Below are 144179 nucleotides of genomic sequence, written 5' to 3' on the forward strand. Positions count from 1 at the left end.
TATTTGAAAAAGTAATTCCCAAGTTATTCCCTTAATAAACTTCTATTTATTTTTTACCGTTAACTGCGCTTGCTGGCCTGCACAGTGGCGGGAGGGCTGTCAGGTCCGCTATGCGTGCTTGCGTAGTTGGGGGAGGGTTGCCGACTCTGCCGTCATTTTAAAAATCAAAGTTCATTGTGCAACCAAAGACACAGTCCACAGTAGTTCCTAGTGAAATAAATGCTAATCCAGTTTTGAATTTCAAGAGGTAATGAGATGTGGTCCATTTCCTCCTTAAATCCAATGTTTAAGCGCTCTGCAGCAATTGGCCCCCTCGCCTGTAGGTGCCACTGTTGTACCATGGCAATGTCCTCAAAAGCTCAATAAATGATTCAATTCTGGAAATATGTGCAGCAGCCCAACCACCCACCCACATGTTTTAAACTAAGCTTTTCCACGTTGCCCCTACTGAGATTTGGGACTCTGTGCCCTGTTTGAACAACTCAACTAAACCAACAATTCAAATTTTATGGCTCATCGACATCGAAAAGCCACAAAAACGATTCCAATTCAGCCAGCACTATAATTTCCTTCATTCTCCTCGTTACTCCCATCCCGCGTCTATTATTAAAACATAGGGCGGCACATTGGTGCAGTGGTAGAGTTGTTGATGTACGGCGCCAGAGACCCGGGTTCGATCCTGAATAAGGGTGTTGTCTGCCCAGTGTTTTTATGTTCTCCCTGTGACCGTGTGAGTTGTCTCTTGGTGCTTTCGTTTTCTCTCACATTCCATATGGTGCAGGTTTGTAGGTTAATTGGTTCCAAGGGGAGAACTAGTGTATGGGCGATCACTGATCATCACGGACTTGGTGGGCTGAAGGCCCTGTTTCTACGCTGCATCTCCAAACTGAACTAAGTGGACATTATTTCCTGCCCCATTCAATTACAGCTGTATCTATGAATGGTTTATTGTTCTTAAAAATCTATTATCACTCCCACTTCGAACATCAATCACCTGCCACAACATAGCTGTGGTGACCAGCTTTTAAAAATAAAGTACTTAACCTCCACTTGCAACTGAAACATTTTGATAATGTCGCCTTTTTGAATCCAACACTAGCACAAATCCTTACAGATTTTACCACTGAAATGACAGTCCTACCAATTCAGCTGCATCCCTCCATTTGAGTGTGTGGTCATGTTCAAGAGGAATTACAACTGGTTATTCTGGAATCAAATCTTGAAGGTTTGGAGTCCAACATAAACAACTGGGATTTCAGGATCAGCCCTAGTTGAAGAAGGAGCTACAGTAGGGATCAACATGAGTGGCACTCCATATACGTACCAGCCTCTATTTGCCCCCACAGGTTCCTGTTAAATCTTTCCCCTGCCTTCACCTTCAAGATTCCTCAACTTTGAGAAAAATGCTGTGTGAGTTCACCCTATCTATGCCCTTCATGATTTTATACTCCACTATAAGATCACCCCCCGGCTCAGTCCCGTGCCTGTGCTCCAAGGGATGGTACTCCGCAGCCTGCCCAACCCCGGTCTTCAACAAAGTAAGCTTAGTACGTCAGAGCCGTCCTCCGGCAACATCCTCTTACATCTCCGGATTCAGCCCCGCGACGGCGACAGTGAGTCGTAGCACCAGAGTCCCCGGCTCCTTCCTGTTGGAGGCCGCTCCTCGTTGCGGCCCCAACGACAACGGAAACCCGACGAAAAAAGGTCGGGTCTCCAGTGCAGGGAGAGATCCCCCCCCTCCCTTCCCCACTATACATTAAAACACAGACAAAAAATAATAAACCGCGGACAGACTGCAGAGGCCGCTGCTGACGAGAGTCGCGCCGCCAAGCTTCTTGACACTGGCAACAGCAATGGCTGCCTCACCAATCAATCAATCAATCAATCAATCAATCAATCAATCAATCTTTATTGTCATCTTGCAAAGCAACAGTTGTACAGTGCAAAATGAGAAGACGTTTCCCAGGGAATACCGGAGCATCGCACATGAAACTTAAAACATTTCACACATAATAACAGTAAAAACAATCCAGTCCCTGATGAAACAGTATAAATAGTTAAAAGCAGGTAAAACAGCAACATTAAAATACGGTAAAAACAATCATTAAAATGTCCAGGGCAGCTGATTTGAATGGCCAGTGCCAGAGTTATTAAAATGTCAGTGCAAAGCCGCAGAATCAGGTGACTGTGAGTACAGAGTGACTGTTTAGCAGCCTCGCAGCCTGTGGCAGGAAGCTGTTTAGCAGTCTGGTAGTCCGGGCTTTGACGCTGCGGTATCTCTTGCCTGATGGCAGGAGATCCAGGTGTGTGTGGAGGGGGTGCAGTTTGTCCTTAGCTATTCTCTGAGCTTTTTTCAGACAGCGGCTCTGGAACAGTTCTTGTACCGAGGGTAGGGAGACGCCAATGATCCTCTCTGCTCCCCTCACTGCCCTCTGCAGAGCCTTCCTGTCTGAGCAGTTTGCAGTTGCAGTACCACGTATTTATGCAGTACGTGAGTACACACTCCACCGTGCCCCTGTAAAAGGTCCTGAGGATGTTGGTGGGGAGTGAGGCCTGTTTGAGTTTCCTTAGGAAGTGCAGTGGCTGATGGGCCCGTTTGACAATCCCAGTGTTGTTCCTGGACCAGGTGAGGCTGTCTGTAATTTGCACTCCGAGGAACTTTATGCTCTCCACTCTCTCCACTGGGGTGCCACTGATGTTGAGGGGTGTGTGTTTTGGTAGCGACCTCCTGAAGTCGACAATCATCTACTTTGTTTTGTCGACGACAGTTTGTCTGGCCCTTCCTTCTTTGTTGTTTTAATCGTATGTGTGAAATGTATGTTTTAGTATTCTTTAGCTTGTTTTATGTGGGAGTGGGGTTGGGGGAAACTTTTATAATCTCTTACCGCGACGGAGATGGGATTTTTTTCCTTATCGTATCTCAATAGACAATAGACAATAGGTGCAGGAATAGGTCATTCGGCCCTTCAATGTGATCATCCACAATCACTATCCCGTTCCTGCCTTCTCCCCATATTCCCTGACTCCGCTATCTTTAAGAGCCCTATCTGGCTCCCTCTTGAAAGTATCCAGAGAATCGGCCTCCACCGCCCTGTGAGGCAGAGAATTCCACAAACACAACTCTCTGTGTGAAAAGGTGTTTCTTCATCTCTGTTCTAAATGGCTTAAGAGTTCCCACGGTAGACTCACGATACACTAAGGTAAACGCACGGGCCACTACGTTTTTACAACAAGTTAAAATGTTTCAATTCTTAACCACAAGAGAAAATTTGACTCGTGGAAAACATGATTGATTTTTTTCAAGAGTTGACAAGTTTCACGGGTACCTGCCGTTAGCGCCACGAGTCTCTAAGTTGCGTCCATGAGTTCCGACGTTACAGCTACGTTAATCGTACGTTATTACCACGAGTTTTAAATCGGGGTACCTCGTGTGTCAACTCTCACCGTGAGACAGGGGTTTTACCCTTTATTCTTAACCTGGCCTAACATCGAGGAGTTGGCGGCCTCTTGCTGGAGATCGATTTGGGAGCTCCAACTGAGGGAGCCTGCGGACTTATCATCGTGGAACTTGCAGGTAGACAAAAATGCTGGAGGAACTCAGCGGGTGAGGCAGTATCTATGGAGCGAAGTAATAGGCAACATTTCGGATCGAGACCCTTCTTCTGAAGGATGGGGTGGGATGGGAAAAAGAAAGGAAGAGGCGGAGACAGTAGGCTGTGGGAGAGCTGGTAAAGGAAGGGGAAGGAGGGAGAAAGCAAGGATGAGCTGAAACCAAGCAAAATATGAGGTGCTTGCTGCTCCTCCAATTTGAAGTAGGAGTCACTCTGGCCTTGGAGGAGGCCCAGGACAGAAAGGTCAGATTCGGAATGGGAGGAATTGCTGAAATGCTGAGCCACCGGGAGATCAGGTTGGTTATAGTGAACCGAGTGGAGGTGTTGAGCGAAGCGATCGCCAAGCCTGCGCTTGGTCTCACCGATGTAGAGCAGTTGACACCTGGAACAGCAGATGCAATAGATGAGGTTGGAGGTGAACCACTGCCTCACCTGGAAAGACTGCTTGGGTCCTTGGATGGAGTCGAGGGGGGAGGTAAAGTGACAAGTGTAGCATTCCCTGTGGTTGCAAGGGAAAGTATCAGGGTAGTGGGTGGTTTGGGTGGGAAGGGACAAATTGACCAGGGAGTTACAGAGGGAATGGTCTCTGCGGAAAGCCGAAAGGGGAGGAGTTGGGAAGATGTGGCCGGTGGTGGGATCCCGTTGGAGGTGGCGAAAATGTTGCAGGATTATTTGTTGTATGCGACGGCTGGTAGGGTGGAAGGTGAGGACAAGAGGGACTCTGTCCTTATTACGAGTGGGGGGATGGGAAGTGAGAGCGGAGCTACGGGATATAGAGGAGATCCTGGGGAGAGCCTAATCTATTGTCGAAGAGGGGAACCCCCGTTCCCTAAAGTGATCCCTTTGCCAGGAATCGATCTCAGAGCACCAACCGCAGGAGCCCTGCTGACTTTAACATCATGGAGCTCACGGTCCCTGGTTAGAGACCAACTTCAGGAGCTCCAACTACAGGAGTTTCAACCGCCCCGACGCGGGAGCTTCGATCACCCCGATGTGGGGCTTCGACCACCGGCTGTGGGAGTTTTGATCGCCCCAACTGTGGATGGTTCGACTGCCCCGACCGTGGGAGAATAAAGAGGGAAGAAGATTGGACTTTATTGCCTTCCATCACAGTGAGGAATGTGGGGAGTCTGCTGTGGTGGATGTTTATGTTAACTTTTATGTCGTTGTATGTATTGTTGTTTTTTTTTAGTATGGTAATCCGAATATCAATGTACCTTAATTGGTACATGACAATAAAATACCGTTGAATCCTTTGAAGTGCAGCGTCTTCCAAAACTAAACTGCAAAACAGGACTAGAAGCATGTTAAACAGCAGACGCAACATGCTGTTTAACTGAGTCAAACAATCCCATAACACCAATAGATCATATCAAAGCTCTGCTGTCCATTTACTTGTGATTGGTGATTGCAACACAAGTATTGGGAGGCATAGAGCCCAAAAATGATAGCATTTGTAATGGTGGCGGGGCCCAGCATGTGGGTGCTTAAGGCAGGACAAGGGTGCTGGCATGTTCATCCACAAGTACATGGCGGCACACTGCACAACTGGTACAGCTGCTGCCTCATAGTACCAGAGACCTGGGTTCATTCCTGACCTTGGGTGCTGTCTATGTACAGTTTGCATGTTCTCCCTGTGACTGCATAGGTTTCCTCCTTCATCCAAAAGTCCTGCGGGTTTGTAGATTAATTATGAGACAGCAGTTCTATCGCTGCGCGACTGTGGCCATCCTCAATTTAAACAAAAATCCTTGTTCAGAACCTCCTGAATTCCCCATCCCCACAGAAGCTGTGCCCCGCCAACCAATAAAGCCAGTCCACTTGACATCAGCAGAGGGCAAGAACACAGGATTCATAAAAAGCGAATAAGACCAGGCAATGCCCAGAGTCAAGAGTATTTAATTGTTACATGTATTGAAAATGGAACTACAAAATATGTATTTGCAGCAACATACAGGTCTGTAAACACAGTACTCATAAAATACGTCCACAAACGCTCCAGTCAGTTGGTCTACTTAAGTTTTGAGACCAGGACTGTTCCCATGAAATTTGAGTTGCCTTTGTGTTAAGCACACACCAGACGAGTCACTTTACTCTACTGTAATCTTCTATTTGATTTGAACATTTGTTGGGAGTGTTTAAATATTTGACTCAATGTGTGACGTTGCTGCTGCCTGCTGTGTTATCAGCTCTCGGTGAAGATGTGACAAACTCTTTGAAGAAGCTATTCTGACAGCGCAGAAAACAGCTGCGCGCTGTTGGCCCTTCTCTGCAGGACAAGGTGCCAGCACCTCACCAATGGCCATGAATAATGGAACCAGCTTTAAAGGCACCCGTCACCATCATGAATTATTAACGTCGTCTGCTGTCAGGCCCATGAAAGAAATCTGTTGAAAAGTTGTAACACTGTTTGGGATGTAAACATTTCCACACCTCATTTGCTAATAATTAGTCTTGACAATCACACAGGATGATGCAGTTGGTGTAGGAAATGCAAGAGCTGGTGCATAATAAGATACTTTTCTCAAGCTTAGACAAGGCACATTATCAGGCAGAGTAATACTAACTTTAATCTGGAACTGTTTGTTACAGATACCAAGACCAAATGGTAATTATTCTGAATCTCCAGTACTCTTATTTTCTCATCTTAACGAGTTACTCATTTCACTTCATGCAGTTAGTTATATCATAGATTTAGATTTAGATTATTTGATTGCCATATACGCACGGGTGAAATTAAGTTTGGGCAGCATAGTGGTACAACGGTGGCGTTGCTGCCTTTCAGTGTCAGAGATCCAGATTAGATCCTGACTATGGATGCTGTCTGTACAGAGTTTGTACGTTCTCCCTGTGACCACATGGGTTTCCTCCAGGTGTTACGATTTCCTCCCAAATTCCAAAGAAATACAGCTTCGTAGGTTAATTGGCCTCTGTAAATTGCCCATAGTGTGTAGGATAGAACTAGTATATGGCGGATCGCTGGTCACCGCAGACTCAATGGGCTGATGGGCTTGTTTCCACACTGTATCTCTAATCTAAATGTCTCGTTTCCATGAAACTCATAGTAAACAACATACAATATAGTATAATAACAGATACAACGATAAATATGAAGATGAGTGCAAAATAGCAGAATGGTGCAAATAATGTAGTGTGTGGTAGTGCAAAAGTATAGTAAAGTGTAATAATGGAATAACTGAATGTGGTAAGGTTCAGAGGAAGGAAATGTGGCAGCACCTCTGGAGAAAAGGGGATGTGAAAGAGGTGACGTTCATATTCCTTCAGGAATATGATTACATTAGATGTTCATACTGTATGTCCAGACTTTCAAGTTCTCATAAGGTAAAAGAGAGAAAAGGGTTGGAAGGAACTGCAGATGTTGGTTTAAACTGAAGATAGACACAAAAAGCTGGGGTAACAGCGTGTCAGACAGCAGCTCTGAAGAAAAGGCAGGTGACGTTTTGGGTCTCGACCCTTCTTCAGACTGAAGAAGGGTCTCGGCCCGAAATGTCACCTATTCCTTTTCTCCAGAGTTGCTGTCTGACCTGCAGAGATTCTCAAGCTTGTTGTGTCTATCCTAAGAGAGAAGAGGGAATGGTCAAGGTGGCAGCCATCTTTAATGATACTTCACATCTTCCTGATACAATGTAGTTGTTATCCCATTGACAAAGATTCTTGTGGAGGAGAAATTATGGTGGAACTGTCTGGCATGACATATCAGTAGGAACATGGCTGAAATATTGAAGTACAAATGGTTAAAATAGCCAAGTTTACCAGTATAACCAAACATAAAAAGTTGATGGTACTTTCATCCTTGCAGGGGAGTCAATGTCAAGAGATTGTTTTGTTGTCATATGTCCTGAAATGGAACAATGAAATTCTTACTTGCAATAGTAGCATTACAGATTTGTTCACACAGTAGTCAATAGATAAGAGAATAATATGAATTTGATTTGATTTGATTTAATTTATTGTCATTGTCTTCAATTAAGAGACAACAACATTCTTTTTCCCTTAGTCATACAAATAATTTTAAAAAAGCACAAAAATACAGAACACGATAGTCCACGACACAAACATCCCCACAGCGGCACCAAAGTTCCCCACTGTGAGGGTAGGAACCAAAGTTCAGTCAGCCTCGCTGATGTTCCCCAATGTTCACCCATGGTCGGGGCCTCCTGAGCACCCTGCAGTCGCCGCTACAGGTGGCCCGATGTTCAGGCCCTCTTGCCGGGAACGATGGAACCCCAACGTCGAACGGGAGAACATCCTCTGCGGCCTGGACTTCTGAATCGGCCACCTTCCACCGGAGTCCGCGGCTCCCGATGTCCACAGGCCGCGCTGGGCAGACATTCGCGCTGGCGACCCCTGGCAAAGGGTCCCAGGACTCCGCGATGTTGAGGTCAGCGCCGCCCGCGTTGGGAGCTCCGCACCCACAGCTCCACGATGTTGGAGCAGCAGCCCAACACTCCGGAGCTCCAAGCGGCGGTCCAGGTAAGGCCTCGCCCGCTCCGCTCCGCGATGTTTCCAGCGCCTCGCCGCCGCTGCTGAAGCTCTGGTCCAGTCCGGCAGGAAAGGCAACGCCAATCCAGTTAGTAGGTCGCAAGGAGGGGGGCGAGGGCGCGACTCAGATAATAGTCGCATCCTCGTCAGGAAGTGACTGAAGGATGGTTCCCCCTTACCCTACTCTCTTCCCCCCCACATAAAATACTGAAACCCCCCCCAAAAAAACACTTTAAACATAACAAAAAAAACAAAAGACAACCAGACTGTGGGCGGAGGCAGCTAGTAACAGCGCCACCGGATCTGAAGTAATACAATGTAAAGTTAGTGCCACAGGTCGGTAGTCTTTAGGCATGCCACTTTACTCTTCTTGGGCACTGGTATTATTGATATCCCTTTAGAGCAGGTGGGAACCTCAGACCTCAGCAATGAAAAGTTGAAGATTTAAAATTTGCAGCAGCTCTATAACAGGTTTGTAAATACAGTGCTCAATAGATAAAATAAACATAGAAACATAGAAACATAGAAATTAGGTGCAGGCGTAGGCCATTCGGCCCTTCGAGCCTGCACCGCCATTCAATATGATCATGGCTGATCATCCAACTCAGTATCCCGTACCTGCCTTCTCTCCATACCCCCTGATTCCCTTAGCCACAAGGGCCACATCTAACTCCCTCTTAATTATAGCCAATGAACTGGCCTCAACTACCCTCTGTGGCAGAGAGTTCCAGCGATTCACCACTCTCTGTGTGAAATAATAACTAATCTTAAAAAAATTAAAAAATTAAAAAACACACATAGCTCCCTAGTCCCTAGTGCAGCCCAGGCAGTTCTCACCTGAGAGTCTAATTGTATGGCGGGACTGTCATATGAGGAAAGATTGAAAAGACTAGGCTTGTATTCACTGGAGTTTAGAAGGATGAGGGGCAATCTTATAGAAACATATAAAATTATAAAAGGACTGGACAAGCTAGATGCAGGAAAAATGTTCCCAATGTTGGGCGAGTCCAGAACCAGAAGCCACAGTCTTAGAATAAAGGGGAGGTCATTTAAGACTGAGGTGAGAAAAAAACGTTTTTCACCTAGAGAGTTGTGAATTTATGGAATTCCCTGCCACAGAGGGCAGTGGAGGCCAAGTCACTGGATGGATTTAAGAGAGGGTTAGATAGAGCTCGAGGGGCTAGTGGAGTCAAGGGATATGGGGAGAAGGCAGGCACCGGTTATTGATAGGCGACGATCAGCCATGATCACAATGAATGGTGGTGCTGGCTCGAAGGGCCGAATGGCCTCCTCCTGCACCTATTTTCTATGTTTCTATGTTTCTATGAGTTGGTACTTCAATTGCCTGATAGTTGTTGGAGAGAAGCTGTTGCTGTACCTGGACATTACAATCTTCAGAATCCTTTTTGAGTCAGCACCTCTTATAGGTCCCTTTGACGGTGTGGAGTCAGTACCCATGATGGAGCGGGCAGTGTCCGCCACTTTTTGTAATCTCCTTCTATCCTGTGCATTTGTTGTTGAAAGAGGTCGTATTGCAACCAGTCAATATGCTCTGTACTATATACCTGTGGAGGTGCTAGAGAGTAATTGTTGAAATACCGGATTTCCTCAATCTTCTAAGGAAGTAGATGTGCAGAGATATACATGCCCAGGAACTTGAGGTTGTTGTCTCTCTCCACAACCCAACTGTTGATGAAGACAGGTTTGTTGATTCTTGGCCTTCCTTTTCTAAGGTCAACAATCAGGTTGGTCCTACTGATGCCAGGAGCAAGGTTGTTGTCCCAGGACCATTCAGTCGCACACTCTCTCCTCTACTCCAACTGGTTATTATCAACAACAACAACAATGGTGTCATCAGCAAATTTAAAGACGAAGTTCGAACTGTGCCTGGCCCAGTTATGACTGTAGGATGAGTAGAGCAGAGGGCTGAGCACACAGCCTTGAGGTAACCCTGTACTGATGGTTATCAAGGAGAAAGTGTTGTTTCCAATTTATACTGATTGTGTTCCGCTGATGAGAAAGTCGAGGATCCCCTTGCAAAGGGATGCCCAGAGACCCAGTTCCCTAAGCTTGAAAATACGTTTGGAGGGGATGATAGTGTTGAACGTTGAGCCACAGACTGTGAACAAAAGCCTGGCGTATGCATTTTTATTTTGTCCACGTAATCCAGTGCAAAGTGGAGAGCCAGTGAGATTGCATCTCCCATTGGCAGGCAAATTGTAGCGGGTCCAGGTTCTTACTGTTTATAGGTGCCAAAACCAAGCATAACCAAGCCAAAGCACTTAATCGCCATGAATATTAGTGCCATACATCAGTAGCCTTGAGGCATGTCACATTACCCTTATTGTGAATTAGTATAATTGATGCCTTTTAAAGCAGGTGGAAACTCAGACTTCAGTAATGAAAGCATCAAAAACTCCATCCAGCTGGTCCATGCAGGTATTGAGCACACGACCAGGTCCAGGTGCTTTCCAAAGGTTCACCCTCTTCTGACGTCGGCCTCAGTGACTGAGATTGTAATATCATCAGTAGCTATTGGGCCCCAAGAAGGCACATCAGTGTTCTCCTTATTGAAGCATGCATAGAATGCATTGGAGCTCGTGCGGGAGTGATGCTTCGCTGTCGATTGAGCTGCCACAAGGAAGGAAGTGATGGAGCACAAACCCATCCACAGCGGCCAAATGTACACCTCATCCTCCAGAAACCCCTTTCAGTCTTTTTGATGACTTTACTGAGCTCATATCTGGACTTTCCATATGATTCCACACCACCAGACTTGACTGCCCGAGATCTGGTCTGCAGGAGATTGCAAACCTCCTGGTTCATCCAAGGCTTCTGGTTAAGGGAAAACTCAGATAGTTTTTGTGAGAACTCCTCCACACATTTCCTTATGAAGTCAGTAGCAACTGTGGCTCAAGTCCATTCCAAATGCAGCCTGATTCAAGTGTTCAAGTTCAAGTTTAAGAGAGTTTATTGTCATGTGTCCCTGATAGGACAATGAAATTATTACTTTGCTTCAGCACAACAGAACATAATAGGCATTGACTACAAAACACATGAATAAATAAACTGATAAAGTGCAAATAACAAATAATGGGTTATTAATGTTCATAGTTTTGTCCGAGCCAGGTTTAATAGCCTGATGGCTGTGGGGAGGTAGCTATTCCTGAACCTGGTCGTTGCAGTCTTCAGGCTCCTGTACCTTCTACCTGAAGGTAGCAGGGAAATGAGTGTGTGGCCAGGATGGTGTGGGTCCTTGATGATACTGCCAGCCTTTTTGAGGCAGCGACTGCGATAAATCCCCTCGATGGAAGGAAGGTCAGAGCCGATGATGGACTGGGCAGTGTTTACTACTTTTTGTAGTCTCTTTCTCTCCAGGGTGCTCAAGTTGCCGAACCAAACCATGATGCAACCGGTCAGCATGCACTCTACTGTGCACCTGTAGATGTTAAGAGAGAATTCTCCTTGACAAACCGACTCCCCGTAATCTTCTCAGGAAGTAGAGGCGCTGGTGAGCTTTCTTGATGATTGCATTAGTGTTCTTAGACCAGGAAAGATCTTCAGTGATGTGCACGCCCAGGAATTTGAAACTCTTGACCCTTTCAACCATCGACCCGTTGATATAAATGGGACTGTGGGTCCCCATCCTACTCCTTCCAAAGTCCACAATCAGTTCCTTGGTTTTGCTGGTGTTGAGGGCCAGGTTATTGTGCTGGCACCATATGGACAGTCGCTCAATCTCTCTTCTATACTCTGACTCATCCCCATCAGTGATACGTCCCACAACAGTGGTGTCGTCAGCGAACTTGATGATGGATTTCGCACTATGACTAGAATCAACATTCTATCAAGCTGCATCATGATTTCCTGAATTTTATAGACAATAAACAATAGGTGCAGGAGTAGGCCATTTGGCCCTTCAAGCCAGCATATATTTAATGTCCTGACCAATGAAGGCCAGCAAAGCAGGTGCCTTCTTTTTTCACTCTATCCACCCCACAGAGAAAATGGAAATAATAACATTCCTGAGAATTTCATATTATATATTTAAAAAACAATTATTATTATTACAATGCTAGGATTTTCAGGATTTAATTGAGAGTTCAAGATAAATGGCAGAAGAGTCTGAGGAAAGATGTAAACTTTTCTGCCCCGCACAGACAGTTGCTAGAAGATAAAATGCAGTGCCCTAAAAAGCCATTGAATCAGGTAAAATAAAATTCAAACAGTAAATCGATAGACACTTCAAATTATAACAATTTTAGGACTATCCATAGGGAGGACTGGGAATAATTAGATGTTTTTTGTTAAAGAATAGGTAAAATGGCCACCTCGTTGGTAAGATTTCATGATTCTACTCAAGTATTCCTGGCCCTTCACTCTTGTACTACGTTACCACCAGCGGCCCACCTTTCTGTTTGGTTTCCTTTACAATCCGAGCACTATGCTGTGACGCTCAAGGCTCTAACCAATCAGTAGATACCTGCAGGTCATCTGGCAACTTCCATTTACAACTCTTCACATAATTAAACATTCAGAGCTCATAGATCAGGATAAAATTAAGGCATCATCTGAAAAGCGACACCAAGCAAGTGCTTGGAAATAATCATCTCCAACCGAAGACCAAAGAACTCCTCATGACTTCAATGGCATTATTATCACTAAGCATCCTTCATCAACATGGCTACAAAAGCCAGTTAGAGAATGGGTTTCTTGTGATGAATTACTCAGCTCACAAGTTCCAGCTGCTACGGTCAGGCAAACGCCTCCGTTGCCATGCTGTGAGAATGGAGAGGTTGAGAAGGAGTTACTTCCCAGAGGCCATTAGGACTGTAAACTCCAATCTCACCAGGGACTAACTTACTGTACCACTCTACTGCTTTGTGGAAAAAGAATATGTGATTCTGTTCCATACTGTTTGTAGTTTGTTTGGTTGTTTGTCTTTTTGCACAAAGTCCACGAGCATTGCCACTTTTCATTTCACTGCACATCTCGTATGTGTATGTGACGAATAAACTTGACTTGACTTAACTGAAAGCCTTTCCACCACCTTTAACCATGAGTCAGGATTAGTCGACCATTATGACAAAATATAACTCACATGGGTGGATGACCACAGTCCCAGCAAAACTCAAAAAGCTAAGAAACATCCATTTAAAAATAGAGTGAGGGAAAAACGGTCCAAGACCGGTCATTACATTCATCTGAATTTATTGAAATAGAAATGCTGAGTTTAGACAATGTGTTTTTGATGCAACATAAAAAAATTATTTTTTAAAAAAGTATTTAAAACTGTGTAATTTCATCATAATAAAATGTTTGAGACATCAACCTACATACAGTCCAGACAAGCATCAACAATTCAATCCCTTTGAAATCATTTCGCTTTTTAAAATTTTAAAATATAATTCTTAAGACATTCAAAAGTGCAACATGTAACGTTCCTGTGGATAACATCACAGTCAAAAAATATAAACATAGGCAGTGATACAGCTAGACATAAATGTATGGCAGTAACTCAAATGACTACACTGAAATACACATATATATATGTATATATATACAGAAATGATGTATAACATCATCATATATATCCAATGTGCATGGTAACTTAGTAGAACAATTGGATAAAATTCAACCACATTGTAACATTCAAGCCATTCAAAGATAAAGTCATGATTCCTACTCAATGCTACATCATCTTGATCTGCCCCATTAACTTGTTCATTTAACATTTGAAATTCCTCTTGGAATGGAAACACTGAATATGTTAACCTGCAAAATTATTTCTTATTTTCTTTACATTTAATCTTGCACATTATAAAAAAGAAAATAATCAGTGTTCCAATAGTCACTTCATATATTTGGTCCCTTGTTGCATTGTTGGATATGGAGGAGTGTTTTTTTTTTCATTTCTAATATTGGTCTGAGCAGGAAATGGTGTGTAGTATCACAGAAGTCAGGATAGGAGATTTACCAAAGCATTTAAAAAAGTGGTTTGTGGTCAGTATATCTTCATAATTATTTTCTAATTCTACTCTTAATACAGCAACTATAATGTGCCATGGGATATATATTATTTTGCAGTCTGATAATGCCTTAATAGTTTGGAGCAAGAAGGCTCATTAATGCACTTTGCTCAGTCAAAAGTACAAGTACAAAATCTGGTGTTTTACTGAGTCAGAAATAAGCCAAATAACATCTCTAGTCCAGACTAGACAAACTAGTCTCCAAGTCAATCTGAATAACAACATCCAAATAAAGTCATTCATTGGGAAAACCTGATGGTTAAAGAAAATCTAAACAAAAACTCTAGATGCAGGATTTTTGTTTTCAAAACAGAAAATACCAGAAATACTCAACAGGTTAAGCCACATCTGTAGGAAGAGAAACATTTCAGACTGAAGATCCTGTAACAAAACCGAGAGAGAGGGGAAAATAAGATTGTTAGGCTGCAGGGTGGGTGTGGGATTGGGGGATGTCTCTGGAAGGGTCAAAACAGGAAATCATGGGAATGAACAAAGTTATCTGACCAGTAAGTGAATGGGAGAAGTTAGAGATTGAGAACATTATCAAAAGATTGTAGGAGTTGTAAGAAGACCAGCCTCGCCTTACAGTTAAATAACATCTGCAACTTCAGGTAAAAATTGACTTCTCTGTCTGTATAATTTGGCCACCTGCAAAATTGGCTCAGCTTGTTTGTTTCAACCCCCCCTCCAACCGCACATTTTTTTTCTTTTTGTCCAGGGGAAGCTGTTATCTCTAACTGCTCCCTGTTGTTGCTTGACCAGATATCCTTCTTCACAACTTATTCCCATGGTCACACAGTTTTACCTATCAGGGATTTCCTTCCTCCCACTCACCCTGCATCATAACAAGCTATTTTTTTCTCTCCTTACTAGTTTGAATAAAAGGACTTTGACCTGAAATGTTTACTTTATTTTTATTTTCTCAGTTGTAACCAGACCTTTAATTTTGTTTAGTTTAGAGATACAGCGCATTAATAGATCCTTCGGTCCACCAAGACCGTGCCTAACAGTGATCCCTTTGCAATAGAACTATTCTACACACTAGGAACAATTTACAATCTTTACCAAAGCCAATTAACCTACAAACCTGTCCATCTTTGGAGTGTGGGAGGAAAACGGAGCCCAGGGGGAAACCCACAAGGTCACAGGGAGAACATACAAGTTCTATACAGGCAGCACACGTAGTCAGGATTGAACCCAGGTCTCTAGCATTGAAAGGCAGCAACTCTACCACTGAGCAACTGTGCCACCCACAACACTGCCACCGTGCTGACCTGCTGAGCATTTCCAACATTTTCTGTTTTTACTTGAACCCTTGGGTTAAATTTAATTTGACAGTTTAAGAAGCAGCTAAGTTTATGTAGCTGTTAGTTTGAGTTATCAATTTTTGTTCAGGTTTTTGAACTAATGACCATCTCTGAAAAGATTTAATGATACATTTGTATACATACATGCAGGGAACATTCAGAAAATCCAGATGATTTATAATAGTCTTTGCTTATGGTGCATAAAGATATTCAATGACTCAGTTACACCTGGTTTCTATTGTTTGTAAAGTTCAGCAAATAACATATTGACTAATTACCAACATCAATCAGCAATTCGTAAATTAGCTATTGCCATGAAATTATCCATTTTACTGGTTTTTAGCATGTAAACCAGTCAAAAGTAACTGTCACTACATGGTGAGTTGGGGTGGGAAGATTGCAACCTTCACGTGGTCCGCCCTGTTTCGACGAATGCAATCAACCTGGCGTGCACAATCAAATAAGATCAAATAGAACAAGTTGTCCTACAACTGTAGGCTGTGCAAGCCATACGCAAGAAGAAGAAGATGGTGAGTTCAGTTCAAAGTTGATCCTTTAACTGTAAAGATTTCAGTTTTGTAATATATTTCAATTCTCCAGCTTGAGTTCCCAGAACATTTGTAGGGTTCTTTCCTTTTTGGTCATAGGCAAGTTCATTTTAATATCACATGACCACTTCAATCAGCAAGTTGCGATGCCTCATAATGAATTAACGTTCAGTTTCGACTGAATTAGTGAGACTGAATTTACAATATTTACATAATGGAATACTGTGCTTTGTGGCATCCTCCTAAAAATTGCAGAAGTGGTTGTACTATTTGGCCCATAAAGTATTGGTGTCAGTTGTCTACTATTTAACCAAAGCTCTCCATGACCAGATTCATTCTTCAGACTGGCTCGAAAGAAGCAGTTTGCTTTTCCTTTTAGCTCCTTTTAAAGTGATTTTTCTTCAGTAATTCCTCTTCATAACTCTTGGCATGTCTTCACCACAATCCTACCAGGTCATTTACAACTTGTTCAACTGCACCAGTTTTCCAAGCTCAGTAAATCCTTTGATTTCCTAATGATTGCATGATTACAAGTCAGTTCAGGTGTTGGCTCAATCTACTACCCGAGGTATAACAATGGATTCCAAGCTCTTAGTTTAGCTTTTCAATGCAGGTCGTAGTCACACTGGTGATGTTTTCATCAATTTGCACAAACATTTGAAATATTCAAGTCTAGGATCTTACAAAGATCCAAAGTGCATTCTTTACGTGTAGTTACTCCCAAAAATTGTGCTTTGCAAGAAAAAAAGTATTTTATCATTAGGAAGTAAGCACTGAAAAGAACACACAATAAGTGAAGGTGTGCATCGGTGTCTGAAAACAATGGTAAATCACTTATTGGTATCCACCTGGAGAATGATAATCATTGTTAATCTTCAGCTGCAGAAAAAATATGATACAACAATACGTACAAAGCATACATTCTTAGTAATGGTTATCATTCTGTGCATATGAAGCATCTGATGAATGTGATCCAGATATAAGAACCATCTAACATGTAGCAAAGAGTCTTTGAAACACACAAGTAACTTTGTATAGCCTTATGTTTAGTCCAGAAGAATGGCAGTGTGTACGCACAATAAAACAATAGAGTGTACCATAATAGAAAAATAATGCATTGAAATAGACATATGATATGTTCTACAATACGAATCACAATGTTGTCCCAAGATATCTTTCCAAATTGGTCCCGTTTTGAGATGTACATCAAGTTCTCTCCTTGGGCATGCTTCAGTAAGTGGTTATAGAGAAGGACATAGCTGGATAGGGTATGTTTATTTTTCTACAATGTAGCTGGTTACAGGAAGCTATCTTCCACCAAGTCTGAGGGATCAATTGCCATGTCATCAATCATTTCCATGTCTTCTATGGTCTCATCCTCACGCTTTATAAAAGTTGAGCTGCTGGAACCGGTCTCTATTGCGCTTTCTTCAGATGTCTGGGAACTGAGAAAGAAAAGGGCGTATGTTTTTTAAAAGTTATTAAAAAATTAACATATGCAGCAATAAACAGGCATGACATGAACTAAGCAAGTAGAGTGATATGACTTAATTAGTGGGTCATTGGTCATTCCATAGCAACCTCTCAATTCACCAACAAAGAATAAAGTAAGTCATCTTGAACTTCTACCATCCATCAACATCAGATAAAACATGGCATTTGAGAAGGACAGGAGGCAGATCATTTCTACTTTTTGAAACCTGGGAATGTTGCATGACATCCTAACTGAAGGGGGAAGCAAATATACTTTGAAATTTGGGTGGCTGATCAGGATCAATTTTACTGCTTGATAAAGTGGTCCATTTGACAGTCCTTTCATTCATGGGAAGCAAGCACCACATGCAATAGCAGATTCCCCTCATGGTAGACTACTTTGTTAAATAGCTACAGTCTATGTAGGAAGAATTTAGCAAACCTCTTCAATTAAGAGTCAACCATGTTGTTGTCAGACACATCATGCAAGGACAGCGGGTTTCTTTCCATAATGGACACCAGTCTCTTTGGAGATAATTCAGTAATTACTTGGCCAATTTTACACAATCTATTTCATTCCCGTTTATTATGTTCATTGAATTAAAATTCCCCAAACCCTGTACAACTGCTGGGATTTGGATGCTCCTATACTGCCACCATCTATTAAGAACAGGAATACGCTTTCTTCACTGCCTGCTGCACATGTGACTATTCACAGTGACCATTCTTTGTTCTGCTGCACCCAATGTAGTACCAAGATAGCAGCCACCTTCCTGTTTTTGCACCAAAATGACAAAGTTCACATTTATCAAGCCGGCTCCCCCTTTTGGATAAATGCCCCATCATTAAGAATAGCTTTATTGTCACATGTGACCACAGTGAAATTCTTTGTTTGCATACCCAAACAGCATACAAACAGCAGCCACCTACAGCACTGACAAAGTTACAAAGCACGCCGGGTCCCCCTTTTGTCCTCCACCCGCCAGCAGTTCCCCCATGCTGGGTCCCCATTGGCCTCTGCCCCCCCATTGTCCGGTGTTCTCTCCCCACCTCCCTCATGGCGGTCCCCCCCCTCACGACAGTCCCAAACTAGGCCTTTGTACTTCTACACCAATTACATAATCACTATACAATCACATCCAGTAGATTTAATCATTCGAGGATTTTAATAAGCATGCATACTGCATCTGAAGGTAGATTTACCTGTGGCGGTTTCTTGAAGAAGTGGGGTCACTGTCTGTGATTGGGTCAATATCAGGCAGTGGGATAATATAACCACTGTCAGCACTTAGCCGTTGCTCATCAAAACCACTCTCCCTGTCTTTCTTCTTCTCCTCATTGCTGTAGTTAATTCCAATGTAAGGGTCCGTGGATTCTACCCGCATGCGAGCAACAGCCGGATGGTCGCTCTTCAGAAAGTCATCGTTCATCTGTCTGTAGCTCTGTTTGTTAAGGAAGAAAATGTAGTTATAAGGGTTGAAAAGAGAGTTGAGTAGGATGTACTGCGGCAGACGTCAATACGGCTCATTGCACCCTGGCTCATTGTAAGGTTCCAGGTAAGTTCCAATCCAGAAGGTCCAAACCCCAAAGTTGGGGGCTGACCATTAAAATGCTATATTTTTAATGATATATCCTACTTATTCTCTGAGGTAGACACAAACAATCCTACAGAAACACTTTGAAGGCAAGCAGATGACCAGCCTTGTCTATGTTCACTCCCCAATCAATGTCACCAAAATAAATGGAGACACAAGGAACTGCAGATGCTGGGATCTTAAGCAAAACGCAAAGTTCTGGAGGAACTCAACAGGTAAGGCAGCGCCTGTGGAAGAAATGGACAGGCAATGTTCGGGGTAAGAATCCTTCATCACACTCAAAATGTGTCCTGACATGCACAAACCATTGTCTGTTCATTCCCTCCATAGATGCTGCCTGACCCATTGATTTCCTCCAGCTCTTTGTGATTTGCTCACCAAAATATATATTTTTATCATTATTGCATTACAGTTTGTGGGACTGCACTCACATTGACTCATTTTTATCCCACATAAAAGAAGCATTTCAAAAGTTGTGCAGTTACAGTAAATCCTTAATATGAAAGGTGAAGTATAAATATCAGTTTCACTTTTTTCTTATTCACAGGAGATATTCAAAAATGGTACAAACAATAACATTGATCAGAGCAAGTTGGGCACATTCCAGTCTGTAGTGTCCATATTAGACATCTGTTTCAGTACAAAATTATTTTTTTTTAATTACAGACCAGTTAGTCTAACAGCGGTAGTGGGGAAACTGCTAGAGTCAGTTATTAAAGATGGGCTAGCAACACATTTGGAAAGTGGTGAAATCATTGGACAAAGTCAGCATGGATTTACGAAAGGTAAATCATGTCTGACGAATCTTATAGAATTTTTCGAGGATGTAACTAGTAGCGTGGATATGGGAGAACCAGTGGATGTGGTGTATCTGGACTTCCAGAAGGCTTTTGACAAGGTCCCACATAAGAGATTAGTATACAAACTTAAAGCACACGGCATTGGGGGTTCAGTATTGATGTGGATAGAGAACTGGCTGGCAAAGAGGAAGCAAAGAGTAGGAGTAAACAGGTCCTTTTCACAATGGCGGGCAGTGACTAGTGGGGTACCGCAAGGCTCAGTGCTGGGACCCCAGCTATTTACAATATATATTAATGATCTGGATGAGGGAATTGAAGGCAAATCTCCAAGTTTGCGGATGACACTAAGCTGGGGGGCAGTGTTAGCTGTGAGGAGGATGCTAGGAGACTGCAATGTGACTTGGATAGGCTGGGTGAGTGGGCAAATGTTTGGCAGATGCAGTATAATGTGGATAAATGTGAGGTTATCCATTTTGGTGGCAAAAACAGGAAAGCAGACTATTATCTAAATGGTGGCCGATTAGGAAAAGGGTATGCAGCGAGACCTGGGTGTCATGGTACACCAGTCATTGAAAGTAGGCATGCAGGTACAGCAGGCAGTGAAGAAAGCGAATGGTATGTTAGCTTTCATAGCAAAAGGATTTGAGTATAGGAGCAGGGAGGTTCTACTGCAGTTGTACAGGGTCTTGGTGAGACCATACCTGGAGTATTGCGTACAGTTTTGGTCTCCAAATCTGAGGAAGGACATTATTGCCATAGAAGGAGTGCAGAGAAGGTTCACCAGACTGATTCCTGGGATGTCAGGACTGTCTTATGAAGAAAGACTGGATAGACTTGGTTTATACTCTCTAGAATTTAGGAGATTGAGAGGGGATCTTATAGAAACTTACAAAATTCTTAAGGGGTTGGACAGGCTAGATGCAGGAAGATTGTTCCCGATGTTGGGAAAGTCCAGGACAAGGGGTCACAGCTTAAGGATAAGGGGGAAATCCTTTAAAACCGAGATGAGAAAAACTTTTTTCACACAGAGAGTGGTGAATCTCTGGAACTCTCTGCCACAGAGGGTAATTGAGGCCAGTTCATTGGCTATATTTAAGAGGGAGTTAGATGTGGCCCTTGTGGCTAAGGGGATCAGAGGGTATGGAGAGAAGGCAGGTACGGGATACTGAGTTGGATGACCAGCCATGATCATATTGAATGGCGGTGCAGGCTCGAAGGGCCGAATGGCCTACTCCTGCACCTAATTTCTATGTTTCTATGTTTTTTTTAAACTTTCTTGAACCACACCAAGCCTGAGGATAATTTCAAAGCCAATTCAATCAAAACATGGACACACATGAACAGCATCTAATACAGCTACTGTCTCACAGCTCCAGATACCCAGATTTGATCCTGCCCTCAGTGCTGTCTATGTGGAGTTTGCACGTTCTTCTCATGGCTGTATAGGTTTTGTCCAGGTGTTTTGGTTCGTTCCTACATCCCAAAGATGCTTGGATTGGTAACTTGGCATTGTGTTATCTCCCAATGTGTTGGTGAGATTTAAATTCTGAGCATTGTGGCGAATATAATGTGATTAGTGTAGGTAGGCACCTGATTGTCAACACAGACTTGATGTCCTGTGGGGCCTGTTTCCATGCTGCATGATTCTAAAAGTTTACATGGATGGGCTCAGGTTTGTTAGCTTAGCCAGTCTAAATTTGGCATCACTAGTGCCAATCAAATCATTAAGACTGTTATGAGATATTCTACCAGCTTGGACACACTCCCATCAACACACAGGGTCGTTTGGGTCAGCACAGATCTGGGTTCGACCGTGACCACGGATGCTGTTTGTACGGAGTCTGTACGTTCTCCCACATGAGTTTTCTCTGGGTATTCCAGTTTGCTCCCACACTCCAAAAACGTGCAGGTTTATAGGTTAATTGGCTTCTGTAAAATTGTAAGTTGTCCCTGGTATACAAAAATGCTGGAGAAACTCAGCGGGTGCGGCAGCATCTATGGAGCGAAGGAGATGGGCAACGTTTCGGGCCAAGACCCTTCTTCAGAAGGTTGTAAGTTGTCCCTAGTATGTAGGAATAATGCTAGTGTACGGGATGACGACTAGTAACTGTATCTTCCTTATAATCTGCTGAGAACTATTTATTTTTTATGAATAGAGCAGCCAAAGTTCTTTCATCACTGACTACTGCACCTACAATGAATTTTCCTGCAGATGGATCGATTGTAATCATGAGCTTTCTTTCCAGATTGCTTAGCACGCAACAAAAAAAGATTTTCACTGTTCCTCAGTTCACGTGACAATAAACTAAACTAAATTAAAATTCTGGTGTTGTTTAACATGCAAATGGACATGCAATAGTTCCATGCAAGGGACATACCTTCTTGTAGCCCTCTGGCAACAAACACCCAATAATCTCAGCCAGGCAGCTAAAGGAAGGCCTTTTCTCCGGTTCACTGTTCCAGCATTTCACCATCAGGTCATAGCTACATGGAGGAATGTTGAAACAGAAATTTACTTTAAGATTCAAGAGTTAACTTATCTATTCATGTTCAATAATTTTGTATCAAAGTTGTAATGTACAGCATGTCAGCTGCAAACGTACACATCTGAAGAAGCATGTTCTGGTTTCGTCATTCTGTAGCCACTCTTTATCTTATTGTAAAAGTTGGAATCTACCATCATTCCTGGATATGGCGTGCCACCTAAAACACAACATGGAGAGAGATGAGCTGAATTTGCTTGTACAATTCTCACAGAATAGTTCATATACAACAACAAAAGCACCAATGATACTTTGAACAATACTCATTAGTCCGAAAGAAAATTGGTATATGCGATAAAAAGAATTCATCATGAGGTCATTTTGTTATAAATATTACAGGAACAGTTAAGCTGAAAAAGTCAAAATTAAATTCAAATGATTGTGGTGGGCTTTGGCACTCTAGTTACTTAATAACTTTGATGTCTGGAACTATTTTAAATCAACTTTTTTTGTTTTAACCAGGTGTTCTGAAGTAACTTTTTCAAAATGTCAGCATTTCTCTGACAATAATATCATGAGGGTAACTGTTGCCTCACAGTGAGCTTTCTGCACTAATCAGTTAAACGTTTGTTTACACAAAGGGTGATGGATGTATAGAATGAGCTGCCAGAGAAGGTAGTTGAGGCAGGTACTATTGCAATGTTTAAGAAACATTTAGGCAGCTACAGTGATATGGGCCACATGCAGGCAGGTAGGACTAATGTAGATGGGGCACGTTGGATGAAGGGCCTGTTTCCATGCCATAAGACTATAACTGATGCAGAGCAATTGTAAATGCATCTTGAAAATCAAAGCATCAGTTCCTGGGTTTAGTTGACAAAGTTATTAACAGTAACTGATCCACATGCGTCTGATTTCCGGGGTTCAACCCATGGCCATTGCCCCCAGTTCTCAGTTCAGCCAGAGGTAGGTGCATTACGGTGGAACACAGCAACCCATCAATTGCATCCCATCCCCCACTGCCCACCCCTAATAACCATTAACTCCGATATGGACATGTACAGAAGTATAATGTGTGGCCCTTCCAAAGATGTCATATTCTGGTTACCACACATGATCGCTGACCATTGTTGATGTTAGAGTGAGATGCAGCACATAAATACCCTCCCAAATTGTTAACTCTTAAAACTATAGCTTATGCAATCCCTCACTAATCTCTCTATGCAAAATAAGCTGTTGCTGTTTTATAAGATCTTAAACTACATAGTATATATAAAGTTTCACCAACCCAAGGAGAATATTTCCCACAGAAGAATGCCGTAAGACCAAACATCGCTTAGCGTAGTGTACAGGTTGTCAAATATGCTCTCTGGAGCCATCCACTTCACAGGTAGGAAAGTCTGAAATAATAAATTGAAACGATCCAAATTGAGTTATAAATGATCATCATTTGAATGGAATATTATAGAAAGACACCTTACAACATATGCGTTGCCAGAAAAAGACATAAAGTGTTGGAGTAACACGGGGAGTAACTCGCTAACTAAGGCAGCATCTCCGGAGAACATCACTGTCGAACACACCGATTAAGGGTCCAGACCGAAAACAGTACCTATGAATATTCACCGGAGCTGTCCCTGACCCACTGAGTTACTCCAGCATTTTGTTTCCTGTTTTGTAAACCAGCATCTGCAGTTCCTTGATTCTATACATTGCCAGACTCTGGAATTAAAGTGGAAGTGATTTTTTAAGTTGTTTTTGCACTGCCGTTATTGCAACCAGAAGATGGTTGGAAATTGGAATGCAGTGCCTTTAAGAAGTATCTAGACAAGCATTTAAAATGCCAAGGCACGGAAGGCTATAGACTAAGTGCAGGTATATGGAATTAGTACAAATGAGTATTTAATAATCAGCAGGGACATTGTGAGTCCAGTGCTTTCTGACTCAATGGCTGCATAACAGCACAATGATGGAGCTTTTCCTTCAATGACTGATCGAGCAGCCAAGCATGTCTGAATGTTCCACAGAGTTACAATGCTATGCACTATAATGCTGAGAACTATATTCAGTACTCTGTATCTTTCCTTTTGCTCTACCTATTGTACATGAGTTTTTTTTTTTTTTTTTTTTTTTTTTTTTTTTTTTTATTTTATAAGAAGTTAATACAGCACAAAACAGTACAGTGGAACCTAATTTTAGGTGCCAACTATGTAATACCGTAATCCATTCTATGTACAACCTCTAGTTTTATGTTATAAGAAGGAAGTAAGCAGAACAAGAAAAAGAAAACAATAGAAAGAGGAAAAAGTGGAAAAATAGATAGTAGAGAATAGAAAAACGTGAAGTGTGTATATATAAAAAAAAAAGGAAGAGAGAAAGTGGAAAGTAGAAATAGAAGAGAAGGCCCCTTAAAAGAGAATTTTTCAAATCTGTATTCGGAGATGTAACTCTATCCGCGTCATGAACTGAAATCAGCAATCCTTACGGCACCGCTGCATCACATGATTCCAGAAAGTCGATGAAAGGAGACCAACTCTTTAAGAATTGGTCATATTTATCTATTAGTCGGAGTCTCATTTCTTCAAGGCGTGCTATGTCCATCATATTCCTAATCCACATTTTAACAGTTGGTGTGGTTGTATTATTCCAAAATTTAAGTATCAATTTCTTTCCAATTATTAACCCATAATTAAAAAAAACATTTTGATCTTTATTTAAATTGGTATCTTCTCCTATTATTCCAAATATAATCCATTCCGTTTTAGGTTCTATTCTTGACTTGAAAATCTTTGTAAATATATCAAATATATCACTCCAAAATTTATTCAACTTTGTACATCCAGCAAATGAGTGTGTTATATTAGCGTTTTGAAACAAACATTTATCGCATCTGGGAGAGACGTTTGGATAAAATTTATTCAACCTCGTTTTTGAATAATATAGTCTATGTAATAATTTGAATTTAATTAAATTATGTCTTGCATTAATAGAACAGTTATGTGTATTCATCAAATACTTTTCCCATCTATCCTTCGAGATCTTTATCATTAACTCTTGTTCCCAATCTTCCCTTAATGCTTCTGTTGAGGGTGATTCTCTATTTAATATATTAATATAAAAGTATGATATTAATTTTTGTGAATCAGCCTTAATATTCATTGCTTCTTCTAAAGGATCTAAAAATATAGTTTGAAATCTATGTGTATATTTCTTCATAAAGTCACATACTTGTATATATTTAAAATATTGATTATCCTTCAATTTAAATTTTAATTTTAATTGTTGAAATGATAACAGTTTGCCCACTTCATACATGTCCCCTACTTTCCTAATCCCCAGTCTATCCCATTGTTGATATGTGTTGTCAATGAGAGAAGGTTTGAATGCGGGGTTGTTCAATAGTGGAGTTAGTACTGATAAATTATTTAATTTCAAGGATACTTTTATTTGTTTCCAAATTCTTATTATATTGTGAATAATTGGATTCTTCTTATATATTATACTATTCAATTTTATCGGTGAGAGCAGGATCGTTCCTATATCGTGCGGATAGCACTCCTCTTTCTCCATTCTTATCCACTCCAACTGCTGAGTGGAACTATCCAGCCAGTATATTATGTTCTTAATATGCACTGCCCAGTAGTAATATATAAAGTTAGGTAATGATAAACCCCCAACTTCTTTAGATTTGCACAAATGCTTTCGTTGAATTCTATGTGTTCTGTAGTCCCATATAAAATTAGTGATAGTGGAATCTAATTTTTTGAAAAAATATTTTGGAATATATATTGGGATCGCTTGAAACAAATATATTAATTGTGGTAAGAAAGTCATTTTTATAGCGTTAATTCTACCTATCAATGAGAGTGGAAGCGTTTTCCAAAATTTAATCGTATCATTCAGTTTATTTAATAGTGGTGTAAAATTGGCACTAAATAATGATTTGTGTCTTCTCGTAATTTGAATACCCAGGTACTTGAATTTTTCTGTTGCAATTTTGAAGGGGAATTTTAGTAAGTGTCTCGAATCCTGTGGATTTAAAGACATAATTTCGCTTTTATTCCAATTTATTCTATATCCTGAAAAAGAGCCGAATTCCTCAATTAGTGTTAATAAGGTGGGTATACTCGTTTGTGTATTAGTAATATATAAAAGGATATCATCAGCGTATAATGAAATTTTATTCTTTGAGTCCTTACTGTTATATCCGTGAATATTCGGGTGATTTCTAATCCTTTCGGCCAGCGGTTCTATCATAAGGGCAAATAGCAATGGTGATAAGGCACACCCTTGCCTATTACCCCTTGATAAGTAAAATTTTGGAGATAGCGTATTGTTAGTTAATATTCTTGCCGTAGGTCTATCATAAAGTAGTTTAATCCATCTAATAAAATTCTCTCCCATTAAATTTTTGGAGTACCTTGTATAAATACTGCCATTCTACTTGATCAAATGCCTTCTCTGCATCCAACGTGACCACTGAGATATCTTCATTGTCCTTCTTATGAGAGTACATTATATTAAAAAGCCTTCTCAAATTATTAAATGATTGTCTTTTGGGTATAAATCCCGTTTGATCCGTATTTATTAAATTGTTAATATAATTATTTAGCCTTCTAGCTAGAATCTTTGCTAAAATTTTCTGATCCGTATTTAGAAGTGATATAGCTCTATAAGAACCAGGCTCATCTAAATCTTTATCTTTTTTTGGTATAAGCGTTATTGTTGCTTCTGCTAGGGTTTCTGGTAGTTTATTTTCAGTAAAAGCCTGCGTGTATAAGTTAAATAATCTTGGTACAATTGACTCCTGAAATCTTTTATAAAATTCATTACTAAAGCCATCTGGTCCTGGGGTCTTCCCATTTTTCAATGAGTTTATTATTTGTTTTATTTCTTCACTAGTAATCCGTGCTCCTAATTGCTCTTGTTCTAAACTATCCAATTTTGGGAGCTTGCAATTATCTAAAAAATTTGTAATTTTACTTACATCTGTCTTTATTTTGGATGTGTATAAATTATGATAAAATTGGGCAAACCTCTTATTAATATCCTTAGGCAATGTTAGAAACTCACCCTTGTCCGATTTAATTTTTGTAATAGTTTTTTCCATTTCTCGTTGCTTCAGTTGCCTCGCAAGCAGTTTATGTGGCTTATCCCCAAATTCGAAGTGAGCTTGTTTTGTAATTTGGAATAATCTTATTACTCTAGCCGATAATATTCTATTGACTTTATATTTCAGTAAAGTTATCTTATTATGTTTATTTATGGTTGGGTCAGTTGCATTGTCCAGTTCTAGTAATTTTATCTTCTGTTCTATCCGCTGAAGTTCTCTTTTATTTTCCTTATTTTGAAAACTTTGGTAAGAGATTATGACACCGCGAATATATGCCTTGAAGGTTTCCCATAATAGCGGTGCAGAAATACCCGGTGTGTCATTTATTTCGAAAAAAAGTTTTGTTTGTTCTTTTATATACTCATAACCCTGCGGGTTATTTAATATGTGTGCATTGAACCTCCAAAAAGGCTTTATACTCGGCATTCCCTCAATTTTAAATATAAAAGTCAATGGTGAGTGATCAGAAATAATACTATTATGATATGAAGGTTTATTCGTATACGGGATCAATTTTGTGTCCAGTAAGAAATAGTCAATTCGCGAATAAGTTTTGTGAACTGATGAATAAAATGAGTATTCCCTACCACTTGGATTTGCTATTCTCCAAACATCAGCTATGTTATTATTTTTTATATAAGTATTTAAAAATTCACAGGTCTTGGTTTTAACAAGACGCTTCCCTAGCTTTATTGGTTTATCTAAATATGGATCTATAACACAATTGAAATCTCCTATTGTACATGAGTTTGACGATTATATTTATGTTAAGTATTTATCTGATCTGATTGAAAAGCATGCAAAACATAGATTTTCACTGTACATCGATATATTTGACAATAATAGGCCTAAACCCAAAGACATGTTCTACAGTCCGAGAATTCTTCATAGAGTTATCTATAGATCTAGAAACTAGGAACTGGAACTGCTGGTTTACAAAAAAAAAGACAGTGCTTAAGTAACTCAGCGGGTCAGGCAGTGGTTCAGACCGAGTCTGAAGAAGGGTTCCGACCCGAAACATCACCTAACTATGGTCTCCAGAGATGCTGCCTGACCCACTAGGATACTCCAGCACTTTGTGTCTTTTAAAATAAAAATCTATAGATCTAATATGATTTGTCTGATACTCACGTTGCCTTTAGAAACATAGTTGGAGTCATGCATGATGTCTCGTGCCAGACCAAAGTCACAGATCTTGACAACTTTTCCTTGCGCTAGAAGCACGTTGCGTGCTGCCAGGTCACGATGCACACACTGTGTGAAAAGAAAAAGAACAAAGAAAGACTGAATCTTCACCCCAATGTAACACCAAATCTTGTCAGAGTCGAGGTTAGACGGGAACATCTGGGGATCATAAGGTGGTTCCACTGGTAATGAGACACACACTTACATTTTTAGAAGCTAGAAACTCCATTCCTTGTGCAACTTGAAAGGTGAAGCTGATTAGATCCATGAAAGAAAGCCCCTCCGAGCTGTCATCTGAAAGAGGATTCCATGTTTCATCTGTATCTGTTGGGTGAATGGTAAATGTTAATTGTGACTTGCTGCCATCGTCATAAGTAACCAGGAACTAGAAATGTAACTGACTAGTTGGGAAACTGGTTGGTGCAGGGATTTTGTTGCAGGGATTTTTTTTTTTTTGGAGCTGAATTCACATTTAGCCCAAATTCCTTTGTGTGGGTCTCAGTTAAATTAATTTGGGCACTCTCTATCCATTTATAGCAGACGATGGATATGATTTCACAACATGAAATGCACCCAATTCAGCAGCAATTGGCAATCGCTTTTGAAATGCCACATTTGTGCAAATGGAGTCTCTCCAACACACTTGAAGTTGACAACATGGTAAGTTTAGTTTAGTTTAGAGATACAGCGTGGAAACAGGCCCTTCGGCCCATCGGGTCCGAACCTACGAGCGATCCCCACATATTAACACGATCCTGCACAGACTAGGGACAATTTATATTTATACCAAACCAATTAACCTACAAACCTGTACGTCTTTGTAGTATGGAAGGAAACCGAAGATCTCGTAGAAAACCCATAAAGGTCACAGGGAGAACATACAATCTCCGTACAGACAGCACCCGTAGTCAGGATCGAACCCGGGTCTCTGGCGCTGTAAGGCAGCAATTCTACCGCTACAACAAGGTGCCACCATTACCTTCATCTAACCATAACATACGTCAGGGTTCTTGATTCGGCATGATCTGTTTTATGTGAAGAGTATAACATCCCCTTCTTTCATTAATCAATAAATTCAGAATTGAAATGTCCAGAAATATTAAGCTGTCTATTTATATTTGATGGGATATGAAACAATCCTGTAAATCTTGAGCAGATTTTTCTCTGGGAAAGAAGGAAAACGCTTACATTTTCATTTAAACTATATTATGAAGATGTAATTTACACGTATTGCAATCATGGCAATATACTTCATTATATCTTATAATTACTTTAAAAAATAGGACCAAAATGTGAATCATTTTCTTTGTTGCCTATGCCCACACTAATAATTAGAAATTACTATTTTGTTATAAATAGTAAAGGAATATATTTCAAAGAGTCTGACCATGCCCCTGCACATCAACTTACTCATGTTGAAACATTCACCCCGAGGCATTATCTCTAGACTGACTAATTCCAAAGTATCCCTGAATGGCTCGCCATACATACACTTCCGAACTAAAACACTGCCACCCATGTCATAACTCTTAATAGGTCCTATTCATCTACTCAACTATGTATTTACTGGTCAACAATATTTGCTGGTTGATTCCTAAATCATATTTGCGATTTCAGATTTCTCCTTTTTTCCCCATACACTCACACAGCCTTATAAACCATCTCGGTGGCTCCATGCCTCAAATTCTGGCCTTAAATTCTGTCCCTGCATGTAGTTGCTTCACCTTTGACAGGTGCCTTCAGCTTCCAAGGTCCTAAACTCTGGAATTCACAGCCCAAGCTACATCACCTAATTCTGTTTGTTAAAAATCACCTATTCTACAATGGAGAGTGAGGGAGGGGAATTGCCTACCCTAATGTTTCCTTCTTTGTCACAAATATCAATATTAGTTTGAGAGCACACATGTGAAGTGCCATGAGATGTTTTTACTATATTAACCATAGAATATAGAATAGTACAGCACAGGAATTGACCCTTTGGCACACATTTTTGCTTCAAACATGATGCCAAGGCCACATCTCTTATTACTCTGCACATAATCCATTTTCTCCATTCCATACATATCCATACGCCTGTCCAAAAGTCTCCAAAATGCCATTATCGCGTCTGCCTCAATCACCAGCTCTGGCAGCGTATTCTAGGCAATCACCATCCTCTGTCTATAAAAACCTTCTCACCTTAGAGTCATGCCCCCTAGTATATGATTTTTTTTTCATCCTGAGAAACAATTCTGACCATATACCCTATCTATGCCTCTCCGAACCTCTGGAGTTCCAGGCAGTGAAGAAAGCTAATGGCATGTTGGCCCTCATAAGAAGAGGAGATGTGTATAGGAGCAAAGGGGTCCTTCTGCAGTTATACATGGCCCTGGTGAGACCACACCTGGAACATTGTGTGCAGTTTTTGGTCTCCTAATTTGAGAAAGGACATTTTTGCTATTGAGGGAGTGCAGCATAGGTTCACGAGGTTAATTCCCGGGATGGCGGGACTGTCATATGATGAAAGAATGGAGCGACTACGCTTCTATTCACTGGAATTTAGAAGGATGAGAGGGGATTTTATAGAAACATATAAAATTATTAAGGGATGTTGGGGGAGCCACAGTTTAAGAATAAGGGTAGGCCATTTAGAACTGAGAAGAGGAAAAACATTTTCACACAGAGAAGTGTGAATTTGTGGAATTCTCTGCCAGAAGGCAGTGGAGGCAGATTCACTGGATGCATTCAAAAGAGAGTTAGATAGGGCTAGCAGAATCAAGGGGTATGGGGAGTAGGCAGGAATGGGCTACTGATTGTGGATGATCAGCCATGATCACATTGAATGCCGGTGCTGGCTCGAACCTATTGTCTGTGTATCTATGTATAACAAAACAACATGGCTGTGCAACCTCTCCCTGTAGCTAACAGTCCCTAATCCATGCATCACCTGGCAAAGATGCCACATAAATGCAAATCCTGTCCTAATAACTTTAAGCCAAATAGTTCAGTTAAGTGTGGAAGGTTCACCTGCATCACAACACCAACATGTCACTTCTTAAATTTTGGGGACGGTTCAATAATTAACATTAATTACAAAGACATAATCAATTCAGTCAACAAATGGACTTTGTTCCTCTCCCCTGTTCTAAAACATGCCTGAAATTTATTTTGAAAATCATAGAATTAATAGAACAAAAACTGTCTCTTACCTGTTAAGGACTTCTTTTTCTGTGAAGGTGGATGATCGTACACATGCTGCTGGATGTCAGTATATTTGAAGCTGGCTTTCCTTTCCAACATTGGAACATACTGGGTGCTTCCTGCTTGTTTCATGTCCATGTAGTCCCCATTGCTCTCAAAAGACAAGATCACGTAACTGTAGAAATAATGACATGGTTGTCATGTTCAAAGTAAAACCAACAGTCTTATTCCTGGTCTGAAAACGTGTTCAAAACTGAACAAGACTCTCTGCTTAGGTTAGACACTGAGCTCCTAAACTGGCGCCTATGCCAGCAGCTTCCTCATTTAGAAGCAGGTACATAATTAACTAAGCCAGGCTGCAATTTAAATTATATTTGGCCATTGGGTTTTAAGTGGACAAATAGAATAAGTTCTAATTGTTTTGCATTCAGTAATATTTACATGGAGATGTTAAATACAAGTTTATTTTGGTTACTTTTTGGTTATATTTTCGGAAAACCTACAGAATACAATAAAATTGATTCTACCATGAAGAAATTCCGTTGTCTACATGACTCGTTAATGCACGCAAAGGAATCAAGCACGCCCGTGGATGTTTTCAAGATTGTATTTTGTTATGATGATAAATTCATTTGATTGACATCATAATCAGTGGCAAAATAAATTATAAAAGGCTGCAAACAATGAATTCACCTTCGTGTGCTTTCATCAGCAGGGTTTATACCAAAAATATCCATTTCTTTCTTTCCTTTTTCAGAATATCGATTAATAAAACTGTCCCTATTTTTATGCAGGTAGTTGACCAGGTCCCCATAGAAACAGTATTCTGTAATGATGTAAATGGGACCTAATGGTAAAAAAAAAAGTAAAATTAACATGCTGCATGCCAGAACTAAAAAAACTTTCCTTAATGCTGTGTTTAAAAGCGAAAGTGTGGATTGCTTGGGAGGTAGTATTTGAATCTGAAGAATGGTCTCGACCCGAAACGTCATCCATTCCTTCTCTCCAGAGATGTTGCCTGTCCTGCAGAGTTACTCCAGCTTTTTGTGCCTATCGTCATTTCTTTGCAATGTTTAACATTCCCATTCTGCAATAGTTTACTAAATTCAGAAATGCAGGGCAAGTAAAATCAAACACCTCACCTGCTTTTGTGCAAGCCCCAAGCAGATTAACAATGTTTAAATGTGGACCGAGGTGGGTCATTATCTTCAGCTCTGACATCAAGGCCTGCTTCTCACTGGAACGAGCTGTAGCTGTGAGAAAATAGAATAAGAAATCAATGAAAAATTCACAATTGGAAAAAGTTCATTGTTTATAATGAAATTCATAAATCTGTTGCGTGCATTTTTATTTAAACAAATCAGAAAGTGTTCAAACTATTTTACAATTTTTTAAAGAGCAAATTATGTTTTTTTTAATATTTTGTGGAAACCCACTTAATATTAGTTTCTCCCTTTCCCCCTCTATCCTTACCACATGTAGGCTGCTCCCGAGTCTCAAAACACAAACACTAGCAAGTTTGTGGATGTCACAAAGCTGGCTGACAGTGTGAAATGTGAAGAGGATGTTAGGAGGTTGCAGGGTGACCTGAACAGGTTGAGTGAGTGGGAAGATGCATGGCAGATGCAGTATAATATAGATAAATGTGAGGTTATCCAGTTTGTTGGCAAAAACAAGGGGGCAGATTATTATCTCTAGGTTAGGTTAGGAAACGGGGAGGTACAGCAAGACCTGGGTGTCCTTGTACACCGGTCACTGAAAGTTGGCGTGCAGGTACAGCAGGCAGTGAAGAAAGCTAATGGAATGTTGGCCTTCATAACAAGAGGATTTCAGTATAGGAGTAGGGAGGTTCTTCTGCAGTTGTATAGGGCTCTGGTAAGACCACATCTGGAGTATTGTGTACAGTTTTGGTCTCCTAATTTGTAGAAGGACATCCTTGTGATTGAGGCAGTGCAGCGTAGGTTCACAAAATTGATCCCTGGGATGGCGGGACTGTCATATGAGGAATGATTGAAAAGACTAGGCTTGTATTCACTGGAGTTTAGAAGAATGAGGGGGGATCTTATAGAAACATATAAAATTATAAAAGGACTAGACAAGCTAGATGTAGGAAAAATGTTCCCAATGTTGGGCGAGCCCAGAACCAGGGGCCACAGTCTTAGAATAAAGGGGAAGCCATTTAAGACTGAGGTGAAAAAAAACGTTTTCACCCAGAGAGTTGTGAATTTGTGGAATTCCCTGCCACAGAGGGAAGTGGAGGCCAAATCACTGGATGGATTTAAGAGAGAGTTAGATAGAGCTCTAGGGGCTAGTGGAGTCAAGGGATATGGGGAGAAGGCAGGCAGGGGTTATTGATTGGGGACGATCAGCCATGATCATAATGAATGGCGGTGCTGGCTCGAAGGGCCGAATGGCCTCCTCCTGCACCTATTTTCTCTGTTTCTATGTGGGACTTTATGTATTCCACTTGCCTTCTAACCCTAACCCTTCCTACTTCAATGATCCAGCATGTTACAGTTTTAAGGGTCCTAAATGGGGGATGATTATGTAATACTGAATCATTTTAACTATGATTAACAATTTCAAGTATTGGAAAGCCTCTGAGTAACATGCAAATACTTAAAAAAATTAAAAGTCTAATACAAACTTTTAAAAAATGTCTTGTTTGCATACATGCACATGGCTACAAAAGGTTTAGGGGATTTGGGCCAAACATAGGCAGGTGGACTAGTGTAGATGCAGCATCTTGGTTAGCAAGGGCAAGCTGGTCCAAAGGGCCTGTTTCCAAGCTGCTGACTCTATGAATCTAAGACGTGAAAGATTCAATGTAAAATCGATTGCGAAAAATTACAGGATTTCTTCAATGTAAATTAAATCAAACCATGCCCATGCTGAGGTTAACCCAAAGCAGGCCAGTTAACATACTGGTGAGAAAGTAGCCAACTCAATCAGTACTAATGGATTAAATCAATAATGTGAGTGAAACTACTGTACTGTAAGAAATTTTAAGTCATTTTCACCACTTGGATAAGTTATGAACAATACAAGTAAACTCACGTTTCAGCATTTTCACTGCAACTTTCGTGACAGGCTGTGAGCGACTCAAACCGTATGCAGTTCCTTCAACAACCTTTCCAAATGCCCCAGAACCAAGGATGCGGCCTTTAAAAAGCACACAATGCACAATAATCAATGTAACATTACAGATATTATCATAAAAATTGTATGGTTTGGGGTTAATTCGCAGAGCAGGAGAAAAGTATGTGAGAAAAAGCAAATTCTATTCCGGATTTTATAATCCATTCACAATTCACAATTTTCTATGTGGTCTATATTTTAAATAAATATCTCATGACCAACGGTAGGTTCCATCTAAGATAGACACAAAATGCTGGAGTAACTCAGCGGGACAGGCAGCATCTCTGGAGAGAATGAATGGGTGACGTTTCGGATCAAGACCCTACTTCAATCTGAAGAAGGGTCTCGACCCGAAATGTCACCCATTCCTTCTCTCTTGAGATGCTGCCTGTCCCGCTGAGTTAGTCTAGCATTTTGTGTCTATCTCCGATTTAAACCAGCTTCTGCAGTAGTTTCCCACACCGTAGGTTCCATCTCTTTTGGAAAAATTGACTAACTGGTTATTACAAAGGGTATCTGAAGACCAATGGGATACTATCTGCGATTTCATATAATTCTACTTTATTACTGATACCTTAAGGTAATTTTAGGAGCACTGTCTTGTATATAAAAAAACAATTTCACATACATTTCAGCATCCCCTGGACATCCGATATTGCTTTATGGCCACGAACATATGTAAAGTGGAAAAGCAAAGGTGTGTACAACAGGTCCCTCAAAAAAACATTATACAGTAGTTTAGTTCAATAATGTAGGTTTGAAGGAACTATGGGGAGTATAACATTGCTCTTATTCAAATAATACCATTGAATCTTTTCCATCCACTAAGGAGATCAAACAGAGCCTTTTTTTGAAGCATCACATTCCAAAGAAACTACCTTTGACTCCGGTAGCTGGACTTTGTGCTTCAATCTCTGCATAGGTTTTGAACTCGCAAGAATGCAACCAGTGAATCAAGATTGGAAGAAGTAAAAATTATACTTCTTTCAAAAGGATTTTTGACATTCTAAATGGTTTAATGCGTCCTGATATTTGAGAAATTATAATTAATGGCTAATGGAATTTATATTTGTAATCTGAATGCCTCTTTGCAACACAAGACAAGTACTTACCAAGGACAAGTCCTTCCCGAGGAAACTCCCATCTAGTATCATAGGGAAGTTGCATCGGGTCAACATAAATATATTCATGGCCATCTGGACTTATGGATTCAATGACTCTCCATCTTATCTCATATCTTGGTTTCTACACAAAATAATAAATTGTTTTATATTATTAAAGTAAGACAATTTTTCTGTCAAGCAGAAAGTTATAATAATCTGTTAAAATGTAATTATTTTGCACGTTTATTTTATCAATTTGAATAGGATAAAAATATTTCTAATAAAACTTGATTATACCTTTGGAGAATGTAACTGTATGAACTGCATTAAGCTGTTTTAGGAATCATATAACAGACAAAGGCAGGTTAGGGAGCATGGGAGGATTAGCAGATTCAAGAGCTTTTACTTTAATGCAAGGATCCTTACTAGTAATTCAGATGATCTTAGAGTATTGATTAGCACGGAATTATGATATCATGGCATATTGTCTAAAGCTGCAGCTAGATACAGTTCAGATGGAACATTAGGGTGGAGCATCACAGATGCAATTTAATCCTGACGAGATGAGGTGATGCATTTTCTCATGTCAAATAGGGATAGGACATATACAGAAAAATGCTAAGGCTCTGGGGAATGTTGAAGAACAAATGAGACCTTGAGATTCAAGTCTGTAATTCTCTGAAGTGACAACATAGGCAGATAAATGGGTGAAGGTATAAGGTAGAATACAACGGTTAAGGTATTATGTTACAACTTTACAAAACACTGGTTAGGCCGCACAAGAGTATTGTGTGCAGTTCTAGTCGCTACACTGTAGCAAGGATGTGGTTGCACTGCAGAGAATGCAGAGAAGATTCACCAGGATGCTGCCTGGATTGAAGGACTTTAATTATGAAGAGATATTGGATAGGCTGGGCTTAATTTCCTTGGAGTAAACAAGGCTGAGTAGTGGGCAGATAGAGGTGTATAAAATTACAACAGGCAAAAATAAGGCAGATAGTCAAATTCTTTTTCCCATGGTAGATACAAATTTAAGGTGAGATAAAGGAGTTTTAAAGGAGATTTGAGAACTTTTTTTTGTACAGGGAGAAGTTTATACCTGGAACATTCCACCAAAGAAGGTGGTGGAGTCAAATACAATCACAAGGTTTAAAATACATTTAGACAGATGCATATATAAGGGATTAGTGTAGATGGAGAAAAGTATTGTCATATATGTGATGGGCCCAAGCTGCTATGTCTGTGACTATAAATTATACTTTCATGCACCAAAGTTAAAGCAAACATTTGTGTGCCTATATTTTTGTCCTCTTAATGGGTCTTTTGGATATATTTTTTTATTTCTGCCAAAGAATACACTTAGGTTAATTTCACTTTCCTTCTTTTGTGTTTCAGGAATTCTAAGACCTCCAGATTAGAGAGTTGGAAACGTTGCTTACCTGTTTCCAAACTACAACTAGCACTATCAGAGAAATGATCACGATAACCAGCAGCACCAATACTGCAGCTGCCACAGTCAATTCGGAGTGTGGATCTGCAAACCAGTGGTAAAAGACAGTTATTCCAAAAATGTAAAAGCAAGGAACCGCACATACTAGTTTAAAAAATAAGTGCTGAAGTAATTCAGCAGGTCAGGCAGGAACCCTGGAGAACATGGATAGGCAACATTTCAGGTCAGGACCCTTCTTCAGACTGGCGAATGAGTCTTAAGATGGGTCCCAACCTAAAATGTCACCTAAAATAATGCTACCAAGCCCGAGGTGCTGCCTAACCCGCTGAGTTACTCGAGCACTTTGTGTCATTCCAAAAATTATTAATATTTTGATTTTTAAATCATTCAACAGTAATTTAAAGCAGCAAGTCCCTCTGTGGGGCCTCACTTTCAGAGTAAAACCTGGAACTGATGTCCCACACGTGGCATTGTTGGTTTAAATTGAGATCTTCGTGACTCTAATCTTTCACTATTCAGAGCAATTGTCAAATGGTGAACTGGTGTGAGCAGGAGTCAATGCAGCAGAGCTCAGATGAACTCAGATCAAAATAAAACCATTTCCATTGCACCAACTTTATAACAAACATCTCTTAAAGTGGACATCAACTGAATGTCACACATCCTGCTTCACAGCAGACTTTTAAAATTCACACCTATTCTTTAAAATGGGCACCTATTCTAGATGAAGCCAAAGCAAAGTCTAGCACAAAGTGTATTTTGACATTCTTAATCAATTGGCCCAGCAATTCAATGTAATACATGTGCAAAACTTTGTGACGGGGACCTGGACCTTCAATGTTTAATGAATCACAGACCCAAGTTAAGCACCCACAATAGTTTGTAACGCGTTACCTTTACATGTCTTCCTTTTAACATTTGGAATTATTCCCGCAAAAATGAATTGCACTACATTGGCGGATTTTGAAAGACACCTTGCGACATGTCAGTTTATTCTGGTTGAAAACGAACAAATACTTTACATGGACAGGAAAGGTTTAGGGGGTTATACGCCAGGCCAAATGCGGACATGTGGAACTAGGGTAGATGGGATGCCTTGGTCAGCAAGGGCAAGTTGGGCAGAAGGGCCTGCATCCATGCTGTATGACTCTATGATTCTATGACTTGTTCTAGGGGATGGAACAAAACCATTACTCACTGTGAGCCACCAGTTTGACTTCACGTGCAACAACTGCAAGCTCGTTCTTTGCAATGCATTTCACAGCCACTGTGTTATCCACTTTCAGAAAGGTCAGTTTGCTCTCTACAAGATTTGTCTTTGTCTGATGGGTCTCGATATTTATACCACTCGAATTACTGTGGAGAACATTCCACAGCATTGAGTCATTTGCACACCTGAAAGAAATACAGAGATTATTTAGGTTTATTTTCATTATCTACCAGTGATGTATTGGATATGTATTTTCAACTAAAAATTGGCTTCTTGGAGAAATAAATGAAATCTTGTAATGGTAACTCTTTAAACTAATAGAATATAAATTATTATTCAAAGTAGGTAGTTTCCTCACTGAAATATGCAGCATGATTGAATGATTAAGGCCTCACTTTTTTAGATCTGTACAGATTAGCCATTCGACCTCTGGGCTGGGTGTCCCATCTGCAGAACATGAAACAATCTGGCCATTTGCAGAGCCATGGTGCTCGTCAAAAAGATTGATGATCTTTGCTGGCACTGCAACAGGAAGTGGAAACATAACATTAAAATAAAAATGAACCATTTTTGTCAACCAAAACAGTATATCAATAGTAATTTAAAATAGTATGTACAAGCATCGATAATAATGGCATAAGATGGTGCTCAATTTTATTCTCATTTAAATGACTTCATTTTTTTTAAAGTTTGAATATTAAATTTCATGCACAAGTGTCAATTGCAGAATGTCTTTTGTTAATGAACTTCCACCTTTTTTCTTTAGTTCGAGAGGCCTTACTTCAGCAATATTTAGCCAAAGGGAGTGAAAATGCGAGCTGACATGCAATTAAATCTCAAAACGAATCAGAGGGCTCACCAAGGGCAAGGCTAACTTGACCTTCCCAGTGGAAACCAAGTACATGGGCAAATAAAACTGAATGTCAATTATTCGCTTGGCCCAAACCTTTTCACTGTAGCCTTTTACCTTAATACATAGGTTTAAACAGACTGAGACCTCATGAACTTGTTATTCACAGAATAGACCCTGATTGTACCTCAGGTCAGATCAAACTGGAGTATTTGCTGTAACTGAACATTTCTGAAACAATACCCACTGCTTCTCTATGGAATGCTGGCAGACCTCTGACACGACCATGGAACATAGAACAGTACAGCACAGGAACAGGCCCTTCTACTCACAATGCTTATGCCGAACATGACACCAAGTTAAACTGATCGCATCTGCCAGTACATGATCCATATCCCTCTATTCCCTGCACTTCCATGTGTCTATCTAAAAGCCTCTTAAACGGCACAGTCGTATTTGCCTCCACCACCACCCCTGACAATGTGTTCCAGGCCCCCACCACTCTCTCTGTATAAAATTTGCCCCATACATCTCCATTGAACTAGCCCCTATCACATTAAAGCTATGCCTTCCAGTTGGACATTTGTAACACTGAAAACAGTTTTCTGACGGTTTAACCCAGTGGTTCCCAACGTGGGGCGTACGCCCCACAGGGGGGCAATTTGATTTTTAAGGGGGGCAATTGAGCGCGACTGAGGTCTGGGTATTTAGAAACATAGAAACATAGAAATTAGGTGCCTCCACGGCCTTCGAGCCTGTACCCCATGACAATATCCCGTACCTGCCTTCCAGGCTCCCCTTACCACTCTCTCCCTCTGTATAGCCAATGAACTAAACTACTCTCTGTGGCCCCCACAAAAAAGTTCTTCTCATCTCGGTTTTAAAGCCCCCTTTATCCTTACTGTGACCCCTTGTCCATGTTAAAATAATTTTTTGCTCTTTATGCCTTCCCAGTTTGGGCGTTTAAGCTTCTTCACACAGTTTTTTGACGATAAGAATTCTATATCACATGGGGGGGGGGGGCATCTTTTATGGGCATGGCCAAAAAAAGGTCTCATTGGTTTAACCTATATACCTCTCATTAGTTTATATATTACTCACTCATATATGCTTCAAGAATCAAACATTTATTTACAATTTTCACCATTCTGCAGTTTTGCTTTTAGTCTTTTAAACTTTCTAAGTATCACTAGCCTAAAAGATCACTATAGTGAATCATTGCAAGGAATTATAAAAACACTTGGCTCCTCAAAAATCATTTAGTTAAAGGACAGAATAGAGATTCTGGATTTACCTTTCACCTGCAAGAAGAATGTAAAGATAGTACTATTATCTTCATGTTCAACAATGATGCTGTAGGCTCCACTGTCTTGTTTCGTTGCACGAATCAGGGTTAAATTACTTTGATACCTGGACAAAGTCAAGTAACAAAGAGCAAAAAGGAATTAATAAATGGAGATTGAAAGACCATGCACATAGTAAAACACAATATAAGTGTGGACCTCAGGATTCATTGATAATACCACAAGAAACATTAAACATCTTGACAACATCTCACATGACCCCAAATTTGATAATGACTCCACAATTTTTGGTTCATTCTTCCATCTCCACCAATGCTCACTCCCCTTCTCACTGCACCCTCCAATGCAAGGATAAGCTACAAAACATCTGTCCTTCATCCTGTTCCTTTCCCAGTATCTAGGGGCCCAACCATTTATTCAAGATGAGCCAGCAACTCATGTGGCATCACTTTCAATCTGACAGTTGGCACCGCCATTTCTTGTGCCATTCAATCCCTCCAAGTGTCCATTCCATGAAGATTATCCCCTTTGTTCTCATCCCTCCTCCCATCTTAAAAGTTGCTTCATTTTTCTGGATTTGACAAAAGATCATCAACCCCAAATGATGTATGAAATGAGGGTGCATCATATTGCCATGTTCCACCCAACCTCAGGTGCTGTCTGTGTGAAGTTTGCATGTTCTCTGTGACCACACGGTGGGTGCTCCGGTTTTCTCTCACATCCCAAAGACATGTGTCTTTGTAAATTAAGGACAATTTGTGTATAGGGAGTGGATTCAAAAGCAGGATAGAGGTCATAGGGTCATAGATCGTGGACACAATGTGCGGAAGGGCCTGTTTCCACATTGTATCTTTCATTAATTCAATCAATCAAAAAACAGAACATGCTGCAAACACTCAGCAAGTCAAGCAGCAATTGTGGGAGATATGGTGTCCATCTGAAATTTCAACTGTTTCTCTTTCCACAGATGCTACCTAAACAAATGATTCTTTCCAGCTTTTTTCTGGGTTTTTTGTTTCAGATTTAAAATATCTATAGAATTTTTGGACTTGCACCCTAAAATGTTGAGTCTGTTTCTCTTTCTGCAGACGAATTTGCTTTTGCAAAAAAATATAGCAAAATGTACATCAATCGTCAAACTGGTGATGTATCAGAAATGAAACTATGGCCTTTAGACTGGGAAGAAAAAATAATGCTACCAAGCCCAAGGTGGCTGCCAGTGGTATGGGATAGCAAGTGCATCAGCTTCCTAAAACTTACATTCCCTTGGGTGATCTTGTGCACAAGTCACTAAAATTCAACATGCAACATTTCAACAGCAAACAGTTAGGAAGGCAATGTTGACAATGGCTGCAAGATGATTTGGGAACAGAAGTATAGATAGCTTACTGCAATTATAAGGAGCCTTGGTGATACCAGATCAGTCTGCAATTTTGATCTGTTTGCCTACAAAACAATATATTTGCTCTAGAGGTAATGCATTGAAGACTGATTTCCAGGTTAGTGGGTTTGTTATAGGAGGAGACATTAAAAAAAAATAGGCATCAATTCTTTATACTTTAGAAGAATCAGAGATTACTTCACTGAAGCACAAGTTCTTAGATGGACTAATTGAGGTAAATATATGTAAGATTCTCTGGCCGAGGAGTCTGGAACTGGCAGTCACAATCTCAACGTATGCGGCCAGTCCTTTTGGGCTGAAGATCAGTTGACTATCTTCCCTCACAAGTATAGGAGTAAAGAGGTTCTTCTGCAGTTGTATAGGGCTCTGGTGAGACCACATCTGGACTATTGTACACATCTGGTGTACAGTTTTGGTCTTCTAATTTGAGGAAGGACATCCTTTTGATTGAGGCAGTGCAGCGAAGGTCACGAGATTGATCCCTGGGACTGTCATATGAGGAAATATTGAAAAGACTAGGCTTGTATTCACTGGAGTTTAGAAGGATGAGGGGGGATCTTATAGAGACATATAAAATTATAAAAGGACTGGACAAGCTAGATGCAGGAAAAATGTTCCCAATGTTGGGCGAGTCCAGAACCAGGGGCACAGTCTTAGAATAAAGGGGAGGTCATTTAAGACTGAGGTGAGAAAAAACCTTTTCACCCTGAGAGTTGTGAATTTATGGAATTCCCTGCCACAGAGGGCAGTGGAGGCCAAGTCACTGGATGGATTTAAGAGAGAGTTAGATAGAACTCTAGGGGGCTAGTGGAGTCAAGGGATATGGGGAGAAGGCAGGCACGGGTTATTGATAAGGGACGATCAACCATTATCACATCGAATGGTGGTGCTGGCTCGAAGGGCCGAATGGCCTCCTCCTGCACCTATTTTCTATGTTTCTGTGTTTCTATGTTAAGGAATTTGCTACACCTGAGCCCTACTGGGGCTCTAGGACTTTCATTTGAGATTAATAGATGTCTGGATATTAAAAGAATAATGGGACTAGGACAGGAAAATGGTGCTGAGCTTGGAGGTCAACCTTGTTGAATGGCAGGGTAGGCTCAGAGGAGAAGGCCTACACCTAATTTCTTATGTTCTGAGTGGCCGGTTCCAAGTTGTCTTACATGCTAATACAGAAGAACACATGACATTGCAATAAATCAATAGATATAGCAAATTATTGGCAATTAATTGGACTGTTGCGCAATTTAATCAGTATACTGGCGTCCGGATTCCTTCCAGCATGTGTGTCACATTCCACCGATCATGTGTTGAACTGGTGTAGTGGAGTCCATCTTTACCTGTTTTCCTGGGCTTTAATGGTGTTGATCATCACTTCATTGTTATCCTCATGCAGAGTAACGTTGTTTTTTAGCCACCGAACAGTGGGTACTGGGTAGGCCTCAATGTTGACCACAAATTGCTTGACTTCATGCAGGTCTGCAAACTCTTCTTCCCCAAAACTGGGAACCAAATGTATGAAGCCCTTCTCTAAGGAGCAGAAGAAAGGGGAAAAAAAGTAGATTATATGAGCCCTTATTTGTAATTCTTGGTGCAATTGATCTAATTTTGGACCGAGAATCTTGCCTGCTAACAAGGTACAGCTGCTACCTCAGCACCAGAGACCTGGGTTCGATCCTGACCCCGTTAGCTGTCTGTGTGGAATTTGCAAATTCTCCCTGTGCCGGCATAAATTTCCTCCAGGTGCTCTGGTTTCCTCCCGCATCAAGCGGGTTTTTAGGTTAATTCACCTCTGTAAATTGCCTCAAGTGTGTAGGGAGCAGATGAGAACGTGGGATAACATGGAACAAGTGTAAATGAGTGGTCAATATGTATACTGTATCTGTAAACTAAAGCTAAACTATAAACTGTAAAATCAGAATTATTGTCAGATATTCTTTTGAGAAATAAATGTACATTAGCCTGCTTCAGAAATTCCTAAATCACTGCAAAGTAAAACCTTTGCCCAGTTTTGATTCTTCCATCTAACACAATTAATATAACTTGGGTAACGATTGCACCAAAAACACGCAAAGAACCAACTTGCCGTTCAAACAAACAATAATCCCAAAGCGCTTTATAGTCAATTATATACGCCTAAGAGTGCTCATTATTTTATTGCAGGAGAAAAACAGCAGACATTCAAAGTCCCAAAGGAGACTGTGATAGAATAAGTGTTTAAGAAGGAACTGCAGATGCTGGAAAATCGAAGGTGGACAAAAGTGCTGGAGAAACTCAGCGAGTGCAGCAGCATCTATGGAGCGAAGGAAATAGGCAACGTTTTGGGCCGAAACCCTTCTTCAGACTGGCCTGAAGAAGGGTTTTGGCCCGAAACATTGCCTATTTCCTTCGCTCCATAGATGCTGCTGCACCCGCTGAGTTTCTCCAGCATTATTGTCTACCTTGTGATAGAATAATCTGCTGTGTGATATTGGGTGAGGAATCAATATTTGCCTCAGCACTACAGAAATTACAGAATAAAACCGAATCATGGGAAACTCATTCTAAAAGAAAGGCAGAACACCACATTTTGTATTGATCTAGATTTGGTTCTGGTCTAGTCTCCACCGCATTGTCTGTCTTCCCATGCGATAAGAAAGTGTCCTGCCTTTTTTGTACAGGAACATGATCTTTAAAAACAAGGATAAAAATCCCTTAGTTTCATGAGCCAAAATATGTTGCCGTCCCCAGCAAACTGTGTGGTTATTGAATGTATCAGTGGAGTTGCTACTATCACCATCTTGGAATGGAACAGACACCTGTTACCTGATCTTTTCCTGATTCTGATTTTCACATTTCATTGCACTAATTTTAACCCAATTTAATAGTACATCAACTTGAACATTTCTGGGGCACACTTGACTTTTCTGCTCATGCTTTATGTATAACACAAACCCTTCAAGCAATCTAACAATAATGGAATGTAATATTAGTTGATTTCCCAAAGCAGTCCTTTCTCTCTCCCTGCAATAGACGTTACATGAAGTCTTAACATTAAATGTAATAAAATAATAAAATACTACATGGTTGCATTATTTTTATTCATTATTTGGAAATCTTAGAGTCAGAGTGATACAGTGTGGAAACAGGCCCTTCAGCCCAACCTGCCCACACCAGCCAACATGTTCCAGCTGCACTAGTCCCATCTGCCTGTGCTTGGTCCATATCCCTCCAAACTTGTCCTATCTATGTACCTGTCTTACTTTCTTAAACGTCCCAGCTTCAACTACCTCCTCTGGCAGCTTGTTCCATACACCTACCACCCTTTGTGTGAAAAAGTTACCCCTCATATTCCTATTAAATCTTTTCCCCCTTCACCTTGAACCTATGTCTTCTGGTCCTCAATTCCCCTACTCTGAGCAAGAGATTCTGTGCATCTACCTGATCTATTCCTCTCATGATTGTATAAAGCTCTATAAGATCACCCCACATCCTCCTGCACTCCAAGGAATAGAGATTCAGCCTACTCAACATCTCCCTATAATTCAAACCCTCAACATCCTCGTAAAACTTCTCTGAACCCTTTCAAGTTTGCCATATCTTATATCTTATAACATGGTGCCCAGAACTGAACACAATACTGTAAATGCGGTCTCACCAACTTCTTATACAACTGCAACATGATCTCCCAACTTCCATACTCAATACGATGAAGGCCAATGTGCCAAAAGCCTTTTTGACCACCTTATCTACCTGCAACTCAACCTTCAAGGAACCACGCACCTGCACTCCTAGATCCCTCTGCTCTACAACATGCCCCAGAGGCCTACCATTCAATGTGTAGGCCCTGCCCTTGTTAGACATCCCAAAATGCAACACCTCACACTTCTCTCTATTAAATTCTATCAACCATTCCTCAGCCCACCTGGCCAATCGATCCAGATCCTGCTGCAATCTTTCACAACCATCTTCACTATCTGCTATTAATGAACAGAAATAACTGGGATGCAGTGATAACACCAACATAACTGCAGTGATCATTTGCCCAAAGTAGCGCAGGTCTCATTACAAGTCTAAATGGAGAATATATGATTTGAACTCAGGAGTTAGCGGCACCTAAATTCAAATCTGCATTCAGAACAACTTAAACTTGAATCCAATTTATTTAGGAATACTGAGTGAAAGATATTGTGATGGTACATTAAAGCTTCCTCTTTAGCAAGTGGCAATGTTGATGGAAGCTATGCTATGTGGCTGGAAATCTGTTCTTCTGAGCCAATATATAACATTAAAAGTAAAATAGACAAATACTTTAATTCATACATACCATTAACTTGGATGTGAACCTGCTTTTTACTGTAGGTGTCTTGAGTTGCATGTGACACAGAACATTCATAGATTCCAGTATCTTCCAGCGTGGCATTCTCAATTTCCAGAGTCTTCGTTATTTTTATGTGTGGGTGTTTATCTTCCTTGAGATCTTCCTTCCCCTTCAGAAGTGAAGCAAGTAATCTATGTGAATATTTACAGTCTCTCTTATAGTTTTCCCTTTAGATTGAAGAAGTAGCATTGTAACAGTACTGACATTTATAACGAACAACAGAACAAATTTAAACATTCTTAGGATGCACTTTTGCAGTTACATTAATTTCACTATGAAAAGATTCACAGTTTGTAGTTGATGTTCAAGCAGAGATCTTTCCAAGTGATCCCTTATTGGATCACGTGGCTAATAGTATCTTAGGGTTAATTTCCAAACTAAAGGCTCAAAACAACAAGGTCTTCTGAAATTCAGGAAGAGATTGCATCCCCTATTGTGGAGGTAGTAGGGAAGTTTAACTTAAAAAAATATATATAGTTTGCTTTGCTACCCTTTCCTTGAGTCAATGCAGTCCTTGTGTTGAGTACCATGTTGAATGTACTCACAGATATCTGTTAAGTAGGAATTTCAAAATATTAATCCAAAACCACTGAAAAGGTCTGAGAATTTGTCTCTGTGAACATTATCTGTGAAGAATATCATTGGGCATTGCCTAATGGTGCCCAATGATATTTTTGCTCTTGTTCTGCTTGCTATTAAGGTCAGAAGGGAAGGGACATGTCAAATTACTTCGCCCCAAGCCACAACTCAATTCTGATTGACAAATTGATTTATTTTTAATATATTTTTTTTTTTCATAGGGATATCAAAACCAAGAGGCCATATGTTTAAAGTGAGAAGTATTGAGAGATTACATTGAGAGTGGTTGATATCTGGAATGCAGTGCCAGAAGAAGTTGTGGAGGCAGATACAATCACTATGTTTAAGAGCCATTCAGACAAGTACTTGAAGAGGTTAGGTATAGAAGGATGTGGAGCTAATGTGGTTAATGTACAGTAGATGGGCAAAATGGTCGGCATGGACATTGAATCATAGTCATATAGAGTGTAAACATGACCTTCGGCCCAACATACCCAAGCCGACCAACATGCTCCATCTACACTAGATCCACCTGCCTGCGTTTGGCCCATATCCTCTAAACCTATCTTTTGCATGTACCTGGCCAAAGGACTTTAAAACATTTTGATAGTATCTGCCTCAACTACCTCCTCTGGCAGCTCATTCCATATACCCTACAACCCATTGTGTAAAAAAGTTGCACCTCGGGTTCCTATTAAATTAATCCCTCCCTCACCTTAAACCTATGTCTTCTGATCCTTCATTCCCCTACCTCTGAGTAAAAACTGTGTATTTACCCCATCTCCTCCTCTCATAATCTTATACACCTCTATAAGATAGTGCCTCATCCTCCTGTACTCCAAGGAATAAAGTTCTAGCCTGCTCAATCACTCCCAATTGTTCAAGCCCTTGAGTCCTGGCAACATCCTTGTAAATCTTCTCTGCTCCCTTTCCAGCTTAGGAACATCTTGTGTTAGATGATCAAAACTGAACACCATACTCCAAATGTGTCCTCACCAATATCTAGTGCAACTGTAACATAACATTCCAACTTCTATACTCATTACTCTGATGAATACCAATGTACCGAAAGCCTCGTGACCACCCTATCTACCTGTGATGCCACTTTCAAGGTATTATGTATCTGCACCCCTAGATCCCTCCGTTCACTAACACTCCCCAGAGCCCTGCCTTTCACTGTGTAGGTCCTGCCCTGGTTAGACTTTCCAAAATGCAAAACCTTTCACTTCTCTGCATTAAACTCCATCAACCATTCCCCAGCCCACTTGCCCAACTGATCAAGATCATACTGCAATTTTACTTCGGAGTCACGTGAGTGACTTCGTGAAGAAGCCCGCTCAGGGCGCAGGTGCGGCATTACGCCAGCAAGTGCAACAGCGGCGGCAGCTGGAGTCAGGCTCTCCAGCTGCACTTTAAAAGCGCACTTTCAGGTAAGTGAAGGGTGCGTTGGGAACGGAGCGAGTAGGAGTTGGTTTTTGTTTCAGGAAAACATGTCCCAACGCAAGAGACTCGCGACCAGAGCTGCCCGAGCTTTAACTCCGCCAGAGGAGTCTATTCCAGCGGGGCAGCAGCCAGCGGCACTACCGCTGGAACAGCGGTTTGAGATTCCTCAGACCGAGCCGGGCCCAGTCACGCCAGAGCCTACACGGCGGGCTGGGAAAGCCACCTGTAAAACTAACCGGCCGGTCGATTCCGATTCGTCGGAGGAGGACATGTCCACCCCCCAAGCTGGGGAGAGAGACAGCCGCTTAAGCAGCATCATGCAGCTGCTGGAGGGGATGGTCTACGGGAGCAGCAGCGCGCTCTCGGTCAGACAGGATAGGCGCCCCCTCCATGGTGCTGAGTCCGGCACCCCCCTTTGCGACCTCGGACCAGGACTGGGAGGTCAGCATCGGTGACCAGGAGCAGGCTGGTCTGAATATGGGGCAGGCGGAAGGTACCGACAAAGAGCAGGGTGTGCAGGAAGAGCTGCTAGGGGTAGTAACACGATTCGTTGCTACCCCACGGGTTGGAGCACCACTGCAACCTAGAATGGCTGCAAGTATCAATCATCTATCAAATAAGCCATTGCAGGAAAAGGTGCTCGCCCAAGTGCTGGACGAGCACATCGCCCCGGACAACTGTGAAGCCCTGAAGGTCAAGAGCCTCAACCCTCAGATATGGGGTAACGTGGGTGGACCTATCCGCACTCAGGAGGTCAAACTCCAGCGGGTACTTCGCCTCCTGACGGCGGCGATAACAGCATACGCACGGGGAGTCGAGACCACAGAAATGACAGCTCATCAACAGGATGTCTTGGCGCTCATGTGCACCACGCAATATGAGCTGAACAATCTCAGGAGAGATAACATTAGGCCGGCACTGAATCCTAAATTTGCAGGATTGTGTAAGGCTCCCACTGTAGAGACCGACTCATTTCTTTTTGGACAAGATTTAAATAAACAACTGAAAGAAATGGAGGAGGCTTCGAAAACCTTTAGCCTCATGAGGGCAACACCGCCAGCACCTGTACCGAAGCTGTTTATAACACCAAGGCGGCAGCACACCGCTGCATCCACCAGTCGGCATCATCCATATGCGACTGGTCAAAGCTTGGGGCCGCACTATCCCCAGAAACCTTTTTTAGGTCAGGGCCTGCAGCGGACCCCCTGGAAAATGCGCCTCCCCCCAACATCGCCAGCTCGTCAACAGAAAACATCCAAAAAGAGAAAACCTCAACCCCGCCAATAACCATGGAGGTAGGTGGATCTGGTTCCTACCCGCATATTGTGAATAAGGGTGAATTACTAACAGGGGGAAGGTTACGCTTATTTACAAAAGCATGGGGGAGGATCACAGATGATAAATATATACTTAATAGTATTCAAGGTTATAAAATAGAGTTTATTTCGAGTATACCGCCAGTTCAACACATGCCTAAGAGGACATTTGTACTCTCCAACAAACAACAACTGGAGGGACAAGCGGAACTGGTAAGGCTTATAAACAAAGGGGTCATAGGAAAAACTATTCATGAGCCCTTGGAATTTGTTTCCAATATATTTACTAAATGTAAAAAGGATGGTGGATGTCGCATCATCATTGACTTAACATCCTTGAATGTGTTTGTTAAGTATATACATTTCAAAATGGAAACATTTGCGACTGCTAGACAATTGATTTTCAAAGGATACTATATGGCCAGCATCGATCTCAAAGATGCTTACTATCTAGTACCGATACATAAAGATTATAGCAGATATCTTAAATTTATCTGGATGGGGGAGCTTTGGCAGTATAAAGCACTGCCTAATGGGCTTACTTCAGCTCCAAGACTATTCACTAAAATATTGAAGCCAGCCATGGCAATGTTAAGGAAACAAAACCATATAGTCATGGCATATTTGGACGACATCCTCATAGTTGGGAAAACTATGGAATTGGCTGTAGCAGCAGTATCAGCTACAAAACAGCTCCTAGAAACTCTAGGGTTTGTCTTACATCCAGATAAATCTAAGTTAAATCCATCCACAATTATGGACTACTTGGGGTTCACAATTAACTCAGTCCAAATGACGATTACCATGCCAAGGGAAAAAATGATTGCATTAACACAATCATGTGAAAACTTAAAAGTAAAGAGAAAGCCAACTATCCGACAAGTGGCTGCAGTAATTGGGAAAATGGTAGCAGCTTTTCCAGCTATCCAATTTGGACCTTTGCACTATCAAAATTTGCAAAGAGCAAAGATAATAGCATTAAAATGGCACAGAGGTCATTATGATCGGATTATGACTATACCCCCTGAAGCAATAGCAGAGCTACAGTGGTGGATTCAATATATTTGGCATGGTTATAGTCCTATAGTTATCACTAATCCTACGTTAGTAATCCAAACCGATGCTAGTGCTCAAGGCTGGGGAGCAACTAACTCCATATCCAGCACAGGTGGTAGATGGACTAACTCAGAATCCTCATTACTATCTACACTGGGCATTAACACTTTGGAAATGTTGGGCGCCTTTTATGGTTTGAAAGCATATGCTTCTGATATGCGTCACTTGCATGTTAGATTAGAAATAGATAATACAACGGTGGTGGCTTATATTAACCATATGGGCGGCATCAAATCTTTATCATGCGACAAATTGGTTAATATGATTTGGCAATGGTGTGTCGAAAGACATATTTGGCTTTCAGCTACCTATCTACCAGGTAAGCTAAACATAGTGGCGGACACCAGGTCACGGAAATTCAATGATAACATCGAATGGATGTTAAATCCTAAAACATTTGCTAAAATTGTAAAGCAATATGGAAAGCCAGATATAGATTTATTTGCATCAAGACTGAATCACCAACTACCAGTCTATGTCGCGTGGGAACCAGATCCGGAGGCAGCAGCGGTAGACGCTTTTACGTTAGATTGGGGAAAGTTTGTGTTTTATGCTTTCCCCCCTTCTGCCTCATTAGTCGGGTGCTTCGGAAAATCCAGACGGATTCAGCGTCTGGAGTTTTGGTGGTGCCCGACTGGCCTACACAGCCATGGTTCCCAATTCTCCAGGACATGGTGGTGGAAACACCTATGGTATTCCCCAGTCATCCAGGGTTACTGACTCACCCAGTATCAGGCATCAGCCACCCATGCCACAAAGATATGAATCTCCTGGGTTGCAGATTTTAAAACCGACCTTACCTGGATCTGGGGCTATCGGAACAAACCATCGCCACCATGTCAGCATCCCTACGGATATCCACGAAGAGGCAGTACCTCACCTGCATCAAAAAATGGGAAACGTACTGCCAGAAAACCGGGATTGCTTATAAAACGGCCACAGTAGCGGATGTTCTGGAATTCCTGGCAGACTTACATCATCGTGAAGATTTGAGCTACAGTGCCATCAACACGGCACGTAGTGCTCTTTCAAATTACCTCAAACCTGCGGGACATCAGGCCATGGGAGCCCATCCGCTGGTGGTAAAACTGATGAGGGGCATATTTAACAGCAAGCCCCCCACCCCGAGATATACAAAAATCTGGGATGTCAGTGTTGTACTAACATACCTTCGGGACAGACCACCAGCCAGATCTCTCAGCTTAGAGCAGTTGACTTTAAAAACACTCATGCTCATGGCGCTAGTATCTGCACAGAGGGTCCAGTCCTTACATAAACTTCGACTGGACAACATGGACACTACATCAGATCAGATCACTTTCACTATTCAAGGTCTGATAAAACAGTCCAGGCCAGGAACATCAAACACGCTAGTGGCATTCCGGGCATACCCACTAGAGCCACGATTGTGTGTGGTGACCCACATAAATATTTACATAGACACTACCCATAACATCAGAGGAAGTGAGAGAGCCTTATGGGTCAGCCACAGGAAACCACATGGCAGGGTAACAAGTCAAACCATTTCAAGGTGGTTGAAACAGGTTTGGAAGCTGCTGGAATTAACATTAATCTGTTTAAATCTCATTCCACCAGGGCAGCATCCACATCATCGGTGGCCAGAATGGATGTGCCTGTGGACTTAATCCTCAAGAAAGCAGGATGGTCACGGGAAGCCACATTCAGAACATTTTATAATAAACCGTTGGTGGAACCTGATATATTTGCAGTCAGCATTTTAGAAACTGCAAATGTTTAATTTAAAGCCCGGGGGAGCTATTTTTTCTTTTGTTATTGTTAATAAATACCGTTTTGTTTTCAAAACAGATTCATTGGTTGATTACAATAACACTTCCTTCCTCAAGAGCTTTCGGTAGTGAGTGTATAAACTGTTACACGGTTTGAAATCACAGAGCTTTGAAATCTTCACGAAGTCACTCACGTGACTCCGAAGTAAAATAGTAAGATTAAACGAGAACTTACCAGTTTGAAGTTTGATCTGTATTTTATGAGGAGTTACGATGAGGGATTACGTGCCCTCCGCTCCCACCCTCATTACATGGATCAAACCGATAAATTGATGTCTCTTTGTTCTTTACTATGTTACTTCAAATACGTGTCTGTCTGTGATTCCACACCGCTGCTTGGAAGCATGCCGCACCTGCGCCCTGAGCGGGCTTCTTCACGTAATCCCTCATCGTAACTCCTCATAAAATACAGATCAAACTTCAAACTGGTAAGTTCTCGTTTAATCTTACTATTTTTGATAACCATCCTTGCTGTCTACAATGCTACTCACTTCAGTGTCATCTGCACACTTACTAATGCCATGTACGTACATGGTGGACTAAAAGCCCTAGTTTTGGGATGCATAACCTGAACTCTAATATGCAGTCAGTTAAGAGAAATGTATATGCACCTGATGAGCGGTGATTTCAGTAAATAGGACCACTTCAAAATAAAACCCTTGTGAACACCAACCAATAAAGTTCATCTTTAGGTTGCCAGCTCTCTACATTCAGAGTAAAGACATGAGTGATATACTCTCAATCCATTCTGCAGAGCATTAATGCATCCTGAGAAATGTTTGAACAAGTCCAATTTTTTTCACTGGCACATTGCTAAAGTAAAGTGTGCAGGCCTGTGACACAGTTGCATTTGTGTCTATGCAGAACATAATGCACAAAATAATTCCATTTCACTACAGACTCCTGTCAGTCCTTGCTTAAATTCATAACATATCAAAATGCATTAAATAGATCTTATACTTAATTTATATATAATCACATTTTGCCAAAATATTAATTATGCCAGTAAAAATGTTACAACTCCATTACATTCACCAGTGTTTCCTTAAATTGATTTCAATGGTCAGTCACAGGGTAAGGAAATATAAAAGGTGATGAGCTTTGCATACATTTTCTCCTGGATAATTCCAGTTGATAGTCACCACTTCATTGTCCACTACAGAACAGGTTACACGGATGCTCTCTCCGACTTTAACTATACTTTTAATGGCTTGTATTTCAACTTTCAGATCCTTACCCACTGAAAGACAAATGCAATAAGATAATGTTAATGCCCATCTCAATGGGAGCAGATTTAAAAATACATTTTGTAATCTTTTATAAATGGAACAAATAATTTTAAAATATAACATTTTTACATTTGTTATTTGTAATAAAGTTGTAGAATCTAAGAATTCACTGTTAATGGGGAGAAAATCCACCCTAAAATTATTAAAAGTTTTTTAAAATTCAATGTTGTACTGAAACAAACCCAAACATATTAAACAATGTTTGATACGTTCATATATCCCCATATAAATCAGAAACAATGACTAGTCATCGATTTGATCTCTGCTGATAAACATCATATAGTTATGCTGATAACTTTATGTTACATACCATTTATGTTACATACCATAGCATATCTTATGCTAAATCATTACAAATAGTTTTCTAATTTAGCTTGCCTTAATCTTTCAGTGGTTAAGGTACAAACCAAAATTAATATATTAATTACTACCTTCAATAGCCTTGACGTTTAGGCACAAGAGCAAGTTTATTTTCTCATTAGGTTTTCATGTAACAGTTTGTAGATATAATTATACATGAAGTGTTTTCTTTCATCCTACAATCTTGGTTGGAAACTTCAAACCAAATAAATAAAATTAAATAACAGTTAGCATTGATCTAGTGAACGACTGCATCAAGAGTTACTTTACCTTTAAATGTATTAACAATGTACTCCTCGGATCTGTGCTCCACACCATTGACTGTTGTGATGCAGACATACATCCCCTCTTTGAAGGGGCCTTTGAATCCCTCTTTATTGTCATAGGTAGCGGAGATTATGTTCTTGGTATCGATATTAGTCAAGGTGACATGCACGTCCGGATCAGAAACTCGACACGGAATCATAGCCTCTTCACCCTCTGCCACTATTACTACGTTCTCAAAATTCAATTGTGGGATGAAAGGATAGTCGGGATCTGTGAAAAGGCCAAAGTATTAAACAATAATCCCCCCTCAAAAATGGACAATTACCACAATACATGGTGAAATTAATTAAGACAGCATTGGTTCTTGCATTACGTTTGATGTACATGCTAACCCCCCCCCCTCCATTAGAACAACATTATGGGTGTTTATTTTTTTCAATTAAAGCTCTTATGTGATGCCTTGTTTCCAGTAAATGTTTTTGCTAAAGTAATGGGCCTGTCCCACTTAGGCAACTTTTTAGGCGACTGCAGGAGACTATGCAGTCGCCACATGTTCGCGGATAGTTGCCGGGGAGTTGCCTTCATGGTAGTGAGGAGTTCCCATATTCTGGGAACTAGTCGCGGCATCATTATGGTCGCTGCGAATTTTTCAACATGTTGATAAATTAACGGCGACTAGAATGAAGCCGCCATGGGGAGTAGCGAGAATTCCCTTGAGCTGTAGGTGGGTCGACAGAGCTTCACAGCCGTGTTTTCTCTGGCTTCTTAAAAGTCCCCCCCCCTCCCCCCCCCCCCCCCCCCCCCCCCCCATTCCTTTAAAGGACTTACCGCACACAATGCTTTAGCCGTCTTAATTACAGCGCCAACCTTCCTGTTCATCGTGGTGTGTGTCTGTATCACCTTAGCTTTGCACCGTGTGAATTTTTTAGAGAGGGCAAGCGGGGGGTGCGCTGTCTAAATAATACACACAGGCTAGTGACAGAAGCGAAGTGTTTGTGTGTGTTCCACTCTGACAGTCGCTGTTCCTGGTGCCGGTTTTTCAGGCGACTGCCGGCAACTTGACAGTCGCCGGCAGTCCGCTGAAAAATCGCCTAAGTGGGACAGGCCCATTAGTTAAATTTTATCCAACTCCAACATGAAGTTTTGATCATAAAATGCACACAAGCTTTACACTAGAACATGAATACACCCCAGAGGCTTTAGTCAGAGCTATAATTTCAGAAAGTTAACTGCAACTGCATAGCAACTACAAAATCATAAGACCAAACTTATTTTTCTTGGTTTGAATGACTTTCAGCTGCTGTCAGCCAATTTGCAAGAGGGAGGCGCAATGCATGAGAGATCATGGAAAGCTTCCAATCTAAAGTGTCATCAGCTTCCTGGTGAAAGGGTCACAGCTAGCACTCAACCTACCTGTGCAGTATGCAACAATTAGAACTCGTTTTCACATTTCTACATAAAATAAAACTTTTAATCCCATCCCTTCAAAGCCATTGCCAATTTTTGAATTGTAGCTTGCGTATTTTAATTTATAACCCTACAATGTATAAACTCTCAACTGGAAAGTAAAGATTTTGAAAAGTATAAACATTAAAAAAACTACCCTGGATGGGAACTGTCACAATTAGATGTTGTGGGGGCAACTTTTCCACACAGAAGGTGGTGGGTACATCAAACAAGTTGCCAGAGGTTGGTAGAGGTGGATAGGATTACAATGTTGAAAGGGCATTTGGAAAGATACATGGATAGAAAAGGTTTAGAGGACCAAATCTAGGCAACTATAACTAGCTCAGGTAAGCAACTTAGTCAACATTGATAAATGAGGCTGAAGTGCCTGTTTCCATGACGGGTAATTCTCTGGCTGTAACATGAGTTTGCTAATGCAACAAGCCCACTTAATAGAGGGAACATGTTCATGTTTGCTTTTCTCATGTGGTAGAAGCAGATACTCTGGTAACTCCACCAATTGCCATGACCATTCATACCAACCCATCACAACACCCTCAACCGCTAATGGACATATTTTAGAATTCCAGATTTACAGCAAAATGTGTAAAGATACAATCATGAAATTTGCGTTGGATCCTCAGCTTCCTGATTGATATATAAATGTAAAGTGCAGAACTCAGCCACACAGCACTGGGAAGCAACTAGTTCAAGCTTCAGTCTCTGCTGGAGACGGCTGAACTCAGCCAAACTGCTGCAATTAGTGGTTGTGCCCGGTCTGATGAGGTAAAGCAGAATGCCAAACCAACAGGTCCCACTGGAGAGTACATGCTTATGAAATCATGAGGTGTGGTCATGTTGGAGCCCAGCCATCCACAGGACATGACAAGCTGCTACACTCTCTGTTTGCCCTACACTCTGAGGCTGACTATGAGGCTGAGATACTAAAAGGGGATACTCCTGTAAGCAAAATAAAAAGTGCAGTAGTGGCAAGATACAATTGAAGCCATTAGCAATTAAAATCCAACTAATCTACGCACCTGGAACGAACACATAAATACCCCGGCCTTCAATCTCATCATTGTCGTCGTGCTGAAGTGCTGGGTAGTAGCAGATATACTTTCCAGTGAGGATCCCTGATGCTTTGGTAACCTCGAGTGTTTGTATAAAGTTCCCGCTATTGTTGTTTTTATTTTTTTTGTTGATGTTCTCCTTAATATCATAAAACGGCAAATCCCAGTCCACCTCATTCTCCCCTGAGCACGTCAGGGTGAAAGTTGAATGGAGGGCGACCCTTATTTCGACTTCGTTGGGGTAAACATCTGGTAACATCTGGCACAGAGCCAGGTGGGGCCCTAAATACAGCAAAAGAGTAAATCTCATTATTCACAAAACAAAAAGTATCCTTTCCTTGCTCAATTATCCTCTGTTGGGGTCAATTTCTTCAAATGTCACTACAAGCAGAACAAGCATCTCAATGTATCTCAGAACATGTGACAATATTAAACTAAACTAAATGCAAAGTGAACACTGGAATCTTTCAAACAAGATATAATTATGGATGGTGCTCAGAAATACATCTTTCATTATATCCTTTGGTACTGGGCTATCCCAGAAATCTAGTGATTAGTCATAAAATGCTGGAGTAACTCAGCGGGTCAGGATGCATCTTTAATCTAGCAGTTGGTGTCTATCTTTGGTATAACGCACCGAGTGACTACAGTTTTTTGTGCCTATCTTTAGTATAACCCACTGTGTTACTCCAGCATTTTGTGTCTATCTGTGGTATAAACCAGCATCTGCAGTTCCTTTTTATTACAAAGCGATTATCTACGTTTTTCGCAGATGCTGCCTGACCCGCTGAGTTACTCCAACATTCTGTGCCCATCCACTGTGTAACTCCAGTACTTTGTGTTTTATTTTCGAAAAGTGATGATCTGTATATTAAGTAGCCTTTGCATCCTCTTTGAGGAATGCAAACATATTGATGTCTTCATTTGATTGCATTTCCTGCTCTGTTACTAGCTATCACCACCAGTATTGCCCTGGTTCCAGATCATTGTCACTCAGTTTGTGTATCCCCCTGCAGAATGGTTCACGGCAGTCTTTGACCAATTTAATGCCCATATCAACGTGTGCCTACGTTGTTCCTACTTTGGTAGTTTGAGTGAACTGGAAGATTACCAAGACACCCAAGGAATAACTTATCATGCCACCATCTGTGACTACGCCAATAACATTATGGCACCACATCACAAAGAATAATCTCATTTTCATCTTCGTTTTGAAATTAAGAATAGTTCTTTTTATCATCAACATAAAGCGAATAATAAAATAGAAATATTGAATCAAAGCAGGCTTTGAAGACTAATATTCAAATTGGTGTGTACTTTGTGCAAAATGTCAATACTCTGTTTTTTATCCAAGTACATAAGGAAATAGGGGAAGGATGCGTGTTTTTTTTAATATGCCTCCAGGTCAATGTATGCCCATGCACTATGTATGGATTGGGAAGATTAGATATTCTGATAACAGGCATATACCGAGTAAGAGCTAACATCTACAGTTATTGGAAGCATTCAATTATTCTCCGGGTAAAGATCCTTCCAATGCTCCCAGTCCTCCTTACAATCTCTTCCTGGATACCAGCAGTTACCTGTGAGTTGATATCTATACTGAGGGTATTTGTCTCAGTGAATGACAAAGTTAGTTACAGTCATTTGTTGATTCAACAATTAAATAATAGAATGGATTTTTCATCTCAATGCATCCATACAGTACACCTAGCAGAAAAATCTAGGCCATGTGGCTTGGCAACCAATTGAGGTAATTCTTGGGGAAAGGAAAGCAGCAAGGACAGGGTCATTTTGGCACTACACCTGCCCCCGCCCTCCCCGTCACCCTTACCACCACCCACAATCCTCGCCACCCAATTGTTAGCAGATGGGAAAGCTTCCCTGAGGACATCAATCGGTGACTTGTACAAGATGGGATGCCATGGCAATTCATGAAAATCTGATCTCTCTTTACCACATACCCACGTGCCAGAAAAGGACTAGGTGGACAGTCAGAACCATTTTCACAGAGTGGAAATGGCAAAGACCTGAGGGCTTAGAATTAAGATGAGAGGGACAAAGTTTAAAGGAGACGTGGGGCAAGAATTTTTACACAAACAAGCTGCCTGGGGTGGTGGTAGACACAGATGTTGTAGTGGTTTGAGAGGCTTTTAGATAGGAACGTGGATATGCAGGGAATGGAGGGATGTGGATCATGTACAGGTTGACGAGATCAGTTTATCTTGGCAACATGTTCGGCACAGATATCGAGGGCCAAAGGGCTGGGCTGGACTGTTAGATGTCTGTGTTCTATATGCCTTAAACTGCAGCAAGATAGTTCACAAGTGCACCATTGTTGAAGATATTTAATCTGACCTAAGCAACAAATAACAAATCCCTTTCACATTAAGACTTGAATTGCCAAAGTCATATTTTCAGTTGTCTTGTAAAGATGCATTTATTAAAGAGCCTGCTGCCTTACATTGCCACAGATGGTTGTGGAGGCCAAGTCAATGGATATATTTAAGGCGGAGATTGGCAGATTCTTGATTAGTAAGGGTGTCTGGGGTTATGGGGCAACGACAGGAGAATGGGGTGGAGAGGGAAAGATAGATCAGCCATGATTGAATGGATTAATGACCTAATTCTCTTCCTGGAACTTATAAACATGAGTTTACCTTTGAGGACTCCCAGGAAGAAGCAATCCACAATCAGCAATGTCTTCCAGAATGTGGCCATGTTTGTGGAAAATTACTAGAAAGAGAAAGTATGTACATTATTCCAGGAACACTGGCAGTTTTGTACAACTTTAGAATTATGTACAAGGTGTGTTTCATCCCTTCAACATTCATCCGTTTAGGAAGCTATGTTTGGCAACATGTATTTCCTGTACCATGCCACAGCTATCTGAGTCACTGCCATTCACTGGAGATTGGTACACAGTCATATAAAGGAATTACATATACAGACTGTAGATTGGTTATCGCATGTGAACCAATCAGCATCATTAACTCCACCTTACTGTACACTTTATATTAACACCCATTTCCTACATTACGTAGTCTTGTAAGTGGTAGTGATGAACTAACAACCTACTGTACCTCTATACTATATGCTATGATTAAAGATGATTTAAACTCCAGACCTGTGTCTGATAGGTCATTTACATGGTGTCAGAAAGCGTGAAGTGGCCCACTGCGTCCGTATATCGGGTTTTATTTGCATTTTATCAGTTTCATCTGTATTATCTTGGCTCACTCGTGCCGCAAGCCAGCACACCTCATCTTTGACTCGGACATCGAAGAATGATGGAGGCTCTTCGAGATCGACTACGAACACTATATCAACATCGTCCATCCAAATGACCCAGATGAAGTCAAAGCTTCCCTTCAACTAAACCTGGCGGACCAGAGGCTTTGATGTGAGCACAAACCTTCGACTTCTCCCGAGCCGTTCTTGACGATAATGGCAAGGTAGTTGTTCCAGCTGAGACTGTGCATAACCTCAATGTCCTGCTATGTAAATTCCGCGAAATGTGTGACCAACCCTCTAACCACATCTAGGAAAGAGCCAAGTTCTTCGCGTGACAAGAGCTTCCTGATGAACCTGTTTGATACTTGTCAGTGACATGTCTGACCAAAAGCTCAAGACAGAACTATTACGGAATGCTGACCTAACTCTTGAACTAGCTGTGCATGCCTGCCGCATGTCTGAGATTGTGGCCCCACTGAACGACCAGTTTGACACTCAGAAAAAGAGTATAAACCTGACAGGCGTCATTAAACGAGCCACATCAACAGCCAACAGAAGATTTATGAATGAACCGCCGCAAACGGCTAATCGAGGATTTATGAATGAACCACAGCAAAGATGTCCGAACTGTAACTATCTCCACAACAAGGGGCGGATATTCTGTGCAGCGAACGGCAAGCCATGCAACTACTGCAAGAAGATAAACCATTTCACCATTTGCTGCAGGTCCCGTGGGAACCGCAATTCTAGCTCGGCGTCTAATCTGCACCTGCTGCAACAAGACCAAACATTTTCAGAAGCTCGAAGCTGCCCATGAGGACGATCCAATTAGCTCATATGAAGAGTCTACTGTTCACACCCTCCTCCACACAGCTGGTAAGCTTTTGGATCCCTCTGTGTCCATGCTAATTAGTAACAAGCCTGTGAAGGCCAATTGGATAGCGGGGCGCGAGTGAATGTAATGTCCCTGAAAGTCTACAACAAGATAAGGAATAATGAGACCTTGGCTAGAGATGACTCTACCCTGCATGCTTATGGGGGGAGGTGCTGCATCCTCTTGGAAGAACTAGCTTTAAATGTGTATTGGAAAATACCACAAAAAATCTGACTTTCTACATCCTAAAATCGGACTCTGTGACTCTACTGGGCATCCATGCATGCCAGGACCTTGGGCTAGTCTTTTTCGATCGCTCCGTTCACAGGTTGCTTATATCTGAGGACGCAATTCAAACCTACCCTGATCTGTTCGATGACAAGCTGGGCAAGCTTCCTGTGCCTTATAAAATCGCCGTTGACTCCACCTTTGACCCAGCTATCCGTGCTCCCCACCGTGTGCCACATGCCAGGCGTGACAGAATCCAGACTGAACTTAGAAATATGGTTTCCATGGTTGTACTGGCTGAAATCAGTGAACCTACAGACTGGGTCTCCACCATGGTTGTCACGAGAAAGAAAGACAAAGGCGAGCTCCGTGTGTGCATCAACCCAAGAGACCTAAACACTGCCATCAAGCGCCCACATTATCCGATGAGAACTGTCGAAGATGTCGTGGCCCAAATTGGTCGCGCAACTGTGTTCTCCGTACTAGACGCCAAAAGCTCATTCTGGCAGATACCTCTAGATGACGAGTCCTCGAACCTCACTACGTTCGCTACACCATTTGGCAGATTCAAATTTCTCAGAATGCCATTTGGTATCAATTTGGCTAGCGAAGTCTTTCAGAGAACCATGGGTCAGCTGTTCACAGACTTCCCGCGTGCCATCATTATAGATGACATCCTGGTGTATGGTATAGACATAGCGGAGCATGACTACAATCTCAAGCAGATTCTGGACAGGGCACATGAGATTGACCTAAAGTTCAACCACAAGAAATGCAAGTTCCGCGTTCCAGTGGTCACCTATGTCGGACACATATTCACTCGCGATGGTCTGAAGCCAGACCTGAAGAAAACTGCAGCCATCCGCGAAATGCCTGCCCCTGTCGATGTACACAGCCTACAATGCTTTCTGGGTATGGTGAACTACCTGGGGAAGTTTATACCCAATCTCAGTGAACTCAGTTCACCACTGAGACAGCTCACCTGCAAAAACACTGAACGGACCTAGTACCAGCAACACCAATTTGACTTTTTTTAAATAGAGCTGGCTAGCACTCCTACCTTGCCATACTTCGACCTGAAGCGACCTGTCACAATAACCTGTGATGCCTCACAATACGGGTTGGGCGCAGCCTGCCTTCAAACATCTGCCGACGGCATAGTATTACCGGTATCGTACACCTCTCGCACCATGACGGACACCGAACAGCGCTATGCCCAAATTGAGAAGGAGCTGCTAGCTGCGGTCTTCGCATGCTCTAAATTAAAACATTTCATCTTTGGGAACACTTTCGCAGTTGAAACCGACCATCAACCACTAGTAACCATCCTGAACCAACCCATTCACGCAGCACCTGCACGTTTGCAGCACATGATGATGATGCAGCTCCAGCCGTTCGACTTCAGAATCGTTTACAAAAAAGGAAAGGACATGCTCATCGCCGACACTCTCTCTCGTGCTCCATGTGCATCTAGTGAATGGCATCCCTATGAATGTGACAAGCTCACAGTTCTCAAGGTTGACTTCATTCCCACGGAACACACAGGCGCTCTTGTCCATTATCAAAAGAGGCTGGCCAGAAAAACAATCCAGCACACACCATTGGAGGTACAGTCATTCTTCCTAGTCCATGATGAGTTGGTAATACAAGACGGTGTCATTGTCAAGGGTCACAACGTCGTGATCCCAACATCCTTACAAGACAAATACTGCAAAGAGGAACACAACGGCCACCCAGGCACCGAGGCCACGCTGGCTCATGCACAGAGCATGTTCTATTGGCCTGGGATGTCCAAGTGCATACGGGACAGAACAGCATCCTGCCCCATCTGCAACAGTTTGGCACCCCACCAACAAAACAGCATCCACTGCAACAATCCCCTCCAGCACTGCCTTGGACATCTCGGGCAGTGGACATTTTTGAATGGCACGGTAAACACTACCTAGTTCCAGTCGACTCCTAATCCAACTGGTTCGAACTCGACTTGTGCCCACCATCACATCCGAGATGGTTATACAAAAGCTTCAGAGACATTTTTCTCTATTCGGCACACCTGTTCGTCTGCAAACTGACAACGGAAGACAATTCACTAGCCACGTATTTAAACACTTTGCCAAATGTTGGAACTTCCACCATGTCACAAGCAGCCCTGAATATCCCCAATCCAACGGCCTAGCTGAACGTGCCATCAGGAGCACAAAACAACTAATGGAATGCTCTCATCTTGCCAAGTCTGGTGTCTACCTCGACCTCTTAAACTTTAGAAACATTTCCAAGGACGGGGTCCTGTGTTCACCAGCTCAACGCCTGATGTCTCGTACAACACGACCTCCACTACCCGTTGCCCAGCGACAGCTGAAGCCACAGGTGTTTAAACCAGCTGCGGTCCAGAAGCGTATACAGGAGAAACACACCATTGAGAAGCGCTCCTATGACAAGTCCAGCAAACCACTGAAGCCGCTACTGCAGGGTCACGTTGTCCGTATGCAGACTGCTGTGGGACACACCCTTCTGGGTTTCGGTGTCGGCCCGTCTAAGGAACCCCGCTCCTACCTTGTCAACGCTGATGGTGTTCTGTACAGTCAAAGCCGTCAACATTTGCTGCTAGTCAACGAACCTCGCCCACCTCCAGCCGATCCATATGCTCCACCTCTGCCGTTTAAACCCTCTGCTGCTCCTGTTACCACTATTCCCAGCGTGCACTCTCCGCCTCGGTTGGTTACCCCATCTAACCACGTTAACATTCCCGCATGCTCACCCCGCCGGTCGCCTCAAGCATCCCCAGCTGCATTCTCCTTCTCGGGGTCACTGCCTCCCTCTCCCACTAACTTTTCTAGTACAGAGGGAGAGAGGTTTGTCTGCACTCGTTTGGGTCGAATTAGTAGACCACCTGACAGATACGGCGAGTACGTTTAATTGCGTGTGTTTAACATTTGTCTGACTGTTTAATATTTGCCTAACAACCTTTTCTCTTTACGGGGAAGGATGTAGATTGGTTATCGCATGTGAACCAATCAGAGTAGTGTAGCATCATTAACTCCACCTTACTGTACACTTTATATTAACACCCATTTCCTACATTACGTAGTCATGTAAGCTGTAATGATGAACTAACAACCTACTGTACCGCTATACTATATGCTATGATTAAAGATGATTTAAACTCCAGACCTGTGTCTGTTAGGTCATTTACACAGACATTTTGTCTTCTTTCTCTCTCTATCAATTCATTCTGTTCCCTCTCTTTTTGCCCTTTCCTAGTTTACTTTTACCCCTAATCACCCTCCTCCATTGCTTCCTTGCTTTCTTTCTCTGCCGTTAAATTACGTTGATTTTGGGGAACCCAAGTATCATGCTGCTGTTGTTCTGTCATTATCCGATCACACTTTGGGACAAACAGCAGTGGAAAAATAATGCAATCAAAAGAGATGCTCATCGCACTAAATGCAACACCTCAGCGATTTCTGCAGTGACTCACAGCGATTGCAACAATTAGCCACTAAAAAGATGCACAAGTCTTCAACTTTCTAAATTTAAAGAGCACCATCGAGGGTTGAGAGAATTGGTTGTCAGCTTGGCCATTTGAAGATCGTTTGCATTGACACTTTTACCTTTTAAAATCACTGCATTGTCTTTCCATCATTGTGCATTGATTTGGACTTCTGCCTCGCCCAATGATCTGATCAGTGTGTAGGAAAGAACTGCAGATGCTGGTTTAAATTGAAGTTAGACACAAAATGTAACTCAGCGGGGCAGGCAGCATCTCTGGAGAGAAGGAATAGGTGACGTTTCGGGACGAGACCCTAGTACGAGGCATCATTGTTAATTATTGTTAATTCAGAAACAATGGTTCTGAACTTAAAGAAAGGTAACTTTGAGGGTATGAGACGTGAATTGGCCAAGATTGACAGGCAATTAATTCTAAAAGGGTTGACAGTGGATATGCAATGGAAGACATTTAAAGACTGCATGGATGAACTACAAAAATTGTTCATCCCAGTTTGGCAAAAGAATAAATCAGGGAAGGTAGTACATCCGTGGTTAACAAGGGAAATCAGGGATAGTATCAAAGCGAAGGATGATGTGTACAAATTAGCCAGAAAAAGCAGCATACCGGAGGACTGGGAGAAATTCAGAGACCAGCAGAGGAGGACAAAGGGCTTAATTAGGAAAGGAAAAATAGATTATGAAAGAAAACTGGCAGGGAACATAAAAACTGACTGCAAAAGTTTTTATAGATATGTGAAAAGAAAGAGATTAGTTAAAACAAATGTAGGTCCCTTGCAGTCAGAAACAGGTGAGTTGATCATGGGGAACAAGGATATGGCGGACCAATTGAATAACTACTTTGGTTCCGTCTTCACTAAGGAAGACATAAATAATCTGCCGGAAATAGCAGGGGACCGCGGGTCAAAGGAGTTGGAGGAATTGAGTGAAATCCAGGTTAGCCGGGAAGTGGTGTTGGGTAAATTGAATGGATTAAAGGCCGATAAATCCCCAGGGCCAGATAGGCTGCATCCCAGAGTACTTAAGGAAGTAGCTCCAGAAATAGTGGATGCATTAGTAATAATCTTTCAAAACTCTTTAGATTCTGGAGTAGTTCCTGAGGATTGGCGGGTAGCAAACGTAACCCCACTTTTTAAGAAGGGAGGGAGAGAGAAAACGGGGAATTACAGACCAGTTAGTCTAACATCGGTAGTGGGGAAACTGCTAGAGTCAGTTATTAAAGATGGGATAGCAGCACATTTGGAAAGTGGTGAAATCATTGGACAAAGTCAGCATGGATTTACGAAAGGTAAATCATGTCTGACGAATCTTATAGAATTTTTCGAGGATGTAACTAGTAGCGTGGATAGGGGAGAACCAGTGGATGTGGTGTATCTGGACTTCCAGAAGGCTTTCGACAAGGTCCCACATAAGAGATTAGTATACAAACTTAAAGCACACGGCTTTGGGGGTTCAGTATTGATGTGGATAGAGAACTGGCTGGCAAACAGGAAGCAAAGAGTAGGAGTAAACGGGTCCTTTTCACAATGGCAGGCAGTGACTAGTGGGGTACTGCAAGGTTCAGTGCTGGGACCCCAGCTATTTACAATATATATTAATGATCTGGATGAGGGAATTGAAGGCAATATCTCTAAGTTAGCGGATGACACTAAGCTGGGGGGCAGTGTTAGCTGTGAGGAGGATGCTAGGAGACTGCAAGGTGACTTGGATAGGCTAGGTGAGTGGGCAAATGTTTGGCAGATGCAGTATAATGTGGATAAATGTGAGGTTATCCATTTTGGTGGCAAAAACAGGAAAGCAGACTATTATCTCAATGGTGGCCGACTAGGAAAAGGGGAGACGCAGCGAGACCTGGATGTCATGGTACACCAGTCATTGAAAGTAGGCATGCAGGTGCAGCAGGCAGTGAAGAAAGCGAATGGTATGTTCGCTTTCATAACAAAGGATTTGAGTATAGGAGCAGGGAGGTTCTACTGCAGTTGTACAGGGTCTTGGTGAGACTACACCTGGAGTATTGCATACAGTTTTGGTCTCCAAATCTGAGGAAGGACATTATTGCCATAGAGGGAGTGCAGAGAAGGTTCACCAGACTGATTCCTGGGATGTCAGGACTGTCTTATGAAGAAAGACTGGATAGACTTGGTTTATACTCGCTAGAATTTAGGAGATTGAGAGGGGATCTTATAGAAACTTACAAAATTCTTAAGGGGTTGTACAGGTTAGATGCAGGAAGATTGCTCCCGATGTTGGGGAAGTCCAGGACAAGGGGTCCCAGCTTAAGGATAAGGGGGAAATTCTTTAAAACCGAGATGAGAAGAACTTTTTTCACACAGAGAGTGGTGAATCTCTGGAACTCTCGGCCAGGCTAGTAGTGAGGCCAGTTCATTGGCTATATTTAAGAGTGAGTTAGATGTGGCCCTTGTGGCTAAGGGATCAGAGGGTATGGAGAGAAGGCAGGTACGGGATACTGAGTTGGATGATCAGCCATGATCATATTGAATGGCGGTGCAGGCTCGAAGGGCCGAATGGCCTACTCCTGCACTTAATTTCTATGTTTCTATGTTTCTATCAGCCTGATTTGATACTTTCAGCATGGCAGCCAAGAAACTCAGAGGGAGATCTGCCCATTCCAAACAATCTTTCTCTTGGGAGCCACGCAGTTGGCATTGCGAATATTGAGCTGGCCAAGACTGGATGTACCTTAGTGCGGCCATAGTTTTGAAATTTAAATAAACTCAGATTTGTCCATTGATCAGTCTCACAAGGTGCCTCGTTCTTTCACTCTCTCACACACACGCTCCCCGCTGTGCCAAGAACACCCACATTCCTACTGGACGCCAGTGTGGTATTTCAGACTTCCACTGTTATTTCACAGCATTCCATGCAGATCATTCACCTGGCCTGATGACATTTTATTATATATACATTTCCTGTATTTTCCCCTCCAGCTCTATTTCTTAACATGAACATTTCCAAACCAGATTGGGATCACCTGCAGCTCTGCCAACAGGAAATGCAGAGATGAAAATTGATTGCAGAGTGCGGAACATCAAACAGACAACAGTAAATGTTGGTTTTGCAGTATGTCCTTCTTTTATAGAGACTTATAGTTTTTCTTGACTTCTTCCTGCAACCACAAGACTCCAACCATTTGCAGACTGTGATGTCAATGCTGGCCTGGATTAGTTGGTTGGAGTCGGCTGCAGGAGTAAGTAGGAACATGGTCAGTTTTTTTCCATGAGTGTTTGCCGGCTCAGTTGGGATTTAATAAGTGCAACATTGCATTGCATTTGATGATCAGCTTAGGCAAATAGCTGACACTCCCTGTTGAAAAGTGTGTGTTGGAAATGCTCTGTGCGGACACTCTCTGTTGGAACCATTCTGTGTTGACAGTGTAAAACAAAACCATTAGTGAAATCCAAAGCTAATGCAAATTTAGGTTAATTTAGATTAGAGAAACAGAGCAGACACAGGCACTTTGGCCCACCGAGTCTGCACCAACCAGCAATCCTCATACACTAGCCCTATCCTACACACCAGGGACAATTTACAATCTTTTATTGAAGCCAATTAACCTACAAAACCTGTACTTCTTTGGAGTGTGAGAGGAAACCTGAGCACCTGGGGAATACCCACGCGGTCCCGGGGAGAATGTACAAACTCCGTACAGACAGCACCCGTAGTCAGGATCGAAACGGGGTCTCTGGCGCTGTAAGGCAACAACTCTACCACTGTGCCACCCATTATTGATCCACAAGTGGCCCATTTGTTCTAGACTATGATATTAATTATCATTTCAGCATTTCCAGTCAAAATATTAGCTGATCTAACTCCACTAATATGGAGTTCAGTTGGGGTTCAGGAGCAGGGAGCCTGAGGGATACAGTATCACAAATCTGTGAAAGTGGAGCAGCTGGGTATCACGTCCCAAATTGTTATCCCACAAATGAGCATCAAGTTTCAAATGTTTATAAAATTATGATATTGCTCTGAACCAATCACAATCAGCTCGTGCATTTTTTGTTTACCAAGAATGAAGCTTCCAAACGCTGGGCAAACTTGGGAGAGTTTCACTTTGAATTCAGTCAATGGAGTAACAACAAATCTACAATTCCTAATGATGGGACCAACTCCCAGTACTAACAGCAGTGATAAAGTCACCAGCCTTGATGTGCAAAATAATATATATATGGATCCAGGAACTGCAAAGTTGAGAAACAATGATAAAGAAACTCAGTGGCCATATCAATTGAGATTTTCTGGGGCTACACAAAAGCCATATGAAACATTGCAGCACTGAAGTATCAAGCTAAGATGAACAAAACAAATTAGACTCCATTCATCTTGAACACTGGCCACCACTAATTAGGAAATATCATCAGAATTCATCATAGAACACTGACACATCAGTGCCTGGACATTCTCCAAGCTGCAGGCTCAGTGAGGGCTGATCTGATAGACATGTATAAGATCATGAGAAGAATAGATAGATAGCGTGAATGCACAGTCTTTTACCCTAGGGTAGGGGATTCAAAACCAAGAGGATATATGTTTCAGGTGAGATCTTAAAATGTAATACATGTTTTAGGGGAAACTTTTTTACTCAAAGATTGTGGCTTTATGGAACGAGCTGCCAGAGGAGGTAGTTGAGTACGATAACAACATTTAAACGACACTTGGACAGGTACATGGATAGAAAAGATTCCGAGAGATATGGGCAAAGCATGGGCCTAGCTTCGATAAGACATTTTGGTCAGCATGGACGAGTTGGCCGAAGGGCCTGTTTCCATGCCGTATAGCACCATGCAGCAAAGCTGCCCAGGGAAACACAGGTATTTGGGATGATGGAAGAGCTTTTTTCCCACAAACGTTTCACACTATTAGCAAAAATCCCGAGTAAACAACAGGAAAGCCACGTCCTTCTGGCATCAAGCCTCGGCAAATCCAACAAATTACTCTGAATAAATTTGCTCTGGGTCAATCCCCTCTCTATAACAACACCTTTCAATGCAATCACAGTTGAAAAAGCTCTCCTCCCTTACATCCCAAACCTTTGCAATGTCCGGCAACCAAAGCAGTCCTTCCAAATGAGATGGCTGTTCGTTTACATTTCTTCCGACACAGTGCACTGCAGTCAATGCTCAATGTGCAGTCCCCTTGACACCATGGACACCCAACACCCAACGTCAGCTTTGCAGAACAGAGGGAGAGAGATGGCAGATGCTGGTGTTGAAACTGCAGATGCTGGACAATCGAAGGTACACAAAAATCCTGGAGAAACTCAGCGGGTGCAGCAGCATCTATGGAGCGAGGGAAATAGGCAACGTTTCGGGCTGAAACCCTTCTTCAGATGCTGGACCAAAAACAAAAACAACTGCTGGAAGAACTCAGTAGGTCAAGCAGCATCTGTGGAGGCAACTGGATGGTCGGCGTTCAGGTCAAGACCCTGCATGAGGACTGACCACCTCCATTCAGTCTCCAAACATTGCCCTGCACCTTCAGTTATCTGTCACTATAATTCTATAACCCAAACCTATTCTAACCTCTCTACCTATGGCCTTCAAATCAACTCAACATCAGCATGATGAACAGTAATCTACTCACCCCCGTGGCAAATGGCAGCCTTCCAGATTCAATAATAAAGTCAACAATTTCATTGAAGTCTCCAATCCACCTTCCTATCTCACATTTTCTACATTTGGATTTTTTTGCTTTCCTCTCCGCTGGCAAATACAGATTTCATTGTTACCCCAGACAGAAACTTCATTAGTTATAGAAACATAGAAATTAGGTGCAGGCGTAGGCCATTCGGCCCTTCGAGCCTGCACCGCCATTCAATATGATCATGGCTGATCATCCAACTCAGTATCCCGTACCTGCCTTCTCTCCATACCCTCTGATCCCCTTAGCCACAAGGGCCACATCTAACTCCCTCTTAAATATAACTTTTGAATATAAATTATGAGCTTTTACCATCCACTTCCACCACTACTACTGCTACATCCAACTTCAGCTGGTCTCTATCTGACACAGTGCTTTCCTTTGGTCCTCTCCTTTACATATCCAACTTTTCTACAATCTGATTAAGGAACAGCAATCTGAAACACCCACTCTTGTTTTTTCTCTTCACAGATGCTGGCTGATCTGCTGAAGAGTTCCAGGTTTTCCTTTTTATTTTTAAATTCAGGTTCCCTCATCTACTGGAATTTGCTTTTGTTACTCTTGGAATGACTATTGGCGATTTCCCGCCACAAGGAACTAGCAGCTCTTACATTCCAACTAATGTGATGCCTCAACAACATTAGTTGTGTGCAAGAACAGATGTGGAGCTAATGTCTGGGTAAAGGTGCAATAGGGGATGTTGGGGGTAAAGAAACGGAGAGTGAATACAAATATCTGTGTCCATTTCAAGCCGAATACAAATATTTACATTTTAGAATTAACCCATGAAATGATCAGTCACAAATCTTCAAATATATGCATTTAAAGGATAAAAGAGAGAACTGCATTACATCACTCCTTCTATACATCATGTTATGTACTGTCCACAACCTATTGTTAAAGTACTGCAGGAACTTGAACACAGAATCTATAATGACCTGATATTTAATTTCAGTCAAATTGACTGTGGAATAAACATTGGCCAATACACCAGAGACAACTACGTTCTTCAAAAAGAGTCAATTTTATATTCATTTTATATCCATTTTATATCTTTTTATATCGACCTGAGAGCTTAATTTAATAGATCATTCAAAAGATGACACCTCAGACAGTGTAGTACTCCTGGAATGTAACTCTAGAATGCCCACCCAAAGTGCCAGAGTGACGTCTTGGTTTTTTTTTGTGTGGTTAAATCTCTGGATGTTAACAAAACATTCATTTTTTACAGAAATTAGAAACATTATGCATAAACATTCACTGTTCTTAAACTCCCTGAACAGGCCCATTCACTTGGTTATTTTATTTGATTTACATTTACTAAAGTAAATAATAATTTATGAGCAGAAAGAGTAGGTGCATGTATGGACTGAAGGTGTGTTTGATAAAAAGGGAGAGGATATAAAATAAGTACAATTTTCAAACAAAGATCAGCAGAAGCATTTCACTTAATTGAATGAATAAATGATGCATATTCAGCAGAAGCATCTAGCTTTTAGCATCAATACTTCCTATTAAACGATACCCATTGCATTACACAAAACAGCATTCTATATTTATTCATTTTAGACTTTAGACTTGGGAGATACTGTGCGGGAACAGACCCTTCAGCCTAATTAGTCCGAGCCTTCCATCGATCACCCCATACACTAGCACTATCCTACACACTAAGGACAATTTACAATTTTTACGGAAGTCAACTAATCTAAAAAATCTGTACATCTTTGGAATGTGGGAGGAAACAGGAGCACCTGGAGGAAACTCATGCAGTCACAGGTAGAACGTACAAGCTCTGTACAGACAGTACCAGTAGTCAGGATCGAACGCTATATGGCAGCAACTCGACCACTGCGCCACTCAGCCACCCCTAATCTGTGGATGATGGTATTACTGGCGAGACCAACATTTCATGCCCAATCCTTACTGCCCTTGTGAAGGTGGTGGAGAGTGTCCTTCTTGAAATGCTGTGCTCTTCTGGTGAAGGTACTGTACTCCCGCAGTTTCATTGGGAGGAAATTCCAGGATTTGGATCCAGTGAGAATGAAAGACTGGACATATGTTTCCCAGTGCAATTTCCAGCCTTCTCCCAAGACTGCTTCGCCTCTTGGACTGTGAAGCCCATTATTGCAAAAATGGGCAGAAATCTCTTTTAAACCATGGGGGGGACACAATGAGGCCTGACATCTAGGACAGGGGTCGGCAACCTATGGCCCACGGGCTGGATCCGGCACTTAACCCGAAATCATCCGGCCAGCAGGCGTATTTTTCTTCAATTAGTTTTCGCGTCCTGCAGGTGACCTGGGAACTGCAGCCAGACATGGGGCAAGCGAGCTGACCTGGGAACTGCAGCCAATCCTGGGGCACGCAGGTGACCTGGGAACTACAGCCAGACCTGCCAGCCGACCTGGACGCTACAGCCAGTCCCAGGGGTTTTTGCTGCAACATGTTTCACAAAACATGGGGGAGATTGTCCCTCACCTCTCAAAACATGGGGGGGGACAGGTTCCCCACCCCTCCCCCCACTCCCAGGATTTCTGCCCATGGTCATCCATCAGTGAAAAATCTTCAGTGATCAGTGATCAGCCATGATCACATTGAATGGCGGTGCTGGCTCGAAGGGCCCAATGGCCTACTCCTGCACCTATTGTCTATTGTCTATTGTCTATTCAGTCAATAAACTATCGCATCTGTGCAACTAAAAGAAGCGACCTTAGTTGATGAGAATTTGTTGTTTCCGATGAATTGATCAGTAAAAACCCTGTGAAAGGTGAATCAATCAGCCCCTAATTGTAGAAGATCATTGTAATATGGAGTATCCTGTTTCACAAAACTTGGGCTCAATTGCAGACCATAGGTGTTCCAGGAACACGGCTTCACCTAGTGCTTCAGCACAAGCATTCCAAATCAGTTCTTCCCGACACTCTCCACTAATCCTGAGAGATCAACAGTCATATTTCTGCCACATAATGCAATTTGTAACAAATGCAAATGGGAGGATGAGCAACCAAAAGCCAGCTGAGCATTTATGGATCACACACCGGGTTTCACCAAGCTTAGTCCTTGTGACATTTCAGTATGTGGTCATTTTCACTGAAGGGCTTCTCAGTCCTATGATGAATCAGGGTATTGCACGTAGAGCTTACAAGATATCTCCTCTTGGGATGATGTTGGGTTGACAGCCATGCTTGCTGGGGAGATAACTTCCCACTAACAGTCCAAGTCAAACTGCAGGTGGGACAACATTGGCCACCCGTAAATACTCCCAGAAAGATATCAAATGGAAGGCACAGCAGTAAAAAAAGGAATAGAACATGCGATACGTGTTACAATGTTTGTACTTTAGTGTTTTGTTCCGGTAATACACTACAAAGCAACCGCAACTAGATTTATATTGCATCTTTAATGCTAGAAAATATACCAAGATGCATTAAAAGAGCACTTGGTCAGAAGTTGCTTTTAAGGAGCTTATTTCTGTGATTTTGTTGAGCATTTCTTGCAAATGTGATTTCTGGATATAGGGCTATTAGTGACTTTTTTTTTTAAAGCAACACCATTTTGTGTTAAGGGAGTTGACAAGATGAAATGTGCTAATACTTGCCTGTGGTGAACATTTCTTCCAATTTCCTCTGGCCTGTATTTCCAGTAAAATAAGAATGCTTTAATCCATTTCCCAGTTCACTAAAAACACTGACAAATTATCTCCTCCTGAGGTGTTAAAGAGATTGGAATTACATCTCATTCTCTTTCCTGATTACCGGCTGGAACTGTTCACCCTCCCCTTCCCCCTTCAACAACATACAATTCTGCATACTTGTCCACGCATCCAACTTGGCAAATGTTCAGAGTCATAAACTCATCTGTAATCATTTAACAGATGATCTGTGAATGGAAAGAAAGTCTCTGTTCATTCAAAACCTACTTCAGCTGGCAACACACGGGCTCTCAGAGAAGCCCCAGTGAGGAAGTCAAAACACAGCCAGTGTCCTGAAGGTATAAGTGTGCATCTTCTACAACACAACATCCTTCATCTCACTCTGACCTGAAAGCATTGTGATCTGTCTAAACTGCTCTCTCATCAATTAGAATCTGAGGTAGGTAAACCCGTCTGTACAGAATTAAAATCGAAGTTACAAATGGAGACGCAATTTGTTTCAGGTTGAAAACGGGTCCCGACCTGAAATGTTGCCTATCCATTCGCTCCATTGATGGATACCTGACCTACTGAGTTACTCCAGCACTTTGTGCTTTTACAAATGGAGACTGGTTTCATCTTAAAGCACATCTCGGTTCATGATGAAAACTAAAATCCTAGTATTGAGCAGTAACAGTCTGACAAATCAAAGCCAAGCAAGGTATGAGAATACATGTGATGTGCCAAAGAAATTTAGCATATGCCAAAAACATTGCATACGCTTGCTAATCAAATCTCAATTGTTCAACAAATTTGCTTTACCCAGTCCATTAATGATCACCAGGGAGGACAGGAAAGAAGGGTGGATGTTGATTTATTAACCCTAAATGATTGGGGAGAGTGTAAAATAGGTTTATCAGAATGCTGCTTGGATTAGATGGTATTAACTTTAAGGAGAGGTTGGACAAACTTAGATTGGTTTTGCTGGAGTGTCAGAAGCTGAGGGGAGACCTGATAGATGCATATAAACTTTTGAGAGGCATAGACAGAGTAGACAGTCAGAACCTTGTGCCCTGGGTGAAAATGTCAACAACTAGAAGGCATAGCTGTAAGGTTAAAGGGATAAACTTTCAAGGAGTGGTGAGGGGCAAGTTTTATTTACACAGAGAGTGGTGGATGCCTGGAACATGCTGCCGAGGTGGTGGGGAAGTGACTCAAGAGGTTTGCGGATAGGCACATGGGTATGCAGGGAATGAAGGGATATGAATTGGTTCAGATATGGCATCATGTTTGGCGCGGACATTGTGGGTGGAAGGGCCATTTATGAGCTGTATTCCTCTATGTTCTATGTTGATGGATCGTTTGTTGGAAAAATTCTAAATTTGGAATTATCTCACATAATTGCACATTGACTCATTTAAAATTATTGGGTTTTTTTTAATCTAAGGAAGGTTCAGCAACTCCAATGCCCAGGAATGAAGGAGATTACAAAAAGTGGTCAATGCTGCCCAGTCCATCATGGGTGCTGACCTTCCCACCATCGAAGGGATCAACAGGAGGCACTGCCTCAAAAAGGCAGCCAGCGTCATCAAGGACCCCCACCTCCCTGGCCACACACTCATTTCACTCCTGCCATTGAAAAGAAGGCACAGGAGCCTGAAAACTGTAAGTCCACGTTCAGGAACAGCTTCTTCCCGACAACCATCAGGCTATTGAATACTACAAACTCCAGCTCTACTCTGAACTACAACCTGCCTTGATTGCACTGGAGACTTTTAGCATTGATTTGTTTTTCTTTTCTATTATATTGTACTTTTTATTTATTGAACTTATTTTTATGTTCGTTTATTACATTATCTATGGAATGCTGTGCATAAAATAATGTAATCGTTCTGTTTCGATAATTATGCCAATGGAACATCCTTGACTCTGGGCCTGATGTTTGAGCTTGGCTGGAAAAGCCGGTGAAGAAGGGTCTCGACCCGAAACGTCACCCATTCCTCTATCCAGAGATGCTGCCTCATGAGTTACTCCAGCTTTTTGTGTCTATCTAAGGGTTAATAATGCATCGACTTGTACTGTGAGAGACAATCCACAAGGTGGAGCTGTGTCTCCACCGATCAACAACTTGCTGCCTGGAGTTGCCTGGATATTAACATGCACACCTACCCCCCACTCCATCATTTAGACTAGCAGTGGACTCACAAAACTCCGCTACACAGACACAACATCCGCATCCAGCTTTATATTTTGCAGCATGTATTTACTTTTATTGCATTGATTATGTACTGTCTCCAACTGTAGTTGTACTACATGTATTTTTAAACGTGGAGACAACTCGAACGTGAAGTTATTCAAATAAATCTAAATCTAAGTCACTGATTCGGGAAGGAAAACTAAACAAAAACAAAAAAAATCTACCTTAGCATTGCATTTATATTAGAACATTAAAAGATCAACCAAGTAAATTAATGTTGCAGTTTAATTAAATGTGAATAGTATGTCATTTTCGCATGTTTGCTAAATTTGCTTTAACTTTTTCAAACGAAATAAACAGACAAAACGATATTCTTCATTGTGATTCTATTTAACAGAAGATTTAGGGCGCGAAGTATTTGGAGCAGAGGCTAATCCTTTCCTGGAACTGGGAATGCGTGGAAAACGGGCTGTTTTTGTGATTTACCTGCCGCTGATACGGAACCCCCGCCTAAACAACAAAAGCTGTAAACATTTATTTCTGAGAAAGCGAGTAATGTTAATTACGGCCAGTGAGTTCTGGGCTAAATTTAAATCAGACGCCACTGCCTAAACTTTCCCAGGATTTGAATCCTGCAATTTAGTCTAAATGCAATAAGTATTTAGCCATTTTAAAATGCAGGCTTACAGGGGAAATATAATGGCTATTTTAATTTAACGATATACTGTGCTCGTTAAATGAAGGTTATGTTAGACTCGAAGAAATGTTTAAAACTGTAAACATGTAATAAGCATTTTTTGTCTATGAGCGCTGTTTTCCTTTTGGAGAACTTGGCGCAATTGAGATACCTGTATTGTTTTGTCAAATACTGATACAACTGAAGCTGTTAAATTCTCCAACATCCTTTCAACTTCTATTCAATCTGATGAAAGTCCATAGTATTCGGGTGTCCCACATTTTGGGTGGTGTAAACGCAAGTACAGGGGCACATCCAAAGCGGGCGATCCTGTTACTGTGCAGGCAATGTCACCCCAATAAACCAGACACTGCCACAACGCTGCAGCTAGTTTTGATGATTATTTTCCACGGCATTGTTGGCATTGTTTTCTACCCCCAAATGCAACGAATCTCCAATGCATTTAGAAATACACAGAGAGCGTTTGTGATAAAATGTTCGGAGAATAAAACGAAGGCACGGGGAACCCCAGATGATGGAATCTAGAACAAAACACAAAGCGCTGGAGTAACTCAGCAGGTCAGGCAGCGGCAGTCTGAGGAAGGGTTCCGCCCCTAATGTCGCCTATCCATTCCCTCCACAGATGCTGCCTGGCCGTTTGAGTTACTCCAACACTTTGTGTTTAGGCGGAGAGCAAACACCAATCTTCCAATGCAAGCTGGAGTAAAATCTGGCAAAACTAAAATAACTGCGAATCAACTGGGTCGACAGCGTTGCCCCGCGAATTGCCACTTTCTGAAAACTGGTTATTGCCCTTAATAGTAAGTGAGTAGAGAACAAGAGGGCTGTTGCAACAATATGAATACTTATGCTGTGGTGAACCATGAGTGCAATTCTACCCAGATCGTGTAGGGGGCGCCATAGTTCCCGTCTCGCACTCGCATTTGTACAAATTTCTATTCGATCTCCCGATGCTCAGTTCCATCAATAATTCGATCCGAATTAGTGTCAACAAAACTCAAAGTGCTTTGTTTTCGTTTACTCGCCGTCCGCACAATTTTCTAACCTATTTCTGTAACGTTTTTCCAAATACTCACATGAGTTGATAAATCAATCATATATTGTTATCTATTCGTATTCGTTTCAAAGTTAGTGCGTTTTGAAAAAGCAAAATTATTTTGTAAACACTTTAATGTTATCCATGCCACAAATAGGTACAACTACCCAGCGTCTACGTGAGCCTTGTACGGACAATGCTACTCAGTTATAGTTTTAGTCAAAACACAACCCGCTGGTGGAGCCCAGCGGGTCACACAGCAGCATCTGTGGGGAGAGTGGACCGGCGACGTTTCAGGTCGGGACCCTTCTTCAGTCTGGCGTAGGGTCCTGACCCGAAAGGTCGTCTATCCATTTCACTCTCCAGATGCTGCCTGACCTGCTGAGTTCCTCCAGAACTTTGTGTTTTGCTCAACATTCCAGCATCTGCACCGTCTTGGTTCTCCGTAGCTTTAGTTATTTCAACCACGTATGTATGAGATAGGGTTTATGATTCGAACCCCAATAATTGATCACATTTATTTGTCTCTCGACTACCAAAGATTGGTAAATTGAAATTTCGTTTCTACGGTCAATAGGCTTTGCTCTGCGTGTGCACATGTAAGCAGCAGTTTGAAAACTTGGGTTCTGAGACTGTAAACCATTACCCTGCCTGCTGTAGTAAAAGTCAGACACATAAGTCTTAGTTATCAGACTCAGCGAACCGCTTTTAATGTTCGCCCTCTGGAGACCATCAAAAAGGGGGCAGCAGAATCCAGACTGACAGAGCCACGGTCCAAAACCGCTGTGCAAAAATCCTATTCGGCCCCTCGGAGACCGAGAGATGGGATTGGACAACGAACGCCTCTCTTGTGTAATGATGATGGGGTGTAATGAAAACCCTCCCGTGCTCACTTGAGCTGGCATCTTGCAAACGACGAGCAATGCCTCCCCCCGCTGGCGCTGGCCATCTCCCCATCGGAGAGAAGGTTTCGAGCACCGATTGCAATCTGTCCCGCTGCCCCAAATACTGCCATGAGTTAATAAAAGATTGAACTGCCTGCCCGGAATAGAACTACACAGCCACGCGATCGTCAATAACGAATATAAACGGGTTACAACAGTTTAAAACATTCGCCTCGCATTTATCAAATACAGGGATTAAACTAGGGCGAATAGAAGGGATTTCCCTGGGACAGAAATTGCTTTATCAAAAGGTTGCCTTACAGGCGCTCCATTGTACTCGACTTTACATGGCTAGAAGCAACAGCAGCAGAAGCAGCTCCTTAAAGTGCCAGCTACCGACTGAGGTCGGATGCCCACTCTCCGTGCGCTCTCTTTTATCGCCATAGCGCGCGTTAACCGTTTCGGTGCCACCCGGACAGCTGGTCCAGTCCTCCCGCTGGGTTTTGGCACTTGGGTAAAGAGCTTGAAGATAGCTTCGGGCCAAATGGTTGCGCGACCCGCCGCCCGCTGGTTCTCAATCTGCTGTGTGAAAAATCAGGCGAAATGTTGGCGTTGGGGGGTGGGGGCTGTGAGAGAATGGTTGGAGATTGTACTGAGAAAGAAAGGTGGGGGCGTAGGGGAACTGTGAGCCCCGTGCCTTTGAGAAAAGCCCAGAACTAAAAAAAAACGCAGGGAAACTTATAATAGACTACAGATGTATTACTGGGGAGTGTGTATAAGTATGTGGATCAGGGAGGATGGGGGAGGGGATGGAGAAAAAGAGAAACAGCGAGAGAAGAGAGAGGAGAGATTATAAAAAGGAATGACGGAAATAAAAAAGGAAACGTGCAAAGGAAAGAAAGGGGAAAGATAAGAGGACAGTTGAGGTGGGAACGACTGGGAAAGACGGCGCCTCAGAGAGCGGAAAGAGGAATTATTTACTGATGGGGTCCATCATACAGAAAAGAGCCTAATGCTTAACAGAAATAGCCCAAGCTGCAGGGAAGATGTGTGAGCGCTAACAGGGAGAAGTGATGGGACTGGGGGTTGCGGGGAAACGGCAGAATGCTCCGAGACAAAGAGTCGCGCAACTAAAATAAACGCCCGTTCTGTTCCTACCTCGGTTACTTTAGCGCCCGCCGAAACTCCAGCACAGCTCACAACTCAGTGCAGCTCACTTCACGGACACTCCAACAGTCCTGGCACCGTTCTCCTTTCCTTCCTGTTTACGCAATTCATCCGCATGGCAAGCCTCCCGGACAATCCAAAAAATCTCTCCCTCCTCCACCCTCGATCCAGGGACAGTATAGTATTGCCAGCAAAAAAAAAAAATCCTGTATCTTGTTCGAAATTCCTTAAACCCCTGACGCAGGCAACCGATGGCTTCCACATCCACCGCCAATGTGTTTGTCATTATAGGATCTGCGCACCAAAGCCATCATCGTTAGTGCTGTCCAAGTGCAATGCAACGAGCGGCGGGCTGGCGTGACACAACACCATCGGAGGCAGCAGTCCACTCACTCCCATCACACAACAGCAACACACCAAAAAACCCACTGCAGTCCTCAGACAAGTATTTCACATTCAACCTCCAGCCTCTCCAAGTCAAAGAAATTCGCACTCCCGCACAATTTTTTTTAAGCCAAAGATAACAATCTTCAGAAAATAGTCGTCCACACTAATATTAGTAGCTAAAAACTCTCGGAATAAATTCGAAACAACTCTGAAACTGACCCTGTGTGTGTGTGGAGTGAGAAAACGAAACGGAGTTAGCAATTTGCGTTCCTCTGTCACAGCTTTCGAGCGTGAATTTCTTTACGAAATCGTCGAGCAACGATAATAAAACAAGCCAGCATCGGCTTAATTAATTTACTTCACGTTCCCCTTACCTTGCGTAAAGTGGTAAATCCACAAACTCCTCTTAAAACGGGCGGCAGCATATAGGTTTAACGTTGGAGTTGTGCTCTGGCTGTTAATGGGCGCACAGAACAGCGTCTTGTAATTGATTCAATGTTGCAGTCCATCCTTCCAAAAAAACTAATCATTTGCTTTAAGTAAATAACTGTCAGGAAATGAAGCCCCTGTGGTCGCTTCAGAATAAGAGTCTCTGCTCTGCTCTCAGTCAGCGCCGGGAGTCTTGCTATAGCTTGAGATTCTAGAGGTTGCGCCTCCCCAACTCTTATCCACGCAGGGGCACAGTCACAACTAGGGCCGTCTTATTCAGAAAGTTGCCATATGTGCGTTTTGTAGAAAGTTTTGTACGGTGGAGAACCTTATTTTTGTTGTTCATCTTCCAGATCTTTGTGAACAGATTTACACATCAAGCGATTTTACGAGAACAATGTATATTCGTAATACTATTTCGAAATAAATAATTTTAACTAGGTGCAAGAACTGGGTATTTTTAAGGGAAGGGAGGTGATTAAATGCTTTCTATTTCGTTTTTCTCTCTCTCAGCGTTTACGACCACCATAAATCTACAGGAAAAACAAGTTTTTGAAAAGCAGAACGCATTTCATAACACCATGTAATTGTGTTGCTGTGTGATAAATTGGTCGTTTTCGATGAGTGACTCGCAGCAACTCCCGTTAGTAAAAGAAGGAGGCGCCCTTGCTCTGTCCCACTTTTCGTTTGCGATTGTACAGAAATCTCAGTTTTCGTGGATAATAAGGTTGTTCTGATTCTCGGTCCCAACCCCCTCTTTACTATTTGGGCAGAAAGAAAGCAACGGGCTTGCGGGAGATTTTGGGGGTGTTGAAGATGGGGGAGAGCTACTGAACCAGCGCAGTGTTTATACACGGGTGGTAAAGTGTGTGTGTCAGTCAGACTCTGCTGGAAGGAGCGGGCGGCTGCGATGGTTTGGGGTTTTTTTTTTGTTTGCTGAGTGATGTTTCTCATCTTGCCTCCAGCCGCTAGCTGCAGTAATATATCTTCAGCGCTGTGAAGGTACAGGCGAACTATTACTTCCACATGTGCTCCAGGAAATCGTTGGGAGGCAACGCCAGGCCAGTCCGGCCAGTCTCTTGTTGGTGGCTACTCGGGAAATCCATAATACCCCAGAACAACTAGCCGACGGCACCGTGCCGGACACTTGTGCGTTTGAAATGGAAGCAAGAACATGTTATAAATAATGCACACTTCCCGAACGAGAGAAAAAAAATGTTTTGGAAGGGAACTGCAGATGCTGGTTTACAAAAAAAACCCACAAAAAAACTGGAATAACTCAGGGGCTCGAGGTGTACCCAGTCTTTATATCAGTTTTCACCTTCCCCTGCTCGTTTTATCCCCTTTCCACTTCCTTGGCGTTTCCCTCCTTGTCCTCTCCCACCTTCTCTTGCCTTATCCATTTGTATATTAATTTTCTGTTTATAACTACGCGTTAGGTATCATCCTTTTCATTTATATAGAAGAAACCTGGCACTGACATAAAATAAGTTCTGTTAGCCGCCTTTCCACGACAAATTCCTTAGTTTATAGGCAATCAAGGATCAAGAGTGTTTTATTGCCATATGTCCCGTTAACGCCACTGGTCCACATTGGTTAGGATTAGATGGTGGCTGCGCGACTTTGAGAAGTCGTGGAGGCTTGTTTGGGTGTGATTTGGCTGTGGAGGCGGAGTCCTGGGTACTCTGAAAGTTATTGCTGGTTCCTGGAAACAAACTGGTCGCCGACTTTGACGGGATAATGTAAACATCGAGGTCAGAGCAAACTTGAGTACAAGTGGAATGAGTGTGAGAGAGACGGGGGGGAGGGGGGGGGGGGGGGGGGGGGGGGGGGGGAGTGGCGAAGGCGCATTTGATACCGAACTGACTGGTTAACACCAAAACGATTGCACAATACTTGGTTACCCGTTCACGCAGACCGTGGCCGTCTGTGCATTGGCCCTTTGGTTTGTCTAGAATAAATTGGAATAATGCCTCGCCCAAAGACCGGGGTAGACTTGATGGGCCGAATGGCCTAATTCTGCTCCTATCGCTTCTGAATTTATGAACTTATGTCCAGGCCATCGCTGCGACTGACCAACGAGCCTGGCTGGATGGTCTCTCTTCACTGGCACACAGGCTACCCCAGTTCTACATGGTCGGGTCAGAGTGTCTTGGATCATCTAGCTTCAACATCCCAGCTAAACGCGGTATCCCTCAATGAACTCAGCGCCTAATTAAACCAACACAGTTGACACCAGCTACCCCATTCTAACCCCCTCCGCCATTGTACAATTGGAGGGGATGGAGACGAGAGCCGGCAGGTTTGGGTTTGGGTAGTCCATTGGCTCCATGGTTTGGTCCGGTTACATCCCTGTGTCTTGACCGCAGGTGGAACACTAGTTGCTGCTGGAAGGTGGGACAGCGGTAGAGTTCCGCGGTACAGCGCTACTTTTACAGCGCCAGAGACCCAGGTTGGATTCTGACTACGGGTGCTGTCTGTCTAGTGCCTGTACCTTCTCCCCGTGACCTTGTGTGTTTCCCCCTGGTGCTCCGGTTTCCTCCCACACTCCAAAAGACGTACAGGTTTGTAGGTTAATTGCCTTCTGGAAATGTTCCCAGCAGTTAGGATAGCTACAGGGGGTCGCCGATCAGCGTAGACTCGGTGAGCCGAAGGGCCCGTTTCCACGCCGTATCATTAAACCAAACTAATTCATGAACAACTATCGTTCATCTCGGTGCTTCTGTGAACGAGTCTCTTCGTTCATAAACAACATTCGGGGGGGGGGGGGGGGGGGGGGGGGGGGGGGGGGGGGTGAGGGACATCCGGCATTAACGTGCATGCGACCAGTCTACATTTATGCACAGCTGAGATAGGACGTACATATGCCACGTAACTCTTTACACAAACACATATCAGCATAATCCGATCAGGATCTGGAGAAGGCGATAACTCATTTGCAGATTACTCTCATGTTAGTTTATTCCAACCTCGAGATTTGAAATCTAACCATTGCGGTTCGATGCAGGTGCAGGTTGGGATAAAACTAAAGACTTTTCCATGAATAAATTCACGATTTGCTCCAACATTTCGCAGTCCAGAATCCAGCAATTATTTAGATTGTCGTTTCCGTTTGTTTTGTGACCTTACTCAAAATGAATGCTTTGATGTACATTCTAAACAAGCAAAAACTGTTCCAAACAACAGTGTCACCAAGCGGAAATCAAAGCATCGCCCTGTTTATGATCATGCAGTTGATGGAGCTCCAGTACATCCCCGGGACGGCTGCCAGCGAGCGCTGCCTGTCACTCTCTGGAGATCGAGCATTGACCCCCAACTCCCCTTAGCGCATTCAACTGCAATTACCAGTCTCGTTCGCAGAGTCTCTGTTCCGCGCTCATTAACAAACATTTACCATAAAAAAGTTCCCTTGTGTGTGAATTTATTTGCGGATCTGGGAATGTGACAAGAGGAAGGGACGAAGTGGGCAGAACCAGCCCTCTGCCTGGAACGCAATCACCTCTCACTTTGTAGCTAATCTGCTTCATTTAATGCAGCGAGAGCAGACTAACTCCCCGTTTGATTGCCTTGGAGTCAGGGGAGTAATGGCGGGGTGAATATTACTGAAACTGCTGTCGCTCGGTGGGATGTCGTTTGTAAATCCCAAACATTTAAATCTCTCCGCGTCTTTTGCCCGACGCGGATTGTTAAATCGGACCAGCTGGGCCCTCATCTTGCTGGGGATGATCTGCCGGGAAAAAGGCAATTAAATAAACTGCCCGGCGACCTGAGTGGAATCTGTGTGGTCCTAATGGGCAGGAGGGTAAAAAAATGCCTCCAAATTGACAGGTCTGTTTGTTTATTTGTTTCTTATCAGGCCGTGCGTCTGATAGAAAGCGTTAAAATGCTCACCATATGTGTCCCCCGATGGTTTATTGAAGACCTCTAGTCCCTACAGTGCCAACTCCTTGACCATATGTCACACAGTGCTGGGACTCAAAGTAACCCATCGAAATGATACGAGTTTTTTGTATTAATCCCAATATGAGATGAATATTGAGTGAATTGTTCGCCACCTCTACAAAAAACATTGGATATGTTCAGAATCAGCACTAATAGAATCCAGACTTCGGTTTTACCACAACCCCACGCAGTGAGCGCTATTCGTCTCAAAATAACTATTACTCTGTTCCCTGTGAGTGATAGCTAAGGCTCGTTGTTCCTTTGGGTGAGAGGGGATGTCTATATTAATTTTTGCGTGATTTTTAAATGTAATCGATTTGGGATTAGTAGGTTCGTGTGAGCAGTTACTGCCAGCGCCTACCGCGAATTGGCCGCAAATGTAAACTAGCTGTGGCGTTTGATCTCATCTTTGAGACCAAGGTTTTACTGATTGATGCTCAAGCACGCTTCACCCGTGTAGCAGAGAGTACGTGCGACTTCAGCGTGCCAGCTTAGTTTCATGACTTTAAACCTTCATGTTTGTTTTGGAGATCAGATGATTTGTTAGGTCGCGAGTGCTGAAATTAAATAAAGACACAGAGTGATGGAGTAACTCGGTGAGTCAGGCAGCAGGTCTGAAGAAAGGTCCCGACCCGAAACGTCACCCATCCTTTTCCTCCAGAGATGCTGCCTGGACCGCTGAGTACTTTGTGCCTGACTTCGCTACATGCCAACATCTGTAGTTCATTTCCACACATCTCTGGATAGGTGACGTTTTGGGTCGGGGCCCTTCTTCAGAATTCAGATGCTGCCCGACCCACTGAGTTCCTCCAGCACTCTGTCTTTTTTTTTAAATAAACAAGCATCTGCAGTTCCTCCATGCTGGCTGATATTAAATGGTGGGAGCTATTTGGACTTTAGTCTTGGTCTCGCCTGATCTTCAGGTGCATTATCCCAATCCTTTTCTCGTGGTCGGTTCTCAAGGGAGTTTGCCATCGTATCTATTTCGTCCGTTACTACGGCTTTTGTTTTACTATTTATTGCGGCACATTGTGCGATGTCTTTAAAGCAGGTAAGTCATATATTTGAACCAGCTCTACTTGCCGACTTTATTTCTCCGGAAACACATTTCATTGACTGAAACCCCATTCAAACTATAAGCAGGAGTGGACGTTTTGGCCCCATGCGCTCCGCCATTCAATACCATCATGGTTGATATTTTACCTCACCGTCACTTTGGAGTGGGAGATTGCAACCTTCACGTGGTCCGACCTGTTTCAACGAATGCAATCAACCTGGCGTGCACAATCAAATAAGATCAAATAGAACAAGTTGTCCTTTAGGCTGGGCACGCCATACGCAAGAAGAAGAGATGTCACTTTCTTGTGCAAACGCGTTGTCCCTTAATTCCCTTAATATTTAAAGATATATCGATGTCTGCCTTGCATGAACTCAGCGACTAAACCTTCACAGCACTCTTGGATAAATAACTCCAACGTTTCACCACCATCTGAACGAAGAAATGTGTTCTCATCGCTCGAAGACCAATTCCATACTTCTAGACCATGAATCTCGGCTCTAGAAAGTCCAACTCTGCGAAATAGCGTTTACCAATGAAGCGAGATGGGATCCCTTCTCTTAAACTCCAGCTAGTACGGTCCAGTCCGTTTCATCTCTTCTCAGAGACAACCCACTCCCCCTTCCAATTCAATTTCAATTCAATTGTATTTGTCATATGCAGGTTAGCACAGGGTCAACGGTACAATGAAATATGTTTGACAAGACAACGGATCACCTCAGCAACAAGTATAAAATAAGATAAACATGACATTGGTAGGTAAAAGGACAATAATAAAATAATCAACATATATGATGTGAAGTGTGTTTATGAGTTCAGAAGCCTGATGGCCTGATGCTAAAAACTGTTCTTAAGTCTGGTGGTACATGCAGCCATGCTCCTGTATCGTAGCCTGACTGTAACATGGAGAACAGTCTGTGTGTTGGGTAGCTGTGGTCCTTGATGATGCTGTGTGCCTTCCGCAGGCATCGCCGGTGGAAAATGTCCTGAATGGCCGGGAGACAGTTGCTAGTGATGTGCTGTGCCGCCTTCACCACTCTCTGTAGTGATTTGCAGCTGTGGGCAGAACAGTTCCTGTACCAGACTGTGATGCAGCCCGTCAGCAGACTGTCGATGGTGCAACTGTAGAAGTTTGGGAGGATACTGGCGTTCATGTCAAACTTCCCCAGTCTTCTCAGGAAAAAGGTCCGCTGGTGGGCTTTCTTTGTTATTGTGTCCATGTGCAGTGTGCAAGAGAGGACCTCAGTGATGTGCACACCAAGGAACCTGAAGCTGCTGACCCTTTCAACCTCACCATCACCAATGTGGATGGGGAGGTGTCCACTCCCCTGCTGTCTCCTGTAGTCCACGATCATCTCTTTAGTTTTGCTGACATTGAGAGAAAGGCTATTTTCCAAGCACCATCTATTTAGTGCCCTTACCTCCTCTCTGCAGGCCGTCTCCACCTCATGATTCAATTTGGGAACCCATCCATCGTAAATGCAATTACTAATATGCTCAAGATAGACACAAATCGCTGGAGTAACTCAGCGGGATAGACAGCATCTCCGGAGAGAAGGAATGGGTGACGTTTCAGGTCGAGACCCTTCTTCAGACTCTAATATCCTCATGCTAATGCTATATGTATATATCTAAACTATTAATATACTCAGCTCCCACCCTCCACGGCCGCCAGTCGTACACACACACACACATTGATGATCGAAATGCTAACCGTTTTCTGTAAAATGTGGTGCATTTTGTGCGAGAACATCAGAGGAAGTCACAATTGTGATCATTCAGTGTACCAAGGGTGAGTTAAGAACATACCACACGTGACCTATCCAATGTTACCACGAATGGATTCGCTGCAGGTCTCTCGCGTTCACAATTCTACAGTTCCTCAGTTCCATTCCTCTCCAACAGTCAAGACTTCTGTTTTGATTCATTATTCACGCTTTGTCAGTGGTACTTGCAGGTAGCGTTCATTTTGTTGACAGTAAACTGGTCTGCTGCACATTGATTCGATCTTTGCGTCAGGATACTCCATGAGAATCCAAGTATGTGACCCCCAAATCTCCATCTAACCAGCCCACAGTCCTCGCCCAATTTCTTACCGGACCGATAGAGTACCTGGTGACCTGGTCAGAAGGTAATAAAGACACGAGGATATTGATTTTTCTAAATCAAAATACAAGGGGCTGGAGGAACTCGGCGGGTTAGGCAACATCTCAGGGGCACATAGATAAATGACATTTCGGGTCTACACCCTTCTTCAGACCCGAGTCCCGACCCGAAACGTCGTCTATCTATGAGATACAGAAATGTTGCCTGACCCACTGAGTTACTCCAGCACTTTTTATTTAACGAGAAATAAAACCGTCAATTCTTATAAACGGTGATTTTAAGATGTGTTGCCTGTGGCGGGTCTTCAACGTTTTCCTAAACACGGCATTGTCCATTTCCCAATCGATTTATCTCGGAAATTCACCCAATCTTTGGCACAGGGTAGGTTGCACGAACATATTGCCAGCTCTTTGAGCCGTTAGGATGCCTGTCATATTGTAGTTCAATCCTGCCTCACCTCTGCTATCTGATGTGACCGCGGTTTCAGGTATACCTGGACTGGAAGTTCCTGCGCATTTACCCAGTCCTACGTTCGTTGATGCCCATCCATGTCACGAAGCGCCTCCTGAGGACACTCCGGTCGTCCCAATGATCCAGAATATATTTTATTTCAGAAGTAAACTTTATTCACCATCAAAATACAGTATATACAAAACAAAAAGCATGCAGAATTGTAATATATTCTACTGCCTATACATTCAACCTCGCTAGCGTCACACACAGCAGTGTTATAAACACACCTCTGCACAAAAGGTCCAGAATGAAGTGTTACTAGATACCTCAGTATATTGAAAAACAACAGACTGACTACTATTCTGAGATCCGCTCAGACTGTAAACAAACTCGAGGGTCCAAAATGATCTCTGTAGGTGAGTAGTGCCAATCAGAAATAGATAAGAAGAGCTAGACAACAGGAAAAGGCAGAAATTTATAGATGGTGTCCAGATAACGTTAGTTAAATGAATAAACCGCGCAGATCAAACACTCTCAAAATGACCAATATTTGTAATAAACCTTGTACACGCCACATATTTAATGTCGGAATGAGTAGGCGAATCTAGTTTTAGTACACCCTGTTACATCATGAGCGTTTAATTTGAGCACATGGAGAGGCATTTGTTGCAGCCTGCCGTGTGTTTGCGAACGCTGTCCACAAAGCGCGGCTGGGTTAAGTGAGCAGCAACTGTGAAGCCGAGAGCGTCAGTAAGCGCCGATAAGACAAAGGCATCGCTGACCACTGCACATTTCAAGGGGACTACAGAGGATATTCCTGCCTCCACAACAGTGACATTGTGACCTTCGCGCAAATCATTTGTCTAATCTGCAAAGTTCTAATGAAAGAATTGCGAGTGGAAGCCGACTTCTCTCAGCGGTAATGATCACAATGTCTACGAACAGTTGCATCAACTTGGCAATGGCTTATTGTCTATCGGCGGTGATTTTTACGCGAACTGAAGTAATTAATGGCTTTGCACAATGGGTGAATCCATTTAGAAATTATGTTTACTCTGGCGCTTTGCGGAGTCAAATCCTTCCAGAGAATGAGATGGAGCACCAGACAGCTGATAAAGAGATGTGGATTATATCCCGTTGCAGCGTTAAAGAGAAGGCGCGTCGGATTCAAAGCTCTTTACAAGTCACAAATAACTACTCGCTATATAAAAAAAAATGCTGGAGTCGTCGCATGCACTGAAGATGACCAATGTACAAATTGTATATATCACGAATTGAAATCCAGTCTTACTGAAATAGCACTGGAATAGCAATCACTGAAATAGATTGTAAGGAAAACAGAATGAATGTGCTTAGTTTTATCTCAAACCCGACATTGTATGTCAGTGTTCTTTTCGTGTTCGTACTTCTTCGTGTTGGTTTCATTGTGCTTATTCCATTCTCGTTTTTTTTTCTTCGATCCTTAAACGCCTGACTTTCACAATTCTTGGCTAATTAAACCCCCGCAGAGTCTGCCTGCCTGTCGTTGAATATCAGCTAAAATTATGAAGTTAAGCGGTCAAGGTTACACTGAGTAAACGACAGGTAAGTGCGTCGGGTCGTTGGAGCTCCGTTTACGTTGGATTCAGTTGTTCACGCTCACCCATCGCTGCAGAGCCCGCAGCTTGTTTGATTACCGCCAGCAGAGGACGCAAGAGTCCGGCTGAGGGGAGCGGCCAGCCGGCATAGTGGGGCGCTCACCATGCTGCGGGTCCAGTCCAAAAGCACCCCCACCCTTCCAAAAACAATGGAATGGCAATTTGAGCAGTAATGTTTTCCTCTCCAACAATTAAGCTATTTCATAACTATTTTGCATAGCGAGGGTGAATGATGTAAGTAACCAAACAATGTATGTAATTACTTACAATCTAAAAAGAATATATGATTCTGTTCAATTCTGGTTGTTTGTTTGTTTGTCTTTTTGCACAAATTCCGCGAGCATTGCCACTTTTCATTTCACTGCACATCTCGTATGTGTATGTGACGAATAAACTTGACTTGACTTGACTTGACTTGACTTGACTACACTGTGTTTGGCTTGAAACTATTTTCTTACATGGCAAGGCAATACGGGGAGAAAAGATGAACAAAAGTAATACGGGTGAAGATATGAAATGCAAAGGTAAGCTAGCCAATAATATGAAAGAGGATAGCAAGAGTTTCTTCAGTTACATAAAGAGTAAGAAAGAGGCAAGAGTGGAAGTTGGACGGCAGGAGAAGTGATGATGGGGAATAAAGAAATGGCAGAGGTTGAATACTTATTTGCATCAGTCTTCACAGTGGAAGACTCCAGCAACGTGCCTAAAATTCAAAAGAGTCAGGGGTTGGAAGTTAGCGTAGTGGCTATTACTAGGGGAAAGGTGTTTGGGAAGCTGAAAGAGCTGAAGGTGGATAAGTCATCTGGACTGGATTGGACTGCACCCTAGGGTTCTCTGACCTGGGATGTCAGGACTGTCTTATGAAGAAAGACTGGATAGACTTGGTTTATACTCTCTAGAATTTAGAAGATTGAGAGGGGATCTTATAGAAACTTACAAAATTCTTAAGGGGTTGGACAGGCTAGATGTAGGAAGATTATTCCCGATGTTAGGGAAGTCCAGGACAAGGGGTCACAGCTTAAGGATAAGGGGGAAATCCTTTAAAACCGAGATGAGAAGAACTTTTTTCACACAGAGAGTGGTGAAACTCTGGAACTCTCTGCCACAGAGGGTAGTTGAGGCCAGTTCATTGGCTATATTTAAGAGGGAGTTAGATGTGGCCCTTGTGGCTAAGGGGATCAGGGGGTATGGAGAGAAGGCAGGTACGGGATACTGAGTTGGATGATCAGCTATGATCATATTGAATGGCGGTGCAGGCTCGAAGGGCCGAATGGCCTACTCCTGCACCTAATTTCTATGTTTCTATGTTCTAAAAGAGATGGCTTCAGAGATTGTGGAGACATTGACAGTGATATTTCAAGAGTCACTAGAGGCAGGGGAGGTCCACGATGATTGGGAATATTACCCTGCTGCACAAAAAAGGAGCAAAGCAGAATAGTGGGAACTATAGGCCAGTTAGTCTGACTTCATTATAAAAGATGTTACGGAGTAGTTAGAAATTCACGATAAAGTAGGCTGAAGTCAGGTCTTGCTTGACAAATTTGCTGGAATTATTTGAAGAAGTAAAGAGCAGGACGGACAAAGGAGAGTCAGTCGATGTTGTTTACTGAGATTTTCAGAAAAGCTATGATAAGGTGCTACACGTGAGGCTGCTAAGGAAGGTGAGTGCCCATGGTATTAAAGGGCAGATACTAGCATGGATAGTATGTTGGCTGGATCATAGAACACAAAGTGTGGCAATAAAGGGGAGTTTTTCTGGTTGGCTGCCAGTGACTAGTGGAGTTCCGCAGGGGTCGGTGCTGGGGCCGCGACTCTTCACATTGTATATTAATGATTTGGTCGAGGGTATTGAAGGCTTTGTGGCCAAGTTTGCAGATGATACGAAAATAGGTGGAAGGGCAGGTAGTGTAGATAAATCAGGGACTCTGCAGAAAGACTTGGACAGGTTGGTAGAGTGGGCAGAGAAGTGGCAATGTAGCAAAGTGTGGAATCATGCATTTTGGTAGCAAGGCATAGACTATTTTCGAAATGGGGAGAGAATCCAAAAATCGGAGGTGTAAAGGGAATAGTCTTTGGGGTGCTGGTGCAGAATACCCAAAACATTAATCTGCAAGTCGAATTGGTAGTAAAGAAAGCAAACTCAATGCTAGCATTTATTTCAAGAGGGCTTGTATACAAACACAGGGAAGTATTGCTGAGGCTCTATAAGGTGCTGTTATGGCCACATTTGGACGAATTTTGTGCAATTTTGAGTACCACATCTGAGGAAGGATGTGCTGGCTCTGGAGAGGGTTGAGAGGAGGTTTACAAGAATGATCCAAGGAATGAGAAGGTCAACATATCATGAGCGTTTGTCGTCAACGGGCCTGTACTCATTGGAGTTCAGAAGAATGAGAGAGGACCTCATTGAAACATACAGAATAGTGAAAGGTTTGGATAGAGTGGATGTGGAGAGGATGTTTCCACTAGTGGGAGAGGAATAGAGGTCACAGCCTCATAATTAAAGGACGTCATTTTAAGAAGGAGATGTCTTTAGTCAGAGGATGGTGAATCTGTGGATTTTTTTTGCCACTGAGGGCTGTAGATGCCAAGTCAGTGGATATTTTGAAGGCAGAGATAGATAGATTTTTGATTAGTACAGGTGTCAGAGGTTATGGGGAGAAGGCGGGAGAATGGGGTTAGGAGGGAGAGATAGATCAGCCATGATTGAATGGCAGAGTAGACTTGATGGGCCGAAATGCCTATTCCTACTCCTATCACTTATGACCTTGTGACCTTATATTAAGCATCAAGCCTTACCATTGTTCAGTCAAATTTCCATTTTTGCCACTGCATCATGTTCCCACTTGACCATTCTTATTCACAACTCTCTGTGCACTCACATATACTTCCAAAATATCGATTTGTATTCTTGTCCTAATATCATCCTATCTAATATAATATTACTTTCTTTACTGATAACATCCAACAGTGTCACTTCTTCACACATGTCATTCCTCCTTTCAACGTCTTCATGTTGATGCTTTTAACCTTCCAATTTAGTTTAAACCTCCCCAAGCATAATGGTGGATCTTCCTGGTTGGACATCGTTCACTGTGGAATTCATACTGAAATACAATTCATACCTTTTAAATAGATGTGTCCTCTTCTAGAACCAGTTCCAATGCAGTAGAAAAGTAAAGTGACCCTCCTACATCAAGCCCCCAACCAAACATATGGCATTGGGTATATTCCTCAGAGACCCACTTTCTAACTGACTCCCTAGTTCTGAGTGCAGGACCTCATTTCTGCTCCTCCCTTTGTCACTGGTACCCACATCCCTTGCAATGAGTAATTGCAATTACTCTTCAACAGAAACAGGCATCAACCTCTTGTGCATTGTTAAGTTTTTTATTTGCAGTTGTTGGTCATGATGTACCTCTTTATGTTAAAAAATATACTCTTTTCCACCGACTTTAAATTAATTCCACAAATGCATGTTTACTTTTGGCAGGATATTATTCTTCAGAAGTTGAACACACACCTTCTCCTTGAACTATAGCATCCTAGGATTCCAGTGCGATATGGAAATCTGATAGATTTTCTTAATTGGTACGAAAATGCATTGATGATTTTTTTCGGTTCTGCCGATCTAAAACTTGTGAAGTGATGATAACTTCAATGTTCCCCTGGAGTCACAGGTGCATTTCATCCTGTGATCATTTGCCAAAGATTTGATGGAATCCCTGTTGGAGCAGATTGCATGGTGACCTCAAGCAGTTCCTTATTATTGCTTATAAATGCAACTAGTGCAGTATATATAATATCTATGTTTCATACCGAGCATGCCACAAATAATCGTCTTCGTCTGATAGCTAGCAAAAGGAATGGGATTACATCTTGATTCCCTCAGACAGCACAGAAACAGGCCCTTCAGCCCAACTTGTCCACAATGACAAAGCTGCCCCATGTAGTCCCAGTTGCCCATGAATGGCCCATATCCTCCAAACCTTTCCTATCCACATACCTATCTGAGTATTATTTAAATGCTGTTTTACTATCTGTCTCAGCTACCTCTGGCAGCTTGTTCCATTTACCCACCTTTTCAGAGCTACCCCTTTAGAAGTTGCCACCAATCATTTTCTTAACAGTATTAAATATTGATTTCAATATTACAAATGTTGCAATTAAGGCAAATAGGATATTCCGAGGATATTCATATATTATGTAATTAATAAGTTAGAGCTCCACTCTATGTAGAAAGGCAATGGGTCAAGGAATTGGCAGGCCAACAACGAAACAGGAGACAGTTAAAGTATAGGACACAGTTGAGTAATGAGAAGGAAGAAACAGAGCAGGCTAAGAAGTAATGTGTGGCCATGACATCATAAACAAGATAAACAAGTTGAAGTGTCAGATTAAGCATGACAGGCTCAATGGAGGTAGGCTAAAGCTGCAACTGTGAGTTGAATTTTTGACAATGAGCTGATTGAAGAAGGATATGGATTGTCAAAATTTCTGCTGATCATTCTATAAGTTTGAAGGAGGAATTACGGTAAGCCCACTGAATAACATAGTTCACCACTATATGATATAGTGGTGAACAATAAGAGGAACAATATCACAATGGCAGCAGATAGTTGCTCTTGTTGAGTGAACAAGCAATAGGCATGGATCAAAATTTTATTCCTAGGGAGTTAGTTACGTTCTCAAAGGAAGGTGAGAGATGAACCAGAAGATGAACAGGTTCCTGAGAATTTAATCAAAACACAAGATTAAGTTGGGAGAGAGTAATTAAACAATTGCGGACAAAATTATTACCAAGCATCTTAAGGTATTTACTATTATTGAAGAAAAGGTTTTGATCCCATCACAAGGCTCAACGACATTCCTCTATTAAAGTTATAGAACGCATAGTGACTTCTTTGACAGCAGCTCCTTCCTCAACAACATTTGCCATTCAGAGAGGCAAGGCTGTGATATCAATGGAAAATGATCATCTTTAAACAAAGATACAAACTGCTGGACTAACTCAGTGGGTCAGGCAGCATCCCTAGAGAAAATGGATCGGTAACGTTTCGGGTTAAGCCATAAAATATAGTTGATCTCAATAATGGAATGTAACTTTCAATGTCTGAAAATAGAAAGAAACTGTGTGCTGTAGCATTTATACAAGTTTTGCTTCAGTATGAAGGGGCTTTTGTTGCATTTACAAGAGAATTGAACCTCGTTTACAATGACTCCCAATTACAAAGTGAGTGAATTAGAAAGAATGCATGAGTAATTACTCATGATTTTCAATTATTAACATCTGGTAACTTGGAGGAGTCACTAGACATAGTAATTTTCCATCCAAACTTCAGGAATGCCTAAAAATCAATGATCTAACAGGTGAGATGGGTTCCCAGTTAAATAAGCAACGGATGTAGCATGACCTAAATGCTATGTACGTTTTAGCTGACTAATCTCCAGCCGTGTATTTGCACTCACTTTCATTTTCTTGCAGTTTGGCTATTGTAACATAGAATCATAGAAAATAGGTGCAGGAGTAGGCCATTCGGCCCTTCGAGCCTATGCCGCCATTCAATATGATCATGGCTGATCATCCAACTCAGTATCCTGTACCTGCTTTCTCTCCATACCCCCTGATCCCTTTAGCCACAAGGACCACATCTAACTCCCTCTTAAATATAGCCAATGAACTTGCCTCAACTACATTCTGTGGCAGAGAATTCCAGAGATTCACCACTCTCTGTGTAACCTATATCTTAACAGTCGGCAATCTATCTATCTATCTATCTATCTATCTATCTATCTATCTATCTATCTATCTATCTATCTATCTATCTATCTATCTATCTATCTATCTATCTATCTATCTATCTATCTATCTATCTATCTATCTATCTATCTATCTATCTATCTATCCTGCACTGGCAGCAGCCTCTACCTGCTGTCTGTTATTTCTATCTTTTTTTAAATTTTCAGTTAGTCTAAAGTCTTGTGTTGGGGGAAACTTTAACTTTTCTATGCGGGGGAGGGGGGCAGGATAAGGGGGAAACCGTTTTCCAGTCTCTTCCTGGCGGAGACGCGACTATTTCTCCAAGTCGCGTCCTCGTCCCCCACCTCACGGCCTACCAGCTGGATCGGAGCGGCCTTTCCTGCCGGGGACCGGGAACCGGACCAGGGCTGCTACAGCGGCGGAGCAGCGCTGGAGTCACTGCGGAGTGGGCGACGCCTACCTGGGTCGCCGTTTGGAGCCCCAGAGTGTTGAGCCGCTGCTCCAACATCGTGAAGCTCTGGTGCGGAGAGCTTCCAACGCGGGCGGCGCTGACCATCATCGTGGAGTCCTGGGACACCTTGCAGAGGGTCTACAGCTGCAGTCTCCACCCGTCACAGCCTGCGGACTTTGGAAGCCACCGACTCCGGTAGGAGGGGGTCGACTCTGGTGTCCACGCCACGAGGACGTCCCGCAGCCCCAACGTCGGACTTACAACACCTCGGCGAGCGGTCCTGAACATCGGGCCGCACGTAGCGGCAACTGCGGAGGGCTTGGGGAGGCCCTGACCATGGGGAATAGTGGAGGAAGAGACTGACTTTGGTGCCTTCCCACACAGTGGGAAACTTTGATTCTGCTGTGTTGGGATGTTTTATGTCAAATTCTATAGTGTGTTGTGTCCCTTTTTTATGATATGGCTGTATGGGAATTTCATTTCACTGTGCCATCTGGCACATGTAATGAATAAATCTGTCTTCTATCTATCTATCTATCTATCTATCTATCTATCTATCTATCTATCTATCTATCTATCTATCTATCTATCTATCTAAGCATCTGGATAAACAGGGACTGATTAGGAACAGTCAACATGGATTTGTGCCTGGAAGGTCATGTTTGACTAATCTTCTTGAATTTTTTGAAGAGGTTACTCGGGAAATTGATGAGGATAAAGCAGTGGATGGTGTATATATGGACTTCAGTAAGGCCTTTGACAAGGTTCCTCACGGAAGGTTGGTTAAGAAGGTTCAATTGTTGGGTATTAATGGTGGAGTAGCAAGATGGATTCAACAGTGGCTGAATGGGAGATGCCAGAGAGTAATGGTGGATGGTTGTTTGTCAGGTTGGAGGTCAGTGACTAGTGGGGTGCCACAGGGATCTGTGTTGGGTCCACTGTTGTTTGTCATGTACATCAATGATCTGGATGATGGTGTGGTAAATTGGATTAGTAAGTATGCAGATGATACTAAGATAGGTGAGGTTGTGGATAATGAAGTAGATTTTCAAAGTCCACAGAGAGATTTATGCCAGTTGGAAGAGTGGGCTGAAATATGGCAGATGGAGTTTAATGCTGATAAGTGTGAGGTGCTACTTGGCAGGACAAATCAAAATAGGACGTACATGGTAAATGGTAGGGAATTGAAGAATGCAGGTGAACAGAGGGATCTGGGAATAACTGTGCACAGTTCCCTGAAAATGGAATCTCATGTAGATAGGGTGGTAAAGAAAGCTTTTGGTGTGCTGGCCTTTATAAATCAGAACATTGAGTATAGAAGTTGGGATGTAATGTTAAAATTGTACAAGGCATTGGTGAGGCCAATTCTGGAGTATGGTGTACAATTTTGGTCGCCTAATTATAGGAAGGATGTCAACAAAATAGAGAGAGTACAGAGGAGATTTACTAGAATGTTGCCTGGGTTTCAGCAACTAAGTTACAGAGAAAGGTTGAACAAGTTAGGGCTTTATTCTTTGGAGCGCAGAAAGTTAAGGGGGGACTTGATAGAGGTCTTTAAAATGATGAGAAGGATAGACAGAGTTGACGTTGATAAGCTTTTCCCACTGAGAGTAGGGAAGATTCAAACAAGGGGACATGACTTGAGAATTAAGGGACTGAAGTTTAGGGGTAACATGAGGGGGAACATCTTTACTCAGAGAGTGGTAGCTGTGTGGAATGAGCTTCCAGTGAAGGTGGTGGAGGCAGGTTCGTTTTTATCATTTAAAAATAAATTGGATAGTTATATGGACGGGAAGGGAATGGAGGGTTATGGTCTGAGCGCAGGTATATGGGACTAGGGGAGAATACGTGTTCGGCACGGACTAGAAAGGTCGAGATGGCCTGTTTCCGTGCTGTAATTGTTATATGGTTATATTATATGGTTTTCTATCTATCTATCTATCCATAACTAAAATTCTGATCTTGTTATCTTCCAGTTTGCGCGATATTTCTAATTGTGCAAAAATGATAGCGCTACGATTTTTCGCCAGTTCACTCACCGTTCTCCTGTGCTGTGAGTGCACCAAGTTTCATTCCGATCGGTTGAATGTCGTAAAAGTTAGCGAGGTTTAAAAATCTTTGCAAACTGCGCATGCGCAGATCGGCTGACGGAGGTTTACAACCAGACACAATTTTCGGAGAGACCCAAAGCAGCCCAGCCCCAAGCAGCCCAGCACAGCGTCGGAGACCCAGCCCAGCCCAGCCCAGAGTTGGAGACCCAGCCGAGCCCAGAGTTGGAGATGCGATGTCGCCAAACAGAAAGCGAAGGCGAACGACTGGCGACCAGCGCCCGCTGTGAGTCCCCATCACGCCGCCAATTTCAACCACTACCCCTCTGGTCCCCCTCACTGGCTCAACCGCCCTCCACCATGATGCCCCCCTCTCCACATGGCTCTTCCCCCGTCTTTTCTCTGAGCTCACTCCCCCCTCCCCCCCTCCCCCCTCCGCCCATACACCCCTCTCCCCCCACACACCCCCCCGGCCCACACACCCCTCCCCCCCCCCATGCCCCCCACCCACACACTACCCTGCCGCACACACCTGTCCCCACACACCCCCCCCCCACAACATCCCCCCGCCCCCACAATCCCCCCTGTCCCCCCCACAATCCCCCTGCCCCTAACTTATAGGTGGAATATTGCGTTGGGGGAACGGGTTGCGTTGGGGGAATGGGTGAGTGGTGGAATATCGCGTTGGGGGAATGGGTGAATGGTGGAATGGAATATTGCGTTGGAGGACTAGGCCTTCCATATGACTAGGACCAACATGTCCCACTTAGTCTAGTGTGTTCCTAAGCAGCAACAGCATTACATTAAACAGGAGCAAACAGACATTGGAATTTCTCATAAGATAGCACTGGAAACTCTTTCAAAGAGTTTGGGCAGTTATTGGATCCTGAACACATGAATCTGTGTCATACAGTAAATTTGCAGACTGTTGCAGTAATGGAATCATGCCTGTGGGCCCACCATATCCATGTTCACAATGACAGCAGACAGTAGAATAGGTGAAATTGTAGACAGTGAAGATGGTTGTCATGAATTACAGCAGGATCCTGATCAATTCAGCAAGTGGGCCGAGGAATGGCTAATGGAGGATACCATAGGAACCCGAGATGCAACTTTTCCCATAGAACGTAGCGACTATATGGAATGAGCTGCTAGAGGTAGTTGAGGCAGATCCAATAACAACATTTAAAAGGCATTTAGACAGGTATGTGGATGAGAAAGATTTGGGGCCATATTGACCAAATGCTTAGATTGGGGGGGGGGGGGGGGGCATCTTGGATGGCATGAATGAGTTGCACTGAAGGGCATGTTTCCGTGCTGTATGACTATATGATTATCTAGCTATATTATTCCCATTTCCAGCACCTGACCTAAATCTTCAATCCCATGGGATTACAATACCTTATCAAAATCTTCAAGTCTGCCCTCTCCATCTTGCTTCCCGCCCCATCTCTACCCTCCCTCTCTGTCCTACCCCGCCGCTCACAAGCCCAGCCACACTGCTCACAAGCCCAGCCACACTGCTCACAAGCCCAGTCACACTGCTCACAAGCCCAGTCGCGCTGCTCGGCCTCCCTTGAGTCCATGTCTGCCCGCAGCCCTCTCCCTGCCTCTGCTCTCCCTCTCTCTGCCCTCTCTCTCTCCCTGTCTCTGCCCTCTCTCTCTCTCTCCCTGTCTCTCTCCCTCTCTCTCTCCCCTTTCTCTCTGCCCTCTCTCTCTCTCTCTCTCTCTCTCTCTCTCTCTCTCTCTCTCCCTCTCTCCCTGCCTCTGCCCTCTCTCTCTCCCTGTCTCTGCCCTCTCTCTCTCTATCTCTCTCACTGTCTCTACCATCTCTCTTTCTGTCTCTGCCTCTGCCCTCAGCCCCCACAGGGTCCCACGTGTGTGTGTGTGTGTGTGTGTGTGTGTGTGTGTGTGTGTGTGTGTGTGTGTGTGTGTGTGTGTGTGTGTGTGTGTGTGTGTGTGTGTGTGTGTGTGTGTAATGATACTGCTCAAAAAAAGACGCTCTAACAGTAATTTGATTTAAATCTTTTTATTTGAATTTCACAGCAATTTGCATACATACAATGACACCAGACAGTGACAGTCAAGGCATAATTGTGCAACAGTATGCAAGCGACCCTCAAAGCCCTTAACCTTACCCTTACCCACCTTCAACCCACCCGAATCAGGTCGGAACCAAACGGGGACAAACAACACTCACATACAAACACATCCACACAAATATGGTAAGATAAACGAAACAAAAAGTAATAACAGTAAATAAGTAAGTAATTAAATAAATAAGTGTGGGGAGGGGGGGGTGGTTAAGGGGGGAGCAGCTGCAGTAGAGCAGGACAGTGATGGAAAGCACTCAGTCCTCTTCCGAGTCCGGGGACAAGTTAAGAGAGTTAACAAGTTCCAGGAAAGGGTTCCATGTATCTAGGAATGTCTTGGTAGAGCCTTTGAGAGAGAACCTAAGTTTTTCAAGCTTTAAATTGTAGAGCACCTCCTTGATCCAGCGGGCGTGTGTTGGGGGACAGGTGAGCCTCCAGTTAAGCAAGATCAGTCTCCGGGCTAACAAGGTTGTAAAAGCCAGGACCCACTTCAAAGCAACAGAGAGGTTGGTGTTGGGAGGAATACCAAAAATGGCTGACAGTGGGTTTGGAGGAATAGTCTGGCCATAGGCTCTGCTAATCAAGTCGAAAGCACTCCTCCAAAAGGTTGCTAGCTTAGGGCAAGACCAAAACATATGGCTATGGTTGGCAGGGGATTGATTACATCTGTTGCAGGTGTCCCTAACAGCGGGGTAAATTCTAGACAATCTTGCATTTGTGTAGTGGACTTTGTGAAGGACTTTGCATTGGATTAGGCCATGACGGGCACATATGGAGGAAGAATGGATCAAATCCAAGGCAGAGTCCCATTGCTGGTCTGTTAGTTTCGTATTCAGCTCACCCTCCCACGCAGCTTTTAATGAGGTATGAGGTTTCAATATAACCGACCCTAACAAGTTATACAAAACAGAGATGCATTTCTTCCGGTTGGGATCTAGAGCTAAGATGGTATCGGTCAGGGTTTCAGGGGGGCGATTTGGGAAATGGGGGAATGTCTTCTTCACAAAATCCCTAATCTGGAAAAAACGAAAAAGGTGGGAGTTTGGGAGGCTGTAGTTGGACGAGCTCCGCAAAGGACGAAAAGATGCCATCCTTGTATAGGTTTTTGATAAAACTGATGCCATGACTATGCCAGGTTTCGAATGTGGGGTCTGTACTTGAAGGTTTAAAGATGTGATTTTTAAGCAGTGGGGTCAAGATGGAAGGGCCTTGTAAACCAAAGTTTTTCCTGAGTTGACTCCATATCTTGAGCGAAAGTGACGCAATTGGGCCTGCACCCACAGATGTTATAGGAAGGGGGAGTTGGGAGCATAGGACAGACCGCAACAGGAGACGTGAACTCGCCTTTTCCATGTGTACCCAGGTCGGTAGGTGGTCGTAATCGTCATTCATCCAATACAGGAGTTTTTGCAAGTTAGCTGCCCAATAGTATCGCCTGAAGTCAGGAAGTGCCAAACCGCCGTCACTCTTAGGAGACTGTAGTATCGCCTTTCGGATTCTAGCCGGTTTGCTACCCCATAAAAATTTAGATATTGTCCTTTCTAATTTATCAAAAAAAGATTTAGTGATAAGTATAGGGACGTGCTGAAAAAGATACAGGAATTTGGGTAGGACGACCATCTTGACCAGATTTATCCGGCCCACGAGGGACAGCGGTAAAACTGACCAGCGGTCAAAATCTCTTTCAGCTTTCTCAACCAGAGGCAGAAAGTTTGTGCGGAACATATCAGATATAGGTGTTGTAATAAAAACACCGAGGTAGCGAAACCCGTCCTCCGCCCATTTGAATGAGGTTAAAGAGCGAGGGAGCTGCTTAGCCAATGAGTTAGTCGGTAATAGCTCACTCTTTTGGTAGTTAAGTTTATAACCAGAATACGCACCAAACCGTTCTAAAATATTCGTAATCACAGGGAGAGAGCTGACTGGATTCGAGATGTACAGGAGCAGGTCATCCGCATACAATGAGACTTTATGAGATGTGTCGAACCGTGTAATACCTTTAAAGCCCTTCTCTGAGCGTAACCAGACCGCCAAGGGTTCCATCGCGACAGCAAACAGAAGTGGTGATAACGGGCAACCCTGCCTGGTACCTCTCTGAAGGGGGAAGTGGGACGACAGTGTGCCGTTTGTTTGTACTGAGGCCACCGGGGACGAGTATAACAGACTGACCCAAAGAATGAAACTATTACCGAGGCCAAACCTGTCCATCGCCTCATATAGGTACCTCCATTCGACCCTGTCGAAAGCTTTATCGGCGTCGAGGGAGACCACTATTTCCGGGGGTCTCACTACTCGGTGAATGGATGATGTTAAGGAGACGTCTAGTATTGTGGGAGGACTGTCGGCCTGGCATGAACCCTGTTTGATCTAACGAGATAATAGAGGGCATCACTCATTGAAGACGGAGCGCAAGGGCTTTAAAGAGGATTTTGAGGTCCACATTCAGGAGTGAAATTGGTCTATAGCTACTACAAAGCAGGGGATCGTTCTCCTCTTTAAGAATTAGGGAGATAGTAGCCCACGACAAGGTGGGCAGTAGGCGACGATGTAAAAATGCCTCATTGTACATATCTCTCAGGACTGGTGCGAGGAGAGCAGAGAAAGCTTTGTAATATTCTACAGTGAAGCCGTCAGGGCCGGGTGACTTTCCGCTTTGCAGCGATGTGATGGCTGCTTGGACCTCAGCAACAGTTATGGGACCACCCAACTCTCTCGTGGCTTCATCATCAATTCGGGGAAACGTCATACTACGGAACATGTCATCTGCAGTGGGAGGACAATCGGAAGCGTATAGTTCAGCGTAGAATTTAGCAAAGGCTTCATTAATTCTAAGGATCAGTATGAATCTCCCCTAAGCTGGATCTAATGGCTGGAATTAGCCGTGAAGTTGCCTCGGTTCTGGCCTGATGGGCCAAAAGCTTCCCAGCTTTATCCCCAGATTCAAAAAAGTGTTGCCTAGATTTAAGCAGTCGTAGCTTAGCTTTATTAGTAGACGTGAGGTCAAAGTCTGTTTGTAACCTAAGGCGTTCTCTATAAAGGTTAGGGTCTGGGTCAGATGCATATTTGTCATCAATGTCCTTTATTTTTTGTAACAGGTCTGCCATTTGGAACGTCTCGGTTCTTTTCAGGTTGGAGACAAAAGAGATAAGTTTTATAGGCTTTTGAAGCTTCCCAGAGTATACCCCTTTCTATGTCCGGCGAGTCATTCAGCTCAAAATATAAGGTGATTTGGGAGTGCAAGAATTGCATGTAGTGAGCCTCTGCTAATAATGAGGAGTTGAACCTCCACTGTTTAAAGGGGTTAGTTCGTTTACGAAAGTGGAGATCGAGGGAGGTTGCAGCGTGATCTGATATTACGATGCTATGATACTCGCTGGATTTGATTTTGGAGAGCAAAGGCGCTCTAACAGTAATTTTTGTAATATTCCTGTAGAGTTTTATTCCGTAGATTCAGAAATCGGCATACCTGAAAATTTCAAGCTTTATTTCTTGAGTTATTTATGAAAATGTTCACAAATCTGAAATATCTTTGAAAATAAATTAGCTGATTAAGTCACAATGGGTCTGCTCACACCGCCTGCTGCGCACTGTTTTCCACGTGCTGCAAGTTATGTTACCCCCCTCGAATCGCAGTAATTTGGTCGCCGTTCACCCCGTTCACCAAGTCCGCCCTCTCCCTCTCTTTCCCCCCTCGCTCTCCTGCCACGGCGCACGCAAGCCCGGCCATACCATTCGCAAGCCTGGCCGCGCCACTCGGCCGCCCTCGAGTCCACATCCGCCCGCAACCCTCTCCCTGTCTCTGGCCTCTCTCTCTCTCCCTGTCTCTGGCCTCTCTTAATCACTGTCTCTGCCCTCTCTCTCTCTCCCTGTCTCTGCCCTCTCTCTCTCCCTGTCTCTGCCCTCTCTGTGCTCTCTCTCTCTACCCCGTGCCCCTCCCTCTCTGGGGTTAGTGTGTGCGTGTGGGGGTGGTTAGTGTGTGTGTGACACCCTTGGTCTTGTACTGTTTAAAAATTGTGAGCTTACCTGATAGCACCATCCCTGTAGGAACTGTCCTAGAATTCAACAACCCTCTGTGGGGGGGAGGGGTGTGGGGGAGGGGGGGGGTGTGGGAGGCTTCCACTCACAGAAACCACTCAGCTATTCCCTCTGCTTCTTATTTCACAGACACTTTCAGATCCAATTTGCCATGGACATCCTTCAATCCCATCTGTCATGTGACATCTTGTGAAATACATCTCATGGCAGAGTGATGGCATGACAGAGGGGAGGCACCGTGGCACAGTGGTAGGGTTGCGGCCTTAAAGCGCCAGAGACCCGGGTTCGACCCTGACTATGGGTGCTCTCCGTGCAGAGTTTGTTCATTCTCCCTGTGACCATATGGGCTTTTTCCAGGTGCTTTGGTTTCCTCCCACATTCCAAATACGTGCAGGTTTGTAGGTTAATTGGCTTCTGTAAACTGTCCCTAGTGTGTAGGAATGAACTAATGTATGGGTGATGGCAGGTCGGTGCAGAATCAGTGAGCCAAAGGGCCTGTTTCCACACTGTATCCGTAAATTAATTAAAACCCTGAAGTCCGTCTAGGCTGCATCATTGACACTTAGTTACCTCTTGGTAAAAGTTAATATAATTAACCAGGCGGGATCTGCCCTGAACAGGGTCTTGCTGACTATCCTACATTATTGTCAGTCCTTCCAAGTGCAAATTAATCCTGTGCCACTGAGCTTTTCCAATAATTTCCCTACTTCACAGTGCAAGTACTAGCTTCTTAACAGCGCCATCCAGGTGCCACCATGCCAATGGCCTTGTTATATCTGTATACCCAGGGAGCCAATTAAATCTCTAGTCAATAGTCAGCAATGCGCTTCTTAAACTGAATGGCCAGGCATCCAGCGGTTAGGAGCTATTTTATGCCTACACCAACATATGCTCCACGTCATTCTTATTCTTACATTTTCATTTTAGAAGATTGTTCATCCCAGTTTGGCAAAAGAATAAATCAGGGAAGGTAGTACATCCATGGATAACAAGGGAAATCAGGGATAGTATCAAAGCGAAGGATGATGCGTACAAATTAGCCAGAAAAAGCAGCATACCAGAGGACTGGGAGAAATTCAGAGACCAGCAGAGGAGGACAAAGGGCTTAATTAGGAAAGGAAAAATAGATTATGAAAGAAAACTGGCAGGGAACATAAAAACTGACTGCAAAAGAAAGATGTGAAAAGAAAGAGATTAGTTAAAACAAATGTAGGTCCCTTGCAGTCAGAAACAGGTGAGTTGATCATGGGGAACAAGGATATGGCGGACCAATTGAATAACTAAATTGAATGGATTAAAGGCCGATAAATCCCCAGGGCCAGATAGGCTGCATCCCAGAGTTCTTAAGGAAGTAGCTCCAGAAATAGTGGATGCATTAGTAATAATCTTTCAAAACTCTTTAGATTCTGGAGTAGTTCCTGAGGATTGGTGGCTAACAAACGTAACCCCACTTTTTAAGAAGGGAGGGAGAGAGAAAACGGGGAATTACAGACCAGTTAGTCTAACATCGGTAGTGGGGAAACTGCTAGAGTCAGTTATTAAAGATGGGATAGCAGCACATTTGGAAAGTGGTGAAATCATTGGACAAAGTCAGCATGGATTTACAAAAGGTAAATCATGTCTGACGAATCTTATAGAATTTTTCGAGGATGTAACTAGTAGCGTGGATAGGGGAGAACCAGTGGATGTGGTGTATCTGGACTTCCAGAAGGCTTTCGACAAGGTCCCACATAACTTAAAGCACACGGCATTGGGGGTTCAGTATTGATGTGGATAGAGAACTGGCTGGCAAACAGGAAGCAAAGAGTAGGAGTAAACGGGTCCTTTTCACAATGGCAGGCAGTGACTAGTGGGGTACCGCAAGGCTCAGTGCTGGGACTCCAGCTATTTACAATATATATTAATGATCTGGATGAGGGAATTGAAGGCAATATCTCCAAGTTATCTCCAAGTAAGCTGGGGGGCAGTGTTAGCTGTGAGGAGGATGCTAGGAGACTGCAAGGTGACTTGGATAGGCTGGGTGAGTGGGCAAATGTTTGGCAGATGCAGTATAATGTGGATAAATGTGAGGTTATCCATTTTGGTGGCAAAAACAGGAAAGCAGACTATTATCTAAATGGTGGCCGACTAGGAAAAGGGGAGATGCAGCGAGACCTGGGTGTCATGGTACACCAGTCATTGAAAGTAGGCATGCAGGTGCAGCAGGCAGTGAAGAAAGCGAATGGTATGTTAGCTTTCATAGCAAAAGGATTTGAGTATAGGAGCAGGGAGGTTCTACTGCGGTTGTACATGGTCTTGGTGAGACCACAGCTGGAGTATTGCGTACAGTTTTGGTCTCCAAATCTGAGGAAGGACATTATTGCCATAGAGGGAGTGCAGAGAAGGTTCACCAGACTGATTCCTGGGATGTCAGGACTGTCTTACGAAGAAAGACTGGATAGACTTGGTTTATACTCTCTAGAATTTAGGAGATTGAGAGGGGATCTTATAGAAACTTACAAAATTCTTAAGGGGTTGGACAGGCTAGATGCAGGAAGATTGTTCCCGATGTTGGGGAAGTCCAGGACAAGGGGTCACAGCTTAAGGATAAGGGGGAAATCGTTTAAAACCGAGATGAGGAGAACTTTTTTCACACAGAGAGTGGTGAATCTTTGGAACTCTCTGCCACAGAGGGTAGTTGAGGCCAGTTCATTGGCTATATTTAAGAGGGTTAGATGTGGCCCTTGTGGCTAAGGGGATCAGAGGGTATGGAGAGAAGGCAGGTATGGGATACTGAGTTGGATGATCAGCCATGATCATATTGAATGGCGGTGCAGGCTCGAAGGGCCGAATGGCCTACTCCTGCACCTAATTTCTATGTTTCTATGTTTCTATGTTTCTATTTTCCCTTGTTGCAGTGACCCTCCGCTGCAATTACTTTGCTTCTCTACATCCAAAAGCATTGTAATTTCTGAGATTCATCTACAATTCATCTATGATCATCTAACTTCAAGCTATTATTTTAAATAAAAAATATATAACTCTGAGTGGGGATGAATTGATCTCGTGAGGTCTGATCTAATTATTCTTTGTGCTCTCTACTGCTTTGTCTGAAGCCAGTCCTGACTCACTGCATGAAAAAAACACAAAAGCATGTTTAATATAAAGACTATAAAATCAAACTTAAGGGAGGTTTTAAATTTAAAGAACTATGCAAAAGAGGTGCGAGTGCAAATATGTGCTATCAAACGCTATTTCATATTGTGTTATTTTTATTTTTCTGTGATTTCAATGAAAACAGATATTGTGAGAGATGGAAAGGGTCTGCCACTTTACTATAATTGTACATGACAGGGCCCTAGTGAGACCACACCTGGAGTATTGTGTGCTGTTTTGGTCCCCTAATTTGAGGAAGGACATTCTTGCTATTGAAGGAGTGCAGCGTAGGTTTACAAGGTTAATTCCCGGGATGGCGGGACTGTCATATGCTGAGAGAATGGAGCAGCTGGGCTTGTACACTCTGCAGTTTAGAAGGATGAGAGGTTATCTCATTGAAACATATAAGATTGTTAAGGGTTTTGACAGGAAACATGTTCCCGATGTAGGGGGAGTCAGGGGCCACAGTTTAAGAATAAGGAGTAAGCCATTTTGATCGGAGATGAGGAAACACTTTTTCTCACAGAGAATGGTGAGTCTGTGGAATTCTCTGCCTCAGACGGCGGTGAAGGCAGGTTCTCTGGATTCTTTCAAGAGAGAGCAAGATAGGGCTTTTAAAATTAGCAGAGTCAGGGGATATGGGGAGAAGGCAGGAACGGGGTACTGATTGGGGATGATCAGCCATGATCACATTGAATGGCGGTGCTGGCTCGAAGTCGAAATGGCCTACTCCTGCACCTATTGTCTATTGTCTATCGTCTATTGACTATATATGCAGAATTTAACCCCTAAAATAAAACCCTGCAAAAATGCTTCACAGCTTTTTTTTCAATAAATGGAAATGATTTCTTCAATAATTGTAACCACCAAAAAATCAATATGACAAAAATTGTGACGGAACAAATGAAAGCCTTTATTTTTTGGAAGAGGCAAAATTCCCCGTGGTTTTTACCTGGAAAAAATATGCAAACCACAGGAATTGGAGAAATGTATATCAGATTTGCTGTTTTCTAAGAGGCCAGAAACCCTGGACTATTGGACAGATTCTCATAGAAACTCTCTCAAGGTGCTATTTCTGTCTGTATAATAACCAATTTACTAGGACCAAGACCTATACAGGTATTGCATGACCTGACCTGACCTGAATTCATGGAAGGATGTGCCCAGCAGCTCAAATAAATAGCCTAAACAAATTTGGGGAAGTTAAGCTGGAGGCATTTTTACTTTCTATCCTTGAAGAGTTGGCATACAATTTAATTTTACATGTATCAATGAAACTTTCTTTCTATGTACAACTGCTTTCTTTATGAAGCAAATGCGTACAATTGCTCCTTCCACTAGAATGAATGATACACTGCTTTTGATTCATCAGCGCATAGAACAGGGAAGGTCTGATTAATGGAATAAGATTTTTCCTTAGAAAGTGATTGTGTTATGTAAATGCTTACTTATATCTTTAAAATGAGTAAGAATTATCTTGTGCGCAAGGATTATTTTTTCCAGTTGTCGGGATATGCAAAATACAAGAGAAAAGAAGAGGATCTGAAACATCACCGGTTAATCTTCTGCAGAGATGCTGCCTGACCTGCTGAGTTACTCCAGTACTTTGTGTCCTTTTACATCTGCAAAATGCAACATAGCCCATTTTTTGACGATATTACTCGGGCAAAAATTGAGACTATTTAAAAAGAGTAAAGATCTCCCAGCATCAGGTATTGTTTTAGGGATAACATTCAATTAGAATATTTACCATTCTTTAGTTAGTTCCATCAGATATTCTATGTCAATCGGAGCAGCCAAACAGGCCAGTTTTAATTTATCAAGCAATTTTATCCTAGGCAGGCTTTAAAGTTCAATAGTATGTGAATTAACAGCTATTTAACATCCCGCACTGCATTTATTTCCTTTGATTTTAGTAAAAGCAAACATGAAAATGGCCGGCCAGGTTATAGACAGCGTCTCAGCCACTCTCAGTTTGTATTTCAATGGAATAAATGCAAGATTCTTCACACTGCATCATACCATCTCATTATGGCATCTCAATCTGCCTTGATTATTTATTCTTGTATCTGAGATAAACTCCAGACCTTCTAACTTGGAGGCAAGGAGCATTTTAATTTGACCCATATAAATGAATGAAGGTGCGAGATTGCACCTTCCATAACATATAGTGATCTCTAATGAACTGAGGACATTCAGTGAAAGGTTACATCCGGCATGCAAGCCATGTGGAAATGTCTATCATATTTGGATGAACAGTGGAACTACTCACTGAAACATGAGACAGTGCTAAATTTCATCAGGAATTTGTCATCAGGAAATTCTTCACAAATTGTCTTACTTTAATTGATGAAAGTGCAGTAAATTTGATATTTGGGCGTTGTAATCATATGATTAACGTGGCCCTTTCAGTGAAAACTAAGCAAGAAGTATTTAGACTCCAATTCCATTTACTTTTTGAAGTAACTGTGAAAACAAAAGCTCTGAGGTTTTTTTTTCTATAACCCAGTAAGGGAATAAAAAAAGACAATCAAACATGGATATGGTCATGGAAAAAAATCCTCCTTATATGCATCATAATAACACTTTCCAGAATAACCATTATTTAAGTTTTGAGGGCAATTCTGAATAGAAATCCTGACATTCAAACTTGAATAAAATGAAGCTAATTGGTACCTCTGGGTACAGGGGCTCAGATGTCTGGGAAAGTATAGATCATTTAATTTAATCTTTAATTATGATGAATATAGTTCTTCATGTTCACCTTAAAATTCAGAAACAAATGTGACATTTAAGGGAAAAATTGTATTCCTTTCTGCTTACTAAGATTACAGAGTGCAAATATATTGAAGAATTGTTAGATTGAATTATGGTTATTGAAATATGGTAGAGTGAATTTATAGAGAGGTGGGGGGGGGGTAAGGAAGATTCAATTAAAGATAAGATTGTCAGGCAGGACTTAACATAGGGTGGTGAACACAACAGCAGTTGATCTTTTGTTTGCTGTTCACTCATCTCTGGTTTCTTCCATACCTGGGATGATTCTTTAGTTGGAATTACACATGACTATTCTTTCCACTCTTAAACTCATGTCCGTTGACTGCAAGGACTTCTGGCATCATGCATATTTATTATCTACATTATATTTGAAGTCAAGATCATCCAAAAATAAATTAAGTCGGCATAAAGTAAATTGAACCATTGCTCACAGAATCCATTGAAGTAAATTTTCTAGATCAGTATACAAGGAGAACAAAAAGAAAATACACTATTTTAAATCTTACCTTGCATATTAGTAATCTCACAGCAAGCAAGGACCAGAGGATGCTCAGAAATTAGAGACATTTATATTGTAAGAGTATAGCAAGAAAGTAACAAAAATTAAAGCTTGAAAACAGAGGCAGGAATTATTATTATGGAGAATGAGGATATTGATGGCTGTGGTGCTATTGGGCCATTACTGATGATGAACATTAAATTTCCTAGCCAAAGAACATTATTCTGTACCCTTATCACTCTCAAAATTCTGAAGATCTCCATGGGGTGATTTCAGGGTGCATTACCATAGTGATGCACTTTGGTCTTTTCTATTATCTTGAGTGAGGATCGCTGTGAACAAAATCTGGATATTCTCAATGCCAGAAGAGCTCAACAAATAAAATGGAGTGCGTCTGAAGCAAGGTCGACACATATGGTAGTAGAGACAAATCAAGATTAATAAGTATCCAGAAGGAAAACCCCACAAGGGCACAAAATAAGTTTTAAAGTAAGAAATACAATTTACTGGCAGGAAAGAACTAAATTATTCAGCCAACTCAAAAGTCAAATGTTCAAATATTTCTCAAAAACTGTTTAACCAAACGATATCTAAAGACATTTTATTTCCATTAGACCAATAACAGAGGTAATCAACGGGAATTCCTGTTCCAAATTTCTGATTCTTTAATAAAAGACAGATAACCGTTTGTTTATAAAAGTTCAAGAGACCCATTGCTAGTTAAATGTAAGGAAGAAAATGTAAAAACGTTCTAGTTTATCTTTAAAAACATGTTGCTTAATGACTGCTTGTAATTATTAACAGAAGGAATTAATGTAAAAGCAAATATTCACTCCCATTTCTGTTTGGATTAAGGTAACTTAGTTTAAGCATGCTTTCAGATAATAGTCAAAACAAGTTTTTTAAACTACTATTAAGGGCCTATTCCATTGTACGAGGTAATTCAAGAGTTCTCCCGAGTTTCCCCTGATTCGAACTTGGAGAATTACGGTAATAGCCGCTCGTAGGTACTTGAGGCACTCGTGGACATTTTTCAACATGGAAAAATCTTCACGAGCTTACTGCGTTTCCCGAGTACCTTGCCGTTAGCGTTACGAGCCGCTAAGAGACGTCCCGAGCGCCGACGTACCCGCTACGTACATTCTACGTACTTACCACGAGTTTGATTTTTTTTTAAACTCGGGATAGCTCTTGAATTACCTCGTAAAGTGGGACAGGCCCTTTAAGATTCCTTAATTCCAATAATACATCAGTTCACCTAATTTCAGATGTGAAATAAACAAATACAATTAAAATGTCAATTTATTTCCTAAATGTTTGATCAAAGCTCCTGATCATTTCTAAAGTGAACCAATTGATCAGTTAGGTTGAACAATATTTATTTGTGTTACAGAAGTGTCTTCTTCAAGATCTACCTATTTTTTTCTACCATCCAAAACAATTTTATAAAATTAGTTGATATCGAAAAAGTACATTTGTATACTTTCTGCAAGATACAAACCTAAATCTTAACATTCTGTAGTATATAATACAAATCCCAAAAGGTTTATGTCACTACCCATTGCTGACCTGGTACAGTACAAAAGTCAAGTGTACCTTTTGATGCCTCTGGTCCACGCAGCTGAACGGTGGAATTCATTTCTTCTATTGTATGTCCTACTGAAAGCAGACTCAACTGTCTCCTTTTTAAAAGCCTGGGAACGGTATCACGATCAGTAGGCTCAACATCCAAAACCACTTCCCCAGATATAACCGCAGGCACTACTCGCTTCAAAAAATCCATTGCCTGCATACGAAGTGTCAGAAAATAAATGCAGCAGCTTGAACTGCCTTACCCACACACCGAGTGCTTATTCAAACTTCCTTAATACACAAAGGTGGATCATTTGCATTGGATTTCAAATGACGTCATTGGGGAATTGGGTGGTGCCCAAAAGCTGCAGGTCAACATTTAGCTATCAAGCAATGTTTGGGACACATTGCCTGCCTTACAAACCGATAAGGCCACACAGTATAACAATCGATAAGAAGCTCGAAGGTACATTTTAACAGGTTTGTAGACCTGACCTAGCAGAAACCACCTTGACAATGGATAAAGAATTGAAAATGAATGTAATTCCATAAAACATCACTCACTCAAACCATTCAGGGTGGGCGGAACCTCATATTTCCAACACATCTGTTCTCCAGAGATAATGTGCATCACTTTAAACGCCATGTAAACAAAGTAATCTAAACTTACAGGTTTTATTCAAAATTACAACATTCAACTAGCAAACCTCTTCGTGACAAGGGAACATTTTCATAAAACGCAGATGCTGGAAATCTAAAATAAAAACTGAAAACGCTGAAATACTCAGCATGGCAAGCCGAACCTTCATTCCGAAACATTCACTCCGTTTCTCTTCCCACGGATACAGTCTAATGTTGAGTATTGCCTTTGTTTTCAGGCTTTCATTCAATACAAGAAATGAGTACAGTAAAGCCTAATTTAACAGACCCCTTTATCACGGAATTTGGTTAAAAGGCACAAACCTGCCAATGTCACCCCTGCTCGCACCACCTCCTCAGCCCAGGCTTCCTACACCTAGCCCTGCTCGCAATGTACACCAGCGAGCCTTTCACCTACCGTATGGTTTGGTTGATGTGGCTGTTATTGCGGCCATGGTGTAGTCCCTGGAGAAAATACTTTCTTCATGCCGCTGCCACTGACAGAACATGATCGGTCAGCATGGATCTCTCTTCCCCCCCCCCCCCCCCCCCCACCCTGCTGCCCCTTCTTTCTGTTAGCCATCGCTTTGTCCACTCGGTCTCTTCCCCCCCCCCCCCCCCCCCCCCCCATTATTCTGCCCACTTAGCCTCACCCCCCTTGATGGCACTGTGATGAGTGTTTAATCTAACAGCACCAGAGACATGTTCGATACTGACCATGGGTGCTGTCGATACAGAGTTTGCACATTGTCCTCGTGACTTCCGTTGGTTTTCTCCGGGTGCTCCGGTTTTCTCTCACACTCCAAAGACATACAGGTTAGTAGGTTGATTGGCTTCAGTAAAATTGTTAGTAGGTTAATTGGCTTTGGCAGGACATTTTAAAGTACAATTTAGGAGAAGTATACAAGTGCAAATGTCCACTTTGACCACTGCCCCCAATTTTTCTTTCACCACAGAAGCCGAAATGGAAGCACATATCGACCATTCAATGCCTCATGTCTGCTCCACCATTCAGTACAATCATGGCAGATCTATGTGTAGGAAAGAACTGCAGATGCTGGTTTAAATCGAAGGTAGACACAAAATGCTGGAGTAACTCAGCGGGTCAGGCAGCATCTCTGGAGAGAAGGAATGGGAAACGTTTCAGGTCAAGACCCTTCTTCAGACTGATGTCAGGGGAGTGGGCGGGACAAAGATAGAATGTAGTTGGAGACAGTAAGATTGGTGGGAGAAGTGGGAAGGGGAAGGGGATGGAGATAGAAAGCAAGGGCTATCTGAAGTTGGAGAAGTCAATGTTCATACCGCTGGGGTGTAAAGTACCCAAGTGAAATATGAGGTGCGTTCCTCCAATTTGCGCTGGGCCTCACTCTGACAATGGAGGAGGCGCAGAACAGAAAGGTCAGATTGGTAATGGGAGGGGGAGTTGAAGTGCTGGGCCACCAGGAGATCAGATAGGTTAAGACGGACTGAGAGGAGGTGTTCAGCGAAACGATCGCCGAGCCTGCGCTTGGTCTCGCAGATGTAGAGAAGTTGACACCTGAAACAACGGATACAGTAGATGAGTTTGAAGGAGATGAAAGTGAACCTTTGCCTCACCTGGAAAGGCTGTTTGGGTCCTTGGATGGAGTCGAGGGGGGAGGTGACGGGACAGGTGTTGCATCTCCTACGGTTGCAGGGGAAAGTACCTGGGGAGGGGCTGGTTTGGGTGGGGAAGGGACGAGTTGATCAGGGAGTTTTGAAAATGATATCTGGGGAAAGCAGAAAGATGTGGAGATGGGAAGATGCGGCCAGTAGTGGGATCCCGTTGGAGGTGGCAAAAACATTGGAGGACAAGGGGGACTCTGTCCTTGTTACGAATAGGGAGAGGGGGAGCAAGAGCGGAGCTGCGGGATATCGAGGAGACCCTAGTGAGAGCCTCATCTATAATGGAAGAGGGGAACCACTGTTTCCTAAAGAATGAGGAGATCTCCGATGCCCTGGTATGGAACACCTCATCCTGGGCGCAGATGTGACGTAGATGGAGGAATTGTGAGTAGGGGATAGAGTCTTTACAGGAAGCAGGGTGGAATGAAGTGTAGTCAAGATAGCTGTGGGTGTCATTAGGTTTGTAGTAGATGTCGGTCAATAGTCTGTTTCCTGTGATGGAGACGGTGAGATCTAGAAATGGTAGGGAGATGTCGGAGTTGGTCCAAGTGAATTTGAGTGCAGGATGGAAATTATTGGTGAAGTTGATGAAGTCCAGGAATTCTGCATGGGTGCAGGAGGTAGCACCAATGCAGTCATCAATCTGGTGAAGGTAGAGTTCGGGGATAGAGCCAGTGTTAGCCTGGAACAGGAATTGTTCGACGTACCCTACAAAGAGGTAGGCATACTGTAGCTAGGGGTCATAGCTACGCCTTGGATTTGGAGGAAGTGGGAGGAGTCGAAGTTGTTGAGGGTAGGGATCAGCTCTGCTACGTGGAGGAGAGTATTGGTAGACGGAAATTGGCTGGTTCTGCGGCAAGGAAGAAATGGAGGGCTTTAAGGCCCTCCTGATGGGGGATGGAGGTGTAGAGTGACTGGACATCCACAGTAAAGATGAAGGAGTGGGGGCCTGGAAAACTGAAGTCATTGAGGAGACAAAAAGCATGTGAGGTGTCTTGGATATAGGTATGGAGGGAGTGGACCATGGGGGGGGGGGGGGGGGGGGGTAGGATACAAGATGCAACAATATATAAGACACATTTATTGTCACATGTGCCAGTTGGCACAGTGAAATGTGATCACCATACAGCCATACAATAAATTTCAACGCTGACGGCACTTGGCCAAGGGCTCCAGGACTCCGCGTGGTCGGTTAGCGACTCCCGCGCTGGGAGCGCCGCATACCACAGCTCCGTGATGTCGATGCTGCAGAGCCAACGCACCGGAGCTTCAAAAGGCGATCCAGGAAGGCATCGCTCGCTCCGCGATGAATCCAATGCCATGCCGCCGCTGCCGAAGCTTTGGTCCAGTCCCCCATCTCAGGTAGGAAAGGCCACTCCAATCCAGCTGCAAGGCTACGAGGTGGGGGTCGAGAACGCGACTTGGAGACATAGTCGCATCCTCGCCAGGTAGCGACTGGGAAGCGGCTTTCCCCCTTACCCCTCCCCCCTCCCCCACATAGAAAAACTAAAGAATCCCCAAAACAAAACTGTTAGACAAACTAAAATAAAAAAAAGGATGGAAAAAAAGGACAGGCTGTAGGCAGAGGCGCCTTCAATGCAGCGCCCCTGGGTACAGGTGATGGAGTCGAGGTATGTGGAAATTAATTTGGTGGGACATGAGCAAGCAGAAACAATGGGTCTGCCAGGACAGTTCTGTTTGCCGATTTTGGGGAGAAGATAAAATCGGGCCGTGCGGGGCTGGGGAATGATAAGGTCGGAGGCTTTAGAGGGCAGAGAGCCGGAAGTGATGAAATCAGTAGTGGTGTTTGAGATTAAGGCCTGGTGGATCTATGTTGGAGTCCACTTGCTGTACTAACCTGATATCTACCCATTCCTTTAATAGCTATTTTGAGAGGTGAGTTATGGAACACATTACATCGAGTCTACCCAGCAGCCTTGACCCACTGCAGTTTGTCGACCAACAAAACAGGTCCACGGATGATGCCATTGCCCTAGCCCTACACTCATCCCGAGACTACCTGGATAAAAGAGACACCAACGTCATCCTCCTATATATAGACGGCAGCTCTGCCTTTAATACCATTGCACCATCCAAGCCTATCACCAAACCAGCAGGACTTTGTGTCAACATCCATCTCTGCAATTGGATCCTCAACTTCCTGACCAACAGACCCCAATCAGTGCTGAATCTATCTGTCATATCAATCAACATTTCCTCATGCCCACCACAACGTTTCGCAATATTTGTGAAATCACCGAAACAATATCTTCATTCAAGGATTATATATTCTAAAAAGTCAAGATCCCAACACTGATACCTGTAATAAAAAAAGAATGCAGGTGCTGGTTTATGCCAAAGACAGATACAAAATGTTGGAGTAATGAGGCGGGTCGGGCAGTATCTCTGGAGAAAATGAACACGGGGGGATCCTTCTTCAGACACAGATCCCTGTGGTACAGCACTTGCTATTTCTTGCGAACCAGAAAAAGACCCATTTATGCCAACTCTATTTCCTATTAGTTAGCCACTCTTCTATCCCCGTCATTATGTTATGTCCTACACTATTTTATTTTCTGCAATAACCTTTGATACTGCACTTTCTGAAATCTAAGCACATTACATTCATCAGTTTTTCTTTGTTCACAGCATGTGTTAATTTAGCGCCAAAAAAGATGGGTTAAATATAATCTCCCTTTCAAAAGACCATGTTGAATTTTCCTAATTACCTTAACTTCCTCTTACTGCAATACCTTTAATAATAGTTGCCAATGATAGTTGTTGTTTTTGAACAAAGGGGTGTTTTCTAATCTAATGCAAGCTTCTTTGAAGCGAGGGTGTTTTAGAAAATTACAACCAATGTATCACCTTCTCACTAATCACTGCTTGTAACATCCTAGGAAGAAGCCCATCAGGAATGAAGACTTTTGAGCAAAACCCAAAGTGCTGGAGAAACTCAGGCTGCCTCTGGGGAGAGAATGCACGGGCTATGTTTTGGATCGGGACCTGTCTTGTTAACCTGAAAGTTCTAAAGATCTTACCCATTACAAATGCACATTTGAAATTCAGACACAATAACTTAGAACCATTTCAATAATGTCTAGCACAAGGCTGAATGTTTGATTGGACAATGTGATAGGTAGGACTGATCACCAAAGGATAAAAGTGACCTTGATGTAGTTTCCGACCACTGAATTCAAAAATGCCCAACTCATGTGATTATATTCTCTTCAACTTCTTTCTGAATCCTTTCAGGGGTTAGTTACCGCTGCCTCCTTCCTACATTTAAGGACCCCACCAATAATGTAATCTGAGTTATCATGAGCAATGCCGTACAAATGATTCTAGCACGTCAGAAAAATACTTCACATAAAGCATTGCGTTGATGTATTTCACTGATCAAATTATTTTTTTCACTCAAGGGTAACAGATAACTGCCACAGAAGTTCCAACATTTGTTCCGTTTACTAGATCCATTGTAATTTTATAAAACGTTGTGAATACACATTTACATTATTAATCCAACAGTTACATTGTTGGAAAATGATGTGCTGCCAAAATATATCCGTATTGACATGGGCAGATGCTGTTACTGCATACATTCTAAGTATTTGCTCATATAACAGTAGGAAATGGCCCAGTTCAATAATCTGTGAAGTTCTCAAACGTATCAGTGAAATTGTACTTTGAAACCTTTGTCCCCTTTAACATGGTGATCAGATCAACTGATTCCAAGGAGTTTTAGTGTGTTTTGCTGTGTTGCTATGTGGAATGGAATAGTTAACATTATCTGTAGTTAGATCGTGTTGGCTTTTTCTGTTTACACAAGATCCAAGGGCAAAGGTCAGATTTACTTTGTAATGCGCTAGTCCAGTCAGTTTTGAGATACACTAATCCGCATAACAAGCAGAAAAAATGATTTCTTGGCAGCACTCAGATGTTGAACGTGCGTCTGCTACGTTTGTGCGGCGGAGACGGTTCCTCTATCGACTAACCCCCCCCCCCCCCCGAGTCCCGCCCGTGCTGTCGCCCAACCACCCATAAAATAAATCTGCACGGATATTTTATGAATGCCTCAACCCCCGCTTCCTGTCTCAGAAATATACAAGTACATAAGCGAAATTCGTCCAATTGTATTTGAAAGAGTGACAGTGGTAAATATCTGGGAATTATAAATAGTCCACAAGGATTCTACTGGTTTACCATATGGATCGCACGTCCAAATACAACGGGATATCAAGATTCAAGATTCAAGAGATTCAAGAGAGTTTATTGTCATGTGTCCCTGATAGGACAATGAAATTCTTGCTTTGCATCATAGTAGGCATGACTACAGAAGAGATCAGAGTGTCCATATACCATAGTATAAATATATACATACATCGAGTCAAGGTTTGGTCATTTTGAAAATGGGAAGACATATTTGGTCGTGGGTTATGAATGAGGTTATTAACACATAATTGGAGTGAAGATTATTCATGGATGAGGATTAGGATTATTTTATGCTGCTATTTCTTTGCTCCCGCGCCAGTTCCAATGCCTACGCCAGTCTCGGTGAACGTGTGCAGTGATCCCGATAGTCACAGATTCATTGTGTTCAAGAAGGAACTGCAGATGCTGGAAGATCGAAGGTACACAAAATTGCTGGAGAAACTCAGCGGGCGCAGCAGCATCTATGGAGCGAAGGAAATAGGCAATGTTTCGGGCCGAAACCCTTCTTCAGACTGATGGGGGGTGGGGGGGGAGAAGGAAGAAAAAAGGGAGGAGGAGGAGCACGAGGGCGGGGGGATGAGAGGAGACAGCTCGAGGGTTAAGGAAGGGGAGGAGACAGCAAGGGCTAGCAAAATTGGGAGGATTCAATGTTCATGCCATCAGGACGCAAGCTGCCCAGGCGGAATATGAGGTGCTGTTCCTCCAATTTCCGGTGTTGCTCACTCTGGCAATGGAGGAGACCCAGGACAGAGAGGTCGGATTGAGAATGGGAGGGAGAGTTGAAGTGCTGAGCCACCGGGAGTTCAGGTAGGTTATTGCGGACTGAGCGGAGGTGTTCGGCGAAACGATCGCCCAACCTCCGCTTAGTCTCCCCGATGTAAATCAGCTGACATCTAGAGCAGCGGATGCAGTAGATGAGGTTGGAGGAGATACAGGTGAACCTTTGTCGCACCTGCAACGACTGCTTGGGACCTTGAATGGAGTCGAGGGGGGAAGTGAAGGGACAGTTGTTGCATTTCTTGCAGTTGCAACGGAAAGTGCCCGGGGAGGGGGTGGTACGGGAATGGAAGGGAAGAATTGACAAGGGAGTTGCGGAGGGAGCGGTCTTTGCGGAAGGCAGACATAGGGGGAGATGGGAAGATGTGGCGAGTGGTGGGGTCACGTTGGAGGTGGCGGAAATGGCAGAGTGTGTTGTATTTGCCAGCTGGTGGGGTGAAAGGTGAGGACTAGGGAGACTCTGCCCTTGTTGCGAGTGCGGGGATGGGGAGAGATAGCAGTGTTGCGGGGTATGGATGAGACCCTGGTGCGAGCCTCATCTATGGTGGCGGAGGGGAATCCCCGTTCCCTGAAGAACGAGGACATTTCCGATGCCCTGGTATGGAATGTCTCATCCTGGGAACAGATGTGGCGTAGGCGGAGGAATTGGGAGTAGGGGATGGAGTCTTTACAGGGGGCAGGGTGGGAAGACGTGTAATCCAGATAGCCATGTGAGTCAGTTGGTTTGTAGTGTATGTCGGTCAGAAGTCTGTCCCCTGCGATGGAGATGGTGAGGTCAAGGAATGGTAGGGAAGTGTCGGAAATGGTCCAGGTGTATTGGAGTGCCGGATGGAAGTTGGTGGTGAAGTGGATGAAGTCAGTCAGTTGTGTGTAGGTGCAGGAGGTGGCCCCAAAGCAGTCGTCAATGTAACAGAGGTAGAGGTCGGGGATGGGGCCCTGGTACGTATTGAACAAGGATTGTTCGACGTACCCGACAAAGAGGCAGGCGTAGCTGGGGCCCATGCGTGTGCCCATAGCTACGCCTTGTGTTTGGAGGAAATGGGAGGAGTCAAATGTAAAGTTGTTGAGGGTGAGGACCAACTCCGCTAGCCGGAGGAGAGTGTCAGTGGCTGGGTATAGGTTGCTCCTCTGGTCGAGGAAGAACCGGAGGGCTTTGAGTCACAGATTCATCCCGGGTTAATGAGAGGCCCGTTACCAGATAGCCGGCCTCTCCAGAAAGCCATCGCCTGCTCCTTTTACTAAGTGGATTGAGAACAGGGCAACTTGAAATGTGTTCCGCCCAGATTTCCCAGTTGCATGGGACTGCACTACGAGACTTTTTCAGACCTGCTGTTAGCGATGCGATGGTTTTAGGTTCCAGTTTACCGAGGTACGCGTGAAAATCTGTGTTTCGCGCATCAGTTCCACAGACAAATTCCACTGCCCGCAATGGGGTTGAAGTGAATCAGGCAGAGCCCTCGCTTACGCAAGATCCATTCAGAAGCCTGATAACAGAGGGGAATAAGTTTCTGAGGCTGGTGGTGCCCACCTTCAAGCTTCTGCCCAACGGTAGCAAAGAGAAGGAGGGATGAAGGGAGGTGTAGAGTTGGGGTAGGGCTGAGCAGGGATGATTGAGAGATATGTACAACTGAGAGATATACACAAGCCTGCGCCAAGGGAGCAAAGCTGTCGACAGATTCACGTTAATATTTGTTCAATCAAATCTTTTAGTTTTAACCGCGGAAAGAAGTGGAGAATGTTTAGGTTAAACATTGCACTGTGGTTTCCGGGCACACGCCCATGCGAAGTAAAACATGCGATTGCTGTTTCTTTGCAGGCAAGACCAACAGTCGGTGATTACAACCTCTGCTCAGGAGGCGGTCTTTGATTGTCTCAACACGATATTGAAATCCATTAATTAAATGATATCCTATAGTTAAACTATTAAATTAGATTAACTAAAATTTTAACTGTTAGCTGTGTGTCTCAGGAGAGGTATTCAGGATGTCGGGGTTCTTTCTTGTCCAATTGTATTCAGGAGCATTACAGTATTTATTTATATATCTAATTGCATCGCTGTTTATCCTCCGCTGCTGTTCGTCGCGATTTCTGGTGCTTAAAACAACTCAAAATACAACGTGGAGATATTTCATGGTGTATCAAGTTTCGTGGAATTATTGAAATTAAGCTAAAAACGACGAACTAGATAAATAAAAATATTGATTTGGACAAATGGTAATTTGAAGCTCCCACAAAGTCCCTCTAATACTGAAACGCGCTTTTAAGTTATAGCGCCCTGCTTTAAGAATCTAATCTCTTTGCATGCATTTGTTGCGAATATCGTATTTACACTGCATGGAATAACCCAGCACAATTCTCACCGAGTTTCCTCATTGATTCCCCTGTGGTCCTGATCAAAATCAGCTTGTCTTTTCCTTTCTGCACTTCTGCATCTATTCAAATGTGACGTTTAATATTTTCAAGAAAGTTGCAATTTTGTTTTGATCTCACGCTACCTGCAACAACTGGTGTCTTGCAACATAATGCACCCGCATCAAATTCTCAAACTCTCTATTGTTATAGTCATCTAACAACAAATGACGTCGAAGAAGGATCCCGACACGAAACGCCAATTGTCGGCTGTCCAATATTAGGAAACCTGAACGGAAACCTCTTTGCGCACCACCCAAGGTTTCCCTGCGGTTCCTGGCGGTTGCATGTGGTTGCCGGAGGTTGCAGGTAGTGGAAGCAGGTAAGGAGACTGACAAAGACCTCCAGGAACCGCACGGAAACCTTGGGTGGGGCGCAAAGTCTCCAGATGTTTCCGTTCAGGTTTCAAAAGTGGGACAAGGGGATGCCGCCTGACATATTGGTTCTCTCCTGCTTTCCTGCTTGTTGATCTATGGTTTCGTTTATTCAAGATTCCAGCTCCTGAAGTCCATTGTGTTCCTGACCAGTATGCAGATTATTGGAAAATGTCCACATTAACAATTGTTGTTAATACGGTTTACTCTCTGACAAATATTGCATGGTATTGTTGACATATTTATTAACCAATATGTAAAACTAGTAAGATATAATGTTGTATCAATTATGCAATGAGATTCAATTATCTATCTGAATCTATCTGAGGAAGGGTCTCGACCCGAAACGCCACCAGTTCCTTCGCTCCATAGATGCTGCCTCACCCGCTGAGTTTCTCCAGCATTTTTGTCTACTTTCGAGTTTTCCAGCATCTGCAGTTCTTTCTTAAACAATTATCTTTCTGTTTCTTTCACATGCAATTACTAATTCGCGTAAAGTGTATTTCACGTGTACTGATCTCTGAACATGGCATCCATTTATTTCTTTAAAAGATTGAGAGGTATTTTCCCCTTGAGTATTCACCACGCAATCGTTCATCTGAATCTAATCCCAGTTCCACCTTGGTTTACTTTTATAAGCATAGGATCCTGACAATATCCCGATTTTCCCCCATTTTACTTTCCTTTTCCGTTCTCGTTCAACTGAGTTAATAATTCTATTGATTATATGTTAATGAGCAAGTTGTGCTCTCGTCCCTGAAGTTGCTTGATAATAAACGCGGCGTGAATAATGTTTTCCAGGTAATAGTAGTAGTATACGGTAATGGTAAATTCGAAGGAATGTGTCTGTAAGTAAAATTGTGCCGACTTCTTCACTGCTGATCACCACCAATTAGTGTTGAATAATTCTCAAACTGTTTTATAATAAACACGTGCCTACTGCTCCTTTTCTGAATCTGACCATGTCGGAGAATCAAATTTAGGAAAATATTTCTTTAACATTTTTCTGCCAATTAATCATGAGTTCATTTGAACCGCACTTTGCCCTCGACAGAATTGTTAATGTTGGTTTATTCTGCTTGTTATTGTATTTCAGTTCAAGTTGAACAAAGAAATGTTAACCCATCCAAAACATATCCTGGACATATCCTGGCTCCATGCATCCATTAATATGGATTCTTGTCTCTGTGTTAGAAAACTATCCTTTTTCTCCAGACATGCTGCCTGGCCCGCTGAGTTACTCCAGCGCTTTGACTATTTTTAGAAAACTGCTCGTCTGACCGGAGTAATCGCCACTGTCAGATATTAAAATACATAGGGCATGATCTTCATTTGAATGTTGCATTTATTCCTTGCAATATATTAAATATTTAAAATGGAAATAAGTGTGGCCATATTGAATAACTGATAAAATGTTACAACATTTACCATCAAGAATATCAATAATCAATATATTTTTAGAAGGATGTGTTAAAAATGTAATTCCTGTGCTAATAGTAGATGTCCAACTTCGCTATTCATCGAAGTAACTGAAAAATCATTATTTGTCTTATTGAATGAGTTTTCGGAGTAACTCCCTTCAAACTCCTCTCCCGCATAGTTTTCGCATAGCGTGCGTTTTGCTTTGCTTGTAATGGTCTTGACTTGCCCTTTCGCTTCTTCCTTCTTCCATTTCATCCTCCTGTTTTGGAACCAGATTTTGATGTGCCTCTCGGTGAGATTCAACAACGCGGCGAGTTCCACCCGCCGGGGCCTGGAGATGTACTTGGCGAAGTGGAACTCTTTTTCCAGTTCCAACAGCTGACCCCTGCTGTAGGCCGTTCGAGTTCTTTTGCTTTCATCCCCGTCCATCGGGTGGCTGTTTCCTGCAAGAAAGCCAGATATTCACTGAAAACAAATAACTTAATGAAGCTGAAAAAAGCCTCACGAGCCGAAAAGTCACATATCCATTCATGTTCTCTGGAGATTCCACCTGACCGACTGACTTACTCCAACACTGTGTGTATGTTTATGGTAAACCAGCGTCTGCAGTTCCTGGTGTCCAGTTTAATGATACCTGCAGATTGAGCGAAATAAGAACACATTTCTGGAGGAACCGAGCGGGTCAGGCAGTATCTGCAGAAGGAAACGGACAATTTTCGGGTCGGGACTCTTCATCGGTGTTCTTCGCTCAAAACCCCAGCATCTGCGGTTTCTCGTGGCCCGGCAGTCTGCGGTTTCTCGTGGCCCGGCAGTCTGAGGTTTTCGTCCCGAGTCGGGATGTGTTGGCCGTTCACAAAGTTCAATTTTCAACTCGAGCACTTGAAAAATGAGTAGGAAGGAACTGCAGATGCTGGTTTACACCGATGACAGACTTACAAAGCTGGAGTAACTCTGCGGGTCACAAATAAGTGACGTTTTATAAGAAACGCCACGTATTCCTTTTCTCCAGAGATGCTGTGTGGCCCTTTGAAAAATGACTATCAAAAATCGACATCATTTTCTGGAACATTGTCGAGAGGCGATTGATAGTCAAGAACTAATTTTTCAAAGGGCCCAAAACATTCTGAAATTCTCTGACGCGTTAATTGACTTTGAACTTCTAAATGTAATTGTAACTCGTCTTATTCTCGCAAATCATAATGATACGTTAACCAATATCTTTTAGTCGGAGGGGAGGGAATCACCTTAATTGCAGATTCTGGTCCAGTTTCGTCGGAAATGAAATACACCTATCTACGTCCTCCGCTGATGTTGCCTGGCCCGGTGAATTACTCCAGGACTTGGTGTTTTTTACAATGATGGGATCTGAAACATTACCAGAACCATGGGTGATCTATCATGAATCTCAGATATATAAAGTAGCGCAGGGTGCCCAAGATACATTAAGCGCGCTGATGGACAAGTACTTATTTCCTGTGCGATATGTTGGTAGTTACGGGAAAATAACATAAAATTGCTGAAAATTCCTTCCAATTGCGGTCATTGTTTTGGTCTTCAATGCCCTTTTTCTTGAACAACAATTTTTGAAATTCACTGGAGTCCTTGAGAATCAATTAGTCATCCAAACAAGGCATGTCTTCGTTGCTCCTTTAGTAACAGGTGCCATATCGATACAATTGCCCTGAGAACTTCATGGAATCTCAAGGTTCCAGGGGATTCAGAAATTGTTCTGCGCAAATTAAATCCTCAGAAAACTCAGTTTTCCCGAAAATTGTAGTAGGCATGGAACCCCAAAAGCCACTATAAAATTGTATGATTAAATACAACTTTAGAAAAAAAAAGCTACCATGGGTGCTTGAATTGGGTGTCCCAAATCCTTCATCATAAACACCGAAGAAAATTGAAACAATAGGATATAAAATGGAACATAGCTTGACTACTCTTTGTTAACAATTAAGTTAGATCGTCATTGGTAACATATCGGCATCTCCCTGCCCTGTTACCGTATTCCTTCATTTCTAGGTTTCATAAGTATATGTTCAATTTAATATTAATGTTGGATTGAAAGCCAGTGCTCTTTTGTAACTCGATACATGATACAGTAAATCGTGAAATTAAAATATTTTAACAGAACCTAAAATAATCTTATTTTTAGCGCGTCATTAACCCATCTTCTATTCTCTTGTATTTAAATATCAAACCACGTTTTTTGGCACCGATAAACTGGTTACTGCTTTATGCGGTGCCTGGTCGGGTAATAAAAACGAATAAGGTGATTTCCTTTCGTTGATCTTCACCAAGGTAGGTGGATTGGGGCAGGTACATATTGCATTCTCTAAATGTATACGTTGCCATTTCAGACCGAAGATTGGAGATGTGCGTGGATTTGTTCCCATTGAGTGGCGTTTGCATTTATCTGTGGGAAGTTTTGTCCTTGGAGGTGTCCATTAAGAAATGTTGGAGTTTATTTCTAGCACAGATTAATATAATTTCATTTCTACGATTTGATTTTTTTTTGTGGATTTGAAATCTCCTTACATTAAGACAATAGGTATTTACTCCAATATATATATAACACACACACACACATGTATGCATATATATATTAATGAGCAACAATTAATTAGCATATATATATATGCTAATTAATTGGTGCTAATTAATAGAGCACAGGTATAAAGCTTTAAGTATAGACATTTTTTTTAAATACTGTAATAATATTTATTTGCACCTGGCAAATGCAGACGGTCAAAATCAAATGCAAGTTCAGCTAAATTTAACCGGAGTGCCTTTTAAGTGAGACTGGTTACTAATTTGTACTCTCCGTCGGCATGGATGTTGTGGGCCGAAAAGCCTGTTGTTGTAAGGTGTAATTATTGTCACTATTATATTGCTTGTTTTAATCATAATGACCCATTTTCTATTGATGATCAACTGCATTAACTTCCCGTTTGCAGCCCGTCTGCTTTACATTCTACGCTTGATTTAAACTGATTTAAATTTTGGTCTAAACATCAATCATTTCTTAATATGTAATTAAAAATCACTATATTATCACCTGCTGAGAAGAAAATTCCTAATAAATGGTAGCATTGTAAAGTAACTATATTTTCCATCACCTTTTAAATCCCAGAATTTCTGCACAACATTTCTCGAAAGAAATGCGCAGAGAAGGGAAATTGATTTTATTCTTGCGATAATAACATTTATGCAATTACCATGTCGCGGAAATTTGTGTCAACAAATTCACGGTGAGCATAAGTGCCAAGATAAGTCTCCAAATAATTAAATGTATAGGAGAGTGGGATTTCGGGCCCACCCAGTTGCCTTCCCACAGACGATTCGCAACGTTGTGCATTTTCGCCACTCTAATCAAGGAAGGGGTGAGCGTCTACGGTAAAACGCTCCAGGAAGATAGAGCTGTGACATTCCTCCTGGATGATTCAGCCCCGATTGACCATTTCCCACGTTTCTTGTTGCTTCGTTCCACCTGCATAGCAACCGTCAAATTCAACAAGTAATCTTCGACATATGCCGGGCGAATATGCTTGGCTGCAGCACGGGCGTTGTCGAGCTTTTAAATATATTTTATATCCAGGGTTAACAATGGCCTTTATAATTCGAGGGGGGGGGGAGGGAATACTTGATTTGCCACTGTCATGACTTTGAATTGATTTTTTGGCTGCACCTATTAGGGGCGGCACAGAGGCGCGCCTGCTAGTTGTGCTTCACAGCTCCAGAGACCCAGGTTTCAATCCTGACCTCAGCTGTTGGCTGTGTGGAGTTTGCACCTTCTCATTGTGACCGTGTGGGTTTCCTCTGGGTGCTCCAGTTTCCTCTCGCATCCCAAAAGGCAATCGGCCTCCGTTAATTGCCCCAGGTATACAGGGAGTGGATGCGAAGCTGGGATAACATGCATGTATGTGAACTGGTGATCAATGGTCGGCTTTGACTTGGTGGGACGAAGGGCCTATTTCCATGCTGTGTCTCTAAATTAAGCTATCGTCGGGTGATGAATATATTGGAGTGTGCATTCTTGATTACATTTATGTTTTCTATATATACCCCAGGGATGCGTGGCCACACGCAGAAATATATCTCACGCAATGGACGTACTTCTTTAAACGCGCGATGTAGTGATAACATTTCTCAGTAAAATTATCATATACATTATCTACGAAAATGTGTGGGTGATTATTATGGTTAAGAACTTTTGACATTTCGTTCATCCCTCCTACTAAACACAAAACGGACTATTTGATGATCCTGTAACCGTACCTGCCCACTGATCGCTCCAAGCATAGGCATGCGATTTAGTATTTTTCATCCAAGGGAACGGGTAGCGCCCCTGAGGTTCACGGTTCTCCGCGTACTCGGCGTTGAGAAAATTCACCTGGGGAAGGTGGCAAGAGTTCAGATCTGCCGGACTGCCGTAGGGGGTGAAATCCGTCAAATTCTGCTGGTTGAAATCGCCCAAGCACGACCCGAGGAGAGGGGGCTGCGGATTCCCATCGTAGATGCAGGCAGGTGGATCTTGCGTGTATTCCAGTCCCTGGTATTGGCAGGCACTTTCGAAATAGTCCACGTCGCAATCCATAACTGAGACGCGTTCTAACATCTACGTAGATCGTATGCTCACACCTGGTCACAAACTCTCTACCTGGTTCTTTGTCATGTGATTATTTGTCAGTCTATTATTGGCGGGTCGAGAACAAATGAGCGTTTGCTTTTCTTAGAAAAACGCAATGCATCTTATGTGAACCATAGCAATAGGGAACAATATACCGTGATAATAATCTGGCTGAGTTTCTGCACATCCGCTTGTTTCTACTGCAACTATCTAACTCTTGGAAAATGGTTGTAAAGAGCAAAGAGTAGAATCAGAATTTGTATGCAATGAGTTCGAAACATCAATTGCACTGTTCCAATGAACTTTGGACATATTACATCTGCAAAATAATCAGGTAAGAGGGGATATAACGTACTGCGGTATATTGTATGTCGATATGGAAATGCGTGGGTGGGCATGTACATATCACACGTGTTTGACATATACGTTGAAATCAATGCCTTAAAAAAGAGGAAATCAAGCAACAGAGAAAATAGAGGCTGGGGTAGTAGGCATTGCGAGCCCGCACGTCGTTCTATGCCTTCATGGTATAGTCTCTATCTCTATAACATATTCATGTTCTTCCCCCCACTCTAATACAGCCCCAAATCCCTGGATGCGATTTGTGTCGAGAAATCTGCCCCTCCCATCAACTATTCAGAGATTGTTCTCCACTGTTTTTCCTGGTAATATTACAAATTCATCACTGAGAGAAGAAATATCTACCAATATTTAATATTCACCAATATCTCGGCACGGTGGCGCAGCGGTAGAGTTGCTGCCTTACAGCGCTTGCAACGCCGGAGACCCGGGTTCGATCCCACCTGCTTGTACGGAGTTTGTACGTTCTCCCCGTGACCTGCGTGGGTTTTCTCAGAGATCTTCGGTTTCCTCGCACACTCCAAAGCCGCACAGGTAATTGGCTTGGTAAATGTAAACATTTTCCCGTGTGTGTAGGATACTGTTAATACGCGGGTGTCGCTTGTCGGCGCGGGACCCGGTGGGCCGAAGGGCCTGTTTCCGCGCTGTAACTCTAAAATTAAAAAAACCTAAAACTAAATCTCGCCTAATATTTTATCGTCTGTACAGAGATGGCGACCCTCGGAGTAGACGCCCTCCTCTGCATACTCCCCACGTCCAAATGGATGCATAATAACAGGTCATAAGACTCCAAACCACATAATCCTGTTTTTTTTCATACAGACTAGAGTTTGTTCATTTATCATTCCATGCATGTGCATATTTAGTTGTAATTATTCGGTTATTTTCTTATTCTTTCCACAATTAGGAAGATGATACGCTCTTGTCTTCCATCACAGTGCATTGTGGTAGATGTTTATGTTAATTTTAGTGTAGTTGTGTGTCTTGTTGCTTTTTTGGAATGACTGTGCAGCAAATCAAATTCCTTGTATGTTTTTTACACACTTGGCTAATAAATTAGTTACAATTACAATTAGTTACAATTACAATTACAATTAGCCTTTTATTGAGAGTGGTTAGATTTGCCTTCTCCAGCCGGTAGTCATTCCGCAAACCCTTCATCAATTTAACTTTTTAAAATGATTATAAAAGGCAAATGATTCAAACGTATAAAATAAAACTATCCTTTGTATTAACATTTATCCTTGGTATGTATTGATTTCCAAATCCATTGCTTCCAAGCCATTTAGTAGGTTTAAGTGCTGACGGCAGGTTTGTATGTCCTCAGCACGGTAGCACAGAACAGGGACATTTACAATGGATTAGAAACAGTTTACAATAGCAGCCTTGTGCCAATTGTTGATTTACACAAGCACTCGACTGATTAATAGGATTTTATTTCTACCAGTGACCTCTGTTCAACAGAACAGATAGATTTGTTCCCTCCACACCCTGTACCCCACCCCACCAGCACACTGAGATTATGAAATAACATTGCTAATCAAGCTGTTACTTCTGGTGCCATTCACTGTCAGTTTAAGAACACGCCTCTCATTGAACTAAAGTTTGGTCTAAGGTATTCTGCCGTCGTGGTGAAGGTATTGATTTTCTCCAGTTTATTCTGTATCCTGTGTACACAGTAGAAATAAATGACCTATTGACCCGCTATCAGGTAACAAACTATAGGTTGACTTGGATACCAAAGCATGGTGGTATTGAACAAAGATTATCCAGCAGGAAAATAGCTGCTGTTTTCATGTTGTCTCTCCCCTATTTATTTAGAAATGCTACCTGAACCTGTTTCCGATATTTAATTTTTAAAAAAGAATGTAAATAATGTTTAACAGTGCATTTGTTGGAACTCCACACGTATATATTACAATAGTGCATCATTTGGAAAAAAAAATGAATATCCGTGGAAATTACAGATTCTGCCACGTTTGGTTACTACCGAAATTCTTGGCTTACACTATCAGTGCCGAGTGTCACCTCTTTGACTCGTTCACAATTCAAAACCCACCCACCCACCCTTTCAATCTCTACCTTTCTCTCTCTCTACCTCTCTCTCTCTCTCTCTTTCACTCACAGACACACAGGAATGTAATCTCTGCCCTGGATTGTAGCTTTGGAAAGGAGAGTCAGAGACGTCGCACAATGGGTGGTGGAGTGGGGGCGGGAGGGTGTTAAGAGGTTTCATTTATTATAAATATTTATATTGTCAAGAAACTACCATAGCGCACTCTTTTGTTTTTTGTACAAAAATCCAAAAATTCTGGTATGAAATATTTGATATTTTTTCAAAATTAATCAAAATAAAACTGGTACCAAAACCAGAACGGATTATTTTTGGAATATCGGAGGGTAACCCTGAACTAAACGTGTTTCAGAAGAATTTATTTAATTACGGGCTAATAATGGGAAAAAAGCTTATACTTAAATTCTGGAAAAATGCGCCCACACCAACAATAAAAATGTGGATATCAAATATGTTTGAAACATTACATCTGGAAAAGATGAGATTCCTCTTAGCAGGTAAAGCAGACCAATTCCAAAAGACGTGGTCTATGTTTCTAGACCTATTACAAGTATGAGGTGCAATAGTAATTTTAATAAATAAATAAATGGTATCAGGACCTTGTAACGGGAGGTAAAACAACAAAAACAGACTTGGTTGGTAGTCCCCTTTCTGCGGAGTTTAATGTTATAATAGAGCGATTGTTCCTATTTTCTTTTTCTTTCTTTTCTAGGGTCTACTTTCTCACTTTACTTCCTTCTCTAACTTCTTTTCTAAGGGACTTTCTTTTCCCAACACTCTTGCACTTCACGACTCTTGCGCACTTTCTTTACTTTCTTTACTTCTATCTTTTTCTTAAAGCTCAAAAAAAATGAAGCGGTACAAAAAATGTATTAAGACATATGTGTTGTGTAGTATTGTAATTTACCGTACATCTAATAATTTTTTTTAAATAAATAAATAAATAAATATTTATATTTATATCAACAATATTTCACAAGGGCAACATCACTTAAAATATGTATGGATTATATCATGTAGTTTATTTCCGTGCAATTGTTGTCATCCTCTGATGAATAAAAAATAAATAAATAACTTCCCTGTGGAGCATTACATTTTAAATGCTCGCTCAACAATATTTGATATAGTTTTTATAACATTTTTTGAAGAGCAAGGTAATAGCTACTACCATAATCGGAGGCATTAAATGGTAACGTTCTTGAACTGACATTAACGCATCTTTGTGTAAGCAAGCTCTACTTCTGAGTTCTTAGCAAAAGCAAAGAAAACTCGTGCATTTGCATGAACTTTGTTTTCTTCGTGGGCACTTAAAAAATTGGAAATAATTTATGTGAGCAGCCTTATCATCTTCATGATGATAAGGCTCATCTTCATACAGAAGATAGACATGAAATGCTGGAGTAACGCAGCAGGCCAGGCTATATGTCCGTCTGGAAATGGGTTGAAATCAGTTAGGAGTTAATTCAGAAACAGAAATTCAGCCTTGGATGGACAAGGGCTGCACAATCTCTGGGCTGTTCTGAACAAGTGCATCGCTGCATGCTGGGAGGCACCATGCACTGCACCATGCACTGCACCATGCACTGCACCATGCACTGCACCATGCACTGCACCATGCACTGCACCATGCACTGCACCATGCACTGCACCATGCACTGCACCATGCACTGCACCATGCACTGCACCATGCACTGCACATGCTCAACACGGGCGCGCCATTTCAATTAATTGAAAACGCCAGAGAGTAGAGATTTTACCTTAACTACTCCCCTTCACCCTCCTTGCTTCCTATAACATACTGCTTAAAACCTTTCTTAATGGCTATGTGTTTGGCCACATGCTCTAATATTGCTATTCTTCTGTTTGGTGCTATTTTCTTTATTACATCTCTTGTGAGTTGTATATTTTTGCAATGTTCAATTACATTAGTTTATTGTCAAACACAGAAATTCCTTGTTCACATGAAGCTCACTGAGTAAACTGTATAGAAGGTGATTGTAAATACAAAGATAAATAAAACAATAAATAAACAAAAGAGTGCGAAACAACAGAATGTTACAAGATTGCCGTGCTAAATCCGAGCATTGCAAAAAAAAAAATTAAAGTAATGTACTACAATAGAATATCCTGATGAGTGTAGGTGACCCCTGTGGCCATTCCCCTTCAATAAAGGGATTCCCTTTTGGATACTGTTGAGGTTGATGACCTGTCAAGGGTAAGCAGCAGTAACAGTCAGGTCTGTGCCACCGAGGGGAAGAGTAATGTCAGGTAGGGCCATAGAGTGTAGGAGACTTGTTAGTTCGGTGGGGGGATGGCAGCAATTGAGACTTCTGGATGGTGTGCTGCCACAGTGGTGCCAGGCTCTGGAATGTCTCAGCGCAGCTGCATGACGTTCTCAAGAGCGAAGGTGAGCAGCCAGAAGTCTTTATGCATGTTGGCATAAATTATACAGGCAGAAAAAAGATAGATCCTGCAAAATGGTGTACAATTTTGGTCGCCCAATTATAGGAAGGATGTCAACAAAATAGAGAGTACAGAGGAGATTTACTAGAATGTTGCCTGGGTTTCAGCAACTAAGTTACAGAGGAAGGTTGAACAAGTTAGGTCTTTATTCTCTGGAGCACAGAAGGTTAAGGGGGGACTTGATAGAGGTCTTTAAAATGATGAGAGGGATAGACAGAGTTGACGTGGACAAGCTTTTCCCATTGAGAGTAGGGAAGATTCAAACAAGAGGACATTACTTCAGAATTAAGGGACAGAAGTTTAGGGGTAACATGAGGGGGAACTCTTTACTCAGAGAGTGGTAGCTGTGTGGAATGAGCTTCCAGTGGAAGTGGTGGAGGCAGGTTCAATTTTATAATTTAAAAATAAATTGGATAGGTATATGGATGGGAAAGGAATGGAGGGTTATGGTCTGAGTGCAGGTAGATGGGACTAGGGGAAAATAATTGTTCGGCACGGACTTGTAGGACCGAGATGGCCTGTTTCCATGCTGTAATTGTTATATGGTTATATGGTAAAATAAATATAGCGAGTTAGACAAAATTTAAAAAGCAGGATCTCCAGGGTACTAATCTCCAGATTACTTCCAGTGCCATTTGCTAGTAGCCACTTGAGCGCCCAGGAGCGGAAAAGACTACAAAAAGTAGTAAACACTGCCCCGTCCATCATCGGCTCGGACCTCTCTACCATCGAGGGGATCTATCGCAGTCGCTGCCTCAAAAAGGCTGGCAGCATCATCAAGGACCCACACCATCCTGGCCACACACTCATCTCTCCACTACCTTCAGGTAGAGGGTACAGGAGCCTGAAGACTGCAATGTCCAGGTTCAGAAATAGCTACTTCCCCACAGCCATCAGGCTATTAAACACAACCCAAACAAAACTCTGAATAGACCATTATCTGCAAATAGACCATTATCCATTTAAATGCACTTTATCTGTTTATTTATTCTTGTGTGTATATATTCATATAATGGTATATGGACACACTGATCTGTTCTGTATTCATGCCTACTATATTCTGTTGTGCTGAAGCAAAGCATGAATTTCATTGTCCTATCTGGCAAACATGACAATAAACTCTCTTGAATCTTGAATCTTGAATCTTGACGGTAGGAACAGGACGATAGGACAGATGGCTGAGGAGTTGGTGCAATGGTCACAGATTCAGATTTTTGGAACATTTGTGATCTCATCTGGGAAGGAGGTGACCTGTACACGAGGGATGTGTTGCACCTGTGCTGAAGGACAGGCAGGTTTGCTAATGCTACACGGGTGGGTTTAAACTAGATTAGGAAGGGGAGGGGGCCAGATTGGATCCAATTCAGGTGAGAGGCAGGAAGTTGGTATGGAAGGAGATGAAAGGAAGTTCAGAAGACAGAGTAGGCAGGAGCACAGCAGGTATCAAGGAAGGACTGTTAAACTGCATTGTGAGAGTCCTGACGGATGCTCAGGGTGTGGATAGGTATGTGCAACTGGAACATTGTAGCCATTGTGGAAACCTGGCTAACAGAGGGACAAGATGAAGATAGTCACAAAATGCTGGAGTAACTCAGCAGGACAGGCAGTATCTCTGGATAGAAAGAATGGGTGACGTTTCGGGTTGTGACCCTTCGTCAGTCAAGAGGGACAAGACTGGCAACTTAATGTTCCAGGATACAGATGTGAAATAACAGATAAGAAAAATGTCATGGCAGTAGTCTGAGATGACATTACTGATTGTTCGTCCAGTGAAGTTATATGGGTGGAACAGAGAAATTAAAAGGGGATAATTACCTTGTTGGAAGTGTACTATTGGCTTGTAAATAGTCAACAGGGATTAATGGAACAAATATGCCAGGATATTGCAGGATGGCATTAAAAGGGGATTTTAACTTTCCCAATATATAGGACTGTCATAATGCTAAGGCCTTAGTTGGAGTGGAATTTGTCATGGGTGTATGTGAATGATCCATCCATGACAACACAAATAGTGAAAGATCAATCTTTATTCCATAAGTAATCAGGAACATTTAAACTGCCAGCCTTTCATATCCAGCTCGGCGTAGCTTGTGAGAGCCGGCTGACCTTGTTAGTGTAAAGATGTGTAGTATCGTAATACCATATAATGGGTGGCATGAATATGTGTGTAGTGGAGATTATAAATGGCAGGGATTAATATGGGTTAATCTACATCATTCCTCTTAAAGAAGCAAAGCATATATAGACTGGTTAGTGGAGGATACTGTAAAACACCAGTATAGGGTGTAGGCATTTCTTATTTTATGTGTACATGCCTGTGCATGTGTGAGCACATAAAACCAAACGGGTCATGCAGGGTTCAAGTATAGCTGGTGAATTTTCCAATCAGCGGGTTTGGCTTGCAGACACGACCTGCACGTGTACGGTGGTGCCCCTTGTGTGCCTCATGCTTCTCTGAGGGAGCAAGTCCCTTATCGGGTGAACGCAGAGGAGAAGACACCGGTGGAGATGGGGCCACCGTCTCCCACATCTCCAACTCTTTTGCCTGAATTTATTTTATTTTATTTTTTTGACAATGAACCATCGCTCTGTTATCATGGCAGGATCGTTTCGTAAACCCAATCCTTTGGTATTTGACTGTGAACATGCCGAATGTTGGCGCATCTTCGAGGTGGAATTCGGAATTTTCATAGATGCTGCCCACCACACCGTTGCATCAATTCTCCTCAACGTAGCAGGCACAGAGGCTGCCCTGCAGGCACAGGATTTCTACTACACCCCAGATCATACCGATGTGGTAACACAGGTTGTGACCTTCGCAGAGTCCATCAGAGACCCCACCTGCCTTCTCCGAAAGTTCCGAGACCTGTGCAACTTCGCACTAATGTTATCATGGAGCACCACAAGTTCTTTTCCCGTAGCCAACAAGAGGGTGAGATAGTCGAATCCTGCATTGGCGCCCTGAAGAGCATCGCTGCAAGATGCCACTTCCAAGACTGCGACGTACTCATCCACAGCAGACTCATACATGTCATCCTGAATGACCAAGTAAGAAAGGAACTACTCCGGGATAAGGAGCTTATATTAGATAAGGTTGAACGTGCCTGCCTGGTTGCAGAGTACACTAACACCCATAACAAATCCCTGGGACCGGGGCCCCACTGCCTACGATGTCCATGCCTTCTATAGATCCTCGCGACAAACATTAACAACCCCTCGACAACCACCTACAGCCCCAGGGAGGGTAAAAGACCCTCTGGTCCATAACTGTGGTAATTGCGGCAGCTCACACCCAAAATTTCGTGAGCAATGCCTCGCATATGGAAAGACTTGCCATTACTGTAAAAAGAAAAAAACACTTTGTCCAGTGCTGCCGCACTCTTGGCAACAGGGCCCAGCCACAACAATCTCTCTATGCGCTCGAGCCACACTTTCCCACGAAGCACATACTGAAACAGCAGCTCCAGCAGAACCACGACTGCTGTACCTGCAAGAAGACAGCCAAAACATACATTTCTACATATCCAACTCACCGTCTAAAAACAATGATCCCACTTCTGACACCATGTTTGTGAATGAACCACGACAACACACATAGTGAAAGATCAAGCTTTATTCCATAAGTAATCCGGAACATTTAAACTGCCAGCCTTTCATATCCAGCTCAGTGTGGCTTGTGAGAGCCAGCTGACCTTGTTAGTGTAAAGCTGTGTAGTACTGTAATACCATGTAGTGGAGATTATAAATGGCATGGATTAATAAGAGTTAATCTACAATAGGTGTTCAGGAAAGTTTCCTCAAGCAATATGTAGAGCGCCCTACAAGGGAGAGAGTAAACCTTGATCTACTCTTAGGAAATTGAGAAGTATAAGGATGGAGATAAAGGGAAAAAGAGTGCAGGAAAAGTTACGAAAGACACTCAAATTAATGGGACGAAAAGTTCAAGAAGGGATCAGAATGTAAGTTCAGTTGAAATATGAACCGGTGTGAGAGGGGAGTTGAAAACCCAATTAAAAGTGTTATATATGGTGGTGGTGCGACTCACTGTTGCAGCGGCCCCTACAGCCTGTCTGTCTTTTTTTATTTTTTGTCTTGTTAAATGTAGTTGTTTGTGTTTTTTAAATAGTTTTTTTAACTGTGTATATGCGGGGGGGGGGGGGGAGGGAAGGGGGAACATTTTTAAACTCTCTTCCCTGTACGTGAGACCCAACCTTTTTCCTGTCGGGTCTCCGTTGTCGTTGGGGCCTAGCGCCGTGGAGCGGTCTCCAGCCTGAACGACCTGGAGGCTCCAGTCACGGAGCATTTGGAGCTGCGGACTTACCATTGTGGGGCTGGCCGGCATCGGAACATAGGGAGCGGTGATGACTTGATGCTGCAGCCCGACCACGTAGCTCGGAGGCTCCAGCTGCAGCCACAGGTCCGGTGGACTGCCGGGGTATCGGGAGCTTGCGGGTTCAGGTGGAGAGACCGCTTTCCGGAGCTCCCGCAACAAAACTTCTCTAGCCCGTGTCGCGGGGTTGGAACGACCCGGAGCGGGGCCGTTCATCGCCCGGCGCGGCTTCGTGGCCATGGGACATTCCAGCGCCCGCCGGGGGCTCCAACATTGTGACATTTAGACCAGGAGCAGGGCCGTACATCGCCCCGCGCGGCCTAAAAATGGCCGTGGGACTTATCATCGCCCGTCTAGGGCAACATCAGGAGAGAAATGAGAACAGGGAGAGAAAAGACTTTGCCTTCCATCACAGTGGGTTCACTGTGATGGATGTTTTTGTTTTTTGTAAATTGAATTGTGTGTATGTCTGTAGGAAATTGTCTTTGCTTGTATGGCTGTGGAAACGGAGTTTCGTTTGAGCCTCACTGAGGTTCAAATGACATGTAATAAATATTGATAAATATTGATTGATATTGATTGATATTGATTGATATGAATGCGCGAAGTATAAGAAATAAAGTGGATGAGCTTGGGGCTCAGTTAGAGATTGGCAGGTATGAGGTTGTGGGAATTACAGAGACATGGCTGCAAGAGGATCAGACGGGAACTGAATATTCAGGGTTATATCTTATCGAAAAGACAGACAGGTGGGCAGAGGGGGTGGGGTAGCTCTGTTGGTAAGGAATGAAATTCAGTCCTTTAAGAGGGGTGACATGTAGAGTTAGTTAGAAGATGTAGAGTCATTGTGGATAGAACTGAGTCATTGTAAGGGCAAACAGATCCTAATGGGAGTTATCTACAGCCCCCCAAACAGTAGCCTGGATATAGGGTTGCATCAGGAGTTAAAATTAGCATGTAACAAAAGTAATGCTATGGTGGTTATGGGAGATTTCAATATGCAGGTAGACTGGGAAAATCAGGTTGGTACTGGACCCCAAGAAAAGGAGTTTGTGGAGTGCCTCCAAGATAGATTCTTAGAGCAGCTTGTACTGGAGTCTGATAGGGAGAAGGCAATTCTGGATATAGTGTTGTGTAATGAACCAGATTTGATAAGGGAACTCAAAGTAAAGGAATCATTAGGAGGTAGTGACCATAATATGATAACTTTTAAACTGCAAATTGAGAGGGAGAAGGTAAAATCAGAAGTGTCAGAATTGTAGTTGAACAAAGGGGACTATGGAGGCATGAGGGAGGAGCTGGCCAAAGTTGACTGGAAAGGAACCCTAGCAGGGATGATAGTGGAACAACAATGGCAGGAATTTCTGGGAATAATCCAGAAGATGCAGGATCATTTCATTCCAAAGAGGAGGAAAGATTCTAAGGGGAGTAAGAGGCAACGGTGGCTGACAAGGGAAGTCAAGGATGGTATAAAACTACAAGAGAAGATGTATAACATAGAGGAGATGAGCAGGAAGCCAGAGGATTGGGAAACTTTCAAAATACAACATAAGGTAACTAAAGAGGCATTACGGGGAGAAAAAAAATGAAGTACGAAGGTAAGCGAGCCAAGAATATAAAGGAGTATAGTAAAAGCTTCTTTAGGTATGTAAAAGGGAAAAGAGTAGTTAAGACAAATGTGGGTGCCTTAAAGGCAGAAACAGGTGAATTTATTAGGCGGATCAGGGAAATGGCAGACGAGTTGAACAGGTACTTTGGTTCTGTCCACTAAGGAAGACATAAAATCTCTCAGATGTACTATGGGACATCCACCGTCATTGCTGATCATATTCGGTTCTTCACGGCAACAGTCACAGTCATCATCATCATATTTTCTGCGCGTGCAGAAGACCACACAGCATCGGGGGTGAGAGTTTCGATAAAAATCGTTCACCTGGTCTACTACTTGGGTAAAAGAGGATAAATAGTATTATTTCTTCCTACTTCCATTGCTTTAAAAAAAAAAACATGATGTCCAATTGAAAATTAATTATATTGGTTCAGATCCATGAACGCCAACCCCACCCACATATATATGCAACGGCTATTGTGAAAACATCCAAGTCGCCTGTGTTTGCATTCTTGGTGCATTCGATCACCCTTCCCGTTTGTGGTTTCCGTCGATTCGCCAGCGTTTATATCCATAATCGCTTGATCCCAGAATTGAACGGCAAATCCCATTCAACAATTGCAGCACGGTGCAACGCATACTTACTGCCCTTAAAGTATTTCACATTTAAAACATCGTACGCATTAAAAATTCTGTTTTAATTACCCAACAAAGGTTCACATCACTCTGACACGCAGCATCCGTCACAGGTTTTATCTAACACAACAGGAATAGTTAGCAACTGCGCCTTTTATTAAGTTCCATGTCAAGTTTAATATCGGCGGTGAGTGGCGCATCCTGAGTATTTCCCCCCTCACTATATTCTGAGATCCATACAGAAATAAGGACGCAGACGCGGGATTTACACAAAAGGACATAAGTGCTCGAGCAAATCAGCGGGTCAGGCAGCATCCCTGGATAATATGCACAGGTGACATTTCGGGTCGATACCCTTCTTATGACACTTCATGCCTTACCGCAACTGTACACTTAAACTGTGCTTCTATTTGCTAACCGCAGCAAGACAAGTCTATCTCAGATCTACCCACCGAGTTTACAAACGTTAATTTTCAATCAGCCAATTTACAACAATCAGTCTCAAGAAGGGTCCAGAGCTGAAAAGTCACCTATACATGTCCTCCAGAGATGCTGCCTAACCCGCTGAGTTACTCCAACACTTTGCATGTTACTCAACGCCAGTTCTCTGTCGGTTTATGTTGGCCAAAAGTGTCTAAATTATTAAAGACACCGTTATTGGACTGAATTTCGTTTGCCAGCAGCAGTTTTACGCATGGTCCTTTCGACGGCAGCAATCGACGATTTCAAGCAATTCACCTTTTCAACATCAGTATTAAAACCATAGAAATATGTTTTAGAAACGGATAATAGTATAAAGTACGCACAATTTGTTTTTTTATTCCCCCTGTACACTTCTTTTTATTCAGCCAGTTATTAGTAGAAAATTGGACACGTGTAACTAGCGTTGAGATCTAGGCCAACTGGTACTTGGTGGATGGGTGACTAGCGTTAAGATCTAGGTCAACTGGTAACTATCGTTGTACCGGTAACGGCTTTATTGACACGGGTAACTATCGTTGAGATCGAGGTCAAATGGTAGTCAACAATATAACTCCGTTACAATTTAACGAAAAATTCAATTACGGTTCATGGCGTGGTGCTCATAGGACATTTCAAAATAGGATTAGTTATAAAATTTGCATTTCTAATGACGACAAACAACAACAAACTTCGTTCATAAGCAAGGTATGAAAATTCAAATGATGCCAGATGGTATTAATATTGCCTTGACCCCGAGGGCATAAATCGGGGAGTTGCACGAAAGGTCACTGGGTCATAGGGCTAGACGCACGGAACCGCTAAATCCAACTGGAAGACATCCGTCACTTCCGGTATATGTTATTAATGATAGAAACGCGTACTTTCCTACCTGTTAAAAACCGCCAAAATGTTTAGTTTTTGCGCTGAAAAAAATTGTGGGAGTCGGGGTAAGTGTGAGAGACATGTACCCAACTTTAGAATTCCAAAAGTGAAGCGAAATGAAGGTAAAGAGAAGCGAGAACTGAAGGGACTACAGCAGCTAAAGTGCTTGGTAAACATTGAAAATATTGGGAATTATCGCGTTTGCTCACTGCATTTCATCAAGTAAGGCATTATTTGTGTTTTTTCTTGATTCCTTTGGTATCTAAAAATTCTCAGAAGTGATAAATCTGGCTGTATATTTTTCTTCTGATGCGTTTTCATTTTGTATGTAAAAACCCAAGAGAATCATGGGCGATTTAAAAAAAAAATACAGCCAGATTTATCACTTCTGAAAGTTTTTAGATGCCAAAGTAATCAAGAAAATACCCAGATAATGCCTTACTGTTGATGAAATGCAGTGAGCAAACGGCCAATGTTCGCCAAGCACTCTGGCTGTTGTTGTCCCTTCAGCTCTTGTTTCTATCTACCGTCATTTCTCCTCACTTTTGGAATTCTGAAGTAGGCTAAATGTCTCACACGCTTATCCCGATTTCCATAATTATTTACAGCGCAAAAATTGACAATTTCAGCGGGTTTTAACGGGCCCGCTACGCTGGAAACAATGGTAAGTGCCTACCTGCAGTACATCGCGTGTAATCCATTTGGAGTAGCGTAGCAACAGTACGGGGTCATGGGTCGTGACCCGACTGCCGTGAAACCTCCCTATAACGCGTCTGAAACGCTAAACGGTGCTCTTATTATAATATTGCCTGTCCGATTGGGTGTTTCCATCATTTTTTACATTTTTATTTCATATTTCGAGCATTTGCAGCTTTTAATGCATTTCAATCTCAAAATTGAATCAGTGTACAAAAAATACAGGAATGGAATTAGACGAGGAGAAAGCCAACAATTCAGTTAGAAAATGGGGATACTTTATTGTCACATGTGACTCGGCACAGTGAGATTATTTGCTGCTTCATACCCAATGTATACAAATAGCAGACAACTACAGCGCTGAAAAACAATCACCACCGCCGAGGCCCCATCGTCGCGAAGCCTCACTGCTGCAGCCGCCCCATTTCACGCCTCCTGGATGCCGAGCCGGGTCCCAGCCGCGGGCTCAAACGGCCGCTACGCCCGAACCAGGCTTGTACGCGGCCATCCGGGAGGCATCGAGACCGCAGCGTCGCGAGTTCCCAGTCCACAGCCGCGGCCCGTCGGGGAGGTATGTGTGAGAAGAAACTGCAGATGCTGATGTACACAAGACAGACACAGAATGCTGGAGTAACTCAGCGGCATCTCTGGAGAGAAGGAATGGGTGATGTTTCGGATCGAGACCCTTCAGACTGAGACTCGATGATTGAGAGTCATTGAACAATTATAATGTGTCCAGTACGTGTTGATACTTGAGCAACTCACAGACTGTTGGAGTAAATCTGTGGGTCAGGCAGCATGTGTGGAAGGAAATAGATAGGTAACCTTTTGAATCGGGACCTTTCGTCGGGCTGAAGTGAAAGGTTAAATCCGGCGAGGCAGGTGGGCGGACAAATAAAATGCTGGAGATGAAGAAAACTTCAGACTTCTGTACCTTCTGCCCAATGGTAGCAGTGAGAATTGAGAAAAACACTTTACTTTAGGCTTCATTTTAGATCTTAGAGATACAGCGTGGAAACAGGTATCACCCCAGACATTAACACTATCCTACACACATTTACAGAAGCTAATTAAGCTACAAGCCTGTGGGTCATTGCAGTGTTAGAGGAAGCCGGAGCACCCTGGGGAAACCCATATGGTCACATGTACTAAGTCCATACAGACAGCACCTGCACTCAGGATCAAACCCGGATCTTTGGCGCTGTAAGGCTGTATACCTACCAGTGCACCATTTGATGATTGGTGCCGCCTTTTTGAGGCGACCAGCTCGTATGAATGTCCAGTACGTGTTGTACGTGGGGAGGAGGGCTGTGCCCATGATGGACAGGTTGAGTCCACCACTCGGTGCAGCCTCTTGTGTTCCTGTGCATTGGAATTCCCATGCCAGGCTACGATTCAACCAGTCAGTCTGATGAACAGTCTCGCCCCGGAACATCACCTATTGTTTCCCTCCAGAAATGCTGTCTAACCTGCTGAGTTATTGACACACTTTGTCTATCTTCGGTGTAAACCAGTATCTGCAGTTCTTTTTTACACAGTCAGTTCCTTGGTCTTGCTAACGTGGAGGTGAGAGGTTGTTGCTGCAGCATCACTCAAACAGGTGTTCATGTTAAATTAGTTTAGTTCAGTCTGTTGTCACGTGTACCGAGGTACAGTGAAAAGCTTTTTGTTGTATGCTAACCAGTCAGCAGAAAGACTATACCTAATTACAATCAAGCTG

At 42.6% G+C, this 144179-nt stretch overlaps 2 protein-coding genes across 3 annotated transcripts; both read right to left on the reverse strand.

Moving 5' to 3' along the window:
• Positions 1 to 13308: 13308 nt before the first annotated feature.
• On the reverse strand, positions 13309 to 81922 carry pdgfra (platelet-derived growth factor receptor, alpha polypeptide). 2 transcript variants are annotated; one of them, XM_055636065.1, is made up of 23 exons: positions 81219 to 81922; positions 60002 to 60077; positions 57309 to 57623; positions 54826 to 55092; positions 54016 to 54146; positions 46591 to 46753; positions 43625 to 43814; positions 40873 to 40988; positions 39124 to 39250; positions 38717 to 38913; positions 37508 to 37602; positions 36078 to 36210; positions 34885 to 34989; positions 32970 to 33080; positions 32521 to 32674; positions 31836 to 32002; positions 28853 to 28971; positions 28594 to 28716; positions 23638 to 23749; positions 22470 to 22569; positions 22245 to 22350; positions 18675 to 18913; positions 13309 to 17443 (listed from the first exon to the last, which is right to left on the reverse strand). In XM_055636065.1, the coding sequence occupies exons 2-23, from the start codon at positions 60060 to 60062 to the stop codon at positions 17296 to 17298; spliced, it is 3279 nt and encodes a 1092-aa protein (XP_055492040.1). In that variant the 5' UTR covers positions 60063 to 60077; positions 81219 to 81922; the 3' UTR covers positions 13309 to 17295. The 2 variants fall into 2 exon arrangements, with proteins under 2 accessions (XP_055492040.1, XP_055492049.1); XM_055636074.1 differs by lacking the exon at positions 81219 to 81922 and adding an exon at positions 80449 to 81179.
• A 42357-nt stretch (positions 81923 to 124279) lies between these two features.
• On the reverse strand, positions 124280 to 131223 carry LOC129697609 (pancreas/duodenum homeobox protein 1-like). Its single transcript, XM_055636312.1, has 2 exons — positions 128596 to 131223; positions 124280 to 124760 (listed from the first exon to the last, which is right to left on the reverse strand). Exons 1-2 carry the CDS (start codon positions 128933 to 128935, stop codon positions 124366 to 124368), a joined length of 735 nt encoding a protein of 244 aa, XP_055492287.1. The 5' UTR covers positions 128936 to 131223; the 3' UTR covers positions 124280 to 124365.
• Positions 131224 to 144179: the final 12956 nt, after the last annotated feature.

Source organism: Leucoraja erinacea, chromosome 1 (assembly GCF_028641065.1).
Source record: "Leucoraja erinacea ecotype New England chromosome 1, Leri_hhj_1, whole genome shotgun sequence".
Lineage (NCBI taxonomy): Eukaryota > Metazoa > Chordata > Chondrichthyes > Rajiformes > Rajidae > Leucoraja > Leucoraja erinaceus.

Bases quoted from the DNA above. Each gene is read 5' to 3' on its own strand.
- pdgfra (XM_055636065.1), bottom strand. From the start codon at position 60,062: ATGGCCACATTCTGGAAGACATTGCTGATTGTGGATTGCTTCTTCCTG. The intron at 40,989-43,624 runs GTAAAGATGGAC...GACTTTGTCCAG, and splicing joins ATTAAAGCCCAGGAAAACAG to GTATCAAAGTAATTTAACCC. The intron at 37,603-38,716 runs GTGAGTAATGGT...ACTGGTTTGCAG, and splicing joins AGTCAAACTGGTGGCTCACA to ATCCACACTCCGAATTGACT.
- LOC129697609 (XM_055636312.1), bottom strand. From the start codon at position 128,935: ATGTTAGAACGCGTCTCAGTTATGGATTGCGACGTGGACTATTTCGAA. The intron at 124,761-128,595 runs GTACGGTTACAG...GCTTTCTTGCAG, and splicing joins TTGGAGCGATCAGTGGGCAG to GAAACAGCCACCCGATGGAC.